Source organism: Dermacentor variabilis, chromosome 8 (genome assembly GCF_050947875.1).
Source record: "Dermacentor variabilis isolate Ectoservices chromosome 8, ASM5094787v1, whole genome shotgun sequence".
NCBI classification, from domain to species: Eukaryota; Metazoa; Arthropoda; class Arachnida; order Ixodida; family Ixodidae; genus Dermacentor; species Dermacentor variabilis.
This window is the reverse complement of record NC_134575.1, coordinates 33,113,627-33,217,991: the sequence shown is the minus strand read 5'-3', so window position 1 is coordinate 33,217,991 and position 104,365 is coordinate 33,113,627. Positions and strand designations below refer to the sequence as shown.

Here is a 104,365-nt window from a genome sequence, read left to right as displayed (position 1 = left end):
TGAGCCAATCAGAGAGCCGGTTGCAGCCCTCCGGGCCAACCGGAGAGGACAAATATGGCGAATTCGAGCAATATGGCTGAATTTGACAACGTCCAGATTGGCACCCCCCTCCCCCCCATGATGCAGGTGAAGGTGGAAACGCAACTACGAAGTCGTCACTTTCGCCTCGTTTGCGTTTGAATTTATGCTGATAGTAGTGTCATTCTACATACACACGACTCCGCTATACCGTACTACCTAAAGCTCTTGTAGCATGCGATTCCAGAAGTCATACTTACAGACGCTCATCTCACTCATCTCTGAAACGCAGAAACACACACAAAGAGAGAGAGAGAGAGACAGAACATGTAAGATATTCTCTCGTTGAAAGGATGTAGAACGGGCAGCCAAATGAAAGCTTCGGCCTAAAGAAGTGCGATCGCTCGGAAAATTATCCAGAGGTACATCATAATGGTAAAACAAGACAAATTACGCGCATAAGTGGTGCGCAGTCCGTGCCCTGCCCTGCTCTGGTGCAGACGGAGCAGGGCAGGGTAGGGCAATGGAAGATAACACTGGGCAGGCCAGGGCCGGCAGGCAGGCCTTTACCGGGGATCAGTAACCGCCTAAACAGCTTGCGCTGTTTTAATAAAGCCTATCTGAACCACTAAACACTCTTAAGCCCTAGCAGTAAGGCCACTAAAACGACTAAACTACTTACCGTTCACCTGCGACTTCATTATGGTCGCGTGTACAGAGGCGTTACTCGAGAATACTGGTGGGCACAAGGTGCCAAGGTCGTTCCTGGCAGAAGCAGCAGCAGCAGCAGCAGCAGCGGCGGCAGCGGCGATGCTAGGATGGAACAGCGAAGGTCGAGCAGTGGACCTCGGGTTAAGCGTAGGGTTCGGCTCCGAAATTAGCGTCGCAAGTGCGGAGGCCGAGCGAGCTCACGCGCCAGCACGCACGGAATGTTTCTGATGATGATGAGGTAATACCGTGTGGTATTACGAGAGATTGGCTCACGATGATGATGATGCTGCTGCTGCTGATGATGATGATGATGGTGGTGGTGGTGGTGGTGGTGGTGGTGGTGGTGGTGGTGGTGGTGGTGGTGACCTCATATTATGGCTCACACCCACACTGGGGGTTCGGCCAAGAATTGCGTGCTGAAGCGATTACCTATTCTTTTGAAGTGTTGCTTATTCGATGAAAAAAAAAATATAAGGAAACAAAAAAACTAATAAATTACAAGAGAACAATAAAAAAGTTATTCGTTTTGTTGATTGTATGTAACCGCAAACGACATCAAACACGTCCCTGTGGCTGGCCCCTACAATTGACGCACCGAAAGATAGTATGATTTCTGATGATAACATTAACCCTAATTTAGAAATTTTCACTGATTACGAGAAAGCGTTTGATTCAGTCGAAACCTCAGCAGTCATGGAGTCATTACGGAATCAGGGTGTAGATGAGCCATATGTAAAAATACTGGAAGATATCTATAGCGGCTCCACAGCCACCGTAGTCCTCCATAAAGCAAGCAACAAAATCTCAATAAAGAAAGGCGTCAGGCAGGGAGATACGATATCTCCAATGCTATTCACAGCGTGTTTACAGGAGGTATTCAGAGACCTGGATTGGGAAGAATTGGGGATAAGAGTTAATGGAGAATACCTTAGTAACTTGCGATTCGCTGGTGATATTGCCTTGCTTAGTAACTCAGGGGACCAACTGCAATGCATGCTCACTGACCTGGAGAGGCAAAGCCGAAGGGTGGGTCAAAAATTGATCTGCAGAAAACTAAAGTAATGTTTAACAGTTTCGGACGAGAACAGCCGTTTACGATAGGTAGTGAGGCACTGGAAGTGGTAAGGGAATACATCAACTTAGGACAGGTAGTGACTGCGGATCCGGATCATGAGACTGAAATAATCAGAAGAATAAGAATGGGCTGGGGTGCGTTTGGCAGGCACTCTCAGATCATGAACTGCAGGTTGCCATTATCCCTCAAGAGAAAAGTATATAACAGCTGTGTCTTACCAGTACTGACGTTCAAGGCAGAAGCCTGGATGCTTACGAAAAGGGTTCTGCTTAAATTGAGGACGACGCAACGCGCTATGGAAAGAAGAATGATAGGTGTAATGTTAAGGGATAAGAAAAGAGCAGATTGGGTGAGGGAACAAACGCGAGTCATTGATATCTTAGTTGAAATCAAGAAAAAGAAATGGGGGGCATGGGCAGGACATGTAATGAGGAGGGAATATAACCGATGGTCATTAAGGGTTACGGACTGGATTCCAAGGGAAGGGAAGCGTAGCAGAGGGCGGCAGAAAGTTAGGTGGGCGGATGAGATTAAGAAGTTTGCAGGGACAACATGGCCACAATTAGTACATGACCGGGGTAGTTGGAGAAGTATGGGAGAGGCCTTTGCCCTGCAGTGGACGTAACCAGGCTGACGATGATGACACTGCGAGACGACGACGGCAGCAATGTACCACAAGAATGGGGTAGGTCACGAGGTCGCGCGTTCGACCCCGCCATAGCCGCCTCAGAAAGATGGTTGGTTGGTCCGTTCGTTCGTTGACAGGAGTGTCGGGGATCTTAGGGGGGAAGGGGAGGGGGTGCTCGGCGGCGCTGGCTGGGCTTCAGGAGGGAGGGTATGTGTCCGGTGTTTTGTTCTTGGTCAAATTTTGCAGAAATATCGCATTTCGTGGTACAGATCTTTCAGTGTGCGACTTGGCACAGTTACTTAGCCGAAAAATAAAAGAAAAGTATGCCAAATTGGCTTCATCTGCATCTCCAGGGTGCACCTCCGAACGACGCCTCAGCGATGGTCCTCTTTTAACATAACCAGATCTCAAAGGCTATGCTTTTGACAGAGTGTCGGAACGAAGTGTTTTTCGTATTGGTTTTAGTGTCGTTCCACTAAAGAAAGTTCCGGTTCTGCTGCAGAACGAAAAAAAAATTATCTGTAAGGTTTGTACAACTTTTTGGTTCCCATGCAAAAATTTTCGAAGCAAATTATGTAACTATAAAAACAGAGTATTTATTTTTCTAAATAACCTGCTAGCACCGACCGGCAGGCTTTTAGATAAGTGGTGCACTCGACCGCGACTATCGCTCGCAGTATCCCTGCCTAAGATCATCCTGAGATACGCGCTTATGCGGACCCCTGAGATACGCGCTAATTCTGATGCTGCCTGACGTCGGTTGTTTCGGATTGGCAACTTTCCCCTTGAACCAAAAACCGATGAAAAATATTTCGGTTTCACTCGGAAACCAAAAATAAATAACGTTTCGGTTAAGTTTTCGTTGCGGTCGAAAATATTGTTTTGCTTCGTTTTTCGTTTCTGTTTTCGTTCCGTTCCGACACACTGGCTTCTGTTAACTGCAACACGTGGTCGTCCTCGCTACCGATCCCGGGGACACAGCCAGTCCCAAAGTCGCAATAGGTCCAGGGTCCGCAGGCCGTCCAGGGACCAGAAGCAACCACGTGGTCGAAGCCGATCTGGGGAGCCGCAGCCTGAGGCAGCAGAAACAGCCACCGAAGGAACCTCAGGCCGCGTGAACGAAAACGAGCATCACACCAGGAAGGCGACTGCGGTGAGTTGGTCAGCGCAGTTTCCCCCTATTTCCTCCTCCCTTCCTTCACCTTTGTCCGCACAGCAAACAAACAAACAAACAAACAAAACAAACTGTCTCCCACAGCGACGCTTTCACTCACCCAGACACACACACTCGCACCTGAGAAACTCCCTCACAATTCCTGCACCAAACAAGAAGTGTGCGAAATGATAGAGGAAATGGCGACTGTTTTAAGAGCGGAGATGCAAAAAATGAAGGAAGAGATCATGGCTGATGTCAAGCACATGCTACAACAGGTCATACAACAAGCCATGACTGACACGAAACAATTCATGAGTGCAACTTTTAGCTCAACTTTCAGCCATCAAAACGACTCACTTCCACATGACACTAACGCCACTAGAGAACCAAGAAGGTCACACCCTTATACCCGTCCGGCTCGTACAACACCACCTGCCCTCACCAGCGAGGCGGTATCAACCAGTCATGGCCAGCAAACCTAAGAGGCGCACTACCACCACCTTCCGGGTGTGGCAATGGAATTGTAGAGGGTACCGAAGGATGAAGGGTTCCCTCACACAGTTCCTAGCCACACGTCCTCACCCACCAGACGTTTATAGCACTTCAAGAAGTACATTGCACTCCCACACTCGCTGGATACAATGCATACACCGACAAGCATGACACCACCAAACAACCACTCGCTGCCACCCTTGTGTCCAAACAAATCACAGTGATCGAGCACACGCTCGACAGCTCCCACATTCCGCATGTGCTCTTAGAAATTGTACCTAGGAATCGATATGAAACCAGCTTGTTTTTTACTTAATATCTACAGTGCACCCAAATCGCGACGCGAGACGACTTCGGACAACTTTTTTCGGCCGCCAGTAAACAAGCCAAAAAATTGATTATTCTGGGAGATTTCAATGCGTCCCACCCAGCCTGGGGGTACCAAACAGAAACTCCAAAAGGCCGCCGTCTAGCCCACACCATGAACCTTCATCAATTCACTCTGCTGACAGAACCTGACAAACCAACCAGAACGGGTAACAGTGTAAGCAGGGATACCTGCCCTGACCTAACAATGGCCAAGGGGTTGACTCAATGCTCCTGGAACAACCTAATTGAGAATCTGGGCAGTGACCACAGCATTCTGGCCACAGACGTCCAACTCGTGGCCATACGCACCCCAGAACGTTCAATTAAAATAACGAACTGGGACACTTTCCGGTGCAACAGAACCAAATCTGAACAACACGACCCGCCATCTCTACGCGAGTGGACACAACAGCTACAAGCAGATTTTAAAGCAGCCACTAAGCAAATTACTGCAACAACGGAGACACCGGATGTGGACAGACATCTGCTCCATCTCTGGGATGCTCGAAGAGGCCTGACCAAACGATGGAAGAGGCAGAGGCACAACCGTAGGCTGAAACAAAGAATCGCCCGGATCACAGCAGAAGCTGAAGAATACGCCACCAGCCTCACTAATAGCAATTGGCACAACCTCTGCGACCGCCTTAATGGCACACTAAGTACTTCCAAAACGTTGTCCCTCCTCAGAGCACTACTCGACCCAACGCACACAAAAACGCACACAACGAACACAGTCCGCGCTATCATCCACAAAGAACAAATGAATGATGACGCGCTCTTCCAAACACTGCAACAAAGATACATTGCTACAGGCCACCGACCGGAGTACAAAGACTATCCACACGAGGAAGAAACCCAATTGGACGGCGATATTACAGAGACAGAAGTGAGGGCAGCCCTACACGGCATAAGACGAAACACGGCCCCCGGAGCAGACGGCATTCACTATGCACTGCTACGCAACCTCGACGACCAGGCCATACGGCAAGTCACTGTATACTACAACGACAATTGGCAAAACGGAACGCTTCCATAGGAATGGCGACACGCCGATATCACCTTAATTCCGAAACCCGGGAAACCGCTGTCCCTCCAAAATCTCAGACCCATTTCCTTGACTTCGTGTATTGGGAAACTCTTCGAGCACGTAGTTCTAAATCGCCTCCAGCCTCACCTCGAAGCGAACCAATTCTTTCCCAATACCTTATTCGGCTATCGACCAGGTCCGTCTGCGCAGGACATACACCTACAACTTAAGGAGGAGGTTGTGGATGGTCCAAGTAAAGCTCAAACAAGAGCCATTCTGGCGTTGGACCTCAAAGGAGCCTTCGATAACGTCTCACATGACCTCATTCTAAACAACCTTGCACTCTCCCGATGCGGAAAGCGCATCTATGATTATGTCCGAGCCTTTTTATCTGACCGAACAGCCACCATCGGCCTAGGTGATATTCGGTCGGATATCATAAAACTTTCCGGCAGAGGGACTCCCCAGGGTTCGGTTCTCTCACCCACCCTGTTCAACGTGGCGATGGCAAAGCTACCACCGCTCCTCGACAAACTTCCGAACGTGCAGCACGCCCTGTACGCCAATGATATTACAATCTGGGTGACCACAGGGTCAGACGGCGCCATTGAAGACGCACTACAGGAAGCCGTAAATATAATTCAAGAGTATGCAACAGCCGGAGGACTTACATGCGCGGCTGAGAAGTCGGAGCTCCTGCTTGTATTCAAAAAACGGAACAAGGTCCATATTCCACCAGCCATCACGTTGCATCTCAATGGCAGCGTTATTCCAAGGGTAGACAGACTACGTGTACTAGGACTTCACATACAACACAACGGGAAGGCCACACATACCCTACACGTGCTCCGCCAACAACTCACCCAAATAACGCACATGATAAAGCGCATTACAAACCGCCGACAAGGACTGAAAGAAAAAGACGTACTCCGAATCGTGCAAGCCCTCATAATTAGCCGATTAACCTACCACCTCCCCTATCATAATCTGACTCAGACTGAGATACACCAGATGGACACCCTCCTCCGTACGGCACTAAAGGCAGCGCTGGGACTACCCCAACATGCGTCTACGCAGCTCCTACTACGACTGGGGGTGCACAACACCATCTGCGAACTAGTTGAAGGTCATCTTAACAGCCAATTGCAACGTTTGCAACGAGCAATGCAAGGGTGCCACATTCTATCCCGGCTAGGATACCAAATACCAAGAAAACCACAACAGGAAAACCGCACACTTCTTCCGCTTAGCATTCGCAACAAAATTCACGTGGCCCCAATTCCCCGGAATATGCACCCTGACCGTCATAAAGGTCGACGAAAGGCAAGAGCACAAGCCCTGGCTCGCCTATACACCGACGTGGCCCACTACCCACAGAAACGTTCCCTATGTCTAGTCGTACTAGATAGTGCAGACATTCTGAGAGCTTCGGCCACGCTCAACACTGTGGACAGTGGCACGGCGGAAGAGGCTGCTATTGCCCTAGCCATCGTACACGCTTCAACCGTGCCGGCGCCGGATGGACCTATCACAGTGGTCACTGATTCTCAGACCGCCTGCAGGACTTTGGCACAAGGGAGGGTGACACCCTACACACACCGCATCCTTACATCATTACACCCCACATCGTTACACAGGGTGCGTATCGTCTGGACACCTGGACACGCCTCTCTCCATAGTAATGAACGCGCTAATGCGGTAGCCCGAGAGCTCGCTAACCGGGCGCCATTGGAAGAGCTGTCTAACCCAGACGACGCACCGACAGAACCACTGAACTACACTGAAACTCTACAATATTACAGAGATACCAGGAGACACTTCCCTCCACCACATAATTCCCTTAATCGAGAAGATGCCGTCGCGTGGCGACAGCTTCAAACTAATTCATTTCCCTGCCTCTTTTATCTTCGCCTCTTCCACCCAACACCATATCCCTCATACTGTCCCTATTGTGGAGCAAAGCCCACAGTATATCATTGCACGTGGGAGTGCCCACACCCTCCGGGCTACTCCCCTATTCCTTCACCTTCCCCTTCCTCCTGGGAGACTGCGCTGACCAGCTCAGACCAGCAAGAGCAGCGACGGCTGATCCGGCGGGCACGCGGAGTGGCGCAAGCCAATGGGGCCCTGAACTGAGGGCTCCACCCTGCGAGGAAGTCGCCCAAACTCATGATAAATAAATGTTTTCTCTCTCTCTCTCTCTCTCTAGGTGGTGCAATAGGTGGTGTCCAAATCCACGCCCCGTAAACCATTTCGTCTGGATTTAAAATGCAGATTTTAAAGGATACATTTTTACTGGTTGAATGAGAAGGAAATTATTTTTAGAGATGGAAACACGTCATACGCGTCGCATTTCTAAAACTGAGGAGGTTATAAAAAGAAATTCTGGACTGGCAGCCCTCGCAGGTTCTTACCAGCAGAGATGAAGCCAGCGCTTGCAGTTATTTCACCCTTGAAGGCGTGCAGAGTTACACGGAGAACAGTAGCAGTTTAACTGCTCTTGATCTGTTAATATAAACTTTAAACTAATTGAGAAATAATAGAATGTTGTTTTGAGCTAAAACGTTGTCATATGCTTAGCAGTGACGCCCTGATCTCCCATATAAGTTGCCAAGACCTTCGGGCTTCATACTAAAACCAGCGTCACATATAGGCACATCGAAAAGCATCCGTATTTTAAAAAAAAAAAAAACCTTCGTCTACGACGCGCTTCTGGCTCCCCAAAATTGCTTCCGCTGCATTCAACCAGTAGATACATAGCCTTTAAGATTCACATTTTTAAATCCAGAGGGCGCCAGCCTTTGAGGCGTGGATTTGGACATCACCTATTGCTGAGCTGAAAACATACCATAGAGTCAATGTTTTTGTTCACGATCGAGTTCGATCAAGATGGTATTTTAGATCGCAGCTCGGGACCGTTCCTAGCTGCGGCCAGCGTCGGCGCAACCGAGCGAACGAGAGAGAGAGAGCTCGTGTGTGTGATTGTGAAGAAAGGATGGAAGAGCGGACGCGGAGTGCAGTGGGGGATGTAAGGCGCGAGAAGGAAAGCGGAGGAGGAAGGTATCGCGAAAGCGTAGTGCGGCGACGATGACTACGAGATAGCGCCAGAGTAGCACACGTTGTTTGGGAGGTCCGTCCGCGGTGGCTGCTGTGAATCGCGCGCCCCCGCGTCACCCTCGCGCTGCCTCTCGCGACCTCCAGGTTAGCAAGGCAGTCACCCCACACTTCGCTCCGTTTGCAAAGTACCGCACGAGACATTGTCCGCAACAGCAATTATATTGCGAAATGAAAACAACTTTCGCATTCCAGAGTATCGTAATCGTCGGTGAACCTCTATTCGCAACTTTCACCGCCTATAGGTGGCGCTACTCGAAATTCAATATGGCTGTCGTTAAGGGGATCGTGCAGACGCCACCGGCTATTGTACACGCTGCATCGGATCGCATAGTGTTTCCGGCCGCAGCGTGGTATTGTCATGTCTTCATTTCAAAGACCATGACTCTGGGATGTATTATGACCCACATCGGGGGTTCAGAAACGCGTGTTCGGTGACTGGTTGAAGGTGAAGAAGTGTTGAACGCAGGACACATCGTTTGCTGCGGCTTGAAAGAATGCACAGTCTCGTAGTACACCGTCCAAGGATTGTGCCTGCAAACATCACAAGTGCGGCAGAAACCGCACGAGCTGTGGTTCGAATTTAGGAGCGACGAAACCATAAAAATGGGTACATGTGCTATTTACTGGCTTTGTATTTTTTTTTTCGAGTCCCTCGCCGAATAGGCTTCAGTGGCCGCACTTCAGGAAATTAAAACAGCTCACTGCGTTTACTGCAGAGGCGTGAGCGGGCCCCAACGCTCCATGAAAATGAATTGCTTGCTGCTGGTGCGTGTGGCATGGTATACGTGTACTACATATTCGGTCGTCCACTCTTAGTTTGAACACGCGAGCACATGGCTGCGCCCTTCAGCCTGCAGGTGCGTCTGACACATGTGCGTTTCCAGGCAGACTAGTTTATGCGTAAAGGGACCACGAGTTGCTGCTTCACGTCGTCTGCATTTTTGCTACGATGCGCGGCTGTGAGCACCGCTACACGTTAAGAGGGGCCCCGTGTACTGCCACGGCTTCGGTGTCCGAACCCTTGCCTCGCGTTGCCTGGCAAACTATGCTGCCTTTATGCGCTAGTAAACAAAGGGTATTCGCTCGCATTCATTTGCTAAAGCATCGTCTATGCAGTCGTACAGCACATGGCAAACGTTTAATGATGCCGAAAAGCTGATTTCATCGCCGTAGGATCATTACATCGATTTGGTCATTCTCCGATGAACCGTAGAACTCGATTCGCCTGCCCACACCTCAAAAGTGGTTCTTCCAGTACTTACATGAATATTTTCTTGGAACCCAGATGCAAAAAGCCGCTAAGAAAATACTGCACGAAGGCAGCACGAAAGGAAAAAAGATACACAATGAAACGGGAGAAAGCGCAATACGTCACGTTTATTCACATAACATGAAGAGTGCCTGTCCTGCATTGGCGCAACAATTTTTTTTCTTACAGGGCCACTGCTCTTGCAAAGCAGGCAAGCAAGCAGGCAACACAGGCTGTGAGCCGTACCTGATTGTGCATATCCTCACCAACCAGCATTCACAAAAGTTTGAGGAACTTCTCTTCTATGAAGTCGCATTCAGAGACTGGGACAAGTTAAGAATTTACAGAGCTGATATGAACCATTTGAGTGCTCAGCTAGCAAAATTTTATAAGGAGATGTTTGCTGTGAGCTCAGCACAAGCAGTTAGAATTTGTGCCGAGACTGCTGGGCAAAATAATACACAGTGACAAAGAGAGCGAATGCTCAGAATAACAGGAAGCAAGTGCCACACGTTGTAGATTTGCGCCATCACCAACAAACAGCTGGCAAAACAAAATTGAAAAACTGCTGACGCAAAACTTCCAAGGAAACGACGCCACGAGATATGGCAAGGCGTGCGAGAAGCCAGCTCTCGAAGAGTATGCAGTTAACACATTGTTTTTGTGACAGGCTTCCCAATGCGCAATTTCACTGCGCACTCCTTTTTCATTGGTTCCTCGCAAGGAAACGAGTGAAGGCTTACCTCGCCTTTGACTGCACGGCGTGTGCACTGAGGCACACAGCACATTTTGTTGCTTTTGTACGTCTTGCCCATTTCATCAAACACGTAACCCGTCAAAACAGTGTCACTGCGAAAGGCAACCTGTGCCTCAGCTGCGTAGATGACTGCAGAGCTCTGAAATACCGCTGTAAAAAGGGACCCCAGTCAAATACAAAACAAAGGCTCCAGCGCACCACAACTGAACGCGGGCGACGCGGCTACGAAACGCGGGCATCCCCTCGTTGAGGCTTACGACGGCTGCCGCATGGCGTCGCTACCATCTGTGAAAGTTGCGAATAGCGAAGCTACTTACTACAGTGTACTGCTTACCTCTAGCCGCCGTATGCATCTCCCGCATGCGTTCCCAGAGCGGGAACTCTGGGCGGCTTACGTCCATATCGGGGACACGGCGCACGGACAGGAATGGAGACCAGTAGGGAAAGAGGGGGAAAGTGTGGCGAGGGCACCTGCACACGTGACCTGCGCGTCAGAGGTGCCGGCGCGGCTGCAGCAGCGGTTGCGGCAGATGCATGGGAAGTGCGATGACCGCGGCGGCGCTTGTGTCGGCGTAGTGTGGTGCCGCATGAAAAAAAATATATGATTGCATAATGCATTCAGCCCATGTATATATTGTTAGGAATGGCCGGCCGAGGTAGCAACGTGCCAGCTATTTCAGCCCGCTGCACGTGCTTCGACCGCGGTGTCGGCGCCCTTCAGAGAACGAGCGAGGACGACAACGCTAACCGACCATGCGCCGCGTTTGGAGGATCGGTGATGACAGCAGGGCTGGCCACGTTTGGCGCCCCGTGCATTGTTGGTTAATTTGCCGGGTCGTCATGGTCTCTCTGCGGCAGGGGGAGCCGCCCTGGCAGAAGGGTGCTTTGCGGTACGGGGGCCCCAGGATTCGTCCCAGTCTGCTGACGCACGTGGCGACTACAGGAAAAAGGCAGCTCTGGAATTTAGCAGTGCCAGCTGGGGTCGGGCGTGACCACCTCACTACGGGACACCAGACAATGGATACCACGACGACTGCGCTGCAAAGGTCGTCGGCCCTCGGAGAGAGCACTGAAACCTGTGCAGCATGAGTGTGTGTAAAACTCCTATACCCCCTTCTCACAAAGGCGACCACGAGGACTTTCTACGGATTGACTGGTCGAACGTTTTCCTCACCTAGGGAACTAGGGACAGATTGAGTGCTCGTCGTCGTGCTCTGTGCTCGTCAATGTACTCGTGAGCTGTGTGCTCGTTTGCTGTATGTTCGTCTTGCGGGCTCCATTTGGGAGTCACGCATAGACTGTGTAAATGTATCTCTTGTTCAAAATGTTAATATGTAAATAAATCCTGCTCGCCCAGTCCTGTCGCCCCAAGTCCCTCCGATCGTCCTACAAGCCCGACTCCAAATCTTACAAATGGTGGCAGCGGCGACATCGTCCCGAAATCTTACAATATGCAGCCTAAACAGTTTCGCTGGTAATCTGCACACATATATGAATGTTGCGGCCCCACAAATTTTCAATCGCGATTGGCTTTTTTGTGCAATTAAGCCAGGGAATGGAGCCAATCGCTGTCGAGAAATGTGGTGCTAATCAGGCTCAATCGCGATCGAAAATGCACCGTGTGAAAACTGTATAAAAAGTTAATCACGAAGGCCATGACTTAGTCAAGTGTTCGACGAAAACTCGCTTGGCGAGGAAACATATTGGTGCCAAAAAACGTGCACTCGCCAAGAATAAAAGAAAAATAAAGAACAGACGTTTCGGACTCCGCGTACGGGTCCCTTGATCACAGTGAAGATGTAAGCATCGGCGCGCGGCAATATATGGGTGAGGTGGCGCAGCGTTCGGGTGTATATCTCGGGAAGATTACCCCGCGTCCTGTTTATCGTGTGTCTAGTTGATTTTACATCCAATCAACTCTATACACACGATAAACAGGACGCAAGGTAATTTTCCCGAGATATACCAACCTTTTATTCTTGGCGAGTGTACGTTTTTTGGCACCGAGGTCATGACTGCAGGCACCGATCATTATGAAGTTTGGAACGACAGAGAGTGTTGTAATGAACGATGTGGACCAAATTTGTTCTTTCTGCAAATTTTCAACCGAGCAGCGGCAAGCGCTCCAAAATTGTCCACGACGCAAGTGCAGCAAAACAAAAGCAAGGCCTTCGAGATCAGCTTTTGTTACCCAGAGCATTGCCCAGAGAACGCCGTTGATGGGGGTGTGGATTTGGACACCACCCAAAAACGCACGTCTCTGGGCATGTAGTGCGATTAAAGGAAGTAATAGTGGCGCCCACATGTTCAGGCAGCATGTTCAGGCAAGCTGGTTCTATAACGTCGAGGAGGGTTCGTTAGATTGCTTCGATTTCCTCCTCGCCCGCGGTGTGGCCAAGTGGAGCCTCTCTGACTGCTGGCAACATGTGCGCGACAATCATGGCAGCGTCCGGAGCATCGTTCGTGCCGTTGCGAAAAATGTCCGTGCTGCGTCAGTTTGTTGTCGGTGTTCCGTGGCTTCGTCTTGCAATGGCGCGCAATTGACGACCAAACAACCTGTCTTACCGCAGTAGTCTGCGTCTCCGCACGTCAAGACGCGGCACCCGGGCCAGCACTCGCAGATGATTCCGTAGCGGGGACACGCACAGCTCGTCCGTGCGCTTGATAAGTTTGTCTCGTGGATGGAAAGCGGTACCGCCGCGCTATCATTCAGCATGCCCAAACGTAAGTGTGGACCTTCGGAGACATGGGGAGGCCCGCGGAGAAAGCCCAGCGCAGTACTGTCGGCCAACCTGCGCCTGGCCAAAAGCTTTTTTTCGGGCTCCAGCATCAACTACCGGACTCGATGCACAAGCAGCGAGGGCCGCCTGTGCGACATCTTCGGAGACCTCCCCCTGTGGAACGAGTTCTTCTGGCAGGTGGGTCTCGAACTGAGGGAGCTTTCGCCGGGCCAGCTGTCTCTCGTCGAAATGCACGGCGCGCACGTTCCCCTGGAGATGCCGGAACAGAAGCACGAGGCGGCCACGCTCCTGCACCGGCTGCTCACGCTTCACCGCTGCGTCGTTTCGGTGGACCTCAACGGCTACATATTCAAGGGCCACCACCAGCTGATATGCGACGCGCTGCGCAAGAGCCCGAGCCTACGGAAGCTCAAGCTGTGTCTGCTGACCATGAACACGTACGCGTCGCAGAGCTTCGCCGGCGCGCTGCCCCACCTGCACAACCTGCGGGAGCTCGAGTGCCGGCAGGTGCACTTCGACCGGACTTTCCTCGACGGCCTGTCGGAGTTCCTGGCCGGCACCGAGTCGCTGACGACGCTCACGATGAGCCACCTGCACATCGAGCGGGAGGACGCGATCGTCATCCTGCAGGGGCTCAAGAGAAACTCGACCATCACGACACTGTCGCTCAACACGTGCATACTGAGCCCGGTCTCATCCAAGTGCAGCCTGATGTTCGCCGACTACCTGCGCGAGAACCAGACGTTGCGCACCCTGAGCGTGACGTCGCGCTACCTGAAGAACGTCATCGAGCTGCGCCTGATCATCCGGGCGCTTTTCCAGAACAGCACCCTCTCCGAGCTTAACCTGGTGCGTTTCTCTCTGGACAACGAGAACATCCAGCTCATCACCCGGCTGCTGAGTCAGAACCGGACCCTGAGGAGCTTCCACATGGTCGGCTGCGTCTGGTACGAGCGCGCGCCTCAGTACGGGGCTGACGCGGGCATGCACCACATGGAAAACTTCGGCAGCGTGTCTAGCCGAATCCGTCCGTGGCTTGTGGCCCTGACCGAGAACAAGACGCTCGACGAGCTAACCTTGGACCTGTCGTGCTTCAACCCCGACGAGTGCAGGTGCTTCTTCAGGGCGCTCGCGTTGAACGCGTCCCTGAAGAAGATTACCGTCGAGCGACTTCGGCGCAAGGACGTGGCGGAAATATGCCGCGCCCTGCGAGAAACCGGCATGCGAGAGCGGTTCTTCCTCGGCATACACCACGTGATCCAGGACCCGGTCGCGACGCTCACGGAGTGCAAGGAGCTATCGTGCATCAGCGTCGACTCGACGATCCTCCACGACTTCGACCCGCTGCATACGACCCTGTGCCTGCTTCCGTCATGCAATCACGTGACGTCACTGTGCCTTAGGGTGAGCCAGGAACTGTTCAATGGCAAAGTGAGCTCCCTGATAGCGCAGTACATCACAGGCACGACGGTGCTCAGGGAGCTGGAACTGACATTCTTTTTCGACTCGGGCAACTGGAATGCTGCTGACCGGCCCGAGCGGGCACTGGTGCAGGCGCTGTCTGTCAACAAGAGCATACGTAGGCTGTTCATCGGGGGCCTCTGCTTTGACGATACCGAGACTCAGATGCTGGCAGACACGCTGCAACACAGTCGGGCGCTTTGCGACCTGTCCTTCTACCCCGACGACTACAAGTCGGCCATCTCACTGATCCGGAAGCTGTCGCCAAACTTTTCCAGTAACTACACACTCCTTGGCATGCGCCTGAGCAAACGCCGGGAGCTTGGAGGCGACTGGTTCACTGTTGCGGACGTCGTGCGGCGCAACTTTTCTCTGGTGATGCGCGCTGCACACTTTGTCATGGGAATGAGGCACAAGTACTGTGCAGCAGCCGCCGAGCTGGTGCACTTTAACCCCGGACTGGTGGCAAAAGTGCAGGAACTCGCATCTGTCGATGAAAACGAGGCTGTGTCGCGGATCAAGGCTAGCCTCAAGTCCTTTTCCGAGATGGATGACTTCATGTGTCTGGCAGGAGTCGTCAAGTATGGTGTGACTTGCCACAGGCGCGACGACGGTCAGAAGCAGTTGGTCGACCTTGGTCGAGATTGCTGGTTGTGCATACGGCAGTATCTCAAGGTGGGCGACATCCTGGATGCACAGTAGTATGGCTTTGTTTTTGTGCAATAGCTAAGTGTGATGTGCCCGGTGTTACCTGCATTCAAACTGTGCAATTAGGAGAACAGGCCAGCACTGCACGCAACTTTATACTCTCACCTCCTTTTTGTGTATGAACCACCTTATGGTGACTGCTTCTGGAACTGATACTTGGCAAGTTTTCTGCATGTATTGCCGATTCAAACATCAGTTCCTCTCTTTTGAGCTCTTATTTGGACAGCGAATGTTTTGAAGCTTTCAAATCAGTTGCTGTTGTTATGCTTCCATTGTGTGAGTGAAAATCAGTAACGTAAATTAGCAGCCTTTCAGGCGCTGTCCTTGGATCATTGATTTTTTTTTCATCACGGGGAGCCACATTAGCTGTGTACTGCAGAACCTTGTGAATCGGCTGTAGTCCTGACATGCATGGCTAGACTGATAAGTGTAGGCAGTAACACTTTGCTGGCCATGCTTTATGCCTCAATAGCTTGTTGGTGCGACTTCGTCATTATCTAATTTTTGGGGTGTGTGCAGAACACCATTTAATGGGAAGTATTTGTGTGTGCCATTGTTAAGAATAAGGACACTTCCACCCCCACCCACTCGAATTTCAGTTCTGGGAAACTCGTGCATTGTCGTAGCTTCTTGCAGCGATCATATCCAATAGCTCTGTGTTGCTATCTATAGTTTCTTTTTTTTTTAAGCAAAGCTTTCTTTGGCTTTTCACCCGGCTTCACGAATGCTGGCAGCTGCTGCCTTGCACAATACGTGTGGCACTAGAGTGCAGCACGAAAGCATTAGTACGTTAGAGCGCGAAGTACGATTGGTGGTATGTAGCAGCAGGTCTTTAAAGGGCCCCTCACCAGGTCTAGCCATTTTGAGCAGACAAGCACAGTGCATACAATGCACGCTAACGATAGTGTCTGCTAAGTATTATATCCTTACGCGCCCGCGGAAAGAGCTTTAATTTCAACCTGAATGGCCGTTTGCCCTTCTCTTTGTGGGCACCCTGCTCCCAGCAGGAGCGTCGACGGCAAATGCGCAAGTGCGCCTATGTACATCACCGTGCTGTGACATCACTCATAGCGGCGCGCGACTTCGAGATTATGCAAGGCAATATCAGTTATTTGTCTAATCTGTTGCTTCAGTAGACGAATTGAAGCTTAGAGAAATAATAACACATAAAAACTGAATGTCAGCGTGCTTCTTGTTTTGCTTCGTATCGTAGCAAGAGAGATGTACTTCTGCTTCGTCGGCTTGTTCTCACGTCGCGCGTGCAGAAAACGAAACAATGTCATTTTCTGCTGTGTTCCAGTGCCGTGGCCATGCTCTTTCATCCTCTCGCACCTGCCTCAGTACTCATGTTTGTGGCACTGACTTATACTGCTAATCAGGTGCTCTCGTGCAGAGCGCGCAAAATCGTTCGCTGTGCGAAACGAGACAAACGCAACAGCTCGCACGCAAGACCAACACCGGAAGTGTGCCTCTGAAGAGAGAGAGAGAGAGGAAAAAAAATAAGGAGGTGGGGCCCATGACATATCTGTCAAGCAACCCTCCGGCTCCAGTAAGGGAGAACGCAGGAAAGGAATTTCGCTTGCAGAGGCTAGATGGGCCAAGTGGAGAGAGCGTCTATGTTGGCGGTGGTGCTCGCATCCTGAAATCATGGGTTCACAGCACTTAAAATATTTTTATCTCTGCTATTAATAAACTAATTTGAAAAGTTCTTGCGGTAGAACACTCCTTAGAGGGCGCATAACTTCTAGCATATAAGAAAAATGTGACATGTGGCCTGGTGAGGGGCGCTTTGAGAAATACTACGTTGTGTAGCAACCAAACACATTGCACACCGAACGCAGCAAAGAGCTGCAACACCAACATAGTGGGGTTGAAGTGTGCTCTAAGTGCAGAGAAGGCAGATGTTCGAAACAAGCTTAGAGCAGATCAGGAACATCTTTGATGAGCAGAAAAGCATGGTTTAAGATATACCATAAAATACCACGGAAGCACCCATCCCACTTTCACTCACGATTGGGTTAATCTAGATATGGGCGCTCGTCCGGTCGAAGCAATAAATACCAAGAATCCAAGATGACGGCCTACAAAAAACTTCAAGGTAGGGCTACGGTGGTTACGGAATCGAAGAAAGCATGTTTGTTTTTAAATGGTAAATGATGGGGTGCACTAGCACCTATTCATCGCCACTGAAACCAACGAACGACTCTTCCTAGTCAGCGAAAAATTGGAGGTCAATGCATTCGTTGCCGACACTCGCGCGACTTGAACAGTGGCTGTGTGCGTAGCAGATTGCACGAGAAGTGTGGAAACAGCGGCTGCATGCACGCTTTATCAAGATGTGACTCACAAAAGCCGTGAGACCACTGGGTTTTCTTTCAAGAACTGTTCATTGTCACTCTGCATTATCTTCGCCCCAAACGGCATTTCCCTTTCCACAGCAAGGAAGCGATTATTCCCGTCGTCGCCCCTAGCGGTCTCGTAGCGACTGCAGTGGGGTGAATATTTCGGCTGATGCTGGCACTTTGGAGGGAACGCGCACTTCACATATAATTTTCAGAATTATGAAGTTTCGGAAGTGTGAATACTGGGCGCTTCTGCGAAACTGGGCGCTTCCATGGTATTTTACGGTAAGCATATGTTGGCTTAGAAATGCAAAGCACAGCGGTATCGGTATCGAGTGGAGGCGATAGTTAACAGTTAGCATGGCGAACATTTCTCTTAGATATGCGAAGCAGAGCAGCATCGATATGCAGCTAATAGCTTGGAACGCGAGTGCATGCTTGGTTGTAAATGGAAAGCCGGATAGTGTCAACACGCAGTAAAGACACAGCAGCAAAATGGAACCATGTCTTTTACGGCTGCAATCAAGTACTCTTGAAATACATTGCACAGGATGAGTTCAGTTCAGTGTGCAAGACTCCGGTTTCTGTCAGACGTGTCTGCAGTATTGGAGCGCCACATAATTTTCAGAGGGTAGCGCCTCATTCAACGTAAATGCGACCAACTTCACCGTGCACTCTGTACGTGGGAATGGCTGTTAATAAAGAACAGCATTCCTTGCAAAATCCAAAGAAAGCTTCGCCTAAACCAATTCTCACACTTTGTGGAATCTGCACAACTTTTTTTTCTTTTTCGAGCCGTGCTTTAGCATTTCTACACAGCTGTGAATGGTGTTGATACCACTGCACCAGCCAAGACAGATAGGGCGACCACAAACATATCCACTGCTGCTACTGTGAACAGCAGTTACATAGAGCTAAAAAAAAAAAAGAAGGAAAAAGAAAAGAGCTGGCTGATTGTTTTTCATGTTTCAGTTAATGCCTCGCACATGGGGAAAAAATGTAAAACCTCCAAGAAGTCACACTTGAACATGCAGTTTTCAAGCCTTGTGTTCTGACCACTAAGGCATGGCAGCTGTGCACGAGTAAATGGCAGCTGTGCACGAGAAAAACTCCGTTCCAAACTTGGCAGTTGATAGCGAGCCTTCTTGCAGTGGCTTTGTTCGTACTTGGATATAGCCTGAAGTTTTTTGGCGGCAATTGTGCGCAACTGTTGCTTATATAGGCTCAGTATAGAATGAAACAAGTTGTAATCCTTAGAAAGAAACACCCTGTGGTATACAGTTGCTAATGCATTGTTTTAGATCATTTTCATTTTTGTTCCTTTCGTTTTTTTTTACTTGCAACCCGGTGTGAGGAGGCTCACGTGCATTCTCGCACGAGTGAATGCCCTTGGCATGCAGCAAAGCGTAGACGGAACGTGCGAAGTGATCATTTTCCTTGACCAAACTTCTTGTGTAGCTTCCACAGCGTCGACTGCTATCTATGAAACGGGGTATACATTGGGAACGTACGAGCACTAACCTGTCGAACTCATTTCATGCATTGTACCACAGGGTTGATCGAGACGCAGTGCCTGCAACGTTGGTTGCACATGCGATGCTGTTTGCTAGGTTTGCAAACTTGTGGTGCAAATGCGCAAGGAAAGTAGTGCAATGCCAGTACATGTACGCTGCTACGTTGAAGCTGTGAATGTTTCTCGCAGCTCGCTAGCACGCTTATCCTGCGACTGCTCAATGCTCTATCTTTTAGGCCACAGATGCAAGCATGGCACAGGAAAGTAACAACATTAGCACACTCTTTTTCACGTGCAAGCTTGCTCTTTGACAACTGCTGGGTGCGTCGTGGCGCTTAGCAGCGATTCACCTTCCTTGTGCGAGTGCATCAGATTTCCCCCATACTTTCCCCGCGACGGCTAGCTAAATCTTTTTGAGACGCTATGCGACATTGCACTACCATTACAGATTGGCCCATCTCATAATGAAACAGGTTGTAACATTTAATTGCTGGAGTAAATTGGTTGTTGCCATGGTGTTTTGTCAGAAGTATGCAAGAGTTCTTCGAGTGTTTCTTGGCTACTCTTGCAGATTAGAAGCAACAGGGCTGTTCTTCTAAAGATCATATGTGGAAGTCCCTAAATGTGTCAAGGAGTCAAGCACTTGTTAACTGCTGTTCACAGAAAAAATATGGTTACTTTTCTAGAATATCAAGATAGCCACTTTAGTCTAAGTGAAGGCTTGATATTAGCCAGAAAAAAAAAAGGAAAAAGAAAAAACGAAAGGCAAGTAGTGATGCTACCTTGAAGTTGCAGCACCAGCTAGCCATAACGTCGTGAGTTTTAACATTGTCTGCGCAGGAGTAGTTAACTTTTCATTCATAAAGGTGGGATACGTTGTTTTCTAAAGGAGCCAAACGCTAAATTTGGCAACTTGGTTTTTCTCATTAGTGTCCCATTAAGAGTGGACACCACTGTACTTGTAACTACGGTAAGAAAGGGCTGCTAAACCATATGCTTAAATACCCTGCAGCCAGCCAACTTGTAAGCATTGGCAAGTGGGGGTATGTGAGCGTTCAGTATTTCAAATAAGATTGAAATAGATTTTCTCTTTTGAGTTGTGTTTGGTTTTATAATTTCATATTCAAAGTTTGCAAATATTCGTCTGCAGTTAAAATACTACAGTTAAGAATGGCTGTTAGTGCCTGCCGTGTGAAAAGATACACTGCTAGATTGCCTCAAATGTGTGTTGTTAGGACTGGCTGTTGGGCTAGTTTTGTTTCTGCATTCTAATTGAGGCATATCAGCGCAACATGCTGGAACTGACAAATGTAAAACAGCGTTCGCCCTTCTCCATTCCTTGTGTTCCGTCTGCTCCAGCATTTCGTGCTAATATGCTCTAGTTAGAATCTGTGTTGTTGAACTGTCTCTGCTGCAAATATTCAGGCCGGCATTCGTTTTCAACGTCACGTGAAAGCACTGTTGTTTTGTTTTACCGTGATATCTTGCAGTTGCAGTTATCAAATCAAGTTTTCTTTTTATATACTCCGTTTTATGTCTAGCAGGCAATGCTGTGAAGGCTATGCAAGTAGTGCAGCCATAGAAATATCACTCCATGCATTATGCAGTGCAATTGTTTTCCATCTGTGAGAATGTGGGATAAGTAATTCACATATTACAACTAGAACTTGTGGACATTAAAGTTGTATCAAATCGCATATTATTTGTGTGCCTTTGTGCTTCCAGTGTGTGGCATACTATGTTTTGGCTGCTGGTTGCAGGAACATGCCATGCTGCTTGTTCAAGACGATGAGCAAAACGAGAACAAGGTAAAAGCGAGAGCCAACGTTTCGACAAGTGCACTTGACTGTTTGCTCATCGTCTTGAATTTCCATCTCCCGCCTTCCTTGTGTTTTCTCTGCTGGTTCAGTTATACATGTGTTTCACATCTGTGATGCCTTCCATGCAATAATTGCATTGCATTTTGCTGCATCGTAGTATGAGACTTAATGTTAGATCAGAGAACATGGTGTATACTTATGTCTTTCTTTGATGTGTGATGCACAATTTTTCTGCTAACGCATGCGATCAGTGAGAGAAGCCTTTGTAGCGTTGCCTGGCATGTATGGAATATAGGCTGCCTGCAGATTTGTTTATGCATTCAAGTGAAATATTCTTTGTTCATCTTTGTTTTAATTGCACTGAGGTGATTGTTCTTCTGGAGGAAATATTTCTTATTTGAGTTTTCAAAGCCAGAGTTTTCAGAATATTCATCTTAGACTAGAAAATTCCATTCTAACGAACCCTTATTGAAAGGCTTTCTTCGGCAAATGCTCGGCCTGGCTTGACTTGCATATTGCCGTTTCCGTAACTTCAGTATTTGTAAAACAAAATATGAGCGAGACGTAAACAACAACCATCCTCAAATTGCAGTTTAGTGCTGAGGTTCCTTTTCTTCCATTTTTTTTTCATGGGCTAAGAATGTGGCAGTAACCGTGATATCGTTTGATGGATTGAACTTAAAAAAACTTTATTTTTGCAAGGACTTGTGGACGCAGTGTCATGTTTTTAACAACTCGTTATGTCAGTGCCAAGAGAGTTTTGAATTGTGTTGCATCATTTAAAAGGCGTACTAGCACATATTGTGTAGCTTGTAGAAATTCCACCGCACATTTCTCGAACCACACTAGACGACACTTGGCAAGTGTGAAGGCATGAGCTTACTTAGTATGAAGGTTGGGAAGCGCTTGCAAGATATCTGAACTTGATACTAGAACTGATCTCTAAATGCCACACCTGCCATCCTGAACCTTGCTGCGACATCATTACACAGAGCAAAATTTGGTGTCGTCGTGTAGCGGTAAGGCTAGGTATGACGATGGTGCTCAGTAAAAAAAAAGTAAATGAGAGTGCTGCTCGGATTTGTTCTCGTTGCACTTGCTTGTGGCAGTCGCGGCGTTTTCAAGAACGGATTGAGCCGTCATGTCATGATTCATTCGCCTCTGGGTACCTTGAGTTTCCCCAACCTTCCCACCGGCCAAGTGCCATCTGTGTGAGAAGCATGTAGTGCAACTTCTGCAAGTTCAAAAACAAACGGCAGCACTTTTGTAGTGACATTAGATTTGAGAATGTTATACTGTTTCTTTGAATATTACATAACAGCTCATGACAGCTAGGGATGTGCAAATGCACGCAATTTCAAACAGGAATCGAGCGGACTTCCGTTTTACCAAGGTATTCACAAATTCGAAACATTTATATCTTCTATGTCTTTCTTTTTATGATGCGGGAGTGTCAAATGGTCCATGAGCAAAGAAACTGGCATCTGTAGCAGAAAAACGGCACCTAAATTCCCCATTGTCTGCGACGCCACGTCATGAGGGCGCCTGGACGGAGCAGAGTGGGTGAATTGGAACAACTGCTGCAGCACTAGCATGCTCAGCCGTCTTGCTCCGTATCCCTCTCTCTCACCCCCCACTGGGCTTAGCTGCTGCACGCAACAGCTGGCCCTGGTGGCAGCTGCTCCTTCCTCCATCTCTCGTCGCGCAGGACATCGGTGGCATGCAGGGTCCTCGATTTCTCACCATCGAAAGTATTTCGGTCTACAGTCGCCGTGCTAATGTATAAACTGTAAAAAAAAAAAAAAATTACCGACGATTACGTTACTTCCTAATGCGAAATTTGAGCGCAGCAAATAAGCTGTTTCACCTTTTGGATAGATTGAGGCAAAGAAATCGAGCAACACATGTATGCGCTATCACATAATTTTTTTTTATTTTTCACACGTATTCCTTTAACAAAGACTCCACTAACAGTTCTTGACAGTCATGAAGGAAGCTTTGTGGTCGGAGAAATAGACTGATATATGTTCGACTTGGTACACCAATGCTTGATTCTCAAAGACGAGATCTATACAAGTGCCTCGCGAGGTTGTCACAGCCGTGGGGGAAGCAGAGGCTAAGCGCCGCCGCCGAGAAGACCCTGCCGTTCGCGCCGCCGAAGCGGAGGCTCATCGCCGCCGTCGAGAGCAACCAGCAGTAAGCGAGGCTGAAGCAGAAGCTCATCGCCGCCGCCGAGAAGACCCTGCAGTTCGCGCCGCCGAAGCGGAGGCTCATCGCCGCCGTCGAGAGCAACCAGCAGTAAGCGGAAGCGGAGGGGGGCGGCGTGTACACCCAGCGGCAAACGATGGGGGCAGAAGCGCGCGCAGCAAGCGGACAACACGATAAAGGGAGGAGGGAAGAGATAGCAGCGACTGACTGATGCCGCTGACGGCGATAGTGAGTCAACCCCAGCTATCCGCCACACAAGAACAGGGGGGGGGGGGGGGGGGGACCCTTTCCTCCTCTTTCTGCATGGCGGCGACGGTGTTCTATGCAGTCACGTTATCTTGACTCTCTAGCGGCGTCAGCGGCATCCAGCGGTATCAGTCGGTCGCTGCTAGCGCTGGGGGGACGAAAGGGGGGCGGAGCTGGTTACGAGGCCGACGCCGACGCCGACGACGACGCGAAACCCAGGAACGGACGCCAAAGAGCTGCGCTCTAAAAAAATTACCTGCACCAATTTATTCGCAAAACTTGATTAACATACCGCGCAGTTGAAAGCTCGGAAAGACCACTCTGCGGCGTTCGGTTGGACGTTAGTGCTTTCACATTCACAACTCGTGTAAGAAGTGCTTAGGTGCCCTCAGTAATTTTTGTTTTCTGTATACTTGGTTAGGGACGAATGTGTGGGGCTATACAGAGCATGGGTTCCTGCTTCTTCGTGTACCCACTGTGAGCAAGTGTTGTTGCGGTTTAGAAGGATGGGTGTGTTTTGTGAACTTTGGAACTTGTGTTGCTGCCTGTTTTGTTTGTAGCATTTGCGGTGTTTAGTGCACAATTATTGCGTTCGAGGAGTTAGTCAGCGCTGCCTGTGTACGCCGAGATCTTTGTAAAGGAACACTACAGAGCAACACAGTCGAACCCCTACATAGCAAGTTACTGGATATAATGCAGTAGATATAAATTGTCTGTTGCCAGTGTGAATATCTAAAAACATATACGCTCGTAATGAATGTGGGATTTAATGAAAGTAACTTTTCTGTCGATGCGTTCTCGTGGTAATGAGATCAGACCGTATTATATTGCATTAGCAACAATATACAATCATGTATATTATCATGCTGCTGCAACAATAGGGGAGCCACAGTTACTGTGAAAGGAGGCTTGTTGACCCATAAAAGACCTAAGAAAGAAACACTTCGCAGATGCATGTCAGTTTGAGCAACTTGTACATCAAAGACAGCAAAGCTGCGCAAAAGAGTTCTCACACCTTTTGGAACGAGTCTGCTTTGCCACTGCCTCAAATCAACCCAAGACTTTGCAAATGCTTCACTGTATCTGATGCCATTCTTTCACTATACCCGAGGCTTTTCCATACCTGCCAATCTGGGGACCTGGAAATTTGGGAGTTTTGCAGAGCTGGAAGTGGAGTGTGTGTGTGAGGGGGGGACGACGACGAAATAAAAATAGCCCCCCCCCTTTTTTTTTTGTCTGGGCCACAGCAATGTCAAAAACAGCTCTCAATGGCTGCCAGTACATTTATAAGACATCTCGGCGCTCGTATGGTGACGGCACATGTGTGCATGTATAATTAAGCAACATGTACTATGTCCTGTGCCGGCCACGGCGGCCGCATATCAATGGGGGCGAAATGCGAAAACACCCGTGTACTTAGATTTAGGTGCACGTTAAAGAACCTTAGGTGGTCGGAATTTCCGGAGTCCTCCACTACGGCGTGCCTCATAATCAGAAAGTGGTTTTGGCACGTAAAACCCCATAATTTTTTTTTTATGTCCTGTGTCGCTGGCCCTTTTCTACTGTTAATCTGCTTCTCTGGATAAAATAGCTAAGCTGCGGTGAAGCTCACTTAAGAACGCCAGTCATTATGCAGTGCACTTCCAGCATTGCCTACACACAGGCGGCTTGGATTTAAAACCGACTTTGGCTAGCTACCTAGCTTAATGGCAATTACGATGTGGTTTTTCTTGCATGTGTTTTTTTTTGCGGTGGGGCTTGGGCAGTTTTTTGGGAGATTTATGGCTGTGCACGTTCAATCGGGAGGATTGGTCGGAATTCGGAAGTCTCCCGTGCAATTCGGGAAAGTCGGCTGGTATGCTTATCATATACATCGCCTATCCTGAGCTTTGCACGAAGGCTCACATTTTTCCTTTAAAATTATTTTGAGAAAGTACTACGGAATGAATGTACCCAGGAGATACTAAAACTGATCTTAGCCAAGAAGGCCCAGATGCGATAGCCGTAACATGTTTGCCCATAACATGTTTGCCAATTTGGGTGTCTCCTAGTTGACCTACAACATGGAGCTGGTGAAACGGGGCATGGGTAACAAACATTACTGATTTCAGGTTGAAGTAAACTGCGCATACAAGTTGTCCATTACAGTGAGGTATATGCAAAGTTTATTGTATAAGCATTCATAATTGCATTTCGGAGCAAATTCTGGGCTCCGACACAGGTTGCACTGCTGGCCGTTCTTTGATTGACATTTGGTGCCAACCATGCTGGCCTTTGCCGACGTCGGCATTCACGGTTGCCGCACGAAAACCGTTGCAGGACTCCTCTTAACATTTTGAAACTGCAACGCACACAACAAACGACACACAAAGCAAAGGTAACACAAGCGCTGTTTGTCTGGTTTGTTGTGCGCACTGCAGTTTCATAATGGACAGCTACAAACTTGTCCAACTTGCAGTACTTTTACAATCCCCTTAACAGCTTTGCTGTAAAACGAACAACTAACAAGGATGACGGCGCTGTCCATGAAGCTCTCACGCCAACTCGAAGCGACATCACGAGTTTCAACAGCATCTGCTTGTCTAGTTAACAGTTTGCTGGAAGAGGGATGCTTTGCATTCTAAAGGACCAAGAGACGCAACCCAGCAAGTTTTGCTAACTTTCCCCACGACAAGAAACGGTCACGTGTGATGTTTGAATTCGAGATTCAAGGAAGTTTGGCCTCTTTTTTTCTTTTTTTTTTCAAATGGCAACCAAGATTTTGCTGCCAAATGAATGAATATAGAGTTTCCAAAAGATAGTTTGGTGTTTCTTTATAGTGTTCCTTTAAATATGGCTAATAACTCACCTGGAACTGCAGTGACCATTTACATGTCTGTTTGGAGAGTGTTCCAAATAGCACTGAATGTGTATTGAAGAAAATAAATCTTTTTTTGGCCACGTTTCCTCCTCATGCTTTTTGTCTTTTCTTCTGCTATTAGAAGCATAAAAAATATTGTCACCTAAATGAAACATGAGCTGCAACTACTTGAAAAATGTACTTACACTTGGTAGCACAAGATGCCAAACATAGTGGTGGACATCTCGCACACTATATGTGGTTATTCTTTGATACCGTGATGGGCCTCCCGTTTTATTTGATTTGGTAGTGTTTCAGTAATATATTCCATCCGATAATTGAAGCCTTTATGGTATTTGTACTTTATTCCCAGGTTTCAGTATACAACCACCACTGATAATAATGACTGTTTTTTTATTCATCAATGCAGAGTAGTCGAAAGATCAAAGAATAAAAGACGTAAAATTGGTCTGAGTTCTTGCCCAGCAGGCATCCTAAAATAAATTGGGATTTTTTTAGGCCATCAGTTTCTTTTTAATAATTCCTCAAAATTGCAAAATTTGAGAAACTGAAGTATTAAGCTAACTTTAACTCAGTGATAACTGTGAAATCTTAAGGGAACAAAAATTTATGTATTGCAAAGTGCTCTCAAATAAACCACCCATTTGCAAGTAGGACTTTTGCAAAACCTACGTATGCATTTTAAAAAATTTCATATAAGCTGCAAGTTCATGTATATTTGTTCGCTTCAGCTGCTCTAACAGATGCAGTTTATACAACTGTGACAGAGTTTTGGAGGTTAGAGAACTGTGCAGAGTTATGAATTTGCAAATTGTGTGCTTTTTTTTTTAAACGACAATTTTTGGTAATGCTTGTAAAAACTATGAGGTGCGAAATAAAAATTCCGCTTCCTACAGTTGCTAAAATTCAGCCCTCAGATATGTAACAAACATCATTCAAATTGGTTCAGAAGTTGTCGAACAAGAGCATTTCTGCATTTTGCATGTATTTGCATGGAAAAATCTGAGTTGGCCCCTAGGCAAAGTTTCCTCTTAAGTATCAGCCGTGATAATCTCTCGTATACAAAGAAAAAGAGAGGAACTGTATTTCTAAGCCAGATGACAATGCGAAACACTCAAACCTCGCAGTGCAAAGCAGTACGCAAAACAGTATGCCAAACCCCATAGTACATATTTAAGCATCACATGAAAATACAAAAATGAAAGTTGTTAAAATCACAGATTTATATGCAAATAAGGTAAACAACTTTGCCATGAGTGCATTCATAAGTGTGCTTAAGCCAATGCACATTGTGTGCTACTACATGCCATTTCAAGCATACTTGTCTTTGAATCCTCTTTACCTGCTCAAGTCACGCCTCGATTGTGCTTGAAAAGTTTCGTACAGACCAACTTGAATGTCTTTAAGACAGTTTCTTAAACGCAAATAGCACTTTGATGTTCACATTTCTGTGCACCACAAAACGTGCCGATAGGAGAAAAAAAGAAAAATATGGGGCAAGCATTCCTACCGACTAAAGTTTACCCTGGACTTGCATACGTGCATTTTTACCACGTGCCTATGGGCATATATGGAAAGGACATTACTTAACATGACAGCGCAATGTAACAACAAAAGGTATTAACCTTTTCAGATGCTATGTACGCAATTGTGCACCATTGTGAACTCTCACCTTTTTCCTGCCAATTTCCTGCCAATTTCCTGCCAATTTCTCAGTTTCAGCCAAGTGCAGTTTACTGTATCATACAGTGAATGCAAATAAAGCTAATGTGCGAAGTATTCAGCATGGCAGCATGCGGTTTGGCCTCACAAGACGATCTATCGTTCCAATTTTATGCTGCATTTCAAGCGTTGTTTACAACTTTCAAAAGTATGACCTGCCGACATAATGATCACGAGAGTGTATCGAGACCAAATTACAACAACCGCATGCACTAGATGTCCTCTCAGTGCTAGAATGCTGTATGGTAAAAAATTTTTAAAAAAGTGTCGTGGTTGAAGCGCTCGGAACGATCTACGCGAAGCTGTGTGAAGTGTGGATCAGGACTCGACTCGGCTAGCCAATGAACTGCTCATAGATCTCTGCAGTGTTTGTTGCATCGCGTGCTTTCTTGTTTCATGAGAAGAATCACGACAATGCACACTAATAATGTGTGGACAAGCTGCTGAAGAAAACTGATTGAGAAACTTCTTGGACATCGACTCGAGTGACTAGAAGGAGAATATGAGGTTGCTGGAGTTGATTTCAGCAGTTCCGCTTGCATTGAAGGCTTGGATGAGCAAAATGTGCAAGATGCAAATTTACAGGTACATTTCATCATCATCATCATCAATATCCTAGTTTATGTCCACTGCAGGACGAAGGCCTCTCACTGCGATCTCCAATTACCCCTGTCCTGCGCCAACCGATTCCAATTAGCACCCAAAAATTTCCTAATTTTGTCGCACCACCATTTGCCCTGCTCTACTGCGCTTCCCTTCTCTTGGTATCCATTCTGTCACCATAATGCTCCACCGGTTATCTAATCTGCGCATTACATGACCTGCTTAGCGACATTTTTTTTTTCTCTTAATGTCTATTAGAATATTGTCTTTACCCGTTTGCTCTCTGATCCAAACTGCTCTCTTTCTGTCTCTTAAAGTTATGCCTAGCATTCTTTGTTCCATCGCTCTTTGTGCGGTCCTTAACTTGTTCTCAAGCTTCTTTGTCAGCCTCCAAGTCTCTGCCCCACATGAGTGCACTGGTAAAATGCACTGATTGTATACTTTTCCTTTTCCAATTCCTTTTCAATGATAACGGTAAGCTCCCAGTCAGGAGCTCGCGATGTCTGCCGTATGTGATCCAACCCATTTTTATTCTTCTCTGAATGTCCTTTTCGTGGTCAGGGTTCCCTGTGATTAGTTGACCAAGGTAAACATACTCCTTCACAGACTCTAGAGGCTGACTTGCGATCTTGAACTCTAGTTCCCTTGCCCGGTTATTAATCATTATCTTTGTTTTCTACATATCAATCTTCAACCCCATTCCTACACCCTCCCTGTTAAGGTCCTCAATCATTTGCTGTGTTTAGTACAGTAGAAAAGTGTGAAAATTTCGGTGAAAGCAATTGCCCTCCCTCCCAGCCACCATTACTAACGCCAACAGTGTGCTCAGTGGACAGCCCGAAAGCCTCTTGAATGAGGACATCACTCAAACGCCACGCACTTCTTCGGGCACATGCCCGAGTTCATCTTCAAGGTTATTCTTGAAGCGACAAATACCGAAACGTTCAAACGAAACGCACAAACATGAACACGATTCTCAAAGGGCGAAGAAGACCTTGGCCAGAAGCTGGTGGCTGCTGCCAGGAACAGAGCCAGCTGAGAGCTTTCTAGCTGTAAGTTAGCGGGCAACAGATGTCCATTGAGGGTTTGCTGCTTTGTCCGACAAAAAAATTAAAAAAAAAACAAAATAAAAATAAAAAGAGCAACTGCTTCTACAGTTTCCATGCTTGAGAAGTAATGCTGAATTTTGTGACCGCCATGATGCTCTGTACATTGATGTGCACATACCTGTAAAAAATAAGCAACCGTAGTTTTCTCGTTTGCAACTGGCCTATATAGTTGCACAAGTCTGTAGGTGGCTTACTGTGAAAAAGAATTTTTTTTCCCCAACAAATGGTGAGTGGCGTCTGAGAGGGCTAATGCATTAATGACGTTTGAATGATTTCTGGGGTATTATGTGGCAAAACCACAATTTGATTATGAAACATGCCGTAGTGGGGGACTCCGGGTTAATTCTAATCACCAAGGGACCTTAAATGTGCCCCCAATGAATGGGACACAAACGTTTTTGTATTTCACTCCCGTCAAAATGTGGCTACCATGGCCAGAATTTGATTCATTATGCAAAAACGAGGCGAGGCGTGCAGACAGGACACAAGAGTAGAGAAGTGGACAATTGAAATGCCGAGTATCAACTGAAGGGAAAAAAGAAAGAAGACACAAAACTCATCTGCACAAGCTCTGATATGGTATCACCACGTGTCAGTCGGGTACATGTGCCGGTCTACGTGAGAGATAAGTGTTAAGGCACTTATCTCTTCCTTATGTAAAGTAATCGAAGGCCGACTCACACACGCACTTCCAGCATTATAGATATGCCATGCCTCTACCATAAGACAGGTATCTTCATTCTTATGCCTGTACAATATAGCGCACTCATCTAACTCTGGCATGCAGTTACAATCTTGGCAATGTAGGGAAAGATTAGAAGGCGTTCCACTGGTTACAACCTTTTACGTTCCATTAGCCTCCGACTGAAACACCGCCCCGTCTGCCCTACATAGCTAAAGGCCACAGCTAAAAGGAATTTTATAAACCACACCCATATGACAGTCAGTAAAACTGTTGTTCTTATTGTGCTTCACTGGACAAATATCTGTTCCTTTTTGCCTTTTACCTGCTCCTTTTTCCTCTGCACAGCAGTGCATATCTTACCTAGCTTATTGGGAGCAGTGAGAGCAACATTAACATCATATCTACTTGCAACTTTTTTAAGCCTGTGCGACACTGAATGAATGTCCGGAATAGCCACTACTCTTCTTTTGCTGTTACTGCTTTTTGTAATCATGTCCGTCCCCCTCGAAACTGACTTGTTTAGGCGTTCAGCCACAGTGGCCACTGCTACACTAGGATAACCTGCTTCTAATAGGTGCCGGACCTGTGCATTAAAACTGGCACTCACTTTGTGCATGCAGTGAGAGAAGACTTAAGGCACGACATGGCAATTCCGTTTTTTACTACTTTGGAATGCTTGGATTGAAAGTTTAACCACGGCTTCGAAGATCTTGGGGAGTACTGCCAACAAACGTAATTTTGTTCAAAGACCAAGGGAATGTCTAGAAACTGAATTACGCGTCGCTGAGGAAATTCCTTGGTAAACTTTAATCCTTCTCCATAAAGTTTAAATTGCTCACTTACTGAGGTAGCAGCGGAACCGAATTCTTCCCTATTGCAGAAAAAATAAGGTAATCATCAACGTAACGAAATATCTTGATAACGAAATCACCTAAGGCTTTGTCTAAGCAGCTGTCAACCTTTCTCAGGTAAATATCGCTAAGAATAGGGGAATCCTTTGAGCCAATACAAATGCCTGATTTCTGCAGAAACACGCCATCTCTCCACTTAATCAGCGTCAACTTTAAGTACATTGAAATAATTTCTAGAAAAGCTCCCGTGGAAACACGCATCTGTCAATAAAAGCCGACTCTTGCACTTGTTCTTTAATGCACTCATTTACGGAATTTAGCAACCCGTCATGGGGCAAGGAATAATACAGGTCTTCGATATCCATACTAAAGGCTGTACAATCACCAGGATTTTCCTCTTTCAAATACTGAATTAATGCGAGAATTACGTAAGCAAAAGGGGTCTGAAATAACTAGTGAAGCTAAGCAGTTCTGTAGGTAACTAGCGACACAGACCTGCCACGTCACTTTCTCTGACACTATAGCACGAAAAGGAATTTCTTGCTTATGCATCTTCGCCAAGAAAAACAGTTCTAAGGTGAGGGATTTTGCTTTCTTGACATTAGAGACAACCCTATCAAGATTATACCTTGACAGGAGGTCAACCACACGTTGCTTAACTGCCAAAGGCTCGAGTTTTACTGGCTGTAAATTTTTTTCTATGGCTGAAATCGCTTTTCCTGAAAACGTCATCCGGCATAATTACGAAATAACCTTCCTTGTCAGATATTACTGCTCTAAGTTTATGCTCTACAAGGTAATTAAGTAACGGTCAGACAGGCCCAGACATCTTAAAATGAGAATTTGGTTGTTTAATGCTAGCAATGCAATCTGAAATACAGCGCGAGCATTCTTCCGGGATGAACCTGGTTATGCAGTGCGGTATGCTTAAAACGTCAACGGGATTTACGTTAGGCTTGAAACAGTGCTTAGGACCTAAAGCAAGGGTTTTTCTATGGGTATCACTTACGATGGCGTCTCCAAGAACCAGTACATTATTTGACGGTGAAACCATGGTAAAACACACGGTGATACCATTCCAGAGCTTGCGCAGATGAGTTTTGCGTCTTCTTTCTTTTTTCGCCTCAGTGCTCCCTTCAGTTGATAGTTGGTGTTCGTGTTGCCCACTTCTATACTCTTGTGTCCTGTCTACACGCCTCACCTTGTTTTTGCATCATGAATCCTTACCAACTAGCTCAGCTTTCTGTCGTCCCAGAATTTGATCCCGCGATTTCATGTTTACCAGCGCAACACCATAGCTGCTAAGCCACTGCGGCAGGTATTAATGATGGTTGTCACAATACTTAGAACCTGACCATACAACAGAACAAGGATTGCTACCCTTGTCATTTATGACTTTTGTGGCAACACTTAAAAACGACAATAACAACACCATGTAATTAATGCTCTTCATGACATTACTTATTATAACGCAACAGAATGATGGAAGGTATTATTTCTCATGTTAATCAGTTGTACTGTCCTATGTAATTCGACAAGAGGTATTATAGTGTCAAGAGACATTCATCGTCTGTTGTATGGTCATGCAAAGTAATGAGACAATTAAGAGACACTAAAGACATGCTGACATTAATGTCATGCAATGCCATAAAGGTGATTGCTGACAAGAGGATTGATGCCCCCTTTGTCATTCCATTATATTCTCATAAAGGGGTGCTGAAGTAGTGAAATTCCTGAATCAAGCTGAATATATTGGAGAAAAATGAATCGAAATATTTCAAATATTGAATCAAATATTTCATATTTTCTCGTTTCTAAATAAAATGGGATATACAGTTTGTGAGGGGTCCAGTCGGTAAAAAAACTGTGTTTATATACATTAAACAAGGGAAGTGCACGTTACGAGATGCACACAGTGTTTTGTTAGTTGAAAGGGGGGGAAAATGCGATACTACAACACTGCGCATTGTTTTAAAGGGGCATCAAATTCGTATATGGGCTGCCTAACAGTAAGCCACTTTTATACAACGATTGGAAATTACCGAGCAGAATTTATCTGCCCCGTGTGTTCGCTCAAGGGACAGGTGCCTCTGCAGGGCAACTGCAGCTCTCTCGCAGCAGAATCGTTCAGAACAGTCCTCGGTTCGATTGCTCTCTCCCCACCTCGGCACTGCAGTGAAGTTATTATTCCGCATATTGAATACGAATTATAACGTATTTTAATAGAATACGAATCAAATGGCAAAGACTATTAGATTTCTGCTCGAACATTTGCACAAGCCTAACCCTTTACTTCATGCGGACTAGCCTAGCACATCCACGCAGTTTGCATGCCTTCTACCATGAACGAGCTGCGGTCGTCCACCACAGAATGGTTCAAATTTTTCTTACCAAAGACGATCTGAGCAAATCCACGTCTCTAGTTCCCTCTTTTTTTTGTACAGATGGTGCTACAATACCATTAAAATTAAGGCCCCTTGATAATTTGAAAGTAGTGACACTCCGCTCCCGGTGGCGCTTTCCTCCTCGATTCTCTTCGTGTGACATCTGCGCGCACTGCGCATGGCATGCTCTTTCTCTCTGGCTTCTGCAGATAGGCCGCAGTATTTGATCGAGGCGCATAAATTTGGACCAGTTGCGCGCCCCAGTGGTGTAGAAATTTTTTGGAATGATGACAACAGCATCAAGAGTCCTGGAGGCGATGTTTGTGAGGTTGGTTTCTTCTTGAAGCCGTATGAAGGGGACATACTGATGTAGAAGTAGCTTTGAGGAAAGTTCTATACTCCAGACACTATTTCTTCAACCTGATAAGATGCTTTACTTTGTGCATCTGATCTAGTATTGCTTGTGGAACATCCCTCTGTGTTAAATTTGGGCGTGGTCCAACTTAAATCTGGGCGTGGGCCAACTGAAATTTCGGGGTATGCTTATGCGTACACTGTTAAGCAAGATTACACCCTTTGGGTCCTATCTTGCCACACAACAATAATCCTCATCTGTCTTGTCCACATTTGCTTTCCTTAACGCCGCTGGCCTGGCACTTCCAAGTCACTAAAGGCATACGCGTTATCAGCATAGAGCGTTCTTGACAGGAAAGTAGCAAGTGCAGCGTTTTCAAGAAAGGAAACGCAAGCAAGGCAGATGATTATTGTTGTGTGGCCAGATATTCCCCAAAGGGCGTACATTTGTTTAAGAGTGTGTTTAGACAACTCCAGTGTAGTTTCTGCATGATTTTTCAGTTCTTGAATTTGCATTGAATTGGGATTCCATGCATGCATGAGTGAGTGGCTATTATTGTTTGGTGTTGTTCACACTGAAATTAGGCAACCATCCTATTCAGTGCAGAACCCACAGAGCAAGCTACTTTCACATTGAGGAGACAAACACATGGATGGATGATGCATTCGCGACTGCTTCGTTATAAGGCACGCTGAGCATAACACCTGATGTACACATGCGTGCACCGGCAAAAAATTCCATGCGGCATTAAAGCAGATGCTATATCGCTGCATTTCCGACTGAAGAGCAGTTGACGTGCGAGGTGACGAGTCTAAGCAGAATATTCAGCATACTGAAGGCAATCCAATTTTTATGCACCGTACAAATTGTCACAGCAAAAACGCTGATTAGCAAGCTGGAAGAATTGAAGAAAGAAAATGAAGCACTAGGTGATGCTTTGATACGAGCAACAAGAAAGGCACCTTACCTCGCAAACAACACTGTTCTTTGAGGAAACAAAGTTCTAACGTTGTGCCGCCACTGCTTCTTGCACAAGCCGTCAGGCTTTTCTTGTGGTGTCATAAAAACTGCATAACCGTCTTCAGGCCCCTTGCTGCAGTTACGTGCACTACAGCATGGCAATGTGCTAACACAACACTGCAGGAAATACAGCGTGCAATGTTCACAGCGGCAAACCAAGGAGAAACATGGCACCAATGAAAACGAAAAATACAAGCGATAGAAGAATGGCGCCAATGAAAACGTAATAACACAAGCAAAACGCTTTTATCCGTGCGTTTCCAAGGGTAACAGCAGGGAGACCAACCGTCGTGCAGAAAGGCGGGCACAAAAACCGATTCCTGCGGAAGGAATAAGCAATGGGCGAAGAGGAGGCGAGGAGGTCACGCGGTGGCAGCAGAGTTCAAAGAGTGGTGGTACTTCCAAATTATCAAGGAACTTTAAAACCTGATGGAAATATTTTTAACATTACCAACAATGAAAATGGTATAATTGTCATACAAATAAGCCAACTTTCTCCTACACCAATTTTTTTTTGTTTTCCAGTAAAAAAAGAAATATTGCTTTGAACACATTTCTTGTGCCTGTTCTGTAGAGCAGTAAAGCAATCGGTAATTAGGAAATGGGACTTTGAGAAATACTTCAGGATAAATGGCTAGTTATCGTGTCAAGTAATGTCCATTCCAGATATGAAGAACTATGTGCACACCCAAATAAACTTCATTTGGAACCAGCACCTGTTTCGTATTTTCTACCCTGACGAGTCATGTTTTGTGGTGCGCAAAATTCAATTTGTGACCAAGACAAACAAGAAACGCTTTTAGGCTGTATAACACAGTCTGAATGTAACATGCTTGCATAAAGCAAGCAAGCGTTTGTTACAACCATTACGAGTGAGAGACATCTATAATGGTAGAATAGCTCAAAGGCCAGCCTGAATCAAAAGTTGCGACCCGCGACTGAGCATTAGGGTCGGGAAACAGGAGTAAAAAAAAGTGGCGAAAAAGAATTGTTCATTATAAGCACAAAGATAGTGGTGAACGAACTTGAACAGTGAAGACTCTGCAAAGACTCAAATCCAGACCGCTCTCGTGCTAGAATTTAAAGGGACACTAAAGCGAAACAATAAATCAGTTTAGACTAATGAAGCATTGTTTGAGAACCCTGCAGGGAGTCATTTAAAAAATAGTTTGATTTTTAGATGAGAAAATGAAGGTCCAAGTATCAGTATTTGAATTTCGCACCGAAACCCCAGCGCCGGTACGTCAGCATGACATTTGGGTCGCGTTGGCTGAGTAAAGGTTCCCGAAACTTGCCATGTTTAAAGTTTGGTTCCTTTAGAACACAATGTAGTCAGTCTGTACCGCTGTATGTAATTAGTAGGCCCTAGAAGATGCCATCAAAATCCAAGACGTCACAGCCCCCAGGTGCGGGAACTTAAGTAGGCGTCGCCACCCGTATTTCGTTCTTGCGCTTTTTCTGGCTTACCAAACGTCTTATCATTGTAAGAGTGGTGTTTTTGGTGTTGTAGAATGGTAGTTTACTGATGCAGAAGAAATCATTTTTAACTTTAGCGTCCCTTTAATAAGAGCCTTAAGAATGTCACGTTTGTGACAAGGGTTCGGGCAGGATCCCAATAGGACCCTTTCAGACAAAGGCTGATTCACGAACCGAGACAATCTGTCGGCAACTGTCTTAGCACAGTGCATATATCGCGGAGGCTGCAACACACGTGTTTTCTAGTTTAGGCTACATAACTCTCATGACTGTCAGTATTGCCAAGAAGACGTAGATATTTGCAGAGTTCACGCCACACCTAGTTGTAACTTGTGCAGCAAGCTTGCATTACTCCTGTAGTGGGCAGCAACTTCACTTGTATGGAACAAGCAAGCAAACAGTGAAGTCAGCGAATGGATAGCAGAAATTTATGTAGAAATAATTCTTAAAAAGGGGGAACGAAAGTGGACAAAAACATAATTTGCCACAGGTGGGAGGCAAATCTGCATTTAACACATATATGTGTGCGGCAATCTACCGTTGAGCTATTGTGGTGGCAGTCTTCCTGTCAACCATCTAGGGCAATGCCTGCTACATCTAGCCTGGTAGTATCAGCAAGCGTCACCCATGGCCATGGTGGCTGGGTGTAGAATATTCTTTCAGCCACATTCATCTTTTAGACAAACAGGGCTCACATTTTTTTCTGGAACTTTCAACATCCTTGGACCTTAGGGTGTGTCACACATAAGAAATGAGGCTCTCACTGGACAAAAGTTTCACAATACGTTTATTTACCAGCTCCTCTCAAGGGGGTTGTTGGGTTAACAGATCAACCCTGCTCACAGGGGGCATCATGGTATAAATCACACTCGGCATCTAGAAAGATACAGAGACAACTCCAACACACCCTCGCCAAACTCGTTTGAAAGGCGGCACCAGTCAAAGTGTCGGGGCAGAGTACAGAGATGTGAAACATCTAGAAAAAAAAAAAAATGATCGCCCAAAGTCACTGCCGACGACTCGGGCGGGCACACTAAGCACAGTGGTGCCATCTAGGCGTGGGCTGCATGAAGCAGTGAAATGTGACTCCCAGAAGACGTTCGATGGTACTTGGTGAAACGCTTTCGAAGCACAGAAACTGACCTTAATTTTCTTCTATCAATGAAGCTAAGTTAAAAAGAAAACAAAAGTAAGACATAAGTTAATTCCTGTTAAATGAACCATAGTTCCCTGCTAAAGTTACTAGAGAGAAATCTAGCACTGCAGTTCAACAACCACGAGAACGATGGGTGGTACAGATGAACCTCGATGTAATAAACATGGATATAACAAATTATTAGATGTAAAGAAGCAACTAAGTTTCTAGCTGTTATCATGTAACAAATGTATGCTTATAACGAATATTGGATACAACGATTGTATTTTCGTGTTGCGTGTGACTTCATTACAAGGAGGTTCAATGGCACATGGATTTTTCTACAATTTGTCATGGCTTAGTTGAAAAGCAAAGTGCAGCTTTTATCATTCTTTCTGGTTCAGCTGTGTTGCGTGCTGGTTGTGCAACATTTCTTCAGAGCAGTGGAATGTTTTACACTTGCATTTATTCTATTCGCTCATGTGATTTAGAATGGATAAATATGTATCGACATTTCCGATTGTGCAAGTTGCTAGATCTGGATGGCTTTTGGGCGATGACAATCCCCGTGGAGGGGCTATTTCAGGCATCTTAAAAGGTTATTTCAATTTGTAGTGTTTCGAAAACAGAGTGACAATGCGAAGTGGAGAGTACATTAGGCAAATTTAAGGCTACGATGTTAGGCTAACAGAAGGACCCCAGAAGGTTCTTCAACGCTAAAGAAACAAAGTCTAGAGGGATCCATGTACTAACCCTGATTTCTATGCTAGATGAAGCCCTACACAGGCGGTGCGCATAGACACTAGTGCCACGTCTGCTTCTAGCAAGTTTGGTATGAAACACTCTAGACTGAACCATAAACACCTCGCTAACTAACAAAATACTCGGCAACATTTTGCAGGGCCTGCAAACGAAATGCAAAATTAAAGGTCCACACAGCAAATGCTTTGGATCTCGCTTCAACAAAGCTGGAGTGAGAAATTTTCCTTTCACTGTTTTGAAGATTGCCCAAATATAGACAACATAGCATTTTCACTGCTTCATGCTGTGTAACCATACGGGGGAAGAAAAAAAGCCCACATGAACAGTTAGCATCAGTAGCACTATCAGCACAAAGAGTGTTTCAACGTCCGCAACCACATCTGTGGTGATGCTTTGAAAAACATCTTCGGTTCTGGGCCGTGCACTTTTGAGTACAGAAGCTTGTGGACCACTGGAACCACAGGGAGAATGGACACAGGAATACACATACAGGCTTCATTACGTATGCCAACATGTAGCCATTATATGCAGGAGCCCACTTGCTGCATGCAGTCTCTCAAAACCACGTTGCTTGAGTTGATTTGCAATTTGTGTTTGTGAATATTTACTCGGGAAATGTGACAAAATGGCATGGTTTTGCAGCACTGATAGTGTGCTTCGGCATCTGCATGTGTCTTTTAATCTACTTATAGCATTGTAGATTGCTGAAAACCAAAGGGTAGGCTTCTTTCTACATTGTACTCAGAAACAGACATGCGTCGTGTACAAAGAAGAAATCAAGCTTTAAACAGAATCGCAGCATGACTCGAATGATGCCACAGCTTTCTTGCAAGCAAATAAAGCACCTTTACAAGCAACAGCCAAACACCGCATTGTACAATACAGTGCTCAGCGATTCAAACGTGATAATTGGTCCACATGGTGGCAGGCGCTTTTGGCACTAATGGTGGGTGCTGGGTGATTGCTGAAGGGAGACTAAACACACAACGCGTCACAGAGACCCTCACATTCATTGTATATCACAATGCATCAGCTCGGTGTCCACAGCACCCCCCGTTGGGACAGAAAGCAGAGGCTGCCACGAGAGCCAATCAACGTGCTTGAACCGCCAAACATTCTAAATGACCAGTAAACAATGTCATAGCTACAAACTACTCCCAACTACCATTGCAGGTAAAAGCAAAAAAGAAAACAAATACAGTTGAGCGCCTCTAAAATGAAATGGCCTGTATAATGAAAGAATGAGTCTGTCCCGGTTCTACTCTGAGCTGTGCAGTGCATGACCTTTACAATGACGTGACCTACATAACAAAGGGTTTCGGAGGACCCAAGAACTTCATCATAAAGATGTTCGACAGCAGTGTGTCATCATTCGTGAGACATAACTGGCCTACTTTGGATTACTGTGGCCCACAAGCTTCCGCCTCCAATGGCAAGTTGTTACGCAGCAGGCAGAAGTATGAAGGTGCCAAACGCGTTAAAATATTGCACAAGAAACCGGAGCGCACACGCTACAAAGTCTGTCAGACACACCAGGTCAACACTCGCAACAGGTTCAAGTACGAACAGGCAAGCAATACAAAGCGACGACCCGAGCAGCAACGCGAAAGCGCACGGGAAGTCATCAGCAACAGCATGTCAATAAACTACGGCAACAACAGCAACATATTATATATATATATATATATATATATATATATATTTATGTGTATATGTATATATAGAGGCGTAAAACATGAGACAGACCCAACATTCTCCAAAAAAGAAAAAGAAAGATAAGGTAGAGGGGGGGGGGGGAGAAAAAACTACCCGCTGCTTTAACGACAACAGAGTTCTCAAAATTAGGCCATCATTTTTCTTCACGCATGACAAGTCAAACAGCGTACAAAGAAAAAGAAAAGTGCAACACTCACTTTGGAGAAAACTAGAACAAAGAAGTGCAAAACAAAATATAATGTTTATGTTTATAATATAAGAGATGAACATGAACTCAAATGCGTAATGTACAAGACAACTGAAGCATGCGACAACACGGTGCAAAATAATATAACCTCTAATGAAAGGGTGGACATGTGGCCGACTTATTCACGAACGCATGAGAAAAAGATCTATGGAGGAAGGATAATGGAAGGGTTCTTTACGCACTTCATTATTTTTGCATTTCCTCAGTGGCTCCGATGCTGCCTGGACCTGCGCAGAGAGAGCGGCTTATCTCAGTGATGACGATGCCCGAGCTAGTGAGGAAGTGTGGAAAGAATCATGACATCTTTTGCAATCAGATCGTTAGACAGAACAGATCAAAGGGAATTATTATGTCCACATTGTTTCGTTTTATGAAGGTGGCCGTTTTTCAGCGTAATACCACCGCTATCGATTTATCACTCACTGCAACACGTGCATACTGTGTTCGAAACTTCTTGAATGTTGTCGCCAATTCTGTACCAAAAGTGTCGTTTCCAATCAGGCTGCACATGTCACACGAATGGTGTTGCACATTCTTGAATGTACGCATTACTCTGGAATGCACAGTGATATGATATGACTCCAGGCCAACATTGCAACAAGGCCATGCATGACTGTGCCAGGTTTGCAACTACCATGCTCACGTAACCAACAAAACCTTGAAACCAGCAGCTGCTGCTATGCAATGCTGGTACAGCTCTCGGCTGACCATTGGACCACTCCAGACAAGTGCGATTCATGCTGTACGGACAGCAAACACCATCCTGCGCACGCACCTGGGCCTCTCTGTGTATGCTGTTTATAATAGTAATTATAATTAATATTGTTTTGCATTGTGATGTTCTGTGCTTGGATCACCTCGGATAACGCAACAGCAAAATATGGAACAGCTACGTGGACAATAGACGCAAACAGACGTGCATACACGGACAGGATCAAATAAGGACAGACAGGATGCAGGGAGGTGGGGGTGGGGGCAGACGGACACGCACGCCGAAGTAACGGCAGACGGGCTTGAACAAAGACAAGTGGGACAAGATGAGTGTGTCAGCCCATGCCTGCTGTCCGCGTAGCAATCTTTCAACAACTTAGCACATAAAAAAAACGCTTTCATAAAAACATGCAGGAAAATAAATAAGCTTACTTATGTGGCCACCAGCAAAAATGCTGGGGAAAAAGAAAGAACAAATATAAATCACAGACTCCCTGAATCGCACGAATATATCACTTCTTAAGAAGACAAACAGCTTAACGTAAAATATATAGAACTGTTTGTTGCTAAACAAGTACAAGAATGCCAACGCTGACAGGCATCTTGCAGACTTGGTCAGGAATGCAATAGCGGCGCCTGCCTAGTGGTGCTCTAACCTTACTGGAGGCTGTAAATAAAAGATAATGAGTACTAACACCTGTTTCGTTTGCTCAACTTTAGTTAGTATTAATAATTTATTACAGTACATCAAGTGACAGGCACAGTAAAGAAAGACTGACCAATGCAACTGGCTTGCCATTAAAGAAACGTAGCGCTTCGAAATCTAACGGTCAAGCCTTGGCTTAACGAAACACAACTGCTACTACATTACAAGCAGTCACAGGAGTTGGAAATTCTTCCATTTAAATAAATAATTCCCGATTTAGTGAAATAATTATGTGGCTCCCTTCGACTTTCCTTCAAACAAGGTTTCATCAGTTGAAACCCAGTTAACGAAACTTGACTCTGCAGATTTGCCGGCTCGCTGAACAAGTTACAAATTCTGTGATAACAGCCACATACCAATTTCGTGAAATTTCTGACTCTACAAAATTGTCTGTAGCTCCATCGAACTCAACCTATAGTTTTAGCTATTTATCATGACTAGCTATTCATTTGAGCTAACAAAGCATGATTGCATGACATTCCCAACTCAAGAAACAACTTGCGAGTTCTGGTAGATAAGCTTGTAAATAAGCTGCACAGCTGAATTTCTCTTTGCCATGTACTAACCTTTGGCGAGACAAGACGGCCAGTGTCCCTTTAAAATTGCATTAAATTATAAGTTAAACAGAAGGTGCAAGTCTGGCTGACAGCCACAGAGATCCACTGATATATGCAGATAAGCCAGAAGATGCAGATAAACATAGTTTTTAAGGTTACCTGCATGAAATACCACACTGAATAGCTTACAACCCCAGAGCGTGTGAGCCTGCCTAATTTTTTACGCGTTAACCTGCCCAACTTTCACAAATTGATGTCATAGCTTCATGTGTTACAACATAAAAGAAGCCATAGTGCTGGTCCACATCGCTAATGTGCAAGGAAGTACTAAACAAGTTAGCGTGAAAAACGTTACCTGTATTTCACAAGACAAACATAGGAAAGGAAAAAGATGAATGTAAAAGTGTTGTCCTTTTTCAACGTATTTCATGCTGCGGGGTTTCCATTTCCACTGTGCCTCCAATTTCAAGTTATCACTTTACCATGCGAATACCAAAGGTGCTTTTGGGGGATCTCAGTAATCTGTTTCTTGTCTAAAAAATAGGTGCAACCGCATTCGAGGGACCCGCTCGTCACAGGCATCGGGCCTCTCTGACATCGGTCCACCGTGCAACCAGCATTCGAAATCTCGTCAACAAGGATGTCAGCCTGGCTGTATCATCACTAGATTGTCTAGCATCCGAGTTTCCTCTCTTACTATGAAAAGCTAACACCATGCTAATGTCGGGCGGTGTAAGAGGTCGTGGCCTCGGCCCGTAAAATCTGGACGAATGTGATCCTAAAAGGTTCGCGTGACGCAAACTGGAATGCATCTCCCTTCGAAGGGCATAAACTTAACACTCTCAATGAGGAAAAAAAAAGAAAGAAAGTTTGGGAACAAAGAAAAAATCTTGATCTCAGCTTTGACAGCATTCGATAGCGCGTTTGTCTCGTAAAAGACAATCTGTAGGAGTATGTTGCCATTAACAAACACCGCAGAATTCGAATGACAAAAAAAAACAACCGAATAATACAATAGGGCTGGGACCTGAGGTTTCTATGATGACCGCCAACGAGCTACAATGGGCATATGTCGCATGCAAAGGCAAGCTCTCGTCGACGTGCATACATTATGTTATGCGCTAACTTATGCACCAAGCGTTATAACTAAGCATTAGATCAAAGCTTAACAGGCTAGCCCTAGGTCACAATGAAAGGCGGATCACAAGCCTTGACTTAGTGGCACACATGTACAATCGCCGAGTTTAGTGTTTTAAGACTGACACTAGCAGGACATGCAGAAACATCTGTGGAAATGGAGGAAAAAAAAAAACAGAGAAAAAAAAAAGTCACCACAGCCTACTACTACCAGCATGTCAGCATTGCTGTTGCACACATGCGTGTGCCTTTAAAATTTTTACCATTGTCACACGTATGTCAACAGGCAAGTCATCACCACTTTGGCGTCATCACCAAGTCATCACCAAGCGGCAGAAATGATGGGAGTAGCGCAAGACTTGCACACTCATGCAAGTGTTGCCTGCCGAACTCTTTCGCATAATGGATCCAGCTTGTTGCGTTTGCATGCCTAACTCCTTCCAGTGCCTTTTGAAGGAAAGTTTCACTACATGAGGCAAGTGAACCACTGTTGAGGTGAACCACAGTTAGGCCTACCGCAGTCCCACTAAGCTACAGTGAACAATCTAGGCCCACTGGTACACGCAGCAACAAGGTTTAGTTGAAAGACTGCATTTATATATATGTGCAGTTGCTACGCTTATATAGCTGTTGTTAGACCTAATATGTGGCTAGGCCTATTTCTGTCTTGGGCCACAACTAACGTTCAGCAAAACAGTGATTAGCATGCCTATGTAACCAAGCTATTACTCACATAGAAAGTTATTAAGTGTAGGTTACTCCAAATTTGAGGTCGTATGGGAGCCTTACGTACAAGGATATTTCGACATGAGGTTAGTGACTAAGTGCTGATGCTGCTGGATTGAGCAACATTACAGGAAGCTTATGAAAGTAAGCAGGCAAGTCAGTGGCATAAATGCCGAGTTCGTAATGTGTGGAAGGGTGCAGCACGCAGGGGCCAAAACCTTGCAAGGCTCCATTATATTTTTTCCCCTAGTCATGATGTGCCTGTACATGTCGAGGCATGAATTAAGAATCCAATCTAATCCAACACTCGCACAGGGTCAAGTTTAGTGCACTTTCATTAGTTCTTACTGCCTCTGATGCATTACTCCATAACAAAGTGCAGACTTAACTAACCAGTAGATGCTTGTGTGACATGCCCAAGGGAAAAACAAAAAACTTTAAAACAGCATACAGCTGATACATGGCTATTGTGGCAGCCTTACAGGGTAAGTGCACTAGCTATTACAAAACCGACCAAACATGTTTGTTTGCCGTACACAGGCGAGTCATTTAGGCTTCTCAAAAGGATGGCTACACCAAACATGGGCTCAAGAGAAACAAACTCAATTTACATGACATAACAAGCTTTTGGCTATAGCAAGATGACAACAGCTGACACCGAAAGACTTGATTGCTTGCAAAGAGGGCCAAAGGGCTTTTGTGACCCACCACTGTTTTCAATGCCCTTGAACAAACTCCCATTTCAGGGTGTTGAGCAAAACGAGAACAAGGTGAAAGCAGGAGCCAACTTTTCGACAAGTGGACTTGTGGTTATCACAATAGTGAAGCATATCTTCAAGAGATAAGTTAAACTGATATCTTTGGCTAAAAGCGTAGACTGTGAAACAGTATGGGTATCATGATAGGGAAGCATGACCTCAAAATGCACATGTTAAACTGACCTCTTTGGCATAAAGCATAGAAAGCTATGTTTTCATAAAAACTTCTTATAGCCAGTTAACTGACCACACACAGACACGGTGGGACTTCAGCTTTAACATTAAGAGGCCTCTAAGACAGTCTGCTAAACTGAAATACAATCAAAGGAATTTAGTGAAGATGGCATGGCTTTTCTGAGCATATCATATGAGAAAAACGTAGATGGGCAGGATGTTCAATGTCTACAGTCAACAGAATGGTTTACCGGACCACAACAAGGCATGGCATTGTAGAGAAGATAAACGTCTTGAGTTAGCCAATCTTTGCGAAGTCACACGGAACTGGAAGACTACACAATAAGTAGTTTGTCGTTTGATGGCTATTGTTAGCCTTCCGTTTTAATAAAGCAAAGAAAGGTGGTTCTTCATAGCTTTCTAGCACGTGGAAGTAAATGACAGACTGGAGACAGAAATGCAAATTTAAGCTCTACTTTTAAGCTATTCCATTGGGCAAGTGAAAAATAAGTTTAGATTGTCTGTCTCCATGCTTATCACACTGGTTAAGTCCAACTTTACTCTGATGGGTGGAAAAATACCGAAGCCGTGTCCTGTGTCTGCACCACAAAACTCAAGTGGCACATCTCGAAAACAAAAGGAAAAGAAAGTGCGCGAAACTCTGAAGAGACTGTTGTCAAGGTACCTCCAAAGAACATTACATATAACCTAACAGCCGAACAGTCATACCTCGGAACACTCATATATAGGTGATGTAACATGTTGCATGAATAAGAGTAACCTATTTTCTTTCCCGACAAGGTAGAGCTAACGCAGCGTTCCCCCTCGAGACGGCTTTCATGTTATGGCACTCGGGACAAATGATAAGCACAAGTGCTAGTGAAACGCCTTTTCACTAGCAAAACGAAACCACTGGAAGCTAGTCCTTGAATTGCTGCCTGCAGTCTGTCATGCACATTCTAATGCTAGGCAAACCGCAAATACAATCGAACCTCGGTACAGCATGACACAGATACAACCAAATTATCAGACATAACGAAGTAAATGTACAATATTTCTCGCCAACATCAGTGTAAAAAACATGCTTATAACAAATGTATCATCGTGCCAGATGTGGCCTGCTATGGCAAGGTCCCACCTCAAGCCAATGTCAACTAGCCCAAGCCAGCACACGTGGTGCAGGTCCTTAGCTTCAATGTTTACCAAATACAAGTAAGTTGTTTACCAAATGCAATGAAGTTCTACCATGCAGACAAACTCCGCTCAGCACACAAATTCAACCAGCTCTTCACAGGGCTTACTAGGAGAAGTGTAAAAAGAGGAAAAATTGAATCAGAGCGCAGCGACTAGCAGCAGCACAGTGAATTCACAAGCACTTGGTAAGGATGGCAATTACGGTCGACTCGTGACGATTCAAACTCAGCTGGCCTGCTATTCCTGTTGACTGAAACAAGGCTCACCAGTTCTGGCTAGTGCAATGTGTTTAGCGCATACTGATGCCGCTTTAACAACGAGCAAGCCTATCAATTAGTTCAAACCTTTTGGCTCTGTGAGGGCGGAGCAGCAAGATCATTAACGAATGATGAGATAACGTTCCTAAGGTGCACAAACTGCCAAAACGCACAAGTTTGGGTGCTGCATGCGCTGGCAGTTGCCACTACAACACACCACCCCTGACCCAGTCAGGTGATTTCAGTGGTGGTTCTGCGCATGAGTTCCATGGGAATGTTGTAATTTTAATGCCAGAGATTCACGTACAGTCGCGTATGCTTGCGATAACCTGAAACTCTACTTCGTATCACATTTTTTCAACTTCCTCAAATCGAGGAAATATCAAACGTCCCTGTGGGTTTGAATCAACACGAGTCGGCTATATATGACTGTCGGAGCACTTCGAGACGAGGCTACATGTACGTAGACGATACAACAGAAGAGCACACTTGTGTCCTTCTCTTAACAACACGGCGCAACTTCTGTCTGTCATGCCTCACAGACGAGCCCAACGATGACTCTTGGTTAAGAATGGAGTCAACATCCATGTATGCAATATGCATGCAAAACAGACTCATGCATGTCTGACTATACACTGAATCAAACAAGAAAGTCGCAGCGACAGGGCTTGCCAACGTAGCGCAGTGTGACGTGAGTAAACATGGTAAAAGGAGTGATGCGAACGAGGAGACTCGGATGAGACTACATAATCTCTCGAGTGCTTCATCAAGAGCTACACTCATGGAAAGATGGCTTGTGTAGAAAAGTTTTCAGTAAACCATGCACCCAGGCACAAATACACGGTCACGTCTGTGGCACCTGTTGCCACAATCGCGATGTTTCTTTGCTCACTACAACTGCACTCTCGGCAACAAACTAGGTTCGTGCTCCATCAAGGACGACTAGATGCACATCAAAATTGTGTCCTTGGCACACAATTACCCACACACGTAAGCCTTCTTTCTTTTCTCCACATGTCGACAGGAATACGCAGAAGAGGATGGCGTACAAAAGTGGCAAATGCCTTAGTCGAACGAAACAATGTTACTAGTACTTCCACACTTGATAGCCAGCTTCCAAGACGTCACTTCAGGAACTGCCCTTGTTCAAACCATTAGCTATGATTTGCTATAATGAGGGTTGCATAAATAATGCACTAGAATATGGTTGACAAAATTGCAAGCCTAAAGCAGTGACCATTTGAAACAATGCACCGACTTAGGCCCACAGGCTTTTTGAACAGTGACACACCATCAGCTAGGTGCACGAAAGCCAAGTTACTCAATGCAGTTACCTGCGCATAATGCCAGTAGATATTTCTAGTAGGAGTGAGTCCAGACACTGCTCAAAAAGCTCAAGTTCTCAAGCACACATCACAAAGCGCTCGCGCCTGAAAGCGTACAATGTTGCTTACAGAGCACAGCGCGTATGAAAGACGCACCTTTCAAATTCCCGACATTCCTAACGTCGTTCCTCTCGCTGAAGGGAAGTAAAATGCGAAACGCAGGGCATTGGCCGTAGCGATTCTTGAAAATGCACGACAACACTTGCAGCAGGCACACATGAAGTGTACGATAACGCCCGACACTCCAAGAAGCGCGCAACAACAGTCACACACATGCCGCAATCATCCGAGTCACACAGAAATGTTGCTTGTCGACGCGACGTGGTACAAATGCCTGCACCACATTATCAGAACTCTCGACAAGAATCACGAAAATCTTTTGAACTGTTTCTTCTATACGTGCCATGGCCTTGAACAGGGCCGACAAAGAGAATGTGCTGAACGGCGGCAGCATGACAAGTGTCGCACGATATTTCTTCGACACACAATATTTCTCAAGACACACAACAGCAAGGATGCAAGAGTAACAACATATGTGTTCACATGAAAACATCTTGCAGATTTTGTGGAGCCTAATGCAAGGACCAAGAACAGGCCGTGGAGGTGGCAAACAAGGCCTAACCATCAATGATTCAAGAAGAGTTTCCGTAACAGAGGACTTCCCTGCGACACATTTTAAGAAAGGCGTTCAATGTGTCGGCAATCGCGGGGTATCTTTTTGAAAAAAAATTAAAAAAATTCTTAATGCGCCTAATGTGTGGGGAGTTATAGGCAATCAATTGCTTTCCCTTTCACACCCCCATTACCCTTTCCTCCTTGCCATTTCGATTGCACTCGATGCTGTGTCAATCTTGCATGTTGTGTCCCTCTGCTCACCATTGCACTGAGCTTTGTTATTGCCACTGCCTTCGATATCGGTGGACCTGGTTGAACCATCCCATCTCTGAGGCTGTAGTGTTGATGCAATGGTATCATTGCCTGCTAATAGATGGCTCCACTGCACTATCAGGAATGAGGTTATTTCCAGTTTTCCTTTTTCTTCTTTTTTTTTTGTCCTGTTAGAGTCATTGGTCGGTCACTACTTCTGAGGAAATACAGCCAATTGCCGTCGTGTATTGGTACATGACAGTAAACACTAAAATGGGTGAGGATTCCACATGTTGAGGAAAAGGGCAGGTCGTCTCTTGAGCGAAATCGCAAGTTCCGTGCTGGAACAACGCTTGGTTCAGGCATTCACGACAGCATTGTCAAGCATTCAAGCAGGTTTGTTAGTCGCATTCAAAAAGTCTAGTTGGGCCCTTCCTTAAAGGGACCCTGAAACGATTTTGACAATTTTGTACAAATGTACGGAGCCATTAAAGTAGGTCCTCCTGATCATTAACTGATGCATCTAAGTGCTCCACGTAAAGCGTGTAATTTATTATAAGGTTCTAAAAATGTGCATCGCTGCCGATCGCTGCATAGCACTCGCCTTAATTTTCAGCCGCCCCTAACCATTTGATGTAGATTGCCTGGATGATGCTAGCAGGACCAGCTATCTAAGTGGCTGCCCAGGTCGCGTCATCAATATTTTTTCCAACTTTATGGTAAACAAATGTTGTTCGTAATAGCTGGAATGTTAGTTAATTTGTTTCTATAAATATAAAGTAACAGAAAGAGAATTCACAAGGACAATTTGTCACTACGTTTATGAATTTCTGGCACAAAGGAAGTGTTGTGTGCTTCTGTTACAACATGCTCTATGTTGATGAGAGCTCTGTGGTCAGTGTTAATCTCGATCTTTCTTTTTGCAAGCACCACGGTTCACCCTAGTTACGTTGTGGGTGGAAAACATAGCGATTGGCGATATGTCAAGCTGCGACATCGCGTCCCTCTGCAAGGCAGCAGAAGAGCAGAGTGGCTGCAGTGCATCGGATTGTCGCTATCTGATCGGCGACAGGATTTGCGCGTTTGCAGCCGTCACTTTATGCGGGAGGATTACTACCACAATAGTGTTTTGCATGTCCGGTAGTCGGGTAAATGTAAGCGCTAGCGAACTGGTCTTGGCCGTTTCACCACCGTGCCGTTTCACGGGATGAGCAGAGGTGCAAGCGTGAACGGTCTGCATGGTGCAGTGACCTGGTGGCACAGGACTCAACCAAACACAGTAGCAGTAACAAAGTGATTTTATGTTGCTGCTGGTGTAAATTTTTCGCAGAAGTGTAGTAGTTAATTGCAAACACATTGTTTTCATAAATGTTTAAAATGTTTTACACTTGGTTACAGCAATATTAGCTCTTTGTTTGGCTGGTTAAGCTCTGCGCTACCAGGTGGCTGGACCATGCGGACCAATCAGGCTGCTCACATACGTCTACGCTAAAGCTCCTTCATTAGGTTGAGTTTATGCCTCCATCCATCCATAAAAATTCCCATCTTGCCTGTGATTACCGGAACACCGGATATGCTTGGTGCTGTGACAGAAATGCTCGCAATGCACGCTGCGTTGATAGCTCTTGCTTCGGGTCCACTGCCAGGTGGCTGGCAGAGAGGCTGGAGAGGCTTTGCTCGCTCTTAGTCAACCGGAAATAGGCAACACGACGTGCCATCATGACGCAGAGGCAGTGAAGGCGGAGCTTAGCGTCGATGACTCGGCGAACGAGGTGAGGAGAAAATGCATGGCTATGGAGGAGGGTAACTTGTAATCGTCCGTAGCTCTCTTAATGTGAGATGCTTCGCACAAATTGTGGTGCGAACAATTAACTGTAGCTGTACTCTATGCGTCTACAAAATTTGTCCAAGCCGTTTCAGGAACTATTTAAGAGCAGGCTGTCACTCTATTTTGCTCCTCTGATTTAGATGGTTTTCAGTTTCGATGAACTTGTGCACTTGCCGTTGTGTTAAATTACGAACTAGCGTTCTTTGCTAAGTGAAGACAAGGCAGTCAGTGATATAGCCAACAACATTATGGTCCCAAGATCCCATGCTTTGTTGCGATTGTTAACAATACCGTAAACTTATCTTTCGAGGCCCAATGTGGTAGCATGAGGCCATGGTCTTGACTCCCGGTGGCGTTTGCGATGACTTGCAAGAATGCCAGTGTACATATTTTTATATTAACATTAGGGGACCTCAGGAGGTCAATACTAAACTGGTTCCCCTGCTGCCACAGTGTAGGTTTGAGATTTTAAAATCAATCAATCAACAAACAAATAAATCAATTTCTCGTGGCTCTTTGAATATCAATGTCTGGCGACTCCCGGTCACCAATGTAAATCCCCACATTCCATGAAGACAAAAACTGATGGCAGATGGCATTTGAACATTTCAGCCTTATCCCTGGTCGATCACTTTAGAGGGATACATTCAATTTTGAGTGGCCTGGCAGAATATGCAGTGATGCCTTGCCGGAGTGACTCACCGAGTGTTCCGATCACTAGCTTAGCTAATTATGTCCGCTGGAAGCACTACGCCTGAAAGTTATGGACCGAGTATTTTTGGTCCATAACGGTCCCTTGTTTACGGTCCCTTTTGGCCTTGCATTATGCACTACAAAATCTGCACACACAACACCGAGTCCCAGTCGCCCAAAATCTGCCAGAGCGTCTCAACAAGCCTTCCGCAATCACGCCCCTCAGTTGGCACTGCACTTATTCTCACAGCAAGAAAGCACATGTTCTTTGTTACTAAGGCAGTGCTCTTGTATGAAATGCTGTCTTTGTCTTTCTTTCTTTTTCCTCCTTCCATTTTCTTTCTTTCTTTCCGAAGAGCAGCAAAAAGTACACTGTACGTTAAGGCAGAGAATGAACAATGCCTTCATGTTAGTCTGCACAAAAAGTACATGCGAGGTTAAGCTGATCTGATGATGCCCAACGAGGAAGGATACAGAGGGTCATTTGAACCACTGCTTTAGTACGCAGTGCAATCATTACCAGGATTCCATTTCCCACATTGTACTTAACACGTCATATTGTTGCATGTACTACCAACCATGGGCAAATTAAAGTGAGCGCATACCAACTGCGCGGATCTGCGGAGAATCGCCAGATGTGACATGCTATATGAGCTGTGGTCCTTTTGGCAATTCCTCATTTTTCTTCCACTGTGACAATGCCTTCTAAAACTTGCAAAAAGCTAGAAAAGAACTTATTTTAAGGTTACAACGTTCCAGCAATAGGAGATTCAACTGCTTTCTCAGAGAGACGAGCTCGTACATTTGTTGCCTGCAGCAGATGAGCTCCTTCGACTGAAGATCTTGACTTCGACGCCAGGGAGCTCAGGCCTTTTCAAAACAAAATGCTTGCACAGCCATTTCATGACAACTTAATTTTAACCAGCCGTATACTGTCAACACATCACAAACTTGCCAACATAGAAAAAAAAAGGGTGAAGCAATAGGTGTGACTGGATCCTCCAACAACAACATTAACACATAGATTTAGAATTCAAGATACCTGCTAATAAACGAGAACAAGTCATAAACCTTCATGCAAACTTTTGTACAAGCAAGCGCAATCATACGAGGCCTGTTAGAAAAGTATCCGACCTTATTTTTTTTTGTGAACACCTGATGGATACGAAACAAGCGCGCTTGCATCAGCCTACCTTGAACCTTCGTGCACATGCGCAAATTTTTTTCCACCTGCCGATAGCGTCAGTCGCTGGGACGCAGCGTTTGAGTGAGGAAGTGCGCAGTGCTCTCGTTGTTGTTTTTATTGCAAGGAAAATGGCGGAGCGGCTGGAGCAGCGCTACTGCACCAAATTTTTGCCACAAAGTGGGCGACAGCCAAGTGGAAACCATTCGGAAGATTCAGACGGCTTTCAATGACGATGCTGTGAGCAGCACACAGATTAAGGAGTGGTACAACCGGTTTAAAGACGGCCGCATACCGGTGGAGAGCGAGCCACGCTCCGGTCGGCCATCAACATGCCGAAATGACCAGGTCATAGACGAAGTGAACGCTGTGGTGATGTGGGACCATTGTGTGGCTATCCGAGAAATTGCAGAAGAGGTGGGCATCAGCACTTCTTTTGCACATTCCATTATAACCGAAGATTTGGCCATGAAGAGAGTTGCAGCGAAATTCGTGCCGAAGCTGCTCACGGTGGAGCAAAGCAACTTCGTGTTGAAGTCTCACAGGACATGCTGGATTCCAAAAACAGTGACCACCATAACACGATAAACAGTAACACCATGAACACCATAATCACTGGTGACGAGTCTTGGATGTACGGGTACGACTCGGAAACCAAATCCCAGTCATCACAGTGGAAGCATTCCACGTCACCAAGACCAAAGAAGGCCCGCCAAGTGAGCAGCAACGTCAAAGTGATGCTGACTGCTTTCTTTGACTCCCGCGGTGTGGTACCCCACGAGTACGCATCACAGGTTCAAACAATCACCAAAGAGTACTACAGGGATGTCCTCTGTCGCCTATGTGATGCTCTGCGGCGCAAGAGACCGGAGTTGTGGTTAATAGTAAATTGGCGCATCCATCACAACAATGCTCCTGCACATTCCTCGCACTTGATTCAGACTATTTTGGCGAAAAACCAGACTCTTGTAGTTCAACAGGCTCCGTACTCTCTTGATATGGCCCCCTGCTACTTCTGGCTGTTTCCCAAAATCAAGAGGCCATTGAAAAGAGCTCGATTTCAGACAAGAGAGGACATTATGGCTGCAACGACAGCTGAGCTAAACTCTTATTCTGAAAGAGACCTTCTCGGAATGCTTCCTACAATGGCAGCATCTCTGGGAGAAGTGTGGAGTCCCAAGGAGACTACTTTGAGGGTGATTAGGTTTCCAACACTCCAGTTATGCCAGTTTTTTTTCTTCAGCAAAAGGTCGGATACTTTTCTGACAGACCTCGTAAATGCAAACAGCTCAGCACGCAACGCGTTGCTATTACGGTGACACTTTCTCTTGCACCGACAAAACGTTGCCGAATGCTGCAATATGAGGTTGCGAAACTATTTCTTCTTGTGCCAGCATCTTCGATCTACAATATACCAGCCCTTCTACCCTCCGCCCCTCCCCCGCTTGCCCCCCGAAACTCGTTTTTCTTTTCCTCATTGCTGCTATACGGCCCATCCTCGCTCTTTCCTTTTCTTCCTCAGGCAAAGAAGAAATTGAGGGCTCGGTTGACGTCGTAGTCGGCTGCGAGGCTGACTTGCACAAGTGCCTCGCGAGGCACCGCCTCGCCGACAACATCGCGCAGCTGCTCAACGCAGACCTCGAGCTGCGCCGAGTCCTGCGTCAGTGGGAGCTCCTCCAGAGAACTCCAGGCACTCGAGTGCGCGGCTCCTTGTTCCGCCTGCGGAACGAGAAAACTTTTGCGGTGCAAGGTCGCAGCGAGCCTGGAAGAATGCGCGTTGTTAACTTGGGTACGCCATTGATTCGTCATAGTTTGAACTCCGATAATTCAGAAAGATCAGTTAAGCAAGAAGGGTAAGCGGTACCAAGGGGCTCAATTTTTCCTTAGATGAAACTACAACAGACTCTCATTAATTTGATCCTCGTTGGACCACAAGGCTGCAATTATCTCAATGTTGATTTAGAAACAGTAGCAAAATGAACGAATTCAAATATCTTTTTTTTTATTGCCCAAGGCAGTCCGCACTAGTGCAGCAACATCAAGCCGGTTTTGCAGAAATAACGGTTATCCGGTTATTCGAATTTGAAAGCCAGGTAACCGGAGTGATCGGTTATTCGGTTAATAGTATCCGGATATTTGAATAGCCGGATATTTGTTGTTTTTTTTGTACTTGTGCCGAAATTACGTCTCCTTCTCTCTTGTATTCTTATATTCGTACTTACTTTTGCAACTGCTCGTGCAAATCCGATATCTGTTCCAGTTAACCTCCTTGCCTTTCCTTTTTTAAATTTAGCTTTCGGAATTGCTGCATCCCAATATTCGCATATTCAGCTAACCGGTTATCTAAACCAGATATCCTGAAAATCAGTTTCTTGAAATCCATAACCGGATAACTGGTTTTCGAGACCGGATTCCCTTCCCTCTGGTTAAACCGGATGGCCGGTTTCACGGATATTTTCCCCCAGTCTGCACTGTTTTTCTGCTCGGTTCTCTGAACGTTCAACTTATCTGACGTGCGCCAAGGGGTGCTGACATGTTTAAACGCTGTCTCAGTGTTGAAATGAAAGGAAAGCTAAAGGTCTGAAAGTAAAGCTAAATAAAACACAAAGTGAGACAGCTTCACACTTACGAAAGCAGTAGTGTCGTCTGCTGAATTTCTTAGTTTTTCATGCCTTAGCAGCTGCTGCCTGAATGCAAAAGCATACTTTTGCGTTCAGACTAAACGAGCTTTTCTTCTACAGTAATGTACTGTTTCTCTTCGGGGCCTTCTAGCGCGTTCTAACTGAGAGAAAAACTGAGTTAACCGAGACTGAATTAACGATCAAAAAGTCGACTGTATATTCCCTTAGGCTGCCAATCGATTCCGTCCACTGAAAATTGAGTGTACAGTTTGTAAGTTAGAATTTTTGAGGATTTCCAAGATGGTGGAAAACAGGTTTCACGGACCAAATAGGGCACCACTGTGACAGACAGCTAAGAGACAAAACAAGTACATGTTTTATTGCACAAGCAATAACAAAAAAAAAAAAAAAATGTTCGCTAAGGCTTTTTTTTATGCGAGTGTAAACTGCCACCAACCACCACAAATGATATGGCTCCCTACCACAATGCTGCTAAATGGATTGGCTTGACTGTTTGCTTTCATAATACTTGTGGCCAGACATCATAACAAACTCCACTAAGCCTAGCTGAATTCATTTTTACAATACAAGTAGGAGTCAAAGAAGGCTTCCCCTTACAAACACAGAAGGCCAACAGGATGATGATGATGATGTGTGGTGTTTTATGGCGCAAGGGCCAGGTTTGGCGAAATAGCGCCATGACAAGCGGTAATGTTAACGCTGCGTTATGGATGACGTGCACAATTAATTCCTCATCGTAGACGTATATGGCTGTAAAAGGGCCTAAAAACTGTCGCTGTAAGTGGCTATGTAGGTGCTAAAATAATGACGCTGACTGGGTAGTGACGTGGGCTATGGCAATGGGCTTTCGTTGAAAACATTATGCACCAAAACATAACAATGACACCAGAGTTAGGAGAACCCTTGAATGCAGGCCTGTTAGTCAGGTGCTAAAGGTTGCCTGGCCAAATGATTTTCAGGGTGTCGGTTTCAGCTAAGAAATCTAAAACTATTTGCAGATTAAAAAAACGGTTCATTGCTAAGAAAAAATGCAGGGTGAAGAGGTATATTTTCGCGATATGCAGAAGGTAAATACTTTTTCCTCTCTGTTTCTATTGCAGGGTACTCAATAAGAACATGGAGGACTGTGAGGAGATAAGGTGAGTACCGTATGTCTGTCCTATCCTTAAACGGCAAAGATGTACTTCCTTGTACCGTGCTGTTATCCCATTTAACCAGTTCCCCAGTTTTAGTTTTATTATGTGAAGCTTATTAATTGCTTGTGTATCCCACTCTTCTTGCCAATGATTCCTCAATTTTCGGCATAGAAAAGGCTTTAGGTCTGAGGCAGGGATGGGGATATTTCCATCTGCGTTGCTAAAGTTACTGACCTAGCACTTTCGTGAGCAGCTTCGTTGCCTTTTGTACCTTTGTGACCAGGTAGCAGCATATGACAATCACTTGATTGCACATATATAGGGAGCACAACAGACTGGACAGCTCACTAAAAACTGAGTCATATTTTCATGGACTAAGTAGGGCTCTGACTACACTTAATGAATCTAAACACAAGAGCTTTAGCAAGGTTTGTGAACCTTATGTTTTGAATAGCCGATAGTATAGCATAGGCTTCCGCTGTAAAGATACTTGGGTGTGGATTTAGTGCACCGGATATAGAAAATGAAGGTCCCAGAGCAGCGTAGGAAACTCCTTTAGAGGACTTGGAAGCGTCTCTATAGTATTCTGTACAGGAGTACTTCTCCTGAAGTTCACGAAAATGGAATTGTATATGTGCTCCTTGCGCCCGCTTAGATATTTCTATGAAAGAGATGTCGCATTCAATGGTCTGCCATTCCCACGGTGGGGGCAGGTGAGTGGGTGCCATTAGGACATTCTATGAGACTAAGACACCTGTTTTGTCTACCAGTGCTATGAAACGAAGGTTCAATGGTGCACTAATAGCTGGGAGGTTACGAAATAGCCTGACAGTAGACACGTCACGAATAGACGAATGACATGGATGCTGCATGTCTGATTTAATCTTGAGAGCATAGGAAAAAGTTAAATACATCCTTTGCAGATGTAATGACCATTCATTACACTCCATATACAGGCTTTCTACGGGACTTGTCCTAAAAGCACCTGTAGCCAAGCGTATACCCAAGTGGTGAATGGGATCTAGCATTTTTAAAGCACTAGGCGCAGCAGAGCTATATACTGTAGCTCTACAGTCGAGGTGGGACCGTATAAGGCTTTTGTAGAGGCTCAAAAGGCATCTCCTGTCACTTCCCCAAGATGTGCGGGACAAGAGCTTCAGTAAATTCATTGTCTTCAGACATCTCGCTCTCAGATACCTAAGGTGAGGGACAAATGCTAGTTTCGAGTCTAAGATGATTCCTAAAAATTTATGTTCGTGGCTGACAGATAGCCGCTGTCCATTAAGATGGACAGCAGGGTCAGGCAATATACCTCTCTTTTTAGAGAACAGAACGCACACGCTTTTTTGGGGGCTTAACTTAAATCCATTTTTGTCAGCCCACTTAGATATTTAGGCCAAGCTGTACATGTCACTCACAGATAGAAATATTGCATTATATAAGTACTATGTGTACGTCATCCACATACAATGAATAAAACATTGTTTGTGGTATGACCGTACAGAGGGAATTCATTTTTACGATGAATAGGGTGCAGCTCAACACACCATTTTGTGGCACACCTGTTTCCTGCGCAAATGGATGAGATAGCGCTTTACCAACCCTCACACGGAACGTACGATTAGCGAGGTAGCTTTGAATCAGGTTCAAGAGATTGCCTCTGACACCCATACCAGCCAGATCACGAAGAATTCGAAATGCCAGGCTGTGTCGTATGCCTTTTCCATATCTAAAAATACGGCCAATAAAAACTGCTTGTGCACGAAGGCATCTCGGATATTCGCCTCCATGCGGACAAGGTGATCTGTCGTAGATCCACCCTCCCTAAAACCACACTGCAAGGGGTCTAGTATTTTGTTGCTTTCAAGATAATGAATTAGGTGTCTGTTTACCATTTTCTCGGAGTTTACATAAGCAGCTTGTCAGGGCTATAGGCCTGTAGCTGCTGGCTGAAGTCGGATCCTTGCCGTCTTTGAGAATAGGAATTACGACTGCTTACTCCAGGCAGATGGAATATAACTGGCAAAGAATATGATGTTAAAAAGTGACAGTAGTGTTTTGTGTGTTTCGGTGCGTAGGTATTCGATCCTCCCATAAACTATTAGATCGTCTCCAGGAGCCGCTTTATTGCAACAGTTCAGCGCAGCCTGAAAGTCCACCATGTTAAATGGTCGGTTGTAAGATTCATTTTTCTTTCGTTTCTGATCCAGAGGCTGTCGTTCTGCTTGTCGTTGATATCTTATGAATGTATCAGAGTAATGGGATGAACTGGAAATATACTGAAAATGTGCCCCTAGAGAATTGGCTTGGTCCTCAAATGTGTCTCCTTGCGTGTTTACTACAGGTAGAGGATGGGTTTCACGGCCTTTTATTATGTTCACCCTATTCCAGACTTTCCGTTCGTCTGTATATGAATTGATGCTATTGATGTATTTTTCCGAACTTTCCCGTTTAGCACGGCGGCGCGTTCTTCTATCTAGTGACTTTATTTTCTTGAAATTGATCAGGTTCTCAGCAGCTGGAGATTCGCGAAGGCGACTCCAAGCCTTATTTTAGTTTCTACAAGCTTCCTTACACTCCGCATTCCACCAGGGAACACGTCGTTTGGAGGGCGATCCATTTGATTCAGGGATACATAGTTACGCCGCATGAAGAATAAATTCTGTCATATATGCCACTGCATTATCAATAGGAAGTGTAGAGACGTCTTCCCAGGTCATACGGGTGAGTTCGTTATAACATTTCCATTCAGGTGACTCGACTTTCCAGTGGGGGACGCACGGAGAGCATTCATCACATTTTGTTGATCTTATGACAATCGGAAAATGGTCGCTCCCATATGGATTTTTAAGCATGTTCCACTCTATATACGGTACGAATGTACCAGATGCAATGCTTAAATCGATCGATGAAAATGTTTTGTTTGCCACGCTACAGAATGTAGGCTCTTTATTATTAAGTAAGCATGCACCTGTAGTGAAGAAGAAACTTTCTACTGAGCGTCCCCTGGCATCACAACGGCAACGTCCCCAAAGGGTGCAGTGTGCATTAAAATCTCCCACGACAATATACGGTTCTGGCAGTTCATTAATAAAGGTTTGAAATTCTGTTTTTGAAAGACGGTAGTTTGGGGCGATGTATAGTGAGGAAATTGTTACCAGTTTATTAAACAGTATCGCATGGACTGCAACTGCCTCTAGGGGCGTTTTAAGCTAGGGGCGTTTTAGGATGGCGTGACTGCCATCATACTCCGTGTGACTTGGGCGGCCGCCGAATGACGTAGCGCTGCCCCCGCGGTGCGCCAGATCGGTGTAGGAAGGACAGGACTGATTGTGTAGTGCGAAACGCTCACATGCCTCTGGAAGAGATAGGTTGAGTTTTACTTTCAGTTCTATAATTTGTTTCTCTTTTTTCCACGAGGGGCATGATCGCGAGTAGGCGGGGTGATCTCCTTCACAGCTGGCACAGTGGTTTGGTGAAGTACATATGTCAGAAGCGTGTTCAGAAGAACTACACTTAGCACAAACAGCACGTTCTCTGCTGTTCTGCGACCCGTGCTCAAAGCGCTGACACTTGAAGCATCAACGCGGATTTCGGATGAACGGCCTGACGTGAAGCTTACTGTAACCGGTTTCTATTGTTTCAGGTAGGTTGCAGGTTCCAAAAGCAATAATTATGTGCTTGGTAGGTATTTGCTTGTCATCTCGCCTCAATGTTATTCTTTGTACTTTCACTACGTTCTGGTCTTGCCATCCTTCAAATAGTTCGCTTTCACTCAGTTCGAGAAGGTCATCTTCCGAGACGACCCCGCGCACTGTGTTCATTGACCTGTGTGGGCCCGCCGAGACGGGAATTTCCCCAAATGCTACAACTTCTGAGAGTTTGTCATACCGTGTTTTGTCGCGAAGTTCGAGAAGAAGATCGCCACTTCCTATCTTCGTTACTTTGTAGCCTCAAGCGATTGCTTCCGTGAGAGATTTCGCTATAACGAATGGTGAGATCATTCTGACTGTTTTCTTATCGTGCTGACTATGTACAACGTGGTACTTGGGAAAAGATTGCTTTGGTTGCATGAAGAATGTGAATGTTTCATCGGTGCACCCCCTCTTCAGGGAGCAATCAGGTAGTGGAGGAGAGTCATTTGCCATAGAGAGTTGGAAAATTTGGCGGCGATGGTAGCCACCCACCACCGAGCCCAACAAGGGTTGGAACAAGGTTGGAAGAATACTTGCAGACGCCAGCCATGCGTCGCCCGCTATAACCTAATATATATGCCCAAGGCTGGATATATTACACACGGTTAACCCTCGCCGCCAGGAAATTCGGAAGTAATAAGTGAAGAGAAGACAGGAAAGATGGAAAAGTGAGAGAGAAAGACGAAGATTGAAGAGGAGGACAGGAAAAGGCGACTGCCGATTTCTTCCAGGTGGGTCAGTCCGGAGGTGCCGTCTATGTGAAGCAGAGGCCGAAGAGGTTTGTTACCTCCGCCGGGGGGCCTTAAAGGTCCAAACACCCAGCATCGGCTCAACCCCCAGCATCAGCTCAACCCCCAGCATCCCCCTTTCCCCAGACACGACTAAGCCGCGGACGGCTACGCGGGGGAGGGGCCGACCCTCGTGTGCTCGGGTACGTGGTGTCGCAACACACCAAACGCCTGCTGACGCAGACGCCCGTGCGGGGGAAAGGCCGATCGGATGCACCAGTAGCACTAGGCCAGCGTTTACGCCTTAAAAATAGTCTACCTACCCTTATGCCATGTTTCAGCTGTAACCGGTAGAAAAACATTAAATTGGCGATTTCTTTAATAGGTGAACCGCATTGTAAATGATGTTTTCAACTATGCAACACTACTGCACAGGGGGATGCCATTGTGCACCCACAGCTGCACCCGGCTACTGACCTGCGTGGCATCGGTCTCCTTTCCGGAGATGCTCAGCGCCGAAGCGAACTCGTCAATGTCGAGGAGGCTGGACGATGCCGAACTGGGACTGGCAGGCTCGAACTGGCACCCGAATGGTATCACGTCTTCGGGCCGCTGGGAACTCCTACATGAAAAGACAGTCGCATTACCGGAAGGCTGTGGGAGGTCAACGATAGCAGGTGTTGCCGACTATTACCATCATTGTTACTGCCTTGTTGTCACTGAGTAATTGTCACAGCCACTAGTATTACTTCAATGTAAATACGAGTCTCCCTTTTCTTTTGTGAGCAGTTGCTTTCATGGGCAACAACTTATAATCGTTTTGACAACTGCCAATGCTGCAGGCATCTGCCGCTGGAATCCCAGAGTGCCTCCATGAGGATTATATAAAGAAACAAAGAAAACGTAGCAGTGCCCTGCGAAGATATAAACTCCATAGGCACACATTGCCAGTCAAAGATTACGTCTCTCAGCCACATCACTGATTATGCAGCGAAAACTGCAATCGGGAACTGCTGTTCCCCAGTCCTCTTGAGCACTCGTTAAAATGATTGGCTGTCACTACACTCTGCAGCTTATCTATAAACTAGGGTTGTGTGAATACTGAATAGTAAATTTCCAATCGAATTGAATAAAAAAAAACGAGATGAATATCGAATGCAACATGGAATACGTATTTACTCGCATAATGATCACAGTTTCTTGTCCAAAAAGTTTACGCAAATTCAGGAGTGCAATCAATACGCGGGTGAAATTTCCGGCGAAAATAATTTTTTTTTCATCCTGCACTTTCTGCGGGATGACAACAGGTCAAGCAGGTGGGTGCCGCTGTGCAATGGCGCTGTAATAGCGTGGGACACCAAAACAAAAATGGTGCCCGGCGGAGCAAGCCGAACGCGCCGGACACGATTTTTTTTCCCTTCTCGTGAGTACATTACGGGCACTGAAACAGTTTCTTCCATATCAGTATTGAGTAACATCGTTAATATCGGCAAGTTTGCGACAATAACATAGCCATGTCCACTTTGAGGGGACAGAAACAGAGATGGGTGCGCTTAGCTGCCGGTGACATAAAAACACACGGCGGGCGTGCTGCGGAAACTACGGCACTTGTCTTCACTACTATCCTAATACGGCATGTTTACGCTAAGGGTGGGCAAATATCTTAGCTGTGTTACAAGCGTCAGTGTATGAATAGGGTACACTTCTAACGTATCAGTGTAAACGTGGCCGCTATCGTGGCAGCTCATTATTTGTTGTGTGCCCATGAGCGCAGACGAGAAAAATCGAAAGGCACCTTTTTTGTCGTTCTTGTTGGCCAAAACCGTTATAAAGCCTACAAATAATAAAACCAAGGCAAGTTTGGTTCTAGCTTTTTTTTTTCATGGAAGTGCAGAAAGCGATGGGAAAGAAATGAAATGGGGCATCTGCTTAAGAATGTTTGGTGCATGCAGACCGCTTGGTATGTCTTCAAGAGTCGTTCGCGTAGCATTTGACAGCATTCGACAAATGGCAAGCGCGATCATCATTAGCTAGACTTGGCCCTTGACATATTGCTATGACAAATTCGGGGTGCGTTCATTACGCGAGTGCGACCATTGTGCGAGTAAATACGGTACTAGAAAATTTTGTACGAAATTTAATGCTCACTAATTTCGGGCAAGAAAACATGGTGCTACACATGCTCGGGAGTATCTCAGCATTACATAACAAGAATGTAGCAAGCTATCAGAAACTTAGGTACACAGAAATCAAGATACACAGTATGGTCTACTTGTAAAGGGTACGCCAAACACCAAATAAAGTATGCTAGCGCTCGTTTACAGCTCAGTTCTTGTATATGAAGGTTTGGAAAATATTTTTTTTATCAACAGAATTTCTGTTGAAATAGAATCGAGTGATTTCTTTTTTTCAATTAGTGACGTTCTGTTGTACTGAATACCAACGAGGTTTAAAAAGTTTAATGGGGGACCTGAAATTTGCAGAAATCTTTCATTTATTGCATAGATAGCTTTGGTTTGCAGTTCTTTTTCTCCAAAACACGGAAAGGCTACCCCAACTTTACAGCAGGCAGGTTATCGCAAGACAAATCTGCACGACAAACGAAAGGATGGTGCGCCATGCTTCTCGCGTACCAAGCCACGCGTAACTGGCACCGACTACAAAGAAGGTGCCGTCCATGCTGCTTCATTGTCAGGTTCGGTGTGATTTGCCATCTGTCAAATATTCGAAGACCTGGAGGGTCGCAGAGAGCTCGCACCGTTCTCGCTGCCCCCCTTTCTGTTCATCCGCCATCCGCAAAAATGCATGCAACTGGCCAGGGCACCTTCGTGCCTGTCATGCACATAAATCCAAAACTAGTTATTGTGATGGGTTCCTCAAAGCTACAAAAAGGTATCGATGTGCATCCATGAATGGCATCAGGTGCAGGAGGCTGCCGCAAAGTGCGTCGCAAAGGTGGCTGCCGTGAACGACTCTATTGCCATTCCGCGCACTCACTTTCATTTGCGAGGCGGTTTGTAGGCTGTTTGAGTGTCACGCAGTCGCTGCAAATAGATCTGCATCGATATGGCACCAAACCGTAGCTTTAGCTCGTGACACCCGTTGAAGCACTGCCGATTAGGCCTATTTGCTAAGGCAGTGTGGCTGTGAAGAAAATTCGCTGCTGGCCAATGTGGCAACGGGCCAACAGAGATCACGCAGGCAGGCTAGATTGGCGGCTGTCGAAGTGGTGTGAAGATTGTTGCTGCGTATCCAACATGATCCGTGTGCTATTTGGCCCGATATCTGCACACGCTTTCGCAGTTTACGAAATACGGACTGCTTTGTTGCCGTTCTTTCCGTACGCATCGCATTATCATTTCGATCGGTCCTGTCAACCCAGACGAACGTGGTACCGACCGTGGCGGAGAGTGAGCCAGGTGACATGGCGCCGTTCTGCGAACTGGGGTGTTCGGGCACTGCGTGCGAGATCCCCGCAACAGCCCATGTCGGGGAGCGCACGCAGCGACACAGTTCGCTACCGCGTAAGCCGGTCCACAAAACGATTGCCGCTCCTTTTGAGCAGAAAATGAAGTGAAACGCTCGCTCAGATGGCGTTGAGAACGAGGAGCTCCGCGGCGCATACGACATGTGGCACTTAGTGGGTCTTCACCCCGAATATGCTGAATATTCGAAAAAATTTAATAGTATATTGACACGTGTAGTTGTTTGTCTTCATCGGGCGACACGTTTCACCGCCTAACAAATGTTATTGCACAGCGCAGGACGCGCCTGCATGTATTGGAAGTTTCTGGAATGTTACCAATGCTTCCATCCGCTGTCTGTGACCGAACCTTGTGTAATCTAATTGTGTGTGTGCGCGAAGCAAATAATGTAGAACTTTGTGGAAGGCACGCGGGTCCCAGCGATTACTCTGGAACATTCGATTAATGTATAAAAGCCGGCGCGCTTGACCCGTTGATAAAATTTTTGACCATTGCCGACTGTGTTCGCCGCTGTCGCCATTCTTTGAGTGCAGCCTGTTTTTGAGTGCACAAGTTCACCCAATAAAACGCTAGTTTCGTCTTTCCCAGTTTAGCTGCTTTCTTCACCGTCACTACCACGTGACAATATATTTGTTTTGCAAATTGAATTATTCGAATGTTTGCTATTCGATTTGACTCGGTGATATTCGAGTATTCGCACAAACCTACTCTCAATGTCACACTCCATTTCTGTATAAACCGGGAATCCAAAGATGAGGAAAAGAGTTTCAGACCTGAGCTTGAACCAGGTTATGGTTTCCATGATCTCGGTCTGTAGATCGTCTGGAAGCTCCGAGTAGCTGTCGCTTTTTACCACATCCTTGTTGATGGCGACAAACTCAAGTGCTGAATTCTGAAAAAGAGAAAGAAAAGAAATAAAGAAAAGAAAACTGGGCACTTTAAAACTGACAGTTCAGCACAAAGCCCTTCCTAATGAGGATGGCAACACACAATGGTGACGGCTACGCAATGTCGTTGCGCAGGGACACACTGCTTGAAGTATCAATCACTCGACGAGAGAAGGTACCCTCGGGTGATGACCTCAATTTTTTGTGACACTTTGCGTAACTAGCGCAGGGCGTGTTGGTGCCTACAGGCGACATCGTTTTTCGCACAATGCCAGTCATGCCATCGTGGCTCGCTGCCATGAACACTGCTGTCCACTCCTGTCCATGAACTCCATGAATACTCGATGAACACTACTGTCCTAGGCATGCACTAGCCTGCTGCACTTACCCTGAGTTCCCTAGCGTTAAGCTGGTCGGCCAAGTTGAGTAAGAACAGAGCCGAGTCCTCGTCCAAATGGTCACGAAGGGCATCTTCGGTGATCTCTTTCAGCATGTCGACCTGTCAAGTCAGGAGACCAAAAAAAAGTTTAGAAAACTAAAGAAACTAAGTCACAGTTTTTGCCTGTGGAGCAGAGCATTGCCAGCTATAGAAAAGTGCTAAAACGTTACACAAACTGAGGCTCGTAGTTTTATGGGCTGTATAAACTGCAGTGGCCGTTTGCTTACACACCAAAATAAGCAAAAGAAAAGAGAGAGAGAGAAAGAGAGAGAATGGAGGGAAATGCCGGGAGGCCAACTAGCGCTTATTAACCAAAGACATGTTATCATGCACCGAAAAACATGCATGAACAAGAACCCTTGTTGGAATGTTGCTTTCAGAATGAAATCCCTTTTTCATCATCCCCTGTCGATCATATTCAGTGTTAAACTAAGGGCACTCACTAGGGTGAGGGGCCCATCACATGGTGTAGCTGCTAAAGTGAGGCGGTCTCTTTTTATTCCATCGCACATCATGTGCATAGAGTTGCGTTAGTCAGTGGTTGGCCCGTGTCATTGGGGTGCACTTGACATAACTTTAGCAGCGTGCCTTCGGTGCTCTCACTTTTTTTGCCAGCATCACTACTGCCAGCGCCAAACGAACACGCCAAATGAACACGCAAGTGTTCGTTTCAAAACAGAATTATGGAGCCTTCAACCTAAAAGGTGCAAACAGACAAAATGTTAAACATACAACAGTATTTCAAAGAAAAAAAAGAAAAGTCTATCTGACATGTGATTCGAGCAGGGACCGAAGCTACATAGATTCCGTATCAGCTGTTGTTGCACCTACACTATAGTGTTTCGATTACTGAGAGGGGCCCCCTTCAATATAGTCACTTCCTAAATTGAATCCTTCCATCTCGAATTACAACGGCATCTCCTTAAGGTTTCCAAAGTATTATACGTTTTCAGAAACACGGGTCAAGCTTTGCAGGAAACAAACATTTTTTTTAACCAGTAATGTGAATATTTTAGTCACGTCATGCCACTGGTCATAATTTAAAAATTACTTGTTGATTGTAGAAATTGAACCCAGTGAGATGATGCATTACATCACGAAGAGAACAGAAACGTTTGTTACAAGTAGATGAGATGGTTACTATTGAATTTAGGGCCTGCTGATGCAAGAGGGAAAACAAGTTCACAACACTAATACAAGGCAACACGTCAAACTTCTTCTGAGACATGGTGGTGGGTCGCCTAAAATACAATCAGCCTTGTGTTACTCTCGGCACTAAAGTTGCTCATAACATTGATTTTCGTTAGCAGAGGGTCAAGTTTACGTCCAGTGCCCTGTCCCGAGTTGTTTTTTCCCTTTTCGTCACTTTTTATCGGGACATTCAAACTTAAGTTGCGTCTCTAAATGGAGAAACCGTGACCGAAAGAATTAAAATTAAATTGTAAAGTTGGAAGTGCAAAAGCTGCACCCACACACTAAGATGGAGGGCTGCAGATTAATTTTGACAATTTCTAGCTGCCCGGGGTTCTCTGCCCAAAGAACAACATATTCCACCCCTACTAGTAGAACGCCGCTGTTGTGTGTTGCGACTGGGAACCAAATCCACAACCACGTCGTTTGGCAGCGGATCGCTATTGCCACTGAGCCATAGAACGGTCCAGGAAACATGTGCCGGAATCGGCGGACATTACGCAGAATTTCTCAGTAGGGAAGCAGCCCCGTCACTCAGGGCATCAGCTACGTCACGCTTACGTCGCCCCGAAAAGCGCAGTTCCTCAGCCCCCCGTATGCCTCCTAATCTGCGACACCTAGACTGGTTCAGCGGGAACTGTGCCGACTCACCTCGTACCGGTCGCCAAGCTGCATGAGTTCGACGAGCTGCTCGGTGGTGAGGTGCTGCGAGTCGAGGCAGCCACGGTACAGGTACTCGAGGAACAGCTGGAACACTTCGGGATGCGTGTCATGCACCACTATCTTCCTGCATTGAGGTGGGGGTGAACGGGAACAGCAAATTCCGTCGAACCTGAGCACCTTGCACAGATAACGTCAATAAAGTTGGCCACTTTGGCTTGTTGCCATGGCATCTTCAAGAAGTAGCTGCAAAAGGAAGACAAGGGGTGCCATCTTGTACGCGTTCCAAAATAGAACGGAGGCGATCCGTTCCACCGAGCCGCACACGATTGGTCAATTTGAACCATGAAGAACGCCGTGACGTCGATTGTGACGTGATATTTGCTGTCAATTATTCCATGTCGTCTGCTATCGGACGAACGGACTGGAATGGACCGCCTATTTTGTGACGTAAAGAACGGACCGCCTCCGTTCGATTTTGGAACGTGTACAAGATCGCACCCAAGATGTCCTGTGTACGATTAACTGTGTACAATTAACTGATTAACTGTGCGCATGTGTGTGAATGTGTGCATACGGTTGCGTGTGTACAGCAGATCTCCGTTAACTTGATTCGTGGTTAATTTGTCATCGAAATCCTAAAAATGGCCTTCGCCAGATAATTAGAAGTTGACTACTACGCATGCCTGACCTCTATTGAAAATTGCCGACAATTGCCAGCGCGGTGCCAATCCAAAACCAAAACCGAGTTTGTGACACTTGCGCGGTTTACCACATCACAAGGATGTACTGCGGCGAAGCTGACTTTAAAAGAACATGCGGCGAAGCTGACGTTGGGGAACGGGCTCCCACTGTGGAACACACACAATGGCATTTTCTCGTGCAAAAAAACGAGAGAGAGAGAGAGAGAGAGAGAGAGAGAGAGAGAGAATAACTTTATTGAATTGGGGAAATGGGGATAGGGGATTAGGAGCTTGACGGGTGGTGTCCCAAGTCCAGGGCTCCACTGGCTTCTGCCGCTAGCCGAACGTGACCAAGAAGAGCCTTCTGCACCTTCGGGTCTGAGCTGGCGAGTTGTGCCTCCCATTGCTCCAGTGTGTTGGTTAGATTATACCTAACTAAATAGGCATTTAAATTCGGCGGTCTATTTTGGCATCCCCATGAAATGTGGTACAAAGACGGTGGTGAGTCGCTGCACCACGGAGAGGCACGCCCATACATCGTTGGGAAGATTTTGCTCAATCTTAATAAATTTGGGTAGACCCCCGTTTGAATCCTGCGTAGATCTATTGCGTCTTCCCTTTTCAAAGATGTGGGGGGGGGGGGCGCCGTATTGTTGCCGGATGGCGCGCTGGTGAGCAAGAATATTGCGTGGTACCATACGTGCCGGATCGTTATCCTCCTCCTCACGACGGCTTTCCTGTGAAGCGGCGGGTTGTGAATGGGAGGGCAATGGTTGCTCCGCTCGGTTCGTGAGCTCTCGAGCTAGAGCGTCAGCCCTCTCATTCCCCTCCAGGCCTGCGTGTCCTGGACACCAGACCATTGCAAAAGAAAAAAAAAAAAAGAAAGAAAAGAAAGAAAAAGTCAGGTGCCCATTAGGTTTCTACTTTGTTTAGGAGCCTTAATGTTTTCTTCTGTGTACACAGAAAGGGGCGTGCGTTTGATTCGGGGGTGTGCTAAGCCGCTAAGCCAAAGCCGCTAAGCCAAAGCCGCTAAGCCAAAGCCACTAAGCAACTGCAGATGGCACCCAACGACTGTGTTTTTTGGTAACATATTGACCGGCTAAAAAAGAAGCGCAACTGTATTTAGTAATTTTGTGTTCTCGATCACAAACAATGGCACTGGCAAATCGCACTCAACAGGAACCTATCACTGAAGCCCTACTGTATATGCATGTTACAAGACACAGGGCAAGGACTGTGGGTTGGCCGTGGGATGACCACTTGCACAGTTGAAGTTTTGAGGCAGGAGGCACTGACCTGTCGATGGATTCCCGCATGCCACTCAGGAGCGCCTTCTTGAACCAATTGCAGCGGGTCGCCACGACAACCCGGTGGGCCCCAATCTGCCAGTGCCCACCCGAGACAGCATCGTTGACTGGCTCTGGACTCGAATCACCACTGTAGCCTTTAGGGGTGGCCGACAAGCAAGAAAGACAAACGAAAAGAAAGGAACATTTATATTTGCAAAGGTTCACATTGGCTAGGAGAGACTAAAACAAAAAGCACTTTCAAGGATTCTGTTGTATGAGCAGAATTCGCAAAATACAATTTTATAACGTAGAAATGCACAGTTATGGCTCACTGTTAAAGGGAAACCACATTGTCCTTTTTCTCGGACCGGCTACATCTTAGTTTAGACACGAAGGCCATGGCAATGATTCTTTGCCTGTATAGGCCTACAGAATGCATAATATGAAGCACTTTTTTTATAACGTTAATGCTGCATTCGGTTTATGTTAGTTTGTAAACTAGTTATGCGTTCCCTTTAAAGAGCAACTCCGGAGTTTTTTTAACAATACTAGGATATTTTCATTTTCAAATGGCATTGACAGTCCTGTCTCACTGGTAGGGTGGTTCAATTTGCGTAGAAGCTCATCAATAATTTTAAATAATCAATAAACGAGGTACTGAAACCAGAACGGGTAGCTGCTTTGTGTAATGTCACGACGAGTCGATGACATCAGATCCTACACTACCATAAAGCAAACACGCAGAATGAATGCTAAACACGCAACGCACGTGGTGCTAGTGCCAAAAAAAAGCAAAGCTCATGTCTCCCGACGACACGGGGAGCCTTTCCAGGTCTTTCGAACTAGACAGCGGCCATTTGAGTGACAATTTGAGTGCTGAAGGATCGTCGTTTGCTTTTGGCAACGATCGAACGGGATCGCTCCACTTCTACACCTACCAGTGCCAACTGCGCATCTGTTCGCTCCCACAGTCCCCCTGACAGTTCTTAACTTTGGGACTCTCTGTGTAGTGCTAATTTTGCATACAATTCTTTGTAAAACTGACATCGTTGATGAATACACTTGAACTTGAACAACTTGCTGCGCGACCTGACAACGCGGCGTGGTGAAGCATGCCGGACAGACCACAGCAGGCACGAAGTGACTGATTGAGGCAAACAATGCTCCCTGTGGCCAAAAGCACGAGATCGCGACATACCCGGTGCTGTGACGATCTCGAAGGACATGTCCGTGCCTTTGCCGTCCAGGAAGAGCTGCAAGCTGTCCCTCGCCAGCCGGCTGTCCTTGGCTGGTGGCGGCTCACACAACGACTCTATCGGCTCGCTCTGCGGCTGTTCGGGCTCTGCAGAAGCTGCTGCTGCCGCAGCCAATCCAGCGCTGCTACCACAGTGGACGGCGTCCGCCTCAGCCGTCACTGTTGTGCTGTCGGGAGAGGCCTTGGCTGAGGTGGTGTTGTCCTCTTCTACGCCGTTCTGGTGCACCTCGGGTGTCGGCACGACAATGCCCAGCTCGACGAGCGCTGCCGTGAACTGGTCTCGTGCCACCAGGTCGCAGAGGCGGGTCATGACCAGGTGCAGCGTTTCCCGGTGGCTCACCAGCTTGTTCAGCACCCACCCCTGCATTTTTTTTTTTCAATGAGCGCGGCAACAGTCACGCAAAATTCAAACCTCAAGTCAACCCTCGAAACTAGGAGTGTGCGAATACTCAAAAAAGTCTGATTTTGTATGGCGTATGGTTTTGCAGAATATAGAGTAACCTGAGTGAAAATTTGAGTCTAATTACGTTTGCCATTAGATATTTCTGGCCAAGAAGTTTCACGAAAGCAAGAAGCTCATTTGTCAGCGTGCTGCAGTACCGTCAATGAAACCGGATTTGTTGCACGTGCGAAATATGTGTGTTTGCCATTAATCGACGAAGTTTCACCAATAAGGCTTACAAGCGAGGCCTAAGACATATAACGATAGACTGTACAACTCATTCATCCAGCTGAGAGCACGGCTTTCTTTTCCAACTGTCCCATAGAGAGAGCGCCAGTTCAAGTCATACTTAGCTGGTCCAAACAATTACGCAGATGCACAAGACTTAATAAAACATTCGTAATGCACTGCATAGCACAAAGGATCTTCGTTTTCATGCGGTCATGTTGCAAGGAGCCCCCAAACACACTCACACTTCAAGGACGCTGACAAGGGAACGGATTGTCTTAGCTTGACTTCTAGGGCTAAATACTAGCCAACACATAGTTGCGTGGTTGCCGCTGAACATCGCGAACATCCCGCAAAATTTAGCGACTTGCATTCGAAGCGATTGTTTTCACACAAGCTGGCGCAGTTGGTGCAACACTTCCATCCCTGTGGAAAGCACAACTTTCTATGCAATTCAAGATTGCCATAAAACACAAGTCCACCACTAAACTGAGAACCTCACTGGTATTCCGTAGAGCTTAACTCCACTAATTCTTTAGGTTCAGAGGAACGAAAGCACTTGATTCTATTCAACACATTCTGCTGATAAAAAAATGCTTCCCAGACCTTCATATGCAGCCGCCGACTGATTTTCCGGACTCCAAAAATTCGGACATGCTCGATTATTCGGTCTGCTTTGCGGCACCGCCATTCTCCCCATAGACCATAATGTATAGCAACTGCTGAAAGTTCGGACACCTTGCAACCTCTCGTCTGATTTTTTCGCCACTTCTTGAGCCAACTCGTTTGAGAGCACCATGCACCGACTCTGAACGGTCGGCGAATGTATTCAGGCCTCACGGGGACTGCGGAAATGTCAGAATAAACAGGTGTCCGAAAACGCAGATTAAGAAAAAAAAAAGGAAATCTTTTATTTCCACCCACTTATTCGGGCACGGCAGTAGGCTTGAAGAAATCGTGAATGCGCCGTTGCACGCTGTTGCATTTACGCGCATTCAGATAAGCCTGAATCTTGGAGGGTCGTACGGTCACTATAGGCGGCTGAAAGCAGTCACTGCTTGTACACGCTCCGCATGCGAAGGCAGCGTAGCACATGATGCATCATCTTCCGACTTGGAATCATCGTTCGGCGGTGCAGCACAAACCTGACAAATGATCTCGCTGTCATCGAGTTCTGCGCATGTCAGTACAGCAGTATGTGAAACACCTGTAAAACTGTCAAATGAGACGGTGTCCGGAATCACAATGCAACTACTGCGCAGGTCTCGGCAGAACATTTTCGGTGTCAGTAGGGAGCACATCGTAAGGTGACAAATCCTAGGTCTCCCGGCACCCGCTTGCCGGCATTCCCCAGCACAGTATTTTTCTTTTTTTAAATTATGGGGTTTTACGAGCCAAAACCACTTTCTGATTATGAGGCACGCTGTAGTGGACGACTCTGGAAATTTCGACCACCTGGGGTTCTTTAACGTGCACCTAAATCTAAGTACACGGGTGTTTTCGCATTTCGCCCTCATTGAAATGTGGCCGCCGTGGCTGGGATTCGATCCCGTGACCTCGTGCTCAGCAACCCAACACCATAGCCACTGAGCAACCATGGCAGATCCAGCACAGTCTGCGCGAGCAATGTCGGCGCCATTAGACACTCGACACGATGTTTCTCTATGCCGCGTTGCATCACCGCAACCTGGAACTGCCGTAGCCATGAACCAGGCAGAAACGATGATGGTGAGCGGGGATTTGCAGTAGCGCCACTTGGTGGGGTAGCAAGGAGGCTCTGTTCAAAACAAAAATGAATTTCAGCAAGTCGAACCATGCACCGGTCAGAGTCGGTGCATGGTGCTCTCGATTGAGTTGGCTCAAGGAGTGTCCGAAAAATCAGACGAGAAGATGCAAGGTGTCCGAACCTTCGGCAGTTGTTATACATTATGGTCTATGGGGAGAATGGTGGTGCCGCGAAGCAGACCAAATGATCGAGCATCTCTGAATTTTTGGAGTCTGAAAAATCAGTGGGCAACTGTACTAGAACTGAGCTGTAATCACTGCTGGCATACTAATTTGGATTTCCCTTTAGCAGAAATAGGCCATACTGTATACCTTGATTTCTAATTCGATTCGATATTCAATTCGTAATCTACTATTTGATATTCGCACAACCCTACTTGAAACATATACCACTTACTTGAAGCTAGGCAATTCTCAATTTTTGACTGACCCCAGAAATTTCGGAACTTGGAAAATGAATATATTTTCTTCGAACGTAAGCCTAGCAAAAAAAAAAAAAAAAAGCATTTAGCTGCGAGAAGAACATGCAACATCATCTAGATATTGCACTTTCAAAACACACGAATCATCAGATTGGCCGAGATTTTATTCCATGCCACCGCTACCCAGTTCGCTAGATGACTAAGCAAAGTAGACATGTCGAAGGCACGTCAAAGTAGGTAGACAGGTTTCCAAAATTGCACCAGGGGGTGCTTTGAATGTTTGCGACCTCCTTTGCTTTTTCCTGCATGGACATTCCCGATTTTCCTTGTGTCCCGATAAAATCGGCAGTGTCTGGCGGTTGTAGCTACACCACATACTCGAATCGAAACTGACCCATGACTTTCCAACATTATTTGTATAGGATCAGCCTACAACCTACACTCGAGTAGATACAATACCTTCCAGCAGCTCAGCAGGCTACTTTGTGCCAAGTCTGAGTTTCAAAGGGAGTGGCAGGTTCAGAAAACTGACGCTGCATTCTCAATCGCCTTCTGTGCTACCCCGTGTTTTCCCGCAGATATAAGGCGACCTTCATTTTGCTTCACCCCCCAACCCCTGTATTTAGTTCTCAACTTAACAGCATGCCTAGTACTTTGTTCTAAACAATGTTACTAACACAACAAGAGGTTGTTCTACTCCTCGTACGCCAGGCTTGGATAACGAAGGTCCAGGCAATGCTAGGAAGTCGATCCTACAAAATTTCACGCACGTGGACTTCCACCCGCATCCACGATGAAATGTGATGCAATGCCGTAGGGCAGTGGCAAGTAGGTCAAAGTGGTGATGGCTAATTGATTGACCGATTGATTGAGTGACAGAGCAACAAGCTTAGCAAAGCGAGTGCCCAAGGTGGAAGGACCACAGGATTTCGTAGGACATTTGCAATGCAGCTTAAATGACTGACCGATTGATTGATTCACGGTCCAACGTCCCAGTGTTACGTACATTGGGGCTATGAACTCCACATTAACCTCGACCTTCTGGAGCTGTTCACGTGCAATTAAGTGCAAGTACAAGAGTGTTCCCGAATTTTGTTCCTGTCAAAATGAGGCTGCCACAGTTGGAAATCGAGCCCGCAACCTCGTGCCGAGCGGTGGAATGCTACCGCGACGGGCGAGTCGTCTTTAGCATGTGCAGTCGTGATAAATACGAGAGGCAACACATGAAACATGCAGTGAAGGAAAAATGCTCACCACTTTGGAGGTACCCAACCTGAACAAGAACTTCCACTCCGTGTAACTCTCCTTCTCGAGCACGGCCAATCGCATTTCCTCGATCCGAAGAATCAGCATGGGAATCTGCAAGGCACGCGCACGCGTGAGGCATTTCGGGTACAAACATTTAAAAGCACAGTCGCCGATGGATCTTGCGGACTCGACAAATTCAGACTTGACGGATATTCCGGACTCAATAAATGCGCCGTCGGGGTTCCCATAGGGCTAATGAGTTCGCAAGACCGATTTTTCGGACGAACTTAGGCCCCAAAGTTAGATTTTCTCAAGCAAATCGCTAGTTTTGAGCGACACTACCTGATCTTTGAGGCTGCCACGTTGGATATTCCACTGTCTTGGCCAGGTTTGGCTTCCAGTGGCCTGCTTTGTAGCCTCCAAGATCAGGAGGTGCAGGCCATCAATAGCTTGCGCTCCAGGAGACAACCTTTCTTTTCTTTTTTTCTCTCCCCCCCTCCCCTCTTCGGCCAACACCACCATCATAATCACTTGGTGCCGGAATCCTTTCTTTTAATATTTTCGTCCCCCCCTTCCCCGCCCCTCCCAGTTTTGGTTGTCATTCTGCCCGTGGTGTGTCTCGAGACGTCGCATCCTTGTGTGTGTTTGTGCAGCTTTGCATTTGTGTGCTTCGTGCCACATCCTATGCCTTCGCAAGAGCCAAGTGGTGCGAAGAAGCGTGGCTCGTTTCTTCCATCTCCATAGCAATCTCCGTTGGTGAAGATCGCCAACAAGGTGACGCTCTTGGCGACTGTATGCAGAGACGTCACTCTTGCACAAATCCAAGGAAATCTGATCGCCTCCAAGCGTAGTACGAGGCAAGGAGTTGATAAGATATTTTTTTAAGCCGCTGTAAATGTAATAACCTTTTTCTTTTCTTTTTTTTGGCTGAACAATTTTTCGGAGCGTTTGGTTTATTGGACTATTTTTCGGTCCCCGCGAGGTCTGGAAAATCGGTTGGCGACGGCGTTTGCAATCATTAGCCCTAATTTACATTTTACTTCAGAATGAAGGCCTCCCCAAGAATATAACATTTCCACTTGTCTTGCGTTGGCTGACCCCGTCCTATGCCTGCAAATTTGCTATGCTCCGTTTTATACGGAGCAAGCAATGCTACGATCGTTAGAAAGAATCATCTCAAACTGCTCCCATTTACAATAATTGAAAAAAAAAATTGTATGTCACAAATTGAAGGAGAGACAGGCATGGGTCATGGAATTTGGTGCAGCATTAAATCGCATACTCCTGTGCTTCAAAATATGATGAGATTGTTACGTGGAAGGCGTCACAGGTGTGAATTGATTCACAATCGAACGATTGGATTGATTGACACGTTTCTGATGGTTGATGATTGACACGTATCTGCTCACTGCTCAACAAGGCACTGCATGCTCATTTCACATAGGATGGTGAGGCACCAGCAATTTTTCTAACCGAATTTTTGGGCAACATGGCGCGTTAATGAGCTGCCATTTCTGCTTCTAAATCTGCCGAAGGCCATCCCAAAATTGGAATTTTTGGTGGCAAATGATGCCTCTCGCATGCAGTCACTGTTCCCTAGTGCCGCCAAGAGAGACGCCATCGAAGTGACGATTAGAGTCACCATTGGGGTCAGCCATGGGTGCGCTGACAAGTTAAATTTGAATTGTCTGGCGAGGGCCAATTTCAAGATCACAATAACCAATTTTTGGCCTACATACATAAATGTATGGGCACTAGCTAGGCCCCCCTTCGGCTGGGATGAGATTAACTAAATAATTTAATTAATACGAGACAAATGAATGGAGGCCTGCTGTATGGTATTGCGTGTGACCCTGGGTTTTTCTACTAGCTTAAGCTATTGGCCCAAATAAAATAAAATGGACTGGAATGGAATGTTGCTAAGAAGGGATCTCTGAGGTGCAGTCAATGTGCAGGCAAAAATGAAAACATGTTGTGAAATATCCTTTGAAGCTGCGGGCACGGCTACTAGGCGAATTCATATGCTTAAGTCAAGGATGGTGAATTAAGACTCCTACCTCATCGATGAACTGTTCGAAGTTCTTCGTAACCGACCGGATCTTGCTGCCGCCCCCCATGTCACAGAAGCTTTCCCTGAAAGGCAATGAATGAATGAATGAATGAATGAACACTTTACATGGCTTTAAAGGTGCCACTAGGTTAGGGAGCTACTAGGACACAGGTATGAGGGCTGTTCGAAACAATGTGCTGTGGTCTGTCTGAGAAATTGTCGCATTGCCCCTTGAGGCTTCCCAGGTATCAAAACCAGAACTGCTTAGTCTAAAAATCTGAAGTGTGCCAGAAAAATTTTACACAGTATGTCCCATTGATTATGAAGCAAAAGATGCATACATTTAAAATTTCATTGTCTACTCCTGTTTACATAAAAGAATTCTCCTGAATTGCTTTGCGTGTGACGCTTGTTTTAGTGGTTTCCTTCAAAACCAACGTGTGGCCACCAAATGTTGTAAACTTCTATTTTTGTTAAAGGATGTTCATGAATTTGCACACTTAGAGTGACCTTAGGTAAATCACCGATTATTATGCAAATGTGAAGTTCGGAATTGTGAAAACAAGGGCTGTATGCTGGCGTGATCGCTTTAGCGAGATTTAGCATGACTTGGCACCAGAAACGTTAGCATATACGGTCGACAATGTTTCTGGCACTGTCTTTTCAGAGTGCCATTCTCTCCTTTGAATACAGTCGACTTCCATTATTTCAGCCCTGATGGGACCAAAGAAATTGATTGAATTATCCAGCGGTTCGAATTCAACAAGATGCCGAAGAAACGCCAAAACACACCGCTTGTTCATTCAGCAGTATTTGTTCGATTATAACAAGCCCTCGAATCAAATGCGCGTACGCTTATTATGGGGCGAAAGTAGAAAACTAACATAGAAATGACATTAAAGCTTCAAAACAACGTATAAATCTAACGTGCACCCTATTTTTTAGCAAGAAAAATGGTTAAGGGTCTAATATGCTAGTGTTGCAGCATGTCAGTAGGCTTCCTAAACTCAGCTTTGCCAAAATACATCTGTGTTATGCGGTAAAGCATACAAATGCCGCGAAGGCGCTTTTGGTTTTGTATCCGACTGCCAACTGCAACAGTGCAGGCTATTTTCAGCCCCAATTTTCCCGAAAGAAGGGGGGGGGGGGGGGCCACGTTAGAGTCGGCTAGATACCATAAACAGACATTGTGAGCTAAGGTTACTGCCCGAGAATCTTCCCAGGAAATAGACGTTTTAAACGAGAGATGACGCGTGTTCAGCCCATTCAATGTGCTCTGCCGAGAAAGACAGATAGCGCTACCACTAAAGGGGATGCTACTAGGGGTCACCATTAGCGGGTCAGGTGTGCGTGCGCCGACCGGTCAAGGTTCGATTATCCGACGAAGGTCAGACAATTGAAAGGAAAACGAAAGCTTGGGTCCATGGAAGTGCACGGGTGCTGGCCGGGACCTTCGTTCGGCATCGAATTGCCAGAAAAATCGAATTAACTGGAGTCAAAACTAACGGAAGTCGGCCGCACTGCCCCAACACTTCCCCCAAAAAAGCACGCCGGCCGAACGGGCAGTGCTGAGCTCGCTGGAGACTCACTTTTTCCGCATGAGAGTGATGAAGGTCATGAAAACCTTTTCGTAGAAACTCCGCAGCTTCACCAACTCTCGTACGTTTAGGGACTGCATCAAGAAAGAAAAGCCAATAAACAAAAACGAACAAAAAAAATTAGTGGGCAGACAACAGTAAGGTAGCATCAGTAAAAGAGCAAGAAGAAACATTTTCCATTTAAAAGCACCTCTCTCAGGTCTTCCACGTGATATCAACATCTGCATAAAGTGGACAAAGCACTATGAAGACTAGAGAGCCCATTGTAGCCCTTTCCCAGGTGGCATTATTTGCCGTGCTGTCAAATGCAGACCTGCCAAGCTTAGCATTCGAAAGAACACTACAGTGGAAAGCAAAAAACACAAAAATTTGTTGAAAAGCTACTAAATATTATTTGAATATTGCTAATATTTTCACTGTTTATTACAGATTGGGAGATTTTGTTCTGTAAGGATGCTTTGAACAGGCACCCTGCACTATATGAGTTGCAGCAACAATGATCTGCGTTTCAGACAAGCAGGGATTGAAGTTTACTAATGCAATATTCACGTTGACGCTATACACTGGTTCTATAAGTTGATGTCGCTTCCACACAGTACGCCCGTGTAATCAATGGGTCCGAGAGATTTGACGATAATAAATTACTCAGCGACTGTATTTGTCTCCCTTTGGAAGTTTTCTGTTGCCCTAGACCATATGCAAATCAAAAATACTGTATTTACTCGCATAATGATCACACTTTTTGTCAAAAAGAAAACTGACGCAAATTCAGGGGTGTGATCATTACACGGGTTAAATTTCCCGCAAAAAGATTTTTTTTTTCATCCCGTGTTTGCTGCGGGATGACAACAGGTCAACAAATAGGCGACTGCCGCTGTATGTAGTGCAGGACACCAAAACAAAAAACGGTGGCTGGCGGAGCAAGCCGAACGCGCCGAACGCGATTTTTTTTTTCTTCTCGTGTGTACATTACCGAAACAGTTTCTTCCGTATAAGCAATGAATAATATCGTTAATATCGGTAAGTTTGCAGCAATAACGTAGCCATGTCCACTTTGAGGGGACAGAAACAGATGGGTGTGCTTAGCTGCCAGTGACATGGCGGGCACACTGCGAAAAGTGCAGCATTCGTCGTTACTGCTATCCTAATACAGCACATTTCCGCTAATGGTGGGCGAATATCTTAGCTGTGTTACAAGTGTCGGCGCATGAATAGGGTACACTTCTAACGTATCAGTGTAAACGTGGCTGCTATCGTTGACGCTCGCGATTTGTTGCATGCTCACGAGTGCAGACAACAAGAATCGAAAGGCGCCTTTTTTTGTTGTTGTTGACCAAAACCATTATAAGGCCTACACATAATAAAGGCAAGTTTGCTTGTAGCTTTCTTTTTTGTCATGTAAGTGTGGAAAGGAATGAAATGTATGAAATGGGGAATCTGCTTAAGAATGTTTGGTGCGTACAGACAGCTTGGTCTGTCTTGAAGAGTCGTTCGCATAGCATTCGACAGATGGTAAGCGCAATCATTATTAGCTAGACTTGGCACACGACATATCGCTGTGGCAAGTTCAGGGTGCGATCATTACACAGGAAATAAAAAAGCATGAATTTTGAAGACAAAATTCAGGGGTGTGATCATTATGCGAGTAAATACGGTAGTGAAATATTTGTGCCAATACAATGATAACAAACGAGCGGTAAAGCTGGGAATTCTATGATACAGTCGTAATACAGTGAAAAACTTCATTACTAAGAACGCCACATTAATGAACTTTTTACATTAATGAGCTTTTCAGGTTTCCTTTGCTGACTTCTAATGGTTTCAATGTAAAAATATTCAAATACTACGAATTTCAGAATACCGAACTCTTCAGAATAACGGTTGTTACTCAGTTCCCATGACACGTTAACAATACCCCAGCGCTACGAACTAATATTTCGAAATCTTGGGATTATTAGATTTGTGTGTGTCCTTTATGGCAGCCGAAACAGTAGGCTAGCAGACGACAAGGCGCAGAAAGCAGACGTCACGCTGCATGGGCTCGGAAAACCTGAGACGGCGCTCCATAACAAAACTCGGGGAGAATGTAAAAAAGAAGATCGATTGCGGAGACGACGGTGCATTGGGTTTTGCGAGCACACGCTCCGCCCAGGCAGGAGTTGCCTAGCAACAGAGGTGCGTCTCTTACTTCTTTTTTTTCCTTTGCCCTTCTTTCTGTGCAAGCCACTTCTTTTTTTGCACTTCTTTCCGCAGCCATACTAGCTATCCGCGCGGAAAAACGTAACCTCCCTACTTGCGGGAACGCTGCACAGTCGCACTTTGCTCTTTCCGGACGGTGCTGTCTACGTGCGCTTGCACTTTGGAATAGTTCAGGTGTACACCTCGAGTGAGAAAGTTGTGGTGTCCAAGGCAAGGAATGTGAAAAACAAACAAACAACAAGAAACACTACTCTTTGAAGGCGACATGGAGCTTCCTTTTTGGTCAGTAGTTCTCTCAGTGACAGTGTTTGCTTTGTGCGCATCACTTATTATACGGTGGTTCGTGGCAGCGGAATCTATGGAAAATATCAACAGCGTGGGCCAAAAGTCAACAGTGACATTTTCGTGGATAGCTCAAATGGTTAACAACTTCTGAACTGATGGATTGATGGGTGGAATGGTTAGCTTTGGAGCTTTCACTATATTGACCGTTCAGAACAACAAAAGATTTTTGGCAGTCCCATGCGATTCGTTATATCGAGATTTGACTGTAGTTGGCAGGTATGCAAATGCTTTTTGAAATAGAGTACTTCTTGCAACACCACTTCATAACACCAGCTGGCACATGTTCAAGTGCCTATCCCACAAACTGTATTCAGAGTTCTCAGCAACCCGTTGATTGTACTGGGTGATGAGCAACATTTGTTTGAAATGATTATAAGCCCACCTCCTCTGCTCACGATTATAAGCTGATCAATTTAACTAAAGTGGAACCCTGCTGATAGGTACATTCCTCGCTGTAGCGTATTCCCTGCTGTTACATCGTGTTTTCGTGGTACTGACCTAAATCCCATTGACTTCCATGTATTACGTTCCCCTTGATGCACCGCCAATCTGCAATGTTCCTGCATTTTACGGTGCGTTGAATGTGGCAGTCACGTAAATTTAGCAGTGCAGCCAGCTTGTACGTTGCAAAAATTAACCGGTATGTTGCCACAAGCGACCAAAGTTTGCAGTTAGCAACTGCAGTTCCCTGTAAGTGACTACAGTTTGCAGCAAGTTTGCAGTTTGACCACAGTTTGCAGTAAGCAAGCACAATTTGCAATAAGCGACCACAGTTACAGAAGCCAGAAGCCATTTTCTTGTTAACATGGGATCTAGCGGCCGGAAAACGTATACAATTGCAGCCTGCAGCAGGAAATGACGGCAGATTTCAGTCATTGCCTATTAAAAGCATGTGCTATACTTCTGATGGCAGTATGCGCTGTGAAACAGATAGGCGAAGATGTTTATCACGAAAGGATTGGCAGTGATATCTGTGAATGCCATGTGCGAGGACCCCAGAGAAGATTTGCTGATACCGAAGTAAGAAACTGAGTGTATAACGGCATTCTCCCGCAAGACAAGTGGGCAAGTATTACAGTGAAGCTGCCGCGGCGGGTACGTATACTGTGCGCCTCACGCATTTTCTTGTTTATATGGGATCTCGTGGCTGGAAAATGTATACTACGATTGTAGTTTGGCGACGTACTGAACATTGGTGCTGAAAAATTGCGTTTTCTGGGAACGTATGAAGTGATAAAAGACGAGCGTAACTTTGTTGGGTCATTTTTTTTTTTGTTCTCAATTGCGAACGGTGCCGCCGAGAAAATGTACGTAACAGGAATATATCAGTGAGGTTCTACTGTACATATGCATGCACGCACCATCCTCGATCACTGAGATGTCTAGTAGTTGTACTGACAGCTATTCAGAGCTGTTTCTGATGCAGCTGTGCCAGTCGGTGGCCTTCCTCACAGCTACGTTTTCCCGCCTGTTGCGTATTTTTTTTACTGCGGCCCATTGAAAAACGTATCAACGAGGTTTTATTCTATTAGATTCTATTTAGAGAAAAGAAAAGGGTTACTTATATTCAGATAGCTATTATTGACATTTTATTGAAATATTACTATTGAAAGTTTTCTCTTCAGAAACCCACAGGAGCGCGTTTGTATACTCCATCTTTCTGGCCACTCACGTTTCTGAGGTTCCGGTTGAGCAGCTCACCGACGGGCAGGTCAGCAACGTACGGTTCTGTGGTCATCTTGTCGTTGGTCATTCGACTGATGATCAGGTCCAGGGCTCGCTTGGCTTCTGCGATGAGCTGGAACAGCGACTCTAGGGAAGACTCAATCTGAAATCCACAAATGACACAGAGCTAACATTAGCTTGGAAAATTGTACAAACAAATCGAATTCCTTGATTGACCGATAAAGTTTTCAACATCCTAAATTAAGACTTGAGCCATCATAGATAACACAGCAGAGGGCTCTGCACTGATTTTGAACATCTGGGGTTCTTTATTATACCGTAGTTAGTCTATTGTGCAATTTTTTTCACGGAAACATTGACAAAACGTAACAGGCGTGTTAACTTAGTACAAAACCAAAACTGCGAAATGTGCCCCCCGAAATCTCACCCCCTACCTTGTAATCTCCAGTACTAATCCAACCTCAAGTCCCATTCCCCACCTTCTAATCTTAAAGGGACACTAAAGTGAAAAATTATTTCTTCTGCATCAGTAAATTACCGTTCTACAACACCAAAAACACCATCCACTCTTACAACGATAAGACGTTTGGTAAGCCAGAAAAACCGCAAGAACGGAATACGGGTGGCGACGCCTACTTAAGTTCCCGCACCTTGGGGCTGTGATGTCTTAGATTTTGATGGCATCTTCTAGGGCCTACTAATTATATATAGCGGTAGATAATTATAATTATAATAATTATTATAATAATAAGCGGTAATTATATATAGCGGTTCTAAAGGAACCAAATATTACACATGGCAAGTTTCGGGAACCTTTATTCAGCCAACGCGGCCCAAATGCGAAAACATACTTTGGAATCCCTGACGTCACGCTGACGTACCGGCGCTGAGGTTTTGGCTCGAAATTCAAATGCTGATATTTGGACCTTCATTTTCTAATCTAATAATCAAACCATTTTTTTTAAATGACTGCCTGCAGGGTTCTCAAACAATGCTTCATTAGTCTAAACTGATTTATCATTTCGCTTTAGTGTCCCTTTAAAGAACATGCTTTGGTGTAAAGCAGGTGCCCGAAGCCCCTGCAAGTGCCAGGAGTTTGTCATCCCTGGACGCCCCTTATAGCTGGTGTTCAAATCGCACCTCCAGCAACCTTAGAGATTTATATATTTTTTTTTCCTTCTAAGTGAATGTATATCTTCTATAACAAAAATATGGTGAGGGAACAAGAAAGGGATGTGCATTCTGCATTTTTCGAATTATGGAAATTGGGGTCTATGTTGCAGCCGGAGGCATCATTTTCTTCGACTTCTGATCATGAAAAATAAGTTTCAGAATACCATCCAGGGTGCATCGGAATCAAGTATATACGGTCGGTCTTGTACAAGTACGGGACAGTATTTGCATTCCAATGTCATCGGAATGCAGCTGCCAAAGCTGGCAATCGCACCCACGACTTCGAGCTCAGCAGCACACCACCACTGCCAATTGAGCAACTATGGTGGTTAGTGACTCGTTAACTATAACTCCTCAAAAATTGGCTTACATAAGCATAAACATGAGGAAAAAAAAAGACAACTAAAGGTTGCTTGGCATAAGTGCAACTGTAAGATCTCGCAACAGCAAGTTCAGGTGTAGCTAACATGCGTTACTACTAATCAATCACTGCTTCCAGTGCACACTGGGAAACTTTCACTAACAAGGTGCAGACCAGCAGGGTACAGATACTATGTACCATCTCAGTGCCTCCTGCAGCATGCTGTAGTAGAGCCATCTAACATGCATTTGGCGAATGAAAGATGTAGCCTCCGAGATTTCAATGCACAACGCTGAGCTTTACTAACCTTTACTGTGTTAGACATACGACACACAAGAGGCTCCAGACAAGATAACATGAAGCGATGCAAACAGTAGACTGCTATTGCAAGCAACATTTTGCGTGATTTAAGCATGGAGGCACATATGACATGCAACACGTTTTAGAGAAGATGACACAAAAGAGTACAAACATTATTTTGCTATTGCAAGTAAAATTTTGCATGACCACACATCTCGGAGGCAGATATGACACACAAGAGGCTTCAGACAAAGAGGCTTCCTAAACCAGTGGAAACACCAAGCCTAACTAGCCATAGCAAGTAAAGGGCCGGTTTACTCACTTCGGGGACAACATATGCGGCTATAACTGTCCTTTCTGCAAACGAAAGGTTTCCAAATGTCCTCTTCGTAGCCTCCAGAAGCTTTTGCAGCTGGCTCATAAATGCGGGCAACCTGAATGAAAAATAGTATGCAATGATGGACATAGTAAATTTTAGGAATGCCAGAAATGTATTTTTACAACAGTGACCGTTCTGGGAACTTTCAGTTATGAACGTGCCTGTACATCTTCCAAGAAGACATGCCAGAAGCTGCACTGCTTATTTCTAGTTGCTTTGGGTAACTGCACAGAGTTTGCCAAGTGCCTCATCAGTGCTCATAATAGTCGTAAGCGTGAAGGATAGTGCTAGAGAATTGCAGTGGAGGCATACTTCTTTTTTACTAGAGTTAAACCTCGATATAACAAAGTCGGTAAAATCAGCAATTTGCTTTGTTCTATCATTACATTAAGATTCACCCCTTTATGCAAATAAGTACAGTTGCCAATGGATATTGCTTGCACGGAAGGGTGGCAACATTTTCAAAGTTACCGGGCAATCGAAAAAAAGGAAATATGAAGGAGAAAAAAAAAAGTTTATTGTGTTGAATTTGAGAGCTGGCGACGAAAGATGCTGCTTCTTGCAGCGTCGACAGTATCTTCACGTTGGTGGTATGAAGCGAAGCCGGCCACGCTTTCGTGTCCGCTCCACCCCTGCAGCTGATGGTGTCGCTCGCAGTGGGACAATGCTATCATGAAAATCACTGGCAGTGGAGAGTGAATGCTTTCTCTGCCTCTCCCTTCAGTGCATCTCCGACACCCGAGATTACGCAACCGCCAGTACTAAGTGTGCGGGAGGACCACACAGCGTGCATGATGCCACGCCATCTCGGCGTGCTTACTCTTTGCGCACACGGAAGATTGCTCCTGAAACGGGAGGCACGGGCTGCGTATACATTAAGACGTGCTGAGAGACACGCGAAGTGATGGCCGTACCAAAAAGGATGCACGCCAACCTGCGCCCCTCCTCCTCCTCCTCCCTCGCACGTGGTTGATCGCATTACCGCAAGCTCGCTCCCCCTCTCCCTTTTCTCATGAGGGAACAAGACCGCACTCGTCAAGCCACCATCATTCTCAGCTCACTTTCGCACGCCTCCACTTGCACCCAAAGCATACAGAGCACAAGGCACAATATGATCTCATCGCACTTGGACTTGATATGGAACATGATGCTGCTCCGCTTTGGCGATCACTATTGGGTCACACAACGCACGATTTGGCAGTTGCGTTCACAAGCAGCGGCTAGTAATTCAGCCATTTGACCATTTGTATCCACAAAAGTTCCCATTTATTGTGTCAGCATCCCTCTGTGGCGGCAGCGAAATTTAGTTGTATTGAAATAGTGTATAAACACACTTCGTTACATGGAAATTCCAAATACATGGACAGGAAGTTATAAAAAGTTAAATAGTTGGTTATATGGAGAATTTTATTATATTGAAATTCGTTATATGGAGGCTCAGCTGTACTACTGATGTTAACACAAATCTGGGTTACGAAATCCAGGGTCTGAAGGAGTCTCGTGTGGTCGGGAAGAGTCACGACAAATAAATGACAATGCCGACCAAGAACTTAAAAAAAAAAACATTTTCTGGAAAAAATTTTGGCTGCCACATGGGAGTCAAAACGGAAGCTCTCACACGGCAGTGTAGCTGGTCATTAGAGGATATGGTGCAAGTCTCAGCAGTTCACCATCGTTTTTCAGCACACCGCTGGCTGCACCCAATTTTGGGAGGACATGCTGACAAGCCGTGCGTTCCAAGTCATGCATCACTTCCGGCGAGCATTAACAGTGGTCTTCTTTTTTTTCAGTTTCGGTATAAGAAAAAGTAACGCCTGTTTTTGCAAGCTTCTCATGACGCATCCACTCGTATTTCAGACGTAAAATTTTAAACAAGGGGCTGCTCCACATCTACATTATTTGAAACCAGGCTCTTTGTGCTTTTCGAAAATTTCTTGAACGCTGGCCTTTAGTTGCTGCTATGCAATTATCAGTGGGCAAAAGCAGCCATCGTGAATACAGTCTCACCTCGAGACGCAGTGCATGACGATCTGCTGTCTCTCGTCTCGTGAGAGCAGGTGCTTATGCCGCGAGGAAACACCGCACAGGAGCAGCAGCTTGGAGGCCCCAACAGCACACTCTCGCAGTGCCTGGCCCACGACATAGCAGAGGCGTGCGGGACTCGCCGTGGGCGACACAGATCCTTCCGCGGCGGCGCCTTCTGCTCCGCTGCCGCTGGATGGAGCACTGAAGCAGTCTGCCACAATCGCGGCACACTGGTGCATTTCATTGATAAGTGACACCACACCTGCACCGGAAAAAAAATGGTGCGAAGCGGAAGGTATTGGTCGGGGGAGACTCTCGGTGGTTTCACAGTTCAATGGCAGGCATTGCCGCTGCAATGAGCGCGGTTAACCCTTTGTGGAGAAGCGTTGCCTGCAGGAAACCAACCAAAACTAATTCTTGCCGAGTTTTGGTTTTGAGTATAGAGTTTTTGGCTTTGGTCAACACTGAATGATAGGCGGCAGGGGTGCGATCGGAGATCGCTATTCGGAATGTGCATTGAGTTTTGCCTCACGCTGTTGGCCTAGGCCCCACTGACGTTGTCAGCTGCGAGGCGGGGTCACGTTTTTGGGGGCAGTAAAATGACGACGCACCCCTGCCAATCATTTCAAAAGTGAGCACGTCGTCTAAGTGCATAATGCGATGAGAAGTGTTCCGTTCGAGCGATGATGCGCTTGCTACAAGACAAGCTGCGCAGGGCATGTCTAGCAGACTGGATTGGATCCAAACAGTGGCTGCGGCTGCATTATGACACGTTCGGATCCAATCCATAGTCTAATTCAAGAAAATGGTGTTTGCAATGGGAGCTTCGGTTGTTGCGTTGGCTTTCCTCGAGGAGGAAGCAGGGGGGTTGGAGGTGCGAAATGTGTTTGGAGAGATGGCTGGAAGTTAATTCTGGTGTTACTTTGTTTCTCGAAACGATAAGTGCGTCAAACAGCTCCCTCTGGCGCGCTGAGACCCAGGGGCCCAGTGGGACATTGCGGTGCAACGTGCTGTTGCCTCTTGAAAAGCATGCCACTTTACCGCCATTCTTTTTTCCCCCTGCCGTGCCTGACACCACTTAATGACCATGCAGAGAAACTAATAGTAATAAATAGTAGTAGACATACGAATTACTACTTGAGAATGTGTTTAAGCTTAAGAAAAAGAAATACATTTTTTTCAATTAAATCTTTTATTCATTAGAAGGCATAAACCTTCAGTTTTCTTTAATACATTGTCCCACACATACCACAAATGAGGGACGCCCACTTCCAGGGAGTTCCCCGCTCGCCGCCAATTGGCTGCCCTCTCCCTCCCATTCTCACAAATTTTGCAGACCATCCACTCTGTGACGTTGCAGCAACTGAACGCGTTCTGCGCTGAACAAAGATCTCCGATCGCACCCCAGGTGTGATTTGTTGGATTAGAGCAGGAACAGAGGAGAAAAACCCGATGCAAGATCCCCGGCTATGCTGGTTATCAGACAGGTAACGCAGCGCAAATGCAATGTACACCTCCGTTTCACATTCGATGAGAACTCTCTGCCCAAGTTCCACAGAAGACCATAGCTGGCTAAAGGTGAAGCTCGCTTTTGGTGTCCTGCCTGGTGTTGCCCACAGGTAATCAACATATTGATGAAAAGGCTTCCACAAAATATTTTTGTTCTTTTCGTTTGATACCTGTATCCTTGTACTTTGTACAATTAAATGACAAATCAGGTATTTTTATGTCTCATCTTTAAAAGGTCAAAGTATCATTATGAGCAAGAACAAGCTTGTACCATTAAAATAGGCTTCAACGAGTGTTACACCCAACTTATTCTTTTTTTTATGCCCCAATGACTACATGCTTTCTCACACTTTTTCCAATTCAGCCGTGAATATGCAGCAACCTCACCAACCTTCGGCGGTATTGCATAGTGCAATTTGTCACGGAAATAACACTTGGCACTTCCAAGTAATCCACCTGGAAAGGCGTAATCACACTACAGTTGAACCTCGCGATAAGAAAATTGGCGAGGAATGCGAAAAGATTCGCTTTCGCGAGAATTTCGTTGTTGCAAAAGGAGACAACACAGATATGTAATGCATGGCAGAACAAAACTTTACTGTCAAAATTCCGTTAGCTTACTTTGCAAGCTTTGCTCGAGGATATAGAACCGCACTGCCACACCGCAGTATTCTCGGTCAATTGCTTTAGGAGTTACGATCACTTTTGCGGGATTTTGCGTAACTTGGCACCAGACGCAGAGCAGCAGTGCATGCAGCACCATTTCTCCCGTGCGTGCTGTTGCCCGTAGGCACCGATGCGTCCGTTGCCGAGAGCAAAAGTGATCATATCACGTGCACCTGAAGGCAAACGATGGGGATAATGACCCTCTCGCGTGAATCTACGTCCGGTGCCAAATCTGCACACGATGCCTGACGGGTGGCACCAAAACCAGCATTCTTGAAGCAAGAGATGCGTATTCCCAGACGACTGCTCAATCGTGGCCCGATGCGTCACACTCCATATGTTGCGACCACCATCTCGGGCGCCATAAACAATTCCACGTCGGTGGCACGTTGATTTCCTTGTTCCTGCTGCATTTTTCTCACCGAGGCCGCACATTACGCAGTGCATTGCCGCGATCGGCGATTGTTATTCGAAACGCGTGTTCAGTTTGCGTTCAGTTTCGCCTGACACGATTGGTCTAGGTCTCGCCGAGTCGTCAGCCGCAGGGAACGCAAACTGAACGCGCGCTTCGAACAATAATCTACGATCTTGCCTAGTAGGCGTACAAAACCCGCTGTAAGATGGCGGTAGCAACATGCATGCCACTTCAAACGGGCGATCAACAAACAAGATGGCGGCCATGATGTGTTTCCAGTGCACTGATCGCTTCCAGAGCTTGGTTGTTCATGTGATCAAAAATGGCCGCACCCACACAAGTGTAATGTGGCAGTATTTTACGCAATTTTAGTGCACAACAATCGCATTTAAGCACATTTTGGAGCCTGATAGCCTCATGTGAGTAGGTAATATGTGGAGTTATGTTCTGGCAAATTTCGTTGATGCGGGATTGCAGTACAGCGACATTTCGTGGCTGAGAGGTACGAAATGAACTGAATCTTATGGACATTCGCCGGGGATACGAAAATGTTTCGTTGTCGCGAGAATTTCGTTGTGGGATTTCGTTATCGCGGGTTTTGACCGCATCTGCTGTGGAGAGAAATTAACGCAACAAAAGACAACACACACTGGTAGGGAAGATGAAGACAAGCGCTACTGACAATGGCTTAATAGCAGCAAGAAGGGTTTAACACACACACACACACACACACACACACACACACACACACACACACACACACACACACACACACACACACACACACACACACACACACACACACACACACACACACATATATATATAACCTTGCCATGCACATGCATCAGCTATACAGCAATATTACAGGAAGAACAGGTGTACAGCGAAGACGGTTATACAAGAAGTCATTTTCTGAGGGAAGTAATGCAATTGACACCTCACTTACACGCCAATCTGTTCTTTTTGATAAGCTGTCCTGTCAGTACACATCTAAAGTACAACTGCCCACTTGCACAATAAAATTGGCTCTGTCAGCTCCACCTCTGCCATATTTCCATTTCTACTCCTCTTTCCCCACACTCTTGACTGATGTTCAAGAGCCAACCGTGCGATAAGACAGTTACGGTATGGTAAGCAGGCTTTCCCTCTTCTCTGTCAACCAATCGGTCAGTCATGCATCTGGCTCAAGTCGAGACGTCCTGTCAATGTCACGCATGAATTCACCGGTTCTACTCACGCTGCTTAACGGCCATGCTGCGCAGGAAGAGCTCGCAGAGGTCGACGAGACGCTCGAATCCGACGGCAGCCGGCGGGCTCAGCAGCGAGACGCATGCCTTCGCTGCCTCCTCGGTCAGCGTCGGCGGCAGGCAGTCGGCGTAGGCGTAGTGCAACGCTGCTGCGACGACGTCCTCGGGTAACCCATCCAGTGGGCTGGGCTTGCCTGCGGCCCATTCCACGGCTGGACAGCTTAGCCGAAGCAGGGTCAGGTGAACTGGGAACTGCGCAAGGAAGAGTGGAATGCGGTGTCGATACAGCTGGCTGGGCTTTTGCTTCAAAGCACAGGGGTGTAACAATGGAAGGCGGTGGAGTTAAAAGGCATAGAAATGATTACAGCCAAAGGTTTGACAAATTCTTATCTGGCTTGGTTAGGTACACAGCCAGAAATGACTAAAGTCTTGTTTAGGGTCTGGTGAAAGCTCATCTGACTGAGGATGATTATCGACTAGCTGTGTAGAGCACTAACACCGCCAAGTAAAGAAAACAACATGGTCAAAAAGATATGTAAAATAATGAACTAGCCATTTTTCCTGGTGGTCTAGATGGTCTAATTGGTGTCACTGACTGGCTTATTAATCGATTGATTGATCGATCGGTTGAGGACCTGCATTGTTGTTTCTTCACCCTTGTCTGTAGTGCCATCCTCACTTCTAACAGACTGAGAGGTTCATCGACTGGACTGAGAGATTCATTGAGTGATCAACTGAAAGCAGGGGCATCAAGTCAATGCAATCTAGTTTGTCTGAATAGTGTGTATGACCAACTGAATGTTCGATTGACCGACCAATTGACTGAGCATGTGTGGTGTCATCTCCGCGCTTGTCTGCTGCCCTATTCACCATTCTAATGGACTGATTGATTTAGTGATTTTAAAGCTGTCAAGCCAACACCTGGGTTTTAAAGGAAGCCATATTAGGAGGGCTTCAGATTATTTCACCAGTTGGGAATCTTTTACTAGCACCTAACTCAAAGAACAAGAGCATCTTTTTTTTTTTTCTTTAATGGTTCGCTCACTGAAACCTGTGATGCTCCTCGCAACACGAACTGGTAGCGCAAATGCACTGAAAATAAAAAGCTAATGAAGAGCTTTTAACTTGCACTGCCATATTTGCTAGCGATACAAAGGCCCACGACAAATAATAAAGTGATATGCAGCCTCAAAATAACACAAAATTGTGGAACCTCAACTTGCATGAGTTAAGTTGGAACCTGCATGGGTTCTGAGGAACCCACACGAGTTTTTAAAGGAACTTAAATTCGAAAAACTAGTCATTTCAGTCCAGATGTTCTGAATGATGTGATTGACTGACTGATTATTTGAAAGAATTGATCTAGCACCTGTGGTGTCACCTTTCTTTGCCTTGTTGCAGTGCACTTCTTCTGGACCTTTTAAAAAAACCTGTATGGGTCGCTCAGAAATTTTTCTTCCGACAGTGAAACTTTCCTTCTGACAAACCCACAGTACAAGTTCTACGAAAGGAAAGCTTTGCTGTTGGAAGAAAAATTTGTCCTGATCCGGTTCCCTCCTCATCTTTGTTCCTGCAAATTTGGCAACCTGCCGGTAATTTTCACATTTGATAGAACTGTATATGCCAGTGCGAATGCTTATGCTAGCAAAAAAAAAAGGTGTTCTTACATAATGTTGCATTAGAAAATTTCTCAGCTTCAACTCGTGATGGAATCTGGTAATCCAAAGCACTTGGTTGTTTTCATGCCCCACAAGCTGTCCATTTCTTGCTTCGCGGCATACTTACGCCTCACTTGCTTAGTGCACCAATGTTCCACACCTCCTCCTCGTCGACGCAAAGTTTTTGCCCCCAGAGTCATGGGGGCAGCTGATGTGTGCGCATCTGCTCTCACATTTACAAGCAATGTGCTGCTAGATGATGTCACACAAGCACTTGAAGATGTGCTAGCTGCCATGGGGAGAGTGTTAAGGTTGGCACTTAGACATTTCTTCTATGCTCGGAACGAATGCATCTAGAGGTGGTGGCAATGTAGTCCTTACCTCTCAGCGTAGTCCTTAGCTTCTCATGTGGGTTCACCTCCAGGTTTTTAGGCCCCATATGCTAGTGCTGCTAAAATGCAACGAGTACAGACTTTTCTTTTCAGTTACAGCGATAGGCTGCCAGTCATGACCTGCTAGTGCCTGCCTGCTACGTGCACTCCAACTCACTTTTATTTTTATGCAGACTTCTCGTGATCCGGGTCTCCTGAGGGTGAAGAGGTTAATCCTTTGACGGTCAATTACGTAAATATACAGCGCTGCAAACAAGTCCGAAAATGCTCGATGCCATATATTTACGGCACCATCTGTACGTTTAAAAAGCACGCCAATTTCCTAACTTTTTCTTTTCTGTTATGTGCTGCCACTATGTGGGGATACAGGGCATTTTTTTCGCACACCTCCCTCTATCGGTTTTCGTTGCATGATTTGTTTTAGCGCTAGTTTGCTCCCGCACGTCTATATACCACCGCTTGTGCATTGGAGTGCGTACGGACGGCCGTTTGGATGTTGTTTTGCGGGCGGTTTCGGCTCTTTGCACTCGCGAAACTGATGGCTATCTCGTTCCCAATCACTCAAAGGGCGACCTCTTGTTTCTCGCTCGTTTAGTGCTCACAGGGGTGCGCATAGGAAGGATGCCGCCGTGCATGCGTTTCCGTTTCTTTTCCTTTTTTTAAGAGTCACGAAAAATAATTGCCCTAGCTGGTTGGCGATAAGATAAAGATTAGCGGAAGTTTGTCACACATGTTGCTTCTTTTGATGGGCACACAACCCAAACAGTTTTCTTGAGTGCGCGCACCTACGCAGTTCAATTACACTATGGACACAAGTGTAAGAGCAGGAACATTTGAGGCTTGCGAAATTGTGCGAATTTTCAAAGCCCTGAACTATGTGCATAAAAATGCATCAAACTTTTAATTCTGATAAGTTTATTTCCTTTTTTATTGTTGTTATTCATGAATGAAGAGTGCATATATACCAAAGCAAAATATTTTTTTTCTCCCTTTACGGTCACCCTAGAAAAATTACTGTAATTTTTCTCGAAATAGGTCCCCAATAAGAATCGGAATCTGCAATAAAAAAAATCGACCCTGAAAGGGTTAAAGATACAGCCCGCTGTAACGTGCCGCACCTCTTTTCCACCTTTGGCGGTGATGACGGCGTCAGAAAAGTATCCTTCCTCCAGGGCGGGCAGGTAGGAGAAGGGCTCGTCCCAGCCGACTTCCTTCTCGGCGAGCTGCGCAATGACAGAATTGACAACGCTCAGGATGACGAAGCTTGTGCATGCTCTCATGCATGCAGATGCACCGGTGTAATTTTCGACTAACAGGCACATCACTGCCACTTTGTCGCAGCTACGCTGAGGCGTAGCCACAAATCCCAAGACAGGCAGGATGCCTTTGCACCCTATGAACCGGCTTAACACATTCGCTGCCAGCCCTGCTGCACTGTGCAACTCTTCAAAGGTTTTGGCCGTGACGTAATTGCTATAAAAGCGTTTTCCCCATTTGTTGGTGCCAAGAGAAGCCCGGCGCAAGAATATTTTTTATGACATCCGATAATTTTGTTGCCTCACTGCAAGAATGCATTCAACGGGCCCTGGTTTTATGTAGTGTCACACTACAGAGCCCTGTTTTCAAAGCAGTTTAACTAGAAGAAAACAGTGGTGAACATGGAACACAAAGGAAGTTAACACGACTGTAAGAGTGATTATGCACCGACTTTCTGAAATCTCTACACTGCTGTACATTATAGCAGTGTTCCTTAAGCAGAACGAGAGGGCAAGGGTCACAAACTGGTTTGATTAGGTATTGTTGCATATACGCGTTCAACACCGCCAAGCATGAGACTACCGGCTATAGCCCTTTCTTCCCGCTGTACGCACGTCCACCCTGGTACAGGATCGACACGGTTTTCCCTTTCTGTAGCCATGAAAATCCTACTGTCGCTGAGACCCTCTGCCTTGCCGAAGAGGTGCGTCGTACTGCTCGTTTAGGCACTTTGGCATTGCAGGACAAATCAAAAGCATGCTACGACATTCGCCACCGTCCGGTAACCCATCGCCCTGTTGGTGTAATGTGGCTATGGACTCCTGCGTGGAAACGCGGTTTATACCAAAAGCTTTTTACCACCTACGATGGACTGTTTGTTATTTTTAACAGAGTCACGGCGGTCACCTATAATATAACTTGTTTTTCAGAGAGTGGTAGAACGGCTACCAAGACCCAAGTGGTCCATGTCGCCCGCTTGAAATTGTGCACGCCAAGACAAATGGATTGACTCGCCCGGTGGGTTTCAGCTGCAACAAGAGGAATGTTGCATATACGTGTGAGAACAACGAAGACCGGTGAACGTGCTTGTGGCCCCGAGTTTGGAATGAGGAAGAGGACGACGTTGAGATCTTCAACCAGCTGGCTGCTCTTGAGCTCACCTTTGCGACCTAAAATAAACGGCCCCCTTCAGCCTTAGGGTGATAAATGGTCTCCTTTGCGTGTAACAATGTTACTAACAGAGTTCAAATTACCAAAAACACAGGCGTACACAATGACAAGACGCCAGAGAGATTAACTCTGACTCCCAGAAATACTTTAATGCGCACCCAAAGCATGGTACTACATGAACACTTCTGCACTCCACCCCCATTGGTAGATGGCCACTGTGACTGCACGTCGAACCCACAACCTTGTTGCTCGCTAGCAGAATATCACAGCTACCAAGCCCCTTCAGCGGTTGGCATTAACAGGGGACAAGCTACATGAATCAGTTACAATGTTTGCAAGGGTTCTGCAAAAGTCCTACTTGTATATTAGCAGTGTACTTGAGAGCCACGTATTATACGTCAATTTTGTCCACTTAGACGTACTATGAGATGCAGTTTACAGAATTGTGATAACATTTTTCATTGCTGAGTTACAAAGTTGTAAACTTGACAGTTGCATTTCCCGAAAATTAACAATATCGAAAAATTTTTTCATAAAGATTGGCGGCCTAAATCAAAACACCGCTTCCTGCAGTTACTAGATTCTTTGCTAGTTAAGAAATAATGCACCAAGAGTGGAAAAATAATGATTCAAACCAGTTCGAACCAGGTTATGCTTCCTCAGACCCAGCACAATTTTAGTGATACATCACCTCTTTTAAAATCAGTTGTTACTGCCAACCCGGTCTGTTACAATTCTGAAAAAGTGCTTGCTCTATCAGACAGCACGGGCACATGCTCGTATCAGCACCTCCATATATGTGCATAGAGAATCCATTTCTGCATTTCGTTCTGATAAAAGCATATTTGGTTTTCCTAAACACATAGATACAAGTTTAACAACAAAGGACGGTTTCTCGCCTTCACTTATAATCATGGACCGTCACGTCGTCTGGTGCCATTTGAAATGAGCAACATATTTATATTTTGTCATAGGTGCCGATGCAGCAATATGTCTCACACAAAGTATCAATTTTATTGAAAACCAGAGGCAAGAAGGTTATGTGCTAGACATATGGTGTCGTCTGCATCTATCTTTGTGTTATACAGTCAAAACCCACGATAACTAAATCCCGCATCAACAAAATTCTCAGGAAAACGAAATATTTACGTATCCCTGGGGAGTGCCCATAGGATTCAATGCATTTCGTACCTCTCTACAACGAAGTGTCACTGTAGTACAATCCCACATCAACGAAATTTGCTGGAGTGTAATTCACCGTATTACCTACTCGTGCAAGGCTAGCAGGCTCCAAAATGTGCTCAAATGCGATTGCTTTGCACTAAAACTGCGCAAAGCACCAGCACGTTACATTTGTGTGGGTGCCGCCATTTTTATTTACAAAAGCAACCAAGTGACGGAAGCGAAAGTGATCATGTGCACTGGAAACACTTCATGGCTGCTATCTTCGTTGTTGATCGTCCATTTGAAGCAGCACGCATCTTGCTACTGACATGTGACGATAGTTCCTGAAGGCCTAGTGCAGTGCATAATGTGCACTTCGGTAAGAAAGATGCAACAGAAACAAGGACATTTACATCCCACTGACGTGGAATTGCTTACGGCGCTTGAGATGGCGGTCGCAACATGGAATGTGAGGCATCAGGCCGTGATTGAGCGATCGTCCGGGAATATGCATCCCTTGCTTCGAGAACAGTGGGTTCTGTGCCGCCCGACAGGCATCGCGTGTGGGTTTGGCACCGGACGTAGATTTACGTGAAGGGGCTGAAATCTCGATCAATTACCTTCGGGTATACGAGATACGATGACTTTCGCGCTCGGCACTGGACGTGTCGGCGTCTGTGGGCTACGGCGCGTGCTGGAGAAATGCTGCCGCGTGTGTGGAGCGCTGCCGCTCTGCGTCCGGCGCCAGGAGACGAAAAAGCTCACAAAAGTGATTGTGTCTCCCAAAGCAATTGACCAAGAATACTGCTCCAGGGCAGTGGTGCTACTGCTGATCGACGCATGGGGCAGTGCACTTTGTATTGTCATCGGCAATGCAGTTCTATATCCTCGAGCAGAGCTTGCCAAGGTAGGCTAACGGAATTTGGACAGCAAAGTTTCGTGCTGCGACGCAATACGTATCTGCACTGTGCTGATATTGCAGCAACCAAATTCTCGTGAAAGTGAATCATTTCACACTGCCCGCCAATTTTGTTATTGTGAGGTTCCACTGCACCACATTATTTTAGCTTATCATTCCTGGTTTAACCTTGAAAATGATGAAAGATGGTGTCCATGAAGAGGTTAAGAATTAAAAAAAAAAAAGCAGAAACTCGGTTTGTACAAAAAAACTTAGTGCTTCTCCTGAGGTGCATGGAAAGACTCAAAACAGGCATGTGTGCTGTTCTTCAGGTCCCAAGTAATCACACACACAAAAAAGAAATCATATTGTGGAAGCTGCTTCAGTCTACATACCAGTGTGATCAAAAGGTCTATATAGGTCCATCACGACTGGCAAAATGTTTAACAGTCACCAATTTCAAACGCTTACAAGTGTATTACTAACATGCCTGGCTGTCCAACAAGACAATATTGAACCACACTTACAGTGCTGCCAGTTTTCATATGACAGTAAGCTCGTGTGCATCTACAAGTGAGCTAGCGTGGTTGAGCTACAAGTGCAGGCAATATTTAAATAAAATTCCCAAAAAAAGGTGGCCAACGTGAACCAAAAAACTGTTACCTTTTTTTCAGCTTCGTTCAGCAGTGAAAAAAATTGCGACATTCCATTTCTGTACTGGTGCACACATATACATAAATTTTTTTCAGTTTTCGGTGTTTCAGCTTGGTTGATATCCTGGCTGAAAGTATCTCCTAAATAAACATAAATAAGTAAATAAAACAGCATGACACTCACTTTGACACATTGCAGCACGCACCACCCCTCGTAGATGAGGTTGATGCCATCTTCATCCGCATGCGCTACCTGCAAGCAAGAAACGTCACCGCTGAAACACGGCATGCGAACGCTTCTGCAATACCCAAGAACATGTTAGCTGACTGCGGCACAAAAAAAAGAAGAAATCAGCCCCAACATCGAGCAGCTCACCCGAAATTCGATCATGTGTCCAGCAAACGTTCCGAAGAACCGTATGTAGTGCGGGTTGCCGAGGAAAACCTGAGGACAGAAGACGAGTTTACACTTTTTGGAAACTGCACATATCAAAATTATGTGCAAGATGGAAAAGCTTTAAAGAATCCATGTGGAGCTGACTGTGAATACTTACGCCTGACCTACTTTCACACTGTAGAACAGATTTTGCAGAGGAAGGAAAGTCAGGGGAAGTTGTGTTGTCTATACTATTATATTTATATAATTTATTAATTTTATATATTATACTAACTGCTGAAAACCTTAAACGCTAATGTCATTCCCGCATCACTACATGGACATACTTAACGACATAAATGACATTTGAGGCGTAGTCTGTTTGCACAACCCTTTCAGTTGCTTACTCTTGTTCCCAATGTTGGTCCTAACGGCTGCATTTGAAAGATGCATTTCTGAGGTAAATTGAAACAATTCTGCATAAAATATGCCTCCAGTTGTTTTTCGCATTATTTCTTTAAACTCTTGCATAATAATGTTTTTTTTCATCTTCAAGCACCCTGTATTCACTGTAGCCGTCATCATCACAACATTTGTCGTCGTTAAAAGTGTGCATATAGCAGTAATCTCACAAATAATTGCATTAGGAAACTTCTGGCACTAGACGTTAGTGGCATTAACCTTATAAAAACCGGAGTCACGGCACTTCATGACCGAGACCCGTACGGTCACTGCTTTTAATAGAATGGTGGTGGCAAGCAGATGTAATAAGAAATTGTAGACCATAGCCTCCGAGACATTTATTTTCTTTTTTTTTTTTTTTGGTGCTCTTTTCCCTAAGAACCCCAGCTGCTGAACCATGTGAGCATTTCTATCAATAAGGAAAGTTTTGCCTTCCAGCTGCAAATATTCCGTTATTGAAAAACCATCCTTGTTGCTCAAACTTATATCATTACTTTTTTAACAAAAAGCCAACGTTTAAGGAAGTGCAGGAGGCTTCCATACTTCACAACAGAATAGCTCCCAACTATCCCAACACTTGGTTTTGGCAACCTTCAAAAATATTTGCATATGGATGGACACGTTCAGCCTGTTTGTTCTTTCCAGTTTACAAGTGCTATTTGCAGTAAAAACGTGCAAACATCCTGCTTGCGTATCATCGCCTTTTCTGAAATTAATTACTGCCAACCAGGCCACCAATTCATCCCTCTTGCTGCCCATGTCCGATTTTCCTTTCGTGAAAGGCAAGCAATTTTCGGTTACTCGACCAAGCGTCACACACCTCGTAGGTCTCGCAGCTGAAGAAAGGCATCTGGGCTGCATGGTCCGGGATCGTCCACGACAGGTCGCCGCTTTCGTCCAATGTGAAAACGGTGCTGGGCATAGCATAGGTAAAGGTTGAGCTTATCTTAACTTCAAGTGCACCAACTGACAGGTTCTTTTTTCCTATTTTTTTTATGTGAAGATGTACTATACAGCAATCCTTAAAGCCAAATAGCAGCGATGGCTACACCTTTTCACTAATAATTCACAAAGAGTAATGACAATAAGAAGAAGCTGTACATTGCTGTACAATAAAAGGACTTCCATGCTGAGTTGGAGGAAGCTGCTTAGGCTTCGAAATAAGCGAACAATGCACACTTGGCATCAAAAGTTTACAGACCACACGACAAAAGGAAAAACTGAATATTCCTGCCAACTAGGCACACAGTTTGGTGCTATCAAGATTTTCAACCTGTACTCGTATATGAAAACAACATAGTGTTGTACAGTTTCAAACTACTGGCTGTCGTCAATTTAACATTTTCACGGAAGATGCGCTCCGTAAGCTTTCGAAGCCGCCTGCACATGCTTAGCAAAGGTAAAGCCCCACAACGAAAAGTTTGCAGTACCGCAATACAATGCCGGTAAGTGTGAAGATGCCCACATCTATAAATTGTCCATAAGAGTGAAAATGTCTGCAGGCACCGAGTCCCCCGACGCATGAAATATGCCACTTCAGGATCGCCGGCATCACTTCGGCTGCTGACCGAAGCTACTGTTCTGCAATTGCCAGTGCATTACGGTACTGCCAAAGCCTATGAGCACGCACAATCTAGGGGCTGCAGCTTTGGCTAAGGACTCTCCATGCGACATTATGTGCATTGCAGTGAAAGCAACAGGGTTCAAGGCTGTAAGAGGAAGCAGCAAAAGTGCTCAATGGAGAGACTGTGGCAAACTACTCAGAAAAGTGCCCACGTGTGCGGCATACACCCTGCCGGGACCAGGGTGTATGCCTGTGAGTTCCTTTCATCTGGATACAAGTTTTTAATATGTATATTTAGTTGTGTCCTATGTTCCTGAGCTTACTTCAAGTTTCCTAAAGGAATACCGACAAGAAAATTTTGTGTTCTAAGTTTTTTTTTTTTTTTCGTAGGTACCTGTTGACTCCAGAGAATGACAGAAAATTTAGATACTTGGTAGGGACTCGCGTTAGAAAAAAATTTAGGGGTGCAGACACGGATGCAAGAAGAACAAAATGGACAACACAAACACCGTTCTTCACTAGTGTTGTCAGTTTCCCTCACCGTGTGTCCCTGTCTACATGCCTAACTTTTTTTCTAACATGTTGACTCTACAATCATGGTACGAAGCCTCAATTCCTTTTTTTTTTCTATTGAAATGAGGGAATATAATGAGGAACCTCCAGAACAAGCCAAATGTAATTAATTACAGCACATTTTGCATGACTAATTAAAAACGCGTGCTAAGTGCAGAGCAGCTTTGGACATCGGGAAGGAGACTATTCACATCACCGAAAGCAGAAGTGGCGGTCACCATGTGGCATCCCAAACAATCCACGAATGAGCCAGTCCGCTCGGTGTGGTGGTTGAAGGCCATAAAATGACCATGTCGCCGAAAGCTGCCAAGTGCACCCTTCCAACTGAGCACTTCTGTTGGAAATGCAAGGAAACGTGCTTTCCTCTTATCCCGTCAAGTACTGAAGGGACTCGGCGATTCACAGTATGACCATTGTGTGTGCATGCATGCGTCAGTAGACTATGAGCTACATCAGGTTTCAGCAATGTGAACAGCCTCCTTTGTGTCATGCCCGAAACCGCAGTAATAATTTGTTGCACTCTTGGGGCATTGAAGCTCCGTAGCTTAATCACTGGGTCGACAGCTATTGAATAAAGAAATAAAAACGAGAGACACATTTTCTGCCAGTACTTCTTTAAATGTTTTGTTTCGTGCGTCACCTTTCTCTGCTTGTTAAGGGCTGCTCGCAAACCCTTCAGCAAAGCCAAGCTGCTTCAGCCCATAAGCATAGGCATGCTTATGCAGCAAGGGCAAGATGCTTACAGGCACGTAAGCATGAAATGAGCAGCAAGCTGTCTCAGTTGCTATAAGGCGACTTAGTGCCAGGTCACATCTCATGATGATGAAACCTCCCATAAGTGAGCTTCAGGACACAAATGTGGACAACTGTCATACTTAAGCACATTAGTGAAAGGGAAGAACTGTCATCCACCCGACCGTATATAGCTTCGCGCCACAACTGAGTGAATGACAATTCATCCACTTTACACACCTTCCTCTACCTTTCGGGCTTCCGCAAAACTGAGTTATTTTCAATACTGCCACTCTCAGTTGAGAGCATAGCAGGTGGGCATTACAAGGACAATCATGTTTAAAAAGAAAAAAAGAAAAAAAAAGAATCGAATTGAATCATATTAGGTTTTCCACCGCGGATTAGCGGATGCCCTCACGGCCAAATTTTGGTTCAACGTCGCCGACTCGCCGAAAGTCAGGCGTCACACTAGGTCTGTTCAATTACACGTGGTTCACTGTCACCACGATCCTTTAGTCCCTAATGCAAAAGCCCCAAGGTACCACTGCTTTCACCTGAGATGCAACACAGCTACAGGCAGGCCGCGGAAAACTTTTGTCCTCTGCTTGAATAGTGATCCAGCAGCGACACGCATTGTCTCGCAGGTGACGCTCGCCGAGGTAATGTTTGTCAAGAAAAAAAAAAAAAAAGCGGCTTCACGCGCTCGGTCACTGACCGATTAGGCCGAGCAGACGATGCGGCCTATATGTCGGCAGTCGGTTGAAAGGCGAGTGTGACCACGCAGTTCCGAAACTGGCAACAACAACAACAACAAAAACAACAAGCGAATAGGAAGAACATCAAATTACCCTTCCACTTCTGTAACTTCCGTGCCCGCCGCGAGTGATATGCATTTCGTAATCTGCAAAAATAAAAAAAGAAGAAAAAAAGTGAGAGAGAGAAAAAAAAGAGAGAGAGAGAGATGAAAATGCACGCAAGTGAGACGCCGAACGCGACCTACGTTCCGAGCACGGTAGCATGCAGTCAACAGTTGTGAATGGAACAGCTTATAGTGCCTAGAATATACTGCTAGGCTAATTCACGCCTGCACGCTAAGCGAAACTAGCGATGACTCAAATTACTCGTGCGTGCTTTCCAACTTGCAATCATCGGTCATTTCATTCGACGCAAGCCGACTATTCTACCGGGCGTCAAATTTGGGCACGCGCTGCTTTAATACTTTTTTTTTTCCTAGAATTTTCTAGCTCGGCGTTGTGTCCGACATCGCCTACCGATGAGCGCGTAACCGGACCCAATTTTATGAGTCGATGAAGCATTTTTTTTTTTTTTGAGCGAACAAATCAGTAGCAGGGGTTACGCGTCGGAAACTCAGTTATCAGTCGCACTAGTCGACGCACTCGGCCGTGGCGTCAAAACACAGGGGTTGCCGTAAACGCTGGCGGGCTTGGGGAGTGTAACTGCGCGTAGGAGCAGCGGACGCCGCATCACGCAAAGAAACAGAAACTAGCTAGGAATAAAACCCTGAAAGAAAACGGCGCTTGAGCACCGCGACAAAACCAACTAGCCTCTGAGGGCGATATTAGTTCACTCGCCATCGGTAAAGTTCCACAATGCTAGCGCAGCGTATCTCGATCAGCTGTATACGACGACAAAAAAATATAAAAACAAAAGGCCGCCTGGGGAAGAAAAAAAGCGATAGCCGCCAAAATCTTCCTCGCTGCTCTATTGGTTTCTCTCGGACGACTTGCTAGGTTCCTCTAATCTTATCGCGAGCCTCCCTTTAGGAGAAGATAGGCCGCTAGAGGCAACAATACAGAGATTTTAACGACGACTCAGGAAGTAAACAAACCGCCTGCAGGGAATACTAAAATGTCACTGCGGCGACGAAGCCCTGTACAAGAGACCACACTCGAGACGCTCGGGCGCTTAACGAATGCGTGCATGCAAACTATAGCTGGCTGTTTGTGAAAGATCAAAGAATCGGCTTCGCTTCGGCACTACTCCCGGCGCAAGAAACGGGCCGGGAAGCGAGTATCCGAAATTATTTACCTTCCAGCTTCCGCAGTAGATCTCTTCGTCCGCCATTTTTACCTAATGGCAGTGGCGATGGCGCTGGCGTTGTTTCCAGAAGTGGCGTTGCTAGGCGGCAGCAGACGACATGAGACGACCGCAGTTTTTTATGCAGGCGACCAACGCTGCGGGGAAAGTACGGGACCGCTGACGTACTTAATAATTGTTGGCAGCACCCGATTTCACACAACTACCGTGTTGTGCGCATGGCCCGCGTAATTGGTGCGAAGTGAAATTAGGAGCGGTAAACCGGCCCAGCTTTGACATACGCCGGTGGTGTAGCTGGAGAACTCGGAAGCTTGCACTCTAAAAAACCATATAGCTTATTGTAAGAAACTCTACACTAAAAAACGGGGCTTTGGGGCTTTTCTTGTCACCAAACGATAATCGTCACCTTCTTGCACGTCTTTCCTCCCATAGAGTTTCATGTTTCCTTCCGGCATTTCCATCCTCACGGGTCGCAAACGACATGCGCGTTATCAGCCG

General features: G+C 45.8%; 2 protein-coding genes across 4 annotated transcripts; one reads left to right on the top strand and one right to left on the bottom strand.

The window, feature by feature from the left end:
* Positions 1–13,036: 13,036 nt before the first annotated feature.
* LOC142589951 (uncharacterized) lies at positions 13,037–21,888 on the top strand. Its single transcript, XM_075701684.1, has one exon. The coding sequence runs from the start codon at positions 13,281–13,283 to the stop codon at positions 15,501–15,503; it is 2,223 nt and encodes a 740-aa protein (XP_075557799.1). The 5' UTR covers positions 13,037–13,280; the 3' UTR covers positions 15,504–21,888.
* Positions 21,889–37,473: 15,585 nt separating this feature from the next.
* Positions 37,474–104,161, bottom strand: LOC142589950 (uncharacterized). 3 transcript variants are annotated; one of them, XM_075701680.1, is made up of 20 exons: positions 103,859–104,161; positions 102,658–102,710; positions 99,761–99,854; positions 98,479–98,547; positions 98,287–98,355; positions 94,079–94,183; positions 90,901–91,162; positions 87,053–87,332; positions 84,989–85,100; positions 82,819–82,974; positions 78,594–78,676; positions 77,012–77,087; positions 74,961–75,065; positions 70,773–71,190; positions 69,582–69,729; positions 67,594–67,729; positions 65,701–65,811; positions 65,199–65,317; positions 61,418–61,562; positions 37,474–54,458 (listed from the first exon to the last, which is right to left on the bottom strand). In XM_075701680.1, exons 1-20 carry the CDS (start codon positions 103,892–103,894, stop codon positions 54,258–54,260), a joined length of 2,778 nt encoding a protein of 925 aa, XP_075557795.1. In that variant the 5' UTR covers positions 103,895–104,161; the 3' UTR covers positions 37,474–54,257. The 3 variants fall into 3 exon arrangements, with proteins under 3 accessions (XP_075557795.1, XP_075557796.1, XP_075557798.1); XM_075701681.1 differs by having other exon boundaries at positions 37,474–40,790; positions 103,859–104,160; XM_075701683.1 differs by lacking the exons at positions 102,658–102,710; positions 103,859–104,161 and having other exon boundaries at positions 98,287–98,401; positions 99,761–99,830.
* Between the last annotated feature and the right edge of the window lie 204 nt (positions 104,162–104,365).

What these genes read in the sequence shown, in the direction of transcription:
- LOC142589951 (XM_075701684.1), top strand. Translation starts at nt 13,281, where the DNA reads ATGGAAAGCGGTACCGCCGCGCTATCATTCAGCATGCCCAAACGTAAG.
- LOC142589950 (XM_075701680.1), bottom strand. Translation starts at nt 103,894, where the DNA reads ATGGCGGACGAAGAGATCTACTGCGGAAGCTGGAAG. An exon ending in TCAGCTGCGAGACCTACGAG is followed by an intron (nt 98,548 to 99,760) that starts GTGTGTGACGCT and finishes TTCTGTCCTCAG; the next exon opens with GTTTTCCTCGGCAACCCGCA. An exon ending in TTAACGCTAGGGAACTCAGG is followed by an intron (nt 65,318 to 65,700) that starts GTAAGTGCAGCA and finishes TCTCTTTTTCAG; the next exon opens with AATTCAGCACTTGAGTTTGT.